General features: G+C 46.3%; 6 protein-coding genes across 7 annotated transcripts; all 6 read right to left on the bottom strand.

The window, feature by feature from the left end:
* Window positions 1–2,849: 2,849 nt before the first annotated feature.
* On the bottom strand, window positions 2,850–8,346 carry LOC103783749 (keratin, type II cytoskeletal 6B). Its single transcript, XM_024931011.4, has 9 exons — window positions 7,739–8,346; window positions 6,605–6,819; window positions 6,211–6,271; window positions 5,957–6,052; window positions 5,668–5,832; window positions 5,041–5,166; window positions 3,977–4,197; window positions 3,738–3,772; window positions 2,850–3,624 (listed from the first exon to the last, which is right to left on the bottom strand). Exons 1-9 carry the CDS (start codon window positions 8,276–8,278, stop codon window positions 3,389–3,391), a joined length of 1,695 nt encoding a protein of 564 aa, XP_024786779.2. The 5' UTR covers window positions 8,279–8,346; the 3' UTR covers window positions 2,850–3,388.
* A 16,400-nt stretch (window positions 8,347–24,746) lies between these two features.
* On the bottom strand, window positions 24,747–30,035 carry KRT6C (keratin 6C). The gene is made up of 9 exons (XM_034935005.3): window positions 29,428–30,035; window positions 28,300–28,514; window positions 27,906–27,966; window positions 27,652–27,747; window positions 27,363–27,527; window positions 26,736–26,861; window positions 25,901–26,121; window positions 25,642–25,676; window positions 24,747–25,528 (listed from the first exon to the last, which is right to left on the bottom strand). The coding sequence occupies exons 1-9, from the start codon at window positions 29,965–29,967 to the stop codon at window positions 25,293–25,295; spliced, it is 1,695 nt and encodes a 564-aa protein (XP_034790896.2). The 5' UTR covers window positions 29,968–30,035; the 3' UTR covers window positions 24,747–25,292.
* Window positions 30,036–43,403: 13,368 nt separating this feature from the next.
* On the bottom strand, window positions 43,404–49,481 carry KRT6A (keratin 6A). Its single transcript, XM_008956449.5, has 9 exons — window positions 48,873–49,481; window positions 47,748–47,962; window positions 47,338–47,398; window positions 47,087–47,182; window positions 46,798–46,962; window positions 46,171–46,296; window positions 44,558–44,778; window positions 44,299–44,333; window positions 43,404–44,185 (listed from the first exon to the last, which is right to left on the bottom strand). Exons 1-9 carry the CDS (start codon window positions 49,410–49,412, stop codon window positions 43,950–43,952), a joined length of 1,695 nt encoding a protein of 564 aa, XP_008954697.1. The 5' UTR covers window positions 49,413–49,481; the 3' UTR covers window positions 43,404–43,949.
* A 21,376-nt stretch (window positions 49,482–70,857) lies between these two features.
* On the bottom strand, window positions 70,858–78,737 carry KRT5 (keratin 5). Of its 2 annotated transcripts, XM_008956445.4 has the most exons (10): window positions 77,677–78,737; window positions 76,028–76,600; window positions 75,232–75,446; window positions 74,385–74,445; window positions 74,179–74,274; window positions 73,872–74,036; window positions 73,389–73,514; window positions 72,919–73,139; window positions 72,080–72,114; window positions 70,858–71,523 (listed from the first exon to the last, which is right to left on the bottom strand). In XM_008956445.4, exons 2-10 carry the CDS (start codon window positions 76,586–76,588, stop codon window positions 71,225–71,227), a joined length of 1,779 nt encoding a protein of 592 aa, XP_008954693.3. In that variant the 5' UTR covers window positions 76,589–76,600; window positions 77,677–78,737; the 3' UTR covers window positions 70,858–71,224. The 2 variants fall into 2 exon arrangements, with proteins under 2 accessions (XP_008954693.3, XP_057155438.1); XM_057299455.2 differs by lacking the exon at window positions 77,677–78,737 and having other exon boundaries at window positions 76,028–77,225.
* A 21,441-nt stretch (window positions 78,738–100,178) lies between these two features.
* Window positions 100,179–109,420, bottom strand: LOC100994932 (keratin, type II cytoskeletal 71). Its single transcript, XM_003831046.3, has 9 exons — window positions 108,912–109,420; window positions 106,306–106,520; window positions 105,570–105,630; window positions 104,978–105,073; window positions 104,429–104,593; window positions 104,134–104,259; window positions 102,562–102,782; window positions 101,835–101,869; window positions 100,179–101,013 (listed from the first exon to the last, which is right to left on the bottom strand). The coding sequence occupies exons 1-9, from the start codon at window positions 109,350–109,352 to the stop codon at window positions 100,802–100,804; spliced, it is 1,572 nt and encodes a 523-aa protein (XP_003831094.1). The 5' UTR covers window positions 109,353–109,420; the 3' UTR covers window positions 100,179–100,801.
* Window positions 109,421–122,051: 12,631 nt separating this feature from the next.
* On the bottom strand, window positions 122,052–130,095 carry KRT74 (keratin 74). The gene is made up of 9 exons (XM_003831051.5): window positions 129,559–130,095; window positions 128,705–128,919; window positions 128,196–128,256; window positions 127,630–127,725; window positions 126,939–127,103; window positions 126,128–126,253; window positions 124,439–124,659; window positions 123,929–123,963; window positions 122,052–123,438 (listed from the first exon to the last, which is right to left on the bottom strand). The coding sequence occupies exons 1-9, from the start codon at window positions 130,027–130,029 to the stop codon at window positions 123,239–123,241; spliced, it is 1,590 nt and encodes a 529-aa protein (XP_003831099.1). The 5' UTR covers window positions 130,030–130,095; the 3' UTR covers window positions 122,052–123,238.
* Window positions 130,096–140,951: the final 10,856 nt, after the last annotated feature.

Raw genomic sequence — 140,951 nt, 5'->3', positions numbered from 1 at the left:
CTTACAGGAGAAATCCAAAGCAGCAGCCCAGTCACCTGTGTCCTTGTCTGTGGTTCAACATAAAGGAGGTTGACTTCACAGGCAGGGTTGCTAGATTTAGCAAATAAAAATACAGGATGTGCAGTTCAGATTGAGTTTCAGATCGGCTACAAATTTCTTTTTAGTTTAAGTATGTTTCATACACTATTTGGGACATACTTAGACTATGAATTTTTGTTGTTTATCTGTAGTTCAACTTTAACTGGGGTTTCAGTGCAGTGGTTCATGCCTATAATTCCAGCACTTTGGGAGGTTGAGGTGGAAGGATCACTTGAGCCCAGGAGTTTGAAACCAGCCTGGACAAATAGTGAGACCCTAACTCTACAAAAATTACAAAAAAGAAGAAATTATCTAGGCATGGTTGTGCATGCCTGCGGTCACAGATACTCAAGAGGCTGAGGCAAGAGGATCACTTGAGCCTGCGAAGTCCAGTCAGCAGGGAGCCATGATTGCACTACTCTACTCAAGCTTGGGTGACAGAATGAGACTATGCCTAAAAAAAAAACCACAACAAATTTAACTGGGCTTCCTCTATTTTGTCTGGACAACCCTATTCACAGGTGACTGGGATGCCTGCTCCAAATCTCAAGCCAGCTGGCATCTAGCTGGCCTCTCAGAGAGGGTAAGCATCTGGACTTCACTTGAGGGTAGTGAGGGACCCTGCCAGTAGCCTGCTGTCCTCGAGCTTTTTACCTGAGGAGGGAGAATGACTTTGCCTGGCACACTGGGAAGTTGTCCTAACAGCTTTTGGGACTTGAACAACATGGCAGTTCCTACGCTCTGCTTCCACCATGCCTTTGACTTCAAACTCTAGACTGCAATGATAGAAAGGGAGGGGGTCACTAATTCCCCAAAGTCTCCTCCAGCTCCAAAGCTTCTGCTAATGACCTACTCAGTGGCAAGACCCTTGCTCACCCACAGACAACCATGGGAAGAAGGCCAGACCTCAACTACAGTAGTGATGCATGGGAAAGAGTCTCTGCTGTGGCATCAAATGGGCAAAATATGACCATAACTGAAAGGGTTATGGTTGTTCTTCAGGAATTTTCTTTCACTTTGTATTCTTCTGCTCACAGATAAGACCTGATTAGCCAGTTTCTAGAATAAACTTGTGTAAACATGGCCTAAAAGATAGAGAGTCTGTTTCTGTCTAAAAGTGAAAATTACAACCCTGATGTTGATATCTGGTCAATTTGAATGAGTCCAACCATCAATTTTTGCTTGTCAAAATTATCATGAAAGTTTACAGTTAAAATGTGCATGGTTTTTTGTTTTGTTTTGTTTTTGCATCCTATCATCAAATGAGGAACTCCCTTAACCTTCATCATCCAGGCTGGAGTGCAGTGTTGCAATCATAACTCACTGCCACTTCAGACACCTTGGCTCAAGTGATCCTCCTACTTCGGCTTCCTAAGTAGCTAAAACTACAGGTGTGCACCACCATGCCCAACTAATTTTTTAGTTTTTTGTACAGACAGGGTCTGGCTATGTTGCCCAGGCTGGTGTCACACTCCTGAGCTCAAGTGATTCCTGCCTTGGCCTCCCAAAGTGTTGGGATTACAGTCATGAGCCGCTGTGCTCAGTCCCCATGTTGATCTGAGTGTCGTCTGTCAGCGTGGACCATGTCATCTCATGGACCATGTCATCTTTGCCAGCAGCACCTCAACACAAACTCTCTAATTTTATAAAGAAATTTTATGAATTTATTTTATCTTTTTTTACAACTTCACTTTTTCTAAGAGTTGTTGAGGTATAATGTACAGACAGTCAAAGTCACTGTTTTTAGGTGTACAGTCATAAACATTCTAACCAGCCTTTCCCAAGATAAGTTCTTTTTTTCTTTTTTTTTTTAGATGGAGTTCTTGCTCTGTTGCCCAGGCTGGAGTGCAGTGGCATTATCTTGGCTCACTGCAACCTCCACCTCCCAGACTCAAGTGATTCTTGTGCCTCAGCCTCCTGAGTAGCTGGAATTACAGGTGCATAACACCATGCCCAGCTAATTTTTGTATTTTTAGTAAAGACGGGGTTTCTTCTTGTTGACCAGGCTGGTCTCAAACACCTGGCCTTAAGTGATCCACCCCCCTCAACCTCCCAAAGTGCTAGGATTAACAGGTGTGAGCCACCAAGTCCGGCCCCAGGATAAGTTCTTAAGTTCAGCCCATGTATCTTTGAGTTGTGTCAAAACCATTCCAACACATATGGCACTGCATGGCTTTAAATCCATACACTGAGATTTGAGGATGCTCCTTTACTGTATCTATTAGTTTGAATGATGGATTTTAGAAGTTTATATCAGAGCAAGCATTGGTGGCAAAAGTCTTAATAATCATAGAGTCAGGGCAAGCACCTGCTTCTTACCAAGTGTTTCTGATCTGCAGGGTCAGTGCAATATTTCCCTGGTTGTGGGGAGCCGGGGAGAGAGGGAGTCTCAGAGATCAGTGTGGGGTCAAGCCACCAAATGATGGGGCTGAAAAATAAAAAATATAAATGAATCTTAGTTATCAGATTATGCTGATCCAGATTCCAGGAATTAGCTTCCCTTTTTGTTCTGATGCTTTATAAAAGACTCCATTTGTGGAAAAATTCCCAAGTGGTGAGGGCCGAGTAGTTGGTGATTGTCCACCGGAGTGTCCGACAGAATCACATAATGTTGACTGATGGAGTAGGCTGTGGAGGAGGAGCTCCCGACTCATCCTCCATGATGACTGGTCAGTGGAGAGAGCAGCAGTTCCCCAAAGATAAGAAACCATTTGTGGGTGCGAATGTTTCTAAACCAGGATGTGGTCAGCAATACAATATAACACAACATGTTCACATTCTCAATATGCTTTATTCAACAGAACAAAAGAAGGCAAAGAGAGCAGAGAAAGCAGTGCAGGAATGCAGACTGCATCAGAAGGTACATCACTTGCCATTCAGGGACACTGCAAGAGAAGATCAGGACAACTGACTTGTCAGATGAGAACTCCTGAGTGTAGCTATAATGGGCAGGATGGTTAGCAATTAAAGAGAGGACTCCTCATCTGCAGCTGGACCTAGACTGAGTTTCAGTTCTTATGGGGATATAGGTCATTTTCTTCTCAGAATTATGGCATACTCAGATACCTGTAATAATACGGGAACTAAAAAGGACATTTGCATGTCTGAGTGCTGATAACTGTTGACTTGATGGTAAGCAACAGGAGCTCAGTGGAACAGGTATTGATGAGAAGAAAAGTGAGGGCATCCCAGCTCTACCCGGGAGGGCAGGGGAGACTGGAGGCCAGGGGAGGACAAGCAACCTGAGGAGAGGGCTCTGCTGCCAGAGAGGGGCCTGAGAGCTGTGGGACTGAGAGCTGGCGGCAGCACTTCAGTGCTTGTAGCTCTTCCTGCTGGAGGAGGAGCTGGTGGTGTACTTGATGGTGGAACTGCCGCCTCCAACAGAGCTGAGGCCACCCCCAATGGCTCTGCCGCTGCTGGAACTAAAGCCGCCTCCAACGCCAAGACCACTGCCATAGGAGTAGCTGCTTCCTCCACCCAGGCCTAAGCCACTGCCGACACCGCTGGCACCGCCATAGCCACTGGAGACGGTGGACTGCACTACAGCTGTGGTGGGGAGGGGACAAGGACACAAGAAGCCACAATGAGCTCATCCTGTCAGCCTGAGCCCAGTCAGAAGAGTGCGAGGGCAGGGGAGGAAGGCAAGCAAAGGTACTTACAGATGTTGACTTGTCCAACGCCTTCGCCATTCAGCCTGTGGAGAGGAACACAGGGAGGGTGAGACCTTCCCTGGACGAGCATGGGAAGCCTCAGTGGGTGGGAAAGTCCATGGGAAAACTTTTAGTTTTCTCCCAAGAAGAGCAATTATGGCCTTGGGCAGTGCACCTTAAAGTTCTGCTCAGTGCCAGAACCTTGAAGATGAACTCAGCTGTTGGAGGAAGTCGCATCAGTTACCTACCTGCACTCCTCGCCCTCCAGCAGCTTGCGGTAGGTGGCGATCTCCACATCCAGGGCCAGCTTGACATTCATCAGCTCCTGGTACTCCTTCAGCAGCCGGGCCAGGTCCTGCTTGGCCTTCTGCAGGGCATCCTCCAGCCCTTCCAGCTTGTTCTTAGCATCCTTGAGGGCCATCTCCCCACGCTGCTCAGCATCAGCAATGGCGGCCTGCAGGTTGGCGCACTAGGAGGGCAAAGGAAGAGAAAGAACTTGTCATCTGGTCTTCCAGAGAAGAATAAACCTGGCTGGTTCTTTTCCAGTGAAGAAGGTACCAGGAACCCAGAATTGATGGTAAATGAGCTCTGACTCTTCCTGTCTAGCCTTTTTACTGTCTTCAAAGTTTTTACGTCTGGAGTCACATGATAAAATCCTGTGCCCTTTCTGTTAACTCCACTGCCTAAAGATGTGGGTGATGACCAATGGAAGATGCCACAGTGGACACAAGACCAAGGACATTAAGTGTTGGCTCCAAAGCAAAAAAACCAAAACCATATTTGATTATCTTACATGGATGCCACAATAATTTGCAAACGTTGTCAACTGAGGTGATGAGTTTTCACATGAGGCTGTTGTGACCTTGCCTTCCTCCTGCCTCACATCCTCTCACCCACTTGGGCCACGTTTTCCTTCCTCATAGCCCTGGTTTCACTTGCTTTTTCACCGTGAACCTTGAGCAGATTTGCAGCAATGTTACTGATGCTTTCTGACCTGACATCTTGCCCAACTTGGTCTTTTGCAATTCCAAAGTCAATCAGTCTTCTTACATAAGCCCTTCCAATGCCTCTAGACTATACTTTTACAGCTTTGACCAGCTGACAGTGCTTCTGCCCAGGTGATTGTTTCATATCCTTGGGTGTGATCCATGTCTCTGAGCCAGAGTGTTCTCACTGAGCCTAGGAACTGCGTGTCTTTCCTTCTCTGCTTATCAATCAATTCCCAAAGAATTTTACTAAATGATGGGTGACTACTGCCTCATGACCTAATAAAAAAAATGATGCTTTTCTCCTCCATTGCCCCTCACCATACCTGCTTCTTGACGTGGTCGATCTCAGATCTCAGCCTCTGGATCATGCGGTTGATCTCAGCAATCTCCTGCTTGGTGTTGCGCAGGTCGTCCCCATGTCTGCCTGCTGTGACCTGCAGCTCCTCGTACTGCAGCCCAGAGGTGGAGAGAGAGACAGTGTCTACGGGTTCTTACCTGGGAGTGATGACTTTCACTTGTGTATCATGCATGTCATGAAGTGGACCTAATGGCTTCTCCCCAAGAAACTTGAGGAAAAGTTGATGTTATGTGGTGGGTGGATACTAAACACTGGAGTCACAGACCATCCTTATTATGGCACCACTGCCTGCCTAGTTTTCTTAGGGAGTAGAAATGTTCTGTACCAATTTCTAAAAGTCAGCAACCAAGGTGAAGCTAAAAGCACAGATGACTATGTCCTTGTCTATCGTAGCTTTCCTCCTGCATTGGGTTGTTTTTCCTCCTTGACTTGGGCATAAGTTCCGCAAATGTCTACTCTAATAGTGCAGAGTGCATGTCCTGTGAGAGGACCCCAGCTTCCTGTCAGGGGATGTCCCCAGTGAAGTCTGCAGTCCTCTGGTATTCAGGGATGGACACAAGGATTCCTCAGCGGCTGTCCACTCCGTGCTCACCTTTGTCTGGTACCAGGACTCAGCCTCAGCCCGGCTCCTCTGAGCAATCTCCTCATATTGGGCCTTGACCTCAGCGATGATGCTGTCCAGGTCCAGGTTGCGGTTGTTGTCCATGGATAGCACCACGGATGTGTCTGAGATGTGGGTCTGCATCTGGGACAGCTCCTGCAGAACAGAAGGTCATAAGATCAACTTCACTTCTGACATTTACAGAGATACCCAGCCCTGTACATCTTCTCCCCTTTGCAGACCCCATCAGAGTAAACAGAAGGATGGTGGAGTTGCTTACTGCATCATACAAGGCTCTCAGGAAGTTGATCTCATCTGTAAGAGTGTCTGCCTTGGCTTGCAGTTCAACCTTGTTCATGTAGGCAGCATCCACATCCTGGGGAAAGAGCCAACAACCTGGAGTTACCTGAGCGCACTTTTCCAATCTACCCATCTTCTAGTCCTCCTGCCAATTCTCCTCTCCTAGGCAAGCGAGGCCACAGAGCCACTTCTGTCCATCTAAATGAATTTGAATTCCTGGCTTCATCTGCTCACCTTCTTCAGAGTCACAAATTCATTCTCTGCTGCTGTACGCTTGTTGATTTCATCCTCATATCTACAGGAAGAAAGGCATGGGACACATATGAGCCAGTGGGTAGGATGAAACAGAAAAGCAGCTTGGGATTCAACATTTTCCCGAATGGAATATATTCTAATTGAGCTTTCCTGCCACAGAGAGCCAAAGAGATGAGTTTTGCTACTACTAAATTTGCCACTTCTTTAATCTCCCCATCCTCCCATAACCATCTGTGGTTCTTGCAGCTTTGCTCCTAGGGACTAATTTGTGCTTTTCATTTCCATGGACATGGGTTGTTAGGAATCCTACACACATCTGGCCCTGGTCACCCAATAGTCTTGAAGTGTGTGCTGCAGGAAATGGAGTCCTCACTTGTTCTTGAGGTCCTCCACCAGGTCCTGCATGTTTCTCAGCTCCGAGTCCAGACGGCCCCGTTCCCCCACGATGTTGTCCAGCTGCCTCCTGAGGTTGTTGATGTACTGCTCGAACAACGGCTCCAGGTTCTGCCTCACAGTCTTGGTGCCCTGCTCCTGCAGCAGGGTCCACTTGGTGTCCAGAACCTTGTTCTGCTGCTCTAGGAACCGCACCTGGAGGGGAAGCAAAATGGTCATTTTCCAGGCAAAGGAAGGAAGAGAAAGTGTCTGGTATCCAGTTTCCTGGCAGGTCTGGGAGGTCCCCATGGTGCTGGGCTACTACAGTGCATGTAGAGAGGCTCAGGCTGAGCTCGGCTCCCCCAACCCCTTGTCCTTTGCACCCCACCAGTCTCACTAGAGAAATTGTCCCACGGACCACTGAGGTGTTCTCGCGCTGTAAGCTATTGATCATCAGTGAGTTTCAACATTTCTTCTTTTCTTTTTCCAAGCACAATCACAAATCTAGTTTAAAAATACTAATTACCTGATATATTGTACACAGTTTTTTTTACCGAGAGGATCTTAGTTAGGAGGGATATTAGATGTTGACTCATGATTACATTTCAGTCTACTTTCCCATTTAGTGTCTCCTCTCAAATATTCTGATGTTATGGTCATTCTCTGTTTTTAAAATTAATTAGCATTTCTCCATGTTTTACAGTTGTTTCTATGTCCCTTTTTTTCTTAATCCAGCCAGATTATCTTTTCCTTTTCTTTCTAAATCTTTTTCCTCTTACCCAGACCCCAGAGTGTAATTTACCAGCCCATATACTCCTGGCATTTGCTTTGTAATCTCTTAAACACTTCAGAGGGAAGAATTAACCTACTCCACTCTCTGATGGCCTCATCTGTGCTTCAGGGTTATGAAAAGTTACGGCTCTCCCTAGGCAGGAGTGAGGGCCACTCCAGAGATCCCATGGGGGAGTGATGCCCATCTGTGCTGCCTCCTGTGCACCGAGAGCCACCTGCACTCTCTGCAGAGCTGGGCTGAGTCCCCTTCTCCCTCCCTCCTAGGGTCTCTCCGGCAGGAAGGTGTTGCTCTTCTGGTCTGGGGACCCTGAAGTGCCCGATGGAGGGCATGGCACTGGCTCACCTTGTCGATGAAGGAGGCAAACTTGTTGTTGAGGGTCTTGATCTGCTCACGCTCCTCGGCCCGCACCCGCTGGATGGCGGGGTCAATTTGCAGGTTGAGGGGAGTCAGGAGACTCTGGTTGACAGTGACCTCTTGGATGCCTCCAGGAGGGCACACAGGGAAGCCAGGGCCCCCAAAGCCACCAGCAAGGCCGGCTCCACCACCCAGACCAAAGCCAATGCCGGATCCACCACCAAAATCAAATCCACTCCCAGCGCCACCAAAGCCATAGCTGCCTCCGGCTCTGCTGCCATAGCCGCCACTGATGGCACAGCTGCCCCCTCCAATGGAGATCCTCTTGGAGCCCCCCAGGCCATACAGACTGCGGCTGCCAAAGCCAGCTCCTCCACATGCACCACCCAGGCCACCACTGCCCCTGGAGCGGGACACGGAGACGCTGCTGAAGCCAGAGCGGCTGACCCCAGGGAGCCTGGCTGAGCTGGCACTGAAACCCCGGCGGCTGCTGCTGTGGCTCCTGATGGTGGTGGATGTGCTGGCCATGGTTCCAGGAGATGAGAGGGCTTAGGAGAGTGTGAGAGGCTGGAGGCGAGAGGGAGGAGAAGCAGGACGAGGAATCGGACTCCAGCAGCAGCTTATATATGGAGAGCATGGGCTGGGCCCAGTCCTGGAAGGTGAGCTTGCATGTTGGGAAGGGCTGGGCTTTACAAATAGTGAGATCACACCTGCATTATTACAAAAGTTATGAAATACCGAGATTGCATTTTTCGCTTCCTTTAGTCAGGCAAAATGTTCCTGCCTCGAGCTTTGACTCGAGATCTCAGCACAATAAGAGTATTCTCAATTCATGAAGTTGGAATTAGTCACTGTCTCTAGCAAAGGTTCTGCATGCTAGGCTGTTTATCAACATGCCCCGAGTGCCCTCCTCTTCCCAGTCTGACTTTCTTCCAGCCTTGCTGTTGGAGATCACAGGCACTGTATTGTAAATTCCTTAACAGAAATATTACAATTTCCCCATAATTGTTTCACCTTTTAGGTGCAATTTTAAACAGGTAGAGGAGCAGAACACTGCAATGGGCCTGTATATGCCTGTCACCTGCTTTCATGATGATCATCTCATGGCCAGCCTGATTTCTTTCATACTTCAACCCTATTTCCTCTTCCATTCTAGATTGTTTGAAAGGAAATTCCAGAAGTCGTATTATGTCTTCAATAAATAATTCAATATTAATATCCAAATAATAGATCCTTTAAAAAATCAAAACACTATTTTTATATCTTAAAATTTTACATACTAATTAAAATGAACAAGTGTCTATTTAGTCTTCAAGCAGTCCTATTTTTGACATATATTTCTTATATTTTGGTGTCCCAATCAGAGTCAAAATAAGCTCTATAAACGTTGTATTTGAGTGATATATCCTTTAAATCATTGAAATTTAAAAATCTCCCTTCATTTCTTACTTTTATTTGTTAAATAAAACAGGTTAACTGTTCATTGTACTTTTTCATTCTTGGGATTTTTCTAATTGCATACCCCTATTGTTTCCTTTAATATGCGACTCTAACCTTCATATTTCGTATTAAAATTAGAAGCTTATTAAGATTCTGTCTATATTTAAACATTCTAGAAGTAAATGTAGTAGATTGCCCATTTAAATTTTGAATAGTACTATTTGCACAATTATTTACATGTTTACAAATTGAATACATGATACATGTTTTAAAAAATTTTTTGTAAAACATGCTAAACAACAAAATAATATAGCTCAAGGCCATTCCCCAGTTACCCAATTCCTATCTATGGAGGAAGTAATGTTAGCAGTTCCTTGTGTATCCTTGTATCTTTACTTGGATATTTTCCTGTGCTTTTCCTGGGCCATGGGTGACATGTCTGTGCATATGTGTTTGTGTCAACATGTGTTTGTATGGGTGAGGAAGAGGTGGAGGGAGTTGGCATATATAGAGAGGGAGCCTGCATTGTAGAAAGGTATATAAATAAATACATGAATGTTTTGTGTGCATGCATTTGAGTGTGTTTTATGTATATAAAATATCTCATGTATTCATATGTACAAAACATAAAAATATTGTCTTTTTGAATTGTGATTGTGTTGTGTCTGCTTTGTCTCCCACATCTATGTTTTCTGATCCTCTTTTTAACAGTCTCTAGTCTCTTTTTCATAGCTGTTTGCTTTTCCCAGTTATTCGAGGACATTTCTCCCAAATGTCCATTACTGTCTGTTTACCAATGTCTTTCCTCCTTATGCCTTTCAATTTGGCCTTAATTTCTTTTTTCTTTTCTTTTTTTTTTACACAGAGTCTTGCTCTGTCACCCAGGCTGGAGTGCAATGGCATGATCTCGGCTCACTGCAACCTCTGCCTCCCAGGTTCAAGTGATTCTCATACCTCAGCCTCCCGAGTAGCTGGGACTACAGGTACCTGCCACCATGCACGGCTAATTTTTGTATTTTTAGGAGAGACGGGGTTTTAGCATGTTGGCCGGGCTGATCTTGAACTCCTGACCTTGTGATCCACCCGTGTTGGCCTCCCAAAGTGCTGGGATTACAGGCGTGAGCCACCGCACCTGACCAATTTGGCCTTCATTTCTAAGCATGACTTTGTTGTTATCTCTACCCGTTTTCTGTGCTCCACAAATGAATATTTTATCTTTTACCTGTCTCACTATATTTTGTCTTCTTTTTCCCACTTTATAGTGTTTATTTTTTAGTATTTTATTGTGCCTTTTTCTGTTGAGAGTTTTTATGAGTCTTTTTTTTTTTTGCCTATTTTTTTCAATTTTGAATGCACAGATCTTTTGTGAGTCCTGGCATGGTTCCTTTCTGACTAGTGCTTATTTTTAATGAGATGAGCCCCCTCTGGACCTGCGATTTGTAGAAAGTATTATGGGTGGAGGAGCCAGGGCCATATCCAGGCTAACAGGAGTTCTGATTGTGACACAGGGCTGTGTGAATAGTTCTTTTATTCTTTCATTCAGCCAAACCAATAAAGATCACTGCAGAGTGGCTCACAATTTACAGCCTCTTTGTTTTCTTTGCCTCACGACAAAATGCTACTAGTTGACCTTGTCTCTCTTCTTATTCAAATTTGCCTTCATAGTTTCTTGAAACTTCATGACAAGCAGGGTCCTGGCTCGTGCTCACACACCCAGTTGTGATAGTTGCAAATAAGGGATTCTTGGATTTTCACATGAGGACATGCCCTTTACATTGATTTAGTTGAGGAAAATGAGTCAACTGTGCCTGGCATGTAGTAAAACCTCACTGTTAGGCTGTGTTTGGTTTTCCTTTGTGGTTACTGTGTTGTTTGATTTTGATCTGTTTATTTGTGAGTGTTCTCCACTGGCTTTGTCTGAGATTGGCAGCCGTGGCATCTGCTCTCTGAGTTTTCCTAACAACCTTGTTTGTATTTCTCTATTTATGTGAGGACATTCTATTATTATTATTATCATCATCATCATCATCATCATCATCATCATTTGGTTTAGGGATTTTAAGATCTTTTACTTCTGGTTTTTGAGGGTAGAGTCTGCCTTTATGTTTTTTGTTCTCTTTGTTGTTTTTAGGCAATTTCTGAGAAGAGGAAAGTGCTTCCCTTTCTTCCACTAGATTAAGTTCAGAAGCCACTCATTTATATTTAAAATATCATATTATGTAAAATGTTAATCCAATAACCTAAGTTTGAAATATTATTTTTTTCCTCTCTCGCACTTTGTTAATATAGATGTCTCATTGTTCTGTAGGGCCTCTATCTTCCCTTGAGCTGTTTTTGAGTAACTTGAATGCTTTCCATAAAACATCATTTTTACTATCACTAGAAATTTAATCTCAAGCTATATTTGTGTTTTTCTCAGTGTAATAAGCCACTTCATTGCTAAAACAAACTTTGTATTATTGAAAATTTCCAACAGGTAAAGAGAACAGTATATAAACCTCCATGAATGAATTACGCAGATTAAACAGTTATCAACATTTTTCTCATTATTGTTCCATTTAACTCCCCTAGTCTTTTTATATCTAACTCCCCTACTTCTTTTCTTAAAGTATCTTAAAGGAAATCTAGACATCAAGACATTTCACTTGTCAATATTTGTATATATAGCTGAGTAGTAGTGAATTTATAATCTAGTTGTGTAACAGTATTAAATCTATCCAATACCTCCTTCATATTCTCATTTCTCTGATTATCTCAAAAATTTCTCTTTGTAGCTGGCTTATTCCAAGCAACAACCTAATTAGGTTCATATATTACATTCGGCTGCCATGTCTTTTAAGGTTATTTATTCTGTAATGAACCTTGTCTTTTTCTTTTATTTGCCATTGATTTGTGGAATTTTTCTTTGTTTGTTTCTATAGAATGTTCATATTCTGGATTTGACTCATTGCTTCCTGTTGGTATCACATAACGCCTTCTCTCCCCTAGTTTTTCCTATGTGTTGGTAGTTTTAGTGAAGACTTGATTAGATTTGTTCCCATTGTGGCAGGCAAGATTATGCAATAGCTGGTGCTATGTACATCCTCTTGCACCATATCATAAGATATGTAATAGTAATTGCCTACTTTTTGTGCTGTTAAGACTGATTAGGGGATTTCAGTGGTTTCAACCCAATCCCTCCATTATAAACCACTGCACACAATACAATTTTCATCTGATATATTAATATTCATTGATTCCATCAATTTCCAGATTCACTGCTTCATTAGAGGTTGCAAAATGGCATCTTGCTGATTTTATCATGCCTTCTGTGTTTATTAGTTGGGATTCCTCTACAAAGAAGGATTCTTCATCATTTACCTTTTAGGTAACCTAACATTTAATTCATACAAGAAACTTAGAATAAGTGTTTGACTCTTTCCCTTTATTTATCAGTTTTCAGATAATAGATTGGTTCTCTAGCAATCTTCAAAGGTAACCAAGAAGGTATTTTTGTTTTGATATAATTAAAAATTCACAGTTTAACAAAAAATATATTTGATATATTTCAGTCCACTGCAGTCATTAATTCTTTTGGCACTTAAATGGTCCTATTTGAAGCAATGGAAGTTCTTTAGATTGGCTTCTGTGTCCTTTGACAGGACCTCATTTGGTTTCGATAGGTTCCTTGTTTTCTAGGACCAGATGTCTCAGGCCTACTTTGTACTTATGCAATGGACATGAAATCACCTATTTCTCCTTGTAGATCTAGTTGCTTTTATTGGGAAATGATATACATCAACTAGAATTCGGATGCTAGGAGCCCTTTTGATTACTGAGTTGCCTTTGCTGTGAAGTCTTTTCAATGGTCGGAGCTAGGAAAATGTACAAATATGTTTTAAAAGATAGCAAATCAGAAGCTTATACTGATATTTCAATTCAAATAGAAGATTATATTAGGTTGGTGCAAAAGTTATGGCAAAAACGGTAATTACTTTTGCCCCAACCTAATAGAATAATGCATACCTGTATTTAAATTTTCTCACACTGATAAGTTTGGCTCTAAATGACATTAACATATTGTTTATTTGCTTTATCCTACAACATACTTATACTAGTATCAAGATAATAATTTATATTCCTTAAGGTATATACCCAGTAATGGGAATGCTGGGTCAAATAGTATTTCTGTTTTTAGGCCTTTGAGGAATCCACATATCTTCCACAATGGTTGAACTAATTTACACTCCCACCAACAGTGCATAACCATTCCTTTTTCTCTGCTACTGTTATTTTTTGACTCTTTAATTCTGACTGGTGTGTGATGGTATCTCATTATGGTTTTGAGTTGCATTTCTCTAATTATCAGTAATGTTAAGCTGGTTTTCATATGACTGTTAGTCACATGTATGTCTTCTTTTGAAAAGTGTCTGTTCATGTGCTTTGCCATTCTTTAATGGGGTTGTTATTTTCTTGTAAATTTGTTTAAGTTCCTTATAGATGCTGGATATTAGCCCTTTGTCGGATGCATAGTTTGCAAAATTTTTTCTCATTCTATGGGTTATTTGTTCACTCTGTTGATAGTTTCCTTTGCTGTGCAGAAGCTCTTTAGTTTAATTAGACCCCACTTGTCAATTTTTGCTTTTGTTGCATTTGCTTTTGGTGTCTTTGTCATGAAATCTTTGCCTGTTCCTGTGTCCATAATAGTATTGCCTAGGTTGTCTTCCAGGGTTTTTATAGTTTTGAGTTTTACATTTGTCTTTAATTCATCTTGAGTTGATTTTTGTATATGGTGTAAAGAAAGGGTCCAGTTTCGGCCTTCTGCATATGGCTAACCAGTTATCCCAGCACCACTTATAGAATAGGGAATCCTTTCCCCATTGCTTGTTTTTGTCAGGTTTGTCAAAGATCAGATGGTTGTAGGTGTGCAGACTTATTTCTGGATTCTCTATTCTGTTCCATGTGTCTGTTTTTGTACCAGTACCATGTTTTGGTTCCTGTAGCCCTGTAGTATAGTTTGAAATTGCGTAGTGTGATGCCTTCAGCTTTGCTCTTTTTGCTTAGGATTGCCTTGGCTATTCAGGCTCTTTTTTAGTTCCATATGATTTTTAAAATAATTTTTTTCTAGTTCTGTGAAGAATGTTGTTGGTAGTTTGATAGGAATCACACTGAATATAATCCAATGTGATTGAATCTGCTCAAATTGCTTTGGGCAGTATGGCCTTTTTAATGATATTGATTCCTCCTATCCATGAGCATGGAATGTTCTTTCCATTTGTTTGTGTCATCTCTTATTTCTTTGAGCAGTGTTTTGTCATTCTCATTGTAGAGATTTTTCACCTCCCTGGTTAGCTGTATTCCCAGGTATTTTATTCTTTTTGTGGCAATTGTGAATGGGGTTGCTTTCCTGATTTGGCTCTCTGCTTGGCTGTTGTTGGTGTACAGGAATGCTAATGATTTTTGTATGTTGTTTGTATCCTGAAACTTTTCTGAAGTTGTGTATCAACTGAGGGAGCTTTTGGGCCAAGACTATGGGGTTTTCTAGATATAGAATCATGTCATCTGCAAACAGGGATGGTTTGACTTCCTCTCTTCCTGTTTGGATGCCCTTTATTTCTTTCTCTTGCCTAATTGCCCTTGACAGGACTTCCAATACTATACTGAATAGGAGTGATAAGAGAGGGAATCCTTGTCTTGTACAGGTTTTCAAAGAGAATGCTTTCAGCTTCTGCCCATTCAGTATGATGTTAGTTGTGGGTTTGCCACAGAAGACTCTTTTTATTTTGAGGTATGTTCCTTTAATACCTAGTTTATTGAGAATTTTTAATATGAAGCGGTGTTGAATTTTATTGAAAGCCTTTTCTGCATCAATTGAGATAATCATGTGGTTTTTGTCTTTAGTTCCGTTATTGTGATGAATCACATTTATTGATTTGTGTATGTTGAACCAACTTTGAATCCCAGGGATAAAGCCTACTTTATCATGGTGGATAAGCTTTTTGATGTGCTGCTAGATTTGCCAGTATTTTGTTGAGGATCTTTGCTTCAATGTTCATCACAGATAATGTCCTGAACTTTTCTTTTTTTGTGGTGTCTCTGCCAAATTTTGGTATCAAGATGATGCTGGCCTCCTAGAAAGAGTTAGGGAGGAGTTCCTCCTCAATTTTTTGGAATAGTTTCAGTAGGAACAGTACCAGCTCTTCTTGTACATCTAGTAGAATTCAGCTGTGAATCTTCTCTCTTTTCTTTTTTATTACTCTAGCTAGTGGCATACCTATTTCATTAATTTTTAAAAAACAGCTCCTGGATTTATTGATTTTTTTTTTTTGAGACAGAGACTCATTCTGTCACCCAGGCTGGAGTGCAGTGGCATGATCTTGGCTCACTGCAACCTCTGCCTCCCAGGTTCAAGTGATTCTCATGCCTCAACTTCTCCAGTAGCTGGGATTACAGGCATGGGCCACCTCACCCGGCTAATTTATTGATTGATTGATTTTTATTTTTTAAGTAGAGATGGGAGTTGCACCATGTTGGCTAGGCTGGTCTAGAACTCCCAACCTCAGGTGATCTGCCCACCTTGGCCTTCCAAAGTGCTGGGATTGTAGGTGTGAGCCACCACACCTGGCCCTAATCTTTTGAATGGTTTTTCGTGTCTCAATCTCCTTCAGTTCAGCTCTGATTTGGGTTATTTCTTGTCTTCTGCTAGCTTTGGGATTTGTATGCTCTCGGTTCTCTAGTACTTTTAGTTGTGACGTTAGGTTGTGAACTTGAGATCTTTCTAACTTTTTGATGTGGGCATTTAGTCCTATAACTTTCCTTCTTAATACTGCCTTTGCTGCATCCCAGAAATTCTGTATCTTTGTTCTGATTAGTTTCAAAGAACTTCTTGATTTTTGCATAATTTTATTATTTACCCAAAAGTCATTCAGGAGCAGGTTATTCAAATCCCATGTAATTGTCCGGTTTTGAGTGAATTTCTTAGTCTTGATTCATAATTTGTGCTGTGGTCCATTTGACTGTTTGTAGCTGGCTTGATTTTCAGATCAACTGTCAGAGTATCACAGTACTTGTGTTCAGGAACCCCTATTTTACTTAAAATACTGATAATAACTTAATTACTGGTTATTGTTGGTTTCTCACTGTGCCTAATTTATAAATTAAGCTTTATCGTAGGTATGTTTGTATAGGAGATAACCCAGTATATGTACGGTTTGATACTATCTGAGGTTTGGGGCATCCTCTGGGGGTCTTAGAACTATCCCCATGGATAAGGGGGGACTACTGAACCTCCTTTTCATGCTCTACTCTTTAGAAAGAAGTCATTAATCACAGCCCACACTTAAGCGGGGAGCAGTTACACTCTACCTCATTCTGGGGGAGTACTTATATAAATTGTTTGGAATTCTTCCATGTGACAGTTGTCTATCCTCTCTCACTGATTTACTCAATCATTTATTTATAGCACTATAGGTTTATGGGTATTTATTTTGTGCTTTGTACTATATTCCAATACATATATTTAGTTATTTACTTCATTGCTCAACTTTTTCCGATCTGGCCATTGGCAGCACTTTTAATTGACACCTTGTGTTTTTTCATTTTTGTTTGCTTCTTTGTTATTTAAAAAACTTCCTTACTTTCTGACATGGCAAGATGCTCCAGGATCATCTTTTATGTCTCCTGCCCTAGTCCTAAAATCAACAATTTCCCCAAGAGCCACTTGCTCCTGGTCAGGGTTCTTCAGATGAACTGAACCAATAGGAGATAAATATATAAAGAGATTTATTTTAAGGAATTCACTCATATAACTACGGAAAATGGCAAATCCAAAATCTGCAAAGCTGATGTGTCTGTTTGACTTCGAAGGCTGGAAGCTGCTGTAGAACCAGAGGGAGCTAATGTCCCAGTTTGAAGGCCATAAGGCAGGAGAGTTCTCTCCTACCAGAGGGAGGGTCAGTCAGGCTTTTGTTCTATTCAGGCCTTCAGCTGATTGAATAAGACCTACCCACAATAGGGAGGACAATCTGCTTTACTCAGTCTATGGATTCAAATCTTAATCTCATCCAAAACATCCTCACAGAAATACTTAGAATAGTGTTGACCAAATATATGGGCACCTGTAGCCCAGTTAAGTTGACACATAAAATTAACCATCATGGTAACAGTGGGTAACAGTGGGTAATAGCATTAGCAACCAAGATCTAGGTACAAGATGTGTTCATTGCTGCTGGTGTGTCATTGCTTCTGGGCCCTGTTAGGTGACAATAAATATATTTATATGTATTATTATATGTTACAATTTGTATCTATCTATTCAAATCTCCAACTTGAATTCATTACCACATGGATCATTCTAGCATCTTCTCTTGCTTATCTACAACCTCACATAACAACAGCAAAAACCCTGGCTGCAACTATCTGCTATCCATTTACTTAATTGTTTTGTTCCTCAGTATATATTGTGATGGGACCATATAACATGAATGGAACACATAACATCCATGGAAGTTGCCACATAAAATTAATCATCAGAACATATGTTGTGGAATAGAATTAAAATTAGAAGGAAGATGGCGGATTGGAGACAGGGCTGACTTGCAGCTCCCACTTTGAAGAACAGAACATCATATGGAGACTCACACTGTGAACTTTTGCTCCAGGAACCACTGCAGAAGCATACCATGAAAACAGAAATAAATCACAGATTTTTTGAAAAGAGAAGAAGTCCATTGCAAATTCCACAAGACAAATGAAGAACTCCAGTCACAAAAGACATAAACTGTTGAGAGCTTTATGATCCCAACCATCATCTGAGAAACCTGAATACTTATCCTGGCCAACTTAGGGCAAGCTTATATTCCCCTTCTACTATCGCAGCTGGTGCTCTCTCAAAAGTGCCACCTCCTGGCTGGAGGCCAACCAACTCAGGACAGTACAGCAACTCAGGACAGAACAACCCTGCTCCAAAGAAGGAGAAAAAAACGGCTCATTCCACTGCCTGCAACATTCTGGTCTGTCGATGTGACAACTTCACTGCTAGCATAACCAGAATTTGAGAAAACCAGCACACTAAACATATCAACAACGAAAGACTCTCACAGAGTCTACTTCACACCCCGGCCACCTCCACCAGTCATAAAAAGAAATCAAATAATGGCATTCATAGCAGCCTGGCTAAAGTTGGAGACCATTATCCTAAGTGAAGTAACTCAGGAATGGAAAACCAGACATTGCGTGTTCTCACTTGTAAGCGGGAGCTAAGCTATGAGGACTCAAAGGCATACAAATGATATAATGAAGTTTGGGGACTTGGGGAGAAGGGTAGAAGTGGGGTGAGGGATAAAAGACTACACACTGGGTACATTGTACACTGCTTGGGTGATGAGTGCACCGGAGTCTCAGAAATCACCACTAAAGAACATTTCCATGCAACCAAACACCACCTGTTCCCCCAAAACTATTGAATTTTTTTAAAACACATCTTGCAGAATAGAAAAAAAAAATTTAAATTATTGTGGAATATTTTTGTGGGAGTTCCCAGATATCTGGTAAAACATTTTTCAGGGTGAGGGTGTGTCTGTGAGTATGTTTCTGGATGAGATTAATATTTGAGTATATATACTGAGTAAAGCAAATTGCCTTACTTATGTGAGTGGGCCTCATTAAATTAGTTAAAGGGAAGAATAGAACAAACAGGTTAGTAAGAGAGAATTCCTTTTGCCTAATAGCATTTGAGCTGGGTTTTTTCTGCCTTTAGACTCAAACTAGAACATTTGCTTTCTTGGGTCTCCTGCTTGTCCACTGCAGATCTTGGGACTTGTCAGCCACCTAAACCACATCAACCAATTCTTTATAATCTCTCTCTCTCTCTCTCTAAATACATAGGTAAGTAGATTGATAGATGCAGATAGATAGATAGGTACAGATATATATATGTGTGTGTGTGTGTATATATATATGAGTGTGTATATATATGTGTGTGTGTATATATATGTGTGTGTATATATATATGTGTGTATATATGTGTGTGTATATATATATGTGTGTGTGTGTGTGTGTGTGTGTGTGTATATATATACCCTATAGTTTCCATTACTCTGGAGAACACTGACTAAAGCACAGGCATAGTGGTTTCAGAATTGTTAGTCATGCCACCATGGGAAGCAACCTTATCAACTCAAGTACAATACTGACATACAGTTCTTACAAGTTTCTTTGCCTTTAGTCTCATAGACTCCACTCACTTGCAGAGTTCCTAATGTCAGCCTTTTTTCTTCCCATCCACTTCAGGGAGGTGATTTCATACATTTGTAATATAGTTAGATCCTTTTGCCACATTGTACATTCCATTCTAAGATCTTTCAATCTCATAAATCATTTTCTTTAATTTCAAACATTAAGGTTTACTCCACAGTATAAAATTCTATGAGCTTTCCCTAATAAAAATTCCACTCTATAAAGTTCTATGAGTTTTCCACCATAAAAACATCCCAGCAAAGTACTTTGTGGATATCAACAAACTGATTCTAAAGTTTTTATGGCGAGGCAAAAGACCCAGAATAGCTAACACAATATTGAAGGAGAACAAAGTCAGAGGACTGCAAGCATCCTACTTTAAGACTTACTATGAAACTACAGTAACAAAGACACGGTGGTATTGGTGAAAGAATAGACAAATAGATCAAGGAACAAAATAGACAGCCCAGAATTTGATCTACATAAATATAATCAACTGATCTTTGTCAAGGAAGCAAAGGCAATACAAAGACAGCCTTTTCAACAATTGGTGCTGGAATAACTAGATATCTACATGTAGAAAAACAAATTTAGATACGGGTCTTATATTCACCACAAAAATTAACTTAGAATGGATCATAACTCTAAATGTAAAATGCAAAACTGTAAAGCTCCTAGAAGATAACATAGGAGAAAGCCTTGATAACCTTAGGTATGACAATGACATTTTAGATACAATATCAAAGTCAGGAACCATGAAAGATATAATTGGTAACATGGACTTCATTAAAATTATTAATAAAACTTCTGCTCTGCAAAACACTACCAAGAGAGTGAGAATTCAAGCCACAGACTGGAAGAAAATATTGGTAAAAGACATATTCAATAAAGGACTATTATCCAAACTGTACAAAGAACTCTTAAAATTAACAGTAAGTAATAACTTGATTATAAAATGGGCCAAAGTCTTTAACAGACACATCACCAGTGCAGATATACAAAATAGATGAGCATAGATCATCAGAGCAATGCAAATTAGCACAATAAGATATCACTACATGCCTATTAGAATGGCTAAATCCAGAACACTGACCATACCAAATGCTGGCAAGGATGAGGAGCAACAGGAACTCTCATTCATTGTAATGCAAAATGGTATGGCTACTTTGGAATAGTGTCTGGCAGTTTCTTACAAAACTAAACATACTCTTACCATACAATTCAGCAACTGCATGCCTTGGTGTTTACCCAAATGAGTTAAAAACTTATGCCCATCCAAAATCCTGCACACAGATATTTATAGCAGCTTTACTCCTGATTTCCCAAACTAGGAAGCAACCAACAAATCTTTCAGTAGTTGAATGGTAAGTCAACTGTGGCCCATCAAGGCAATGAAATATTATTCAACACTAAAATGAAATGAGCTATCAAGCCATGAAAATACATGGAGGAAACTTAAATGCATATTACTAGGTGAAAGAAGCCAACCTGAAAAGGCTACATACTGTAGCCAACTATATGACATGCTGGAAAAGGGAAAAAACTATGAAGACAGTAAAAAGATCATTGGCTGCCAAGGCTTAGTTGGGAAAGATAAATAGGTGGAGCACAGAAGATTTTTAGGGCAGTGAAATGAATCTGTATGATACTATAGTGGTGGATACATGTTATCCATTTTTCATAACCATAGAATGTGCAACTGCAAGAGTTACCCTTACTGTAAGCTTGGACTTTGGGTAATAATGACACATCAACGTAGATTTGATTGTAACAAATGTACCACTCTGGTAGGGGCTATTGATTGTGAGTGAGGGTATGAATTTGTGTGGGCAGTGGGTAAATGGTAAGTTTTTGTACCTCTGGACAATTTTACTGTGAACCTAAAACTGCTCTAAAAAATAAAGACGATATAGATAAACTTGGCAGACATTATGCTAAGTGAAATAAGCCAGACACAGGAAGACAAATACTGCACAGTCTCACTTATTCGTGTTATGTAGAAGAGAGGAACTTATGGAAGTTTAGAGTAGAATGATGGTTATCAGAGACTGGGAGAGGGGGTGGAGATGGGACAGAATGGGAAATGCTGGTCAAAGAGCACAATTTCAGTTAGATGAGAGGAATAAGTTTTGAGATCTACTATGCAGCAGGGTGACAATCATCAATAATAATATATTGCATATTTCAAAATAGCTAAGAAAGTAAATTTCAAATGTCTCACCACAGAAAATGATAAAGCAAGGTGATAGATATATTAAGTAGCTTGATTTAATCATTTCATATTTTGTACATATATAAAAACATCATATTGTACCTCATAAATTTATGTAGTTTTGTTTTTGTCAATTTAAAATATTAATTTTTAAAATCCCCCCAAAATTCTATGGATTTTGACAAATGCATAATGTGACCTCACCACTGCAATTCTTTCACTTATCACCTTGCAAAGATCCTTTGCCTTTTCATATAAACTTTATCCAGTTTATTGATATTTAAACAATATCTTGCTGGGATTTTAATTGCGATTGTGTTGAATCTATGTACCAATTTAGAGAAAATTGACAGCTTAATAATTTTGAGTCTGCCAATCTACAAATCTGGAATATCTCTTCATTTATTTACATCTTTGATTTATTTCATCATTATTTAGTAGTTTTCCGCCTATGGAGTCTCTTTATATTTTGTTAGATTTATGCCTAAGCATTTAATCTTTCGGTGTTATTGTGAATGGTATTGATTTTTAATTTCAAATTTCAGTTCCTCATTGCTGGTATATAAGAAAGTACTTACTTTTGTCTAGTAACCTCGTGCCCGCAACTTTGCTCTCTCTGCTTGTTGCTGCCAGGAAAGTTTTGGTAGAGTCTTTGAAATTTTCTACATTGACTTAATGTCATATGAGGATAAAGAGAGTTGTTTTATTTCTAATATATATTACTTTTATTGCTTATTCTCATCTTACTGCTGCAGTTAAACTTCTAGTACAATGCGAGTAACAGTGGAAAGAGGGGACATATCTGCCTTGCTCTCGAACTATGTGAAAACGGCCTAGTCTCTCACTGTTAAGTATGATGTTAACTACGGGATTTTTTATTTTTCAGATGTTCTTTACCAAGTTGAGGAAGTTGCCGTCCATTTCCTGTTTGCTGACAAGCTTGTTTTCTTTGAAACATGAATTGGTGTTGGGTTATATAATAAACTTTTTCTGCATCAACTGATATAATTATATGATTTTTCTTTTTTAGTCTTCTGATATGGTAGATTTTATTGATGGCTTTTGAATGTTACACTAGCCTTGCATATATAGGATAAATCCTGCTTAGTTATGGTGTATAACTTTGAAGTACTTGGTAGGATTAAATTTGGTAATATTTTGTTGAGCGATTTTGCATCTATGTTTATAAGAAGTATTGGTCTATAGTTTTCTTTTCTCAAAATGTCTTTGTCTAGTTTCGGTGTTAGAGTAATACCGACCTCCATTGAATGAGTTATAAGCGTTCTCTCTGCATCTGTTTCCCAGAAGACATTGTAGACAATTGGTATCATTTCATTTCTAAATGTTAATAGAATTAACCAATAAAAATATCTGGGCTTGGTGCTTTCTTTTAGAGAGGCTATAAATTATTGATTCAATTTATTTAATAGGTATGTGACTATTCCAATTATCTGTTTCTCCCTGTATGAATTTTTTGGTAACCTGTGTCTTTCAAGGATTTGGTGCATTTCATTGAAGTTTCAAGTTTGTTCATCTGTAGTTTTCCTTTATTATACTTTGAATGTCCATATACTATAAGCTTTTTATTTTTTATATAGATACACATACATGCACATTGTTTTTAACCTCCTTTTGGTATGTTTCTACATCCTGGATAATTTACCTTGTCAGTTATTTTCCTTTTCATTATGCCTCATGAGTATATAACTGTATGCATGGTCAGTGGGCTTAGGTCAGTTATCACATGCGTGCTGTTGGGGAGGTCTGGAGTGCAGTGAGGAGATGTCAATGTCAGAAGCTCCCCGTGTTGCTGAGGAAAAGCCTAGGGGTGAACACAGTGGGAATCTGACACAGCAGGATCGTGAAACACCCTCTGTGAATTTGCCAACCAAATAATAAAATGTCTCTAGTGATGTGGGAGCCAGAATATTCGGGGGATAATTGTCACTCCTGAGGAAAACAGGAACTGAGGTGGCCCAAAGGCAACACTAGTTCACTGACCATTCACTTATATCCTGAGACTTTCCTTAGCCATTCAGAGATGCCAGCCCAGTTCACAGACAGGCCAGTTCACTCCTGAGGGAGGAATATAACTGTCTCTTCCGATAAAAAGACTCGGTTTCGTGGGATCTCTGTGAGAGGCTTAGAGTGTGAAAGGGAGGGAATTTCCATGCTTGTTTTGCTTTCACATTTCAAAGAATAAGCATGAGAGTTTTGTGCCTGGCTGTTTGGATTTTTATTTTTTATTTTTTGAGATGGAGTCTTGCTCTGTTGCCCAGGCTGGAGTGCAGTAGTGTGATCTCAGCTCACTGCAACCTCCCTCCTGCTCCTGGGTTCAAGTGATTCTCCTGCCTCAGCCTTCCGAGTAGCTGGGATTGGCGCCCACTGCATGTTCAACTAATTTTTATATTTTTAGTAGAGATGGGGTTTCACCATGTTGGCCAGGCTGGTCTCGAACTCCTGATCTCAGGTGATCTATCCACCTCAGCCTCCCAAAGTGCCGGGATTACAGGTATGAGCCACCACCCCCAGCTGTTTGGATTTTTAATTGTATCAGCTTTAATGTCCCATTTCCCCGTTGTGAAGATTACTGTGGTACATATCCATGTGTGTACAGCTTTCTGCATTTGCACGGTCTCCTCAGGATACATTTCCAGAGGTGTAAGTCCAGTTCTAGGTAGGCACATATTGATTGCTGTTGATACACCTTGTCAAATAATTTTCTTAGTCATGAGGCAATTCTAAGTATAAATAAAGTATCTTATTTTCTTCCCAAATGACTTTTACTCTATTTGGCCAAAAATGTTTCTCCACTGGGCATTTAGGCCAAGCACCGGTGTAAAAGGAGGAGTAGTCTTAGAGACCAAGTCAGAGGGACTGGGCTGCCAGTTCCTACATACAGTAAAACCAGAGTGGACAATCATGGTGGACCAGGTGCCTCCCGCTCCACTTGCCAAACATTTAGGAGGAATCTAATCTGAGAAGAGACCTGAATATCAGGATGCCATAATGCTGTTAATCGAACCTCTCTAAAGGAGAAGGTTTAAGCACATGGGGATATGGATTATCAGTTAAAAATAAAAAGGCGTTTGTCAACTGAAAAAGCTGAAGAAATATTGGTACCATGCATTATTCTAAAACCTGCTTTATTTAGAAATTACAAAGAGCAAACAGCAGAGAAATCATCACAGGGAGAAAGACTCTGTACATCATACGACTAGTCACTTGTGCTTCCATGCATACTGCAGGGGGTGGGTTCACAATACTTTTAACATAGGGAGTTTGGGGGCCAGTGGAAAATAAGTGGAAGTTGTTGTGAAATAAGCCCCAGGCGATTTTCGGTAATGAAAAGGAGCAGAGATCATTTTCTTATAATGCTCAGCCTCAGAGATAACAATTTTGGAGGCAAGAAATTAATAATTTAGTAACAAAGTGAAGCTCCAGTGGTGAATACATTATGATGTAAAATCAAAGGTTGATCTGATGGTGAGCAATGGGTGCTCAGATGGGGCAGGTATAGACAGAGAGAAGTGAGGGCACTAAGCATCCATACCCAGCTCTACCTCGGAGAGCAGGGAAGACTAGAGGCCAGGAGAGGACAGGCAACCTGAGGAGACGGCTCTGCAGCCAGAGAAGGGCCTGAGGACTGTGGGACCGAGAGCTGGAGGCAGCACTTTAGTTCTTGTAGCTCTTCCTGCTGGAAGAGGAGGTGGTGGTGTACTTGATGGTGGAACTGCCGCCTCCAACAGAGCTGAGGCCACCCCCAATGGCTCTGCCACTGCTGGAACTGAAGCCACCTCCAACGCCAAGACCACTGCCATAGGAGTAGCTGCTTCCTCCACCCAGGCCTAAGCCACTGCCGACACCGCTGGCACCGCCATAGCCACTGGAGACGGTGGACTGCACTACAGCTGTGGTGGGGAGGGGACAAGGACACAAGAAGCCACAATGAGCTCATCCTGCCAGCCTGAGCCCAGTCAGAAGAGTGCGAGGGCAGGGGAGGAAGGCAAGCAAAGGTACTTACAGACGTTGACTTGTCCAACGCCTTCACCATTCAGCCTGTGGAGAGGAACACAGGGAGGGTGAGACCTCAGAGAGCTCTTCCTTCCCTGGACCAGTGTGGGCAGCCTCGGTGGGTGGAAGAGTCCATGGGAAACTGCTCTTTTAGTTTTCTCTCAAGAAGAGCAATTACGGCCATGAGCAGTGCACCCTAGAATTGTGCTCAGTGCCAGGAACCTTGAAGATGGACTCAGCTGTTGGAGGAAGTCGCGTCAGTTACCTACCTGCACTCCTCGCCCTCCAGCAGCTTGCGGTAGGTGGCAATCTCCACGTCCAGGGCCAGCTTGACATTCATCAGCTCCTGGTACTCCTTCAGCAGCCGGGCCAGGTCCTGCTTGGCCTTCTGCAGGGCATCCTCCAGCCCTTCCAGCTTGTTCTTAGCATCCTTGAGGGCCATCTCCCCACGCTGCTCAGCATCAGCAATGGCAGCCTGCAGGCTGGCACACTAGGAGGGGAAAGGAAGAGAAGGAACTTCTTGTCTGCTCCTCCGGAGGAGGCTGGCTCTTGTTTAGTGAACCAGGGTCCTGTAACCCAAAATTGACAGAGAATGAGCTTTGACTCTTCCTGTCCAGTATTTCTCCATTTGGCAATATTTGTCTACTCTGGGAGTCAAGTGACAAAGTCCTATGCCCCTTGTATTAAGCACCCGCATGAGAATGTGCATTGCATCTTATGGGAGACACTACAATGGACCCAAAAACAAGCCATATGGAAGATGAATGCTCGGTTTGTATTGAGTGCTGTTTTCAAAACTACAAGAATGATTTTGAGGAATACATCTGGATGCCACATTAAAATATACAAAATTATGACCATTTGTAAGGGAGGTGATAACTTTTTACCTGACTGTTGAGACCTGGCCTTGCTTGTGCCTCAGAGGCTCATCCTCTTGGGTGGGATTCACTTCTCTATTCAGTTCTCACTGAGGGCAAGAACTACACATGTTCCTCACCCTCGTGTTGGTTTACGTTTCAGGAATTATCTCAAATAATGGCTAATGACTGCCTGATGGGTCTAGCAAAAAATGATGCTTCTTTCCTCCATTGCACCTCACTGTACCTGCTTTTTGACATGGTCGATCTCAGATCTCAGCCTCTGGATCATGCGGTTGATCTCAGCAATCTCCTGCTTGGTGTTGCGCAGGTCGTCCCCATGTCTGCCTGCTGTGACCTGCAGCTCCTCGTACTGCAGCCCAGAGGTGGAGAGAGAGACAGTGTCTATGGGTTCTTACCTGGGAGCGATGACTTTCACTTGTGTATCATGCATGTCATGAAGTGGACCTAATGGCTTCTCCTCAAGAAACTTGAGGAAAAGTTGATGTTATGTGGTGGGTGGATACTAAACTCTGGAGTCACAGACCATCCTCATTATGGCACCACTGCCTGCCTAGTTTCTTTAGGGAGTAGAAATATTCTGTACCAATTTCTAAAAGTCAGCAATCAGGGTGAAGATAAATGCAGAGATGACTATGTCCTTGTCTATGGCAGCTTTCCTCCTGCATTGGGTTCTTTTTCTTCCTTGACTTGGACATAAGTTCCCCAAATGTCTACTCTAATAGTGCAGAGTGCATGTCCTGTGAGAGGACCCCAGCTTCCTCTCAGGGGATGTCCCCAATGAAGTCTGCAGTCCTCTGGGATTCCAGGATGGACACAAGGATTCCTCAGCGGCTGCCCACTCCCTGCTCACCTTGGTCTGGTACCAGGACTCAGCCTCAGCCCGGCTCCTCTGAGCAATCTCCTCATATTGGGCCTTGACCTCGGCGATGATGCTGTCCAGGTCCAGGTTGCGGTTGTTGTCCATGGACAGCACCACGGATGTGTCTGAGATGTGGGTCTGCATCTGGGACAGCTCCTGCAGAACAGAAGGTCATAAGGTCAACTTCACTTCCGACATTTACAGAGATACCCAACCGTATACATCTTCTCCCCTTTGCAGACCCCATCAGAGTAAACAGAAGGATGGTGGAGATGCTTACTGCATCATACAAGGCTCTCAGGAAGTTGATCTCATCTGTGAGAGTGTCTGCCTTGGCTTGCAGTTCAACCTTGTTCATGTAGGCAGCATCCACATCCTGGGGAAAGAGCCAACAACCTGGAGTTACCTGAGCTCACCTTTCCAATCTACCCATCTTCTAGTCCTCCTGCCAATTCTCCTCTCCCAGGCGAGCGAGGACACAGAGCCACTTCTCTCCTTCTAAATGAATTTGAACCCCCGGCTTCATCTGCTCACCTTCTTCAGAGTCACAAATTCATTCTCTGCTGCTGTGCGCTTGTTGATTTCATCCTCATATCTACAGGAAGAAAGGCATGGGACACATATGAGCCAGTGGGTAGGATGAAACAGAAAAGCAGCCTGGGATTCAACATTTTCCCGAATGGAATATGTTCTAATTGAGCTTTCCTGCCACAGAGAGCCAAAGAGATGAGTTTTGCTACTACTAAATTTGCCACTTCTTTAATCTCCCCATCCTCCCATAACCATCTGTGGTTCTTGCAGCTTTGCTCCTAGGGACTAATTTGTGCTTTTCATTTCCATGGACATGGGTTGTTAGGAATCCTACACACATCTGGCCCTGGTCACCCAATAGTCTTGAAGTGTGTGCTGCAGGAAATGGAGTCCTCACTTGTTCTTGAGGTCCTCCACCAGGTCCTGCATGTTTCTCAGCTCCGAGTCCAGACGGCCCCGTTCCCCCACGATGTTGTCCAGCTGCCTCCTGAGGTTGTTGATGTACTGCTCGAACAACGGCTCCAGGTTCTGCCTCACAGTCTTGGTGCCCTGCTCCTGCAGCAGGGTCCACTTGGTGTCCAGAACCTTGTTCTGCTGCTCTAGGAACCGCACCTGGAACGGAAGCAAGATGGTCATTTTCCAGGCAAAGGAAGGAAGAGAAAGTGTCTGGTATCCAGTTTCCTGGCAGGTCTGGGAGGTCCCCATGGTGCTGGGCTACTACAGTGCATGTAGAGAGGCTCAGGCTGAGCTCGGCTCCCCCAACCCCTTGTCCTTTGCACCCCACCAGTCTCACTAGAGAAATTGTCCCACGGACCACTGAGGTGTTCTCGCGCTGTAAGCTATTGATCATCAGTGAGTTTCAACATTTCTTCTTTCCTTTTTCCAAGCACAATCACAAATCTAGTTTAAAAATACTAATTACCTGATATATTGTACACAGTTTTTTTACTGATAGGATCTTAGGAGGAATATTAGATGTTGACTCATGATTACATTTCAGTCTACTTTCCCATTTAGTGTCTCCTCTCAAATATTCTGATGTTATGGTCATTCTCTGTTTTTAAAATTAATTAGCATTTCTCCATGTTTTACAGTTGTTTCTATGTCCCATTTTTCTTAATCCAGCCAGATTATCTTTTCCTTTTCTTTCTAAATCTTTTTCCTCTTACCCAGACCCCAGAGTGTAATTTACCAGCCCATATACTCCTGGCATTTGCTTTGTAATCTCTTAAACACTTCAGAGGGAAGAATTAACCTACTCCACTCTCTGATGGCCTCATCTGTGCTTCAGGGTTATGAAAAGTTACGGCTCTCCCTAGGCAGGAGTGAGGGCCACTCCAGAGATCCCATGGGGGAGTGATGCCCATCTGTGCTGCCTCCTGTGCACCGAGAGCCACCTGCACTCTCTGCAGAGCTGGGCTGAGTCCCCTTCTCCCTCCCTCCTAGGGTCTCTCCGGCAGGAAGGTGTTGCTCTTCTGGTCTGGGGACCCTGAAGTGCCCGATGGAGGGCATGGCACTGGCTCACCTTGTCGATGAAGGAGGCAAACTTGTTGTTGAGGGTCTTGATCTGCTCACGCTCCTCGGCCCGCACCCGCTGGATGGCGGGGTCAATTTGCAGGTTGAGGGGAGTCAGGAGACTCTGGTTGACAGTGACCTCTTGGATGCCTCCTGGGGGGCACACAGGGAAGCCAGGGCCCCCAAAGCCACCAGCAAGGCCGGCTCCACCACCCAGACCAAAGCCAATGCCGGCTCCACCACCGAAACCAAATCCACTCCCGGCACCACCAAAGCCATAGCTGCCTCCGGCTCTGCTGCCATAGCCGCCACTGATGGCACAGCTGCCCCCTCCAATGGAGATCCTCTTGGAACCCCCCAGGCCATATAAGCTGCGGCTGCCAAAGCCAGCTCCTCCACATGCGCCACCCAGGCCACCACTGCCCCTGGAGCGGGACACGGAGACGCTGCTGAAGCCAGAGCGGCTGACCCCAGGGAGCCTGGCTGAGCTGGCACTGAAACCCCGGCGGCTGCTGCTGTGGCTCCTGATGGTGGTGGATGTGCTGGCCATGGTTCCAGGAGATGAGAGGGCTTAGGAGAGTGTGAGAGGCTGGAGGAGAGAGGGAAGAGAAGCAGGACTAGGAATCAGGCTCGGGGCAGCAGCTTATATATTATTAGAGAGCATGGGCTGGGCCCAGTCCTGGAAGGTGAGCTTGCAGGTTGGGAAGGGCTGGGCTTTACAAATAGTGAGATCACACCTGGATTAGAAAAGTTATGAAATGCTGAGATGGCATTTTTCACTTCCTTTAGTCAGGGAAAATGTTCCTGCCTCCAGCTTTGACTCGAGATTTCAGCACAGTAAGAGCATTCTCAGTTCATGAAGTTGAAGTTAGTCACTGTCTTCAGCAAAGGTTCTGCATGCTAGGCTGTTTATCAACATGCTGTGAGTGCTTTCCTCTTCCCAGCCTGACTTTCTTCCAGCAGAGATGTTGGAGATCACAAGCACTGTATTGCAAATGCCTTAACAGAAATATTAACATTTTTCCTGTAATTGTTTTTCCTTCTGTGTGCAATTTCAAACATGTAGAGGAGCAGAACAACACAATGGGCCTGTATATACCTATTACCTGTTTCCATGATGATTACCTTATGGCCAGTCTTATTTCTTGTATATTTCCACCCGGTTCCCTTATCAATGTTAAATTTTTTTAAATCCCAAAAATATTTGGGATTTAATTCAATATTAATTCAATATTAATCTTTAAATGATAGGCCTTTTAGAAATATAACTGAAATATTATTTTGTATTTTAAAAATTTATGTATTTATTAAGTCTTCGCCCTCAAGGAGTTGACTCTAATAAAGATGACAACACAAAAGGAGATAGAAGACATCACATCCAGTGGCATCACTGAGCTAGAAAGAAAGTAATGCTTTACTAGGAAGAAAAGAGCATAGAGAGGGGGTGTAGAGGGGACAGTGGGGAAGGGTAATTTTTTTTCTTTTTTTTTGAGACAGAGTCTCTCTCTGTCGCCCAGGCTGGAGTCCAGTGGTGCGATCTAGGTTCACTGCAACCTCCGCCTCCCAGGTTCAAGAGATTCTCTCACCTCAGCCTCCCGAGTAGTTTGAGATTACAGGTGGCCACCATCAAGCACGGCTAATTTTTTGTATTTTTAATAGAGATGGTGTTTCGCCATGTTGGCCAGGCTGGTCTGGAACTCCTGACCTCAGGTGATCCACCTGGCTCAGCCTCCAAAAGTGCTGGGATTACAGGCATGAGCCACCGCTCCCAGCCAATTTGTGTATTTATTAACATCAATGTGTCTATTCAATTCTCCAATGTCCTTGTTTATTTATTTCCTTATTGTTTACAATTCTTTTGTTGATAAGACCAGGTTAATTGTCCTGAGTAGTGTTTCAGTCTTTGGGATTTCCTCATTGCTTACTCACAGTGTTTCATTTAAGATGCTACTGTGTCCTCTATATTTCCTGCAAACTGATCATTAAAACTTGAAGCTTAATAAGACTCTCATATACTTAGACTTTCCAGATGTGGATGTAGTAGAATGCCTATTTAAATATTGAAAATTGGCCGGGTGCAGTGGCTCACGCCTGTAATCCCAGCACTTTCGGAGGCCGAGGCGGGCGAATCACCTGAAGTCAGGAGTTTTAGACCAGCCTGGCCAACATGGTGAAACCCCATCTCCACTAAAAATACAAAAATTAGCTGGTGTTGTAGTGCATGTCTGTAATCCCAGCTCCTACTCTAGAGGCTGAGGTGGGAGGATCCCTTGAACCCGGGAGGCAGAGGTTGCAGTGAGCCGAGTTTGCACCACTGCACTCCAGCCTGGGTGACAGAGCAACACTCTGTCTCAAAAAAATTAATTAATTAAAATAAAAAAATTGAAAATTGTTATTTACACATTCATTTATATGTTTATAAATTGAATATGTAATAAATGTTTAAGGAGAAAATACTTACTAAAGCCATTCCCCAGCCATGCAAACTTTTTTATGTGGAAGTAGGCACTGTTACCAGGTCCTTGTGTATCCTTCTAGTAACTTTACTTGAATATGTTTCTGAGCTTTTTCTGGGGAATATGTGAGATGTGTGTATTTGTGTGTGTGTGTGCATATGTATGTGTATGAGAGAGAAGACAAAGGGTGAGAGAGGAGGGGGAGTTTTATATGTAAAGAGTAAGGCCTCTAGAAAGGTATTGTATAAGTGAATTATAGCTAAAGAGAGACAGAGAGAGGTTTGTCTGTGTGTTTTATATATTAAATTTGCATACATATATAAAATATTTTAAAATTATATATATAAAACACATACACATGTATTATCTTCCAATTAAGTTTGTGTTGTCTCTACTTTGCCTTCCAAATCTATTTTTTTCTCTTTATTCTCTTTTACCACTCTGATTCCTTTTTTTCTGTTTGATTTCTCCATCTTTTCCTATACATCAATTACTGTGCCTTCAGCAATATCTTTCTTTCCTCTTTGTGCTGCTTTCAGTTGGTCTTCGTTTCAATTGTTCTTTATTGTCTCAATATATTGTCCCTTAGTTCTCTTAATTTATGGAGGTCATCATTTCACTGAAATTTTTTTGCTAACACTTTATTGTGCCTTTTTTCTGTTGAGTGTTAAGTGCCTTTTTTTTCCTCACTCCTTTCAGTTTTAAATGCATAGATCTTTTGTGGATCCTGGAATGCTTCCTTTCCAACTGGTGCTCACTTTTAATGAGATGAGCATCCTCTGGGGCTGCCATTTACAGGAGGTATTCTGGGAGGAAGGACCCGGGGCATATTCAGGTGGGTTGGAATTCTCATTATGGTACAAGGCTGTGTGAATAATTCTTTTAAACATCAATTCAAAAAAGCCAACAAAGATCACTGCAGAGTGGCTCACAAATCACAGGTTCTCTACTTTCTTTGCCTTACCAACAAAATGATGCCAATGGGCAACAAAATGCTATCAACGTGACTGGGCCACAGGGTGCCCAGATATTCGCTCAAACACTATTCTGGATGTGTCTCTTTGGATGCTTCTGTATGAGATTAAAATCTGAATCTAAATTGTTAGACTGAGTAAAGCAGGTTACCCTTCCTAATGTGGGTGGGCCTATTTAGTCAGTTGAAGGCATAAATATAATACAAAGACTGAGTAAGTGGATAATCATCCTGCATGACTGTCTTTGAACTGGAACATTGGATTTTTGTTTTTATATTGCCCTCAGACTTTATCTAAAACATCTGCATGTTCTGGGTCTCAAGCCTGTGGTGTTTTGGATTGAAGCTACACCATCAAATCTTTGGATTCCTTGGGATGGAGTCTGGAACTAGAACATCGGCTCTCCAACTTACCATCTTGGGACTTGTTAGCCTCCCAGATTACATCAGCTGATTGTTAATAATAATAATTCTTTCTCTCTTATCTATCTATCTATCTATCTATCCATCATCTATCATCTATCTATCTATATATGTGTGTGTGTGTATAACCGAAAGGATATCTCTTTCTATATGTGTGTGTGTGTGTGTGTATAAGCTGAACTTCATCAAAATTTCAATGCATGAGACTTTGCACAAAACACTGCCAAGAGAATGAGAAGTCAAGCCACAGAGTAAGAATATGTTGGCAAAAGACATATTTGATAAAGGACTGTTACCAAAACTATACAAGAACTCTTAAAATTAACAATAAGAAACAACCCGGTTATAAAATGGGCCAGTGTTTAACAGATACATAACCAAAGCAGATATACAAATGGCAAATCAGCATATGAAAGATGTTCAACATTATATGTCATCAGGTAAGTTAAAATTTAAAAAAAAATGAGATAACACTACACACCTATTCAAATGTTTAAAATCCAGAACACTGAGAATACCACATACTGGTGAAGATGTGGAACAACAGGAACTCTCATTCATTGCTTGTGGAAATACAAAATGACATGGCCACTTTGGGAGACAGTTTGGCAGTTTCTCCCAAAACTAAACCTACTTTTACCATACAATTGAGCTATTGAACTCATTAGTATTTACCCAAATGAATTGAAAGTATATGCCCACTTAGAAACCTGCACACAGATTGGTGTGGTTTGGATTTGTGTCCCCACCCAAATCTCATGTTGAATAGTAATCCCCGATGTTGGAGGAGGAGCCTGGTGGGAGGTGATTAGATGATGCGGGCAAACTTCCCCCCTTGTGTTCTCATGATAGTGAGTGAGTTCTCATGAGGTCTGGTTGTTTAAAAGTGTGTAGCACCTTCCCCTTCTCTCTCTCTTCCTTCTGCTGCAGTCATGTAAGATATGCCAGCTTCTCCTACACCTTCCACCATGATTATAAGTTTCCTGAGGCTTCTCCAGAAGCAGAGGCCTATAGAGCCTGTATAATTGTGAGCCAATTAAACCTTTTTACTTTATAAATTATCCAGTTTCAGGTATTTCTTTATAGCAGTGCGAGAACGGACTAATACACAGATATTTATAGTAGCTTTATTACCAATTGCCCAAACTAGTGTGAAAGGAAAATAAATCTTGGGATCCCCAAATCACTAAGCTAAAGGGAAAAGTCAAGCTGGGAACTGCTTAGGGCAACCTGCCTCCCATTCTATTCAAAGTCAACCGTCTGTATTCACTGAGATAGATGCATATCTGATTGCTTCCTTTGGAAAGACTAATAAGAAACTCAAAAGAATGCAACTATTTGCCTCTTAGCTACCTATAACCTGGAGGCCTCCCTCCCAGCTTCAAGTTGTCCCATATTTCACACTGAACCAATGTACCTTCTTACATATATTGATTGATGTCTCAAGTCTCCCTAAAACGTATAAAACCAAGCTGTTCCCCAACCATCTTGGGCGCAGGTTGTCAGGACCTCCTGAGGCTGTGTCATGGTGTGCATCCTTAACTTTGGCAAAATAAACTTTCTAAATTGACTGAGACCTGTCTCATATATTTGGGGTTCACACTAGGAAGCAACCAATATGTCTTTTAGTAGGTGAGTAGTAAACAAACTGTGGCCTATCAAGACAATGGAATAATATCCAACACTAAAAAGAAATGAGCTGTCAAGCCATGAAAAGACATGTAGGAAATTTAGAGGCATGTTACCAACTGAAAAAAGCCAATCTGTAAAGGCTACATATTGTATGATTCCTGTTAGATGGCATACTTTAGGCACGATTATGAAGACAGCAAAAAGATTATTGGCTGTTAGTGGGGAACGAAGGATGAATAGGCTTAGAATAGAGGATTTTTTAGGGTAGCGAAACTAACCTGTATGGTACAATAATAGATAAATGTCATAATACATTGTTCAAAATCCATAAAATGTACAAAACTAAGATCAAAACTAATCTGTATGATACAATAATGGTAGATAAATGTCATAATACATTGTTCAAAATCCATAAAATGTACAACACTAAGAATGACCCCTAATATAAACAATGAACTTTGGATAATAATGACATGCCAATGTAGATTCGTTGGTTGCAACAAATGTACTGCTCTGTTTGGTGTTGTTCATGGGCAAAGCTATGAATTTGTTTGGGCAGGGGATATATGCTAAGTCTCTGTATCTTCTGGACAATTTTGTTGTGAACCTAAAACTGCTCTAAGAAATAAACATAATATAGTTTGGCTGAGTCCCCAACCAAATCACATCTTGAATTGTAGTTTTCATAATCCCCATGTGTCATGGAAGGGACTCAGTGGGAAGTGGTTGTATCATGGGAGTGGCTTACCCCATGCTGTTCTCGAGATAGTGAGTGAGTCTCATGAGATCTGATGGTTTTATAAGCATCTGGCATTTCCCCTGCTTGCACTCATTCTCTCTCCTTCCGCCCTGTGAAGATGTGCCTTCCACCATGATTGTAAGTTTCCTGAGACCCTCCCCAGCCATGCAGAACTGTGAGTCAATTAAACCTCTTTTTTATATGAATTACCCAGTCTCAGATATTTATTCATAGCAGCAAAAGAAAGGACAAATACAGTAAATTGTTACCACAGAAAGTGGGGTGCTGCTATAATGATACCTGAAAATGTAGAAGTGACTTTGGAACTGGGTAATAGGCAGAGGTTGGAACAGTTTGGTGGGCTCAGAAGATACAAAAATGTGGGAAAGTTTGCAACTTTCTAGGGACTTGTTGAATGGCTTTAATCAAACTACTGACAGTGATATGAACAATGAAGTCCAGGCTGAGGTGGTCTCAGATAAAGATGAGGACCTTGTTGGGAACTGGAGTAAAGGCCACTCTTGCTAAGCTTTCACAAAGAGACTGGAGGCATTTTGACCCTGCCCTAGAGATCTGTGGAGCTTTAAACTTGAGAGAGACAATTTAGGGTATCTGGCAGAAGAAATTTTTAAGCAGCAAAGCATTCGAGAGGTGACAGAGCATATTTGGAAATTTTGCAGCCTGATGATGCAGTAGAAAAGAAAAACCCATTTTATAGGGAGAAATTCAAGCCCTCTACAGGAATTTGCGTAAGTAACAAGGAAGTGAAAGTTAGTCACCAAGACAATGGGGAAAACGTCTCCAGGGCATGTCAGAGACCTTCACAGCAGCAGACCAAGAGGCCTAGGAGGGAACAATGGTTTCCTGGGCTGGGCCCAGGGTCCCCCTGCTCTATGCTGCCTTGGAACACGGTGCCCTGCATCCCAACTGCTTCAGCTCCAGCTGTGGCTAAAAAAGGTCAAGGTACAGCTCAGGCCATTGTCTTAGAGGATGTAAGCACCAAACCTTGGTGGCTTCCATGTGGTGTTGAGTTCACAGAAGTCAAAAATTGAGGTTTGGGAACTTCTGCCTAGATTTCAGAGGGTGTATGGAAACACCTGGATGTCCAGGCAAAAATTTGCTGTAGGGGTGGAGCCCTCATGAAGAATCTCTGCTAGGGCAGTGTGGGAGGGAAATGTGGGGTTGGAGCCCCAACACAGAGTCCCCGCTGAGGCACTGCCTAGTGGGGCTGTCAGAAGCGGGTTACCGTCCTCCAGACCTCATAATGGTAGATCCACTGATAGCTTGTACTTGTTAATTTGCCTGCTTTAATCATTACACAATGTGTGTGTGTGTATACACATGTATAAACATCATATTGAACTTCATAAATTTATATTCTTACTTTTTCAGTTAAAATAACATTAATCTTAAAACAAAAAATTTTGTGGGTTTTGGCAAATGTATATCATTATTTCATCACTACAGTTGTTTCACTTATTCACCTTGCAAAGATCTATTTTCTTTACATACAATCTTTATTCAGTTTGTTGAAACTAGCCTGCTGGGATTTGTACTGAAATTATGTTGAATCCATACAACAAGTTAGAAAGCAATGACAGCTTAATAATATTGAGTCAATTCAATTAATAATATTGAATATGTAATACCCCTTAATTTATTCACCTCTTAGATTTCTTTAATCATTATTTAGTAGTTTCTACCTATAGCTTCTTTTCTATATATTTTGTCAGATTTATGCCTAAGTACTTAATCTAATTGTGCTATTGTGAATAATATTGATTTTTAATTTCAAATTTCAGTTCTTTATTGCTGGTATATAAGAATGTACTTACTTTTTGGCCAGGTGTGGTGGCTTACACCTGTAATCCCAACACTTTGGGAGACTGAGGCAGGTAGATTGCTTGATTCCCAGAGTTCAAAACCAGCCTGGACAATATGGTGAAACCCCATCTATACAATAAATATAAAAAATCAGCCATGCATGGTGGCATGCACCTGTAGTCCCAGCTACTTGTGTGGCTGAGGTGGGAGGCTCACTTGAACCAGGGAGGTTGAGGCTACAGTGAGCCATGATCATGCCACTGCACTCTAGCCTGGATAACAGAACAAAACCCTGTCTCAAAACACAAACAAAAATGAAACAAAACAAAACAAAAAAAGAATGTACTTACTTTTTACAGTAACCTTTTTTAATGCAGTTTTGCCATCTTTGCTTATTATTTACTGGAGGTTTTTGGTAGATTCTTTAGAATTTTCTACATAGATTATAATGTCATATGAGAATAAAAAGCTTTATTTCTTCATTTCTGTCTAACTTTTATTTCTTTTTCACATCTTCTTGATCTAGTTAGATTTCCAGTACATTATGAATAGCAGTGGGAGAGGATATGCTTGCCTTGTTCTTAGTCTAGGGGAAAAGGGTCCAATCTCTCAACATTAAGTGTGATGTTATTAGCTATGGAATTTCTCTAGACATTCTTTACCAAGTTTAGGAAGTTGTCTCTATACTTTCTGAGAGTTAATTTTTTTTAACTTGAATGGGTGTTAGGTTGTGTTTTATACCTTTTTTGCATCAATTGTTGTAATCACTTGATTTTACTTTTTTATTCCTTTGATGTAGTGGATTGCATTGATTGATTTTCAATGTTAAACTAGGCTTGCATATCTGAAATATATCCCACTTGTTCATAGTATATAATTCTTTATATACTTGGTTGGATTCAATTTGGTAATATTTTCTTAAACATTTTTGTGTCTATGTTTATAATAGGTATTGATCTGTAGTTTTTCTTTCTTGAAATGTCTTTATCTAGTTTTAATGTAAGTGTTATACTGGACTCCATATGATGAATTAGAAAGTGCTGTCTTGCTTCTATTTTCTGAAAGAGATTGTAGAGTATTGTTGTCATCTCATTTTTTAAGTGCTCCTAGAGTGAACCAATGAAAATATCTATCTCAATGCTTTCTTTATTGAAAGGTTATATATTATTGATTCAATTTATCTAAGAGGTATATGGATATTCTGACTGTCAGTTTATCTTTGTGAGATATTTGGTATTTTGTGTCTTCAAGATTAAGCCCATTTAATCTAAGTTTACAATTTGTTTTTAATATGAAAGTCCTTTAAAATTTTAATAGATGAATAATAATTGTACATCTTCATGAGGTACATAGTGATGTTTCTAGGCATATAATGTATAGTGATCAGATCAGGGTAATTAGCATATCCATCGTTTCAAACATTTAGCTTTTCTTTGTGTTGAGAAATTTCAATATCCTCCTTCCAGCTGTTTGAAACCATATACATTATTAACTATAGTCATCCTACGGTAGTATAGAACACTAGAACTTATTCCTTCAAAGTAGCTGTAATTTTACACCTTATAACAAGTCTGTCTCTATCCCACCCTTCCCCCTACCCTTCCTGTCCTCTAGTATCCTCTGTCCTACTTTTCACTTCTCTAAGATCAAGTTTTTTAAGCTTCCACATATGAGCAAGCATGTGTGGTGTTAACTTTCTGTCTGTGGCTTACTTCACTTAAGATAATGTCTTCCAGTTCCATCCATGTTGCCATGAATGACAAGATTTGACTTTTTAATATGGCTGGATAGTATTCCATAGTGTATATATACCACATTTTCTTTATCCATTCATCTGTTGCTGGACACCTAGGTTGATTCCACATCTTGGCTATTGTGAATAGTGCTGCAATAAACATGAGGTTCAGATATCTATTCGATATCATGATTTCCTTTCCTTTGGATAAATTCTCAGTGGTGAGATTGCTGGATCATATAGTAGTTCCATTTGTAGTTGTTTTGGGAACCTCCATACTATTCTTCATAGTTGCTGTGGTGGTTTATATTCTCACCAGCAATGTAAAAGAGTTTTCTTTTCTCTGCCTCCTTGTCAGCTTTTGTTATTTTTTGTCTTTTTGATGATAGCCATCCTAACAGGGGTGAGATGATAGCTCATTGTAGTTTTGATTTGCATTTCCCTGTTGATTCGTGATGTTGAGCATTTTTTATATATTTGTTCGCCATTCATATGTCTTCTCTCGATAAATGTCTGTTCAGATCATTTGCCAATTTTTAAATTGAATTGTTTGCTGTTTTGCTGTCGAGATGTTTGAGTTCCTTATATATTCTGGATATTGTTGGATGAAGACTCAACAAATACTTTAGTCTCATTCTGTAGGTTGTCTTTTCACTCTGTTGATTGTTTCCTCTGCAGTACAGAAGCTTTTTAGTTTGATACAATCCCATTTGTTTATTTTTGCTTTCATTGCTTGTTCTGTTGAGGTCTTATTTATAAAATCTTTTCCCAGACCAATGTTATGAAGTGATTCCCTTATGTTTTCTTCTAGTAGTTTTATCATTTGGGGTCTTACATTTAGGTCTTTCATTCATTTTGAGTTGATTTTTATATAAAATGAGAGGTAGGACTCTAGTTTCATTCTTTCGCATATGGATGTTCAGTTTTCCCAGCATCATTTATTGAAAAGGCTGTTTTTCTCCCCAGTGAGTGTTGTTGAAAACTTAGTCAAAAATCAGTTGGCTATAGAGATGTAGATTAATTCCTGGGTTCTCTATTCTGTTCCATTGGTCTCTGTGTCTGTTTTTATGCCAGTATCATGCTATTTTTGTTACTACAGCATTGTGATATATTTTGACATCTTGTAGTATAATAACTTCAGTTTCGTTCTTTTTGATCAGGATTGCTTTGGTTATTGGGCATGGGGTGGTGGTCTTTTGTGGTTCCATACAAATTTTAGAATTTTTTTTCTATTTCTGGAAAGAACATCATTAATATTTTGACAGGGATTGCATTAATCTGTAGATTGCTTTGGGTAGTATTGTCATTTTAACAATATTAATTTTTCCATTCCATGAGCATGGGATATCTTTCCATTTGTTTGTATGTTCTTCAATTTATTTCATCAGAGTTTTGTGGTTTTCCTTGCAGAAGTTTCTCACCTCCTTGGTTAAATTTATTCCTGGAAATTTTATTTCATTTTTATAGTTATTGTAAATGGGATTGCCTTCTTGATTTTTTTAGCTAGTTTTGTTTTTGGGTATAGAAATGCTACTGGTATTTGTTTATTAATTTTGTATCCTGCCACTTTACTGAATTTGTTTATCAATTCTAAGCACTTTTGTAGTCTTTAGGTTTCTCTATATAAAATATTATGTCATCTGCAAACAGGGACAATTTGACTTCCTCCTTTCCAGTTTGGATGCCCTTTATTTCTTTTTGTTGCCTAATTGCTTTGGCTAGGACTTCCAATACTATGTTGCATGAAAGTGGTGAGAGGACATCCTTGTCTTATTCCAGTTCTTAGAGGAAAAACTTTCAGCTTTTCCTTGTTTAGCAAGATGTTAGCTATGGGTTTTCCTATATGGACTTTATTATATTGAGGTACTTTGCTTCTGTACCTAATTTATTAAGAGTTTTTATCATGAAGAGATGTTGAATTTTATCAAAAGTTTCTCTGCATCTGTTGAGATGATCATATGGTTTCGTCCATTCTATTAATGTGATGTATGACATATATGCGTATGTTGAACCATCCTTGTATTTCTGTGATAAATCCCACTTGATTATGGTGTATTCTTTTTTTGATGTGTTGTTGAATTTGGTTTGCTAGTGTTTTGTTGAGAATTTTTGCCTCTGTGTTCATCAGGGATATTGGCCTTTAATTTTCTTTTCCATGTTGTATCCTTGTCTGGTTTTGATATCAGGATTATACTGGCCTTGTAGAATGAGTTAGGAAGAATTTCCTCTGCTTTAATTTTTTTGGAATAGTTTGAGAAGGGTTAATATAGAGACAAGTTTATAGCAATAAGTGCCTACATAAAAAAACTAGAAAGGTTTCAATAAACAACCTAATGTTGTACCTTGAGGAACCAGAAAAACAAGAAAGAACCAAACCCAAAATTAGTAGAAGGAAATAAATAATAAAGATCAGATCAGAAATAAACAAAAATGAGACTAAAAAATACCAAAGATCAAGGAAACAAAAAGCTGATAAACAAAATTGACAAACCATTAGCTAGACTAAGAAAAAAAGAGAGAAGATGCAAATAAATAAAATCAGAAATGAAAAAGGAGCCATCACAATGGACAACACAGAAATACAAAGGATCACTAGAGACTACTTATGAACAATTATATGCCAATAAATTTGAAAAACTAGAGGAAATGGGTAAATTCCTGGACACAAACAGTTACCAAGATTGAACTAAGAATAATTAGAAAACCTGAACAGATCAATAACAAGTAATGAGGTTGAATCAGTAATAAAAAGTATTCCAACAAAGAAAAATCTAGGAGCAGATAACCTTACTACTGAATTCTACTCAACATTTACAGAAGAATTAGTAACAATTCTTCTCAAACTAAGCTATCAAATTTCCAATAGAGTTATTTGTAGTATTTCTTTATTACATTTTTAATGCCCACGAACCATAAGATTTTAATTTTCTTTAAACCTATATGGATAATTTTTAACCTCCTTTTGCTGTATTGTTGTATTCTAGATAATTTTTCTTATCAATTATTTTCTTTTTCATTATTTCTCAAGGGCACATATATATGCGGTAAGATTGCTTAGATTTTGGAAGTCAGTCTTCACCTTTCTGCTGTCAGGAAAGTTCTGGGGAGAATGTGAGGAAGTGCCAATGTGAGAAACTTCCCATATTGCTGGGGGAACTTTTGGAGATGAACACAGTTGGATACCAATACAGCAGGATCCAGAAACACCAGTACAATCCAAGAAAATTTCTTCAGTGATACGAGAATCTTAGAGTTAGGAAGATAATTGTCACTCATGGAGGCAACAAGTACTGAAGTGGCCTGGGGACAGGACAAGTCAATAGACCAACCTTGAGCCTTATTCTGAGTTTTCCCTTCTCCATTCATAGAAGTTAAACCAGGACAGTTCACACCAAAGAGAAGAATAGGACCATCTCTTCTGAGCAACATGGATTTGGTTTCTTTGGATCTCTATCAGAGCCTTAGGCTTGCTATCTGTGGATCTCTATCAGAGCCTTCTCCTATGAGAAGGAGGAAATTTTTTTCTTCTACTGTCTTCACTCTTCAAGGAATAAGCATCTGAGTTTTGGCCTGAGTCTTTGAGCTCTTAATTTGACCAACTCGAATGTCTCCAACTTTTCCCTGTTGTGAAGATTCTTGTGATGCACATCTGTGTGCATACACCTTTCTGAATTTGTTCTATTTCCTCAGGATATATTTCTAGAAGTATAATTACGGTTCAGTGTATGCACATTTTAATTGTGCTTGATACATGTTGTCAGGCAAGTTTCTTGCTTATGAGGGCAGTTATAATGATTAATCACATATCTGATTCTTTTGTCAAATAACTTGCTCTAGTTGGCCGAGAATATGTTTCTTAACTGGACAATTAGGCTGAGCCCTGGCATAAGGGGAAAAGTGGTCCTGGAAACCAAGGCAGAGGGAATGGGATGCTAGTTCCTGGTATGGACAGTTAAAACGGAGTGGACAATGCTAGTGGACCAGATGCCTCCCACTCCATTTGCCAAAAGTTCAGATGGAATTTGATCTAGAAATACACTCTGAATGTCATGATACCAAGCTGAAGTTTGATGAACCTCTCTAAAGGAGGGGAGTTATGTGTATAAAGAATGGATTATCTTTTAAAAATAACTATTCACTTATCAGATAAAAAAGTTTAAGCCCAAAACTTTGGCCCCAAAGCAAGGCAAAGTAAAAGAATATATTGTATTATAAATCTGCTTTATTTAGCAATTGCAAAGAGTGAAGAGCACAGAAATCATCACAGAGATACAGGCTTTGTACATCATAGGACTAGTCACTTGTGCTTTCATGGATACTGCCCGGGTGGGGGTTCACAACACTTATAAGTTAGAGAGTTTGAGAGCCAGTGGAAAGTAAGTGGAAGTTGTTCTGAAATAAGCCCCTGGCAATTTTCTGCAATGAAAAGGAGCAGAGGTCATTTTCTTATAATGCTCAGCCACAGAGATAGAACACTGGAGGCAAGAGATTAATAATTTAGTAACAAAGTGAAGCTCCAGTGGTGATTACATCATGATGTAAAATCAGAGGTTGATCTGATGGTGAGCAATGGGTGCTCAGATGGTATAGAGAGAGAGAGAAGAAGTGAGGGCACTAAGCATTCATCCCCAGCTCTACCTGGGACAGCAGGGGAGACTGGAGGCCAGGAGAGGACAGGCAACCTGAGGAGAGGGCTCTGCAGCCAGAGAGGGGCCTGAGGACTGTGGGACCGAGAGCTAGCAGACGCACTTTAGTGCTTATAGCTCTTCCTGCTGGAGGAGGAGGTGGTGGTGTACTTGATGGTGGAACTGCCACCTCCAACAGAGCTGAGGCCACCCCCAATGGCTCTGCCACTGCTGGAACTGAAGCCACCTCCAACGCCAAGACCACTGCCATAGGAGTAGCTGCTTCCTCCACCCAGGCCTAAGCCACTGCCGACACCACTGGCACCGCCATAGCCACTGGAGACGGTGGACTGCACCACAGCTGTGATGGGGAGGGGACAAGGACACAAAAAGCCATGGTGAGCTCATCCTGTCAGCCTGAGCCCAGTCAGAAGAGTGCGAGGGCAGGGGAGGAAGGCAAGCAAAGGTACTTACAGATGTTGACTTGTCCAACGCCTTCGCCATTCAGCCTGTGGAGAGGAACACAGGGAGGGTGAGACCTCAGAGAGCTCTTCCTTCCCTGGACCAGCGTGGGCAGCCTCGGTGGGTGGAAGAGTCCATGGGAAACTGCTCTTTTAGTTTTCTCTCAGGAAGAGCAATTACGGCCATGGGCAGTGCACCTTAAAGTTGTGCTCAGTGCCAGGAACCTTGAAGATGGACTCAGCTGTTGAAGGAGGTCGTGTCAGTTACCCACCTGCACTCCTCACCCTCCAGCAGTTTGCGGTAGGTGGCGATCTCCACGTCCAGGGCCAGCTTGACATTCATCAGCTCCTGGTACTCCTTCAGCAGCCGGGCCAGGTCCTGCTTGGCCTTCTGCAGGGCATCCTCCAGCCCTTCCAGCTTGTTCTTGGCATCCTTGAGGGCCATCTCCCCACGCTGCTCAGCATCAGCAATGGCGGCCTGCAGGTTGGCGCACTGGAAGAGGAAAGGAATAGAAGAAACTTGTCATCCGGTCTTCCAGAGGAGACTAAACCTGGCTGGTTATTTCCTAGTGAAGAAGGGGCCAGGAGCCCAGAATTGATGGTGAATGAGCTCTGACTCTTCCTATCTATTGTTTTTTTTATTTTGCAGTTTTTGTCCAGTCTGGTTCATTTGACAAAAACTCATAACCCTTTTTGTGAACCACTCTGTGGGAGAATGTGGATATTTACTAATGGGAGACACTGCAGTGGACACAGACACTGGAAGAAATGTACCTGCTGGTTTTTTTGGAGTGTTGTCTCCACAGTCAAATCAAGACCACTTATGATTACCTCATATAGATGACACTAACATACACAAAATTAAGACCATCCTGAAGTGAGGTGATGAGTCTTCACATGAGACTGCTGAGACCTTGCCTTCCTCCCCCTCAGAATCTCTCATCTACTTTTCTTTGTCCTTTGCCCTTCCTCTACTCTCTCTTTCACCTTGAGTCTTGAGCAGAGTTGAAACAATGTTCCTTGTGCTTTCTTATCTGCTCTTTTCTTTTTCAATTTGTTCCTTTGCAGTTTCCAAGTCAGTCTTCCTATGGAAATAAATCCAATTCCTCTAGACCAAGCTTGTCCAACCTACAGCCCACAGGCCACATGCAGCCCAGGATGGCTTTAAATGCAGCCCAACACAAATTCTTAAACTTTCTGAATACATTATGAGGGTTTTTTCTTTTTCTTTTTCTTTTTGAGACAGAGTTTTGCTCTGTCACCCAGGCTGGAGTGCAGTGGCGCGGTATCAGCTCACTGCAACCTCCACCTCCCAGGCTCAAGCGATTCTCCTACCTCAGTCTCCTGAGTAGCTGGGACTACAGGCATGCTCCACCATGCTCGGCTAATTTTTTTGTATTTTTAATAGAGGCGGTGTTTCACCATGTTGGTCAGGCTTGTCTCTCACTCCTGACCTCATGATCCACTAGCCTCAGCCTCCCAAAGTGCTGGGATTACAGGCATGAGCCACTGGACAAGGCTGTATGTTTTGTTTTGTTTTGTTTTAGCTTATCAGCTATTGTTTGTATTAGTGTATTTTATGTGTGGCCCAAGATAGTTCTTCTTGTTCCACTGTGGTTCAGGGAAGCCAAAATATTGGACACTCCTGCTCTAAACCATGTTTTTGCAACTCTGAGCATCATGACTGGTTCTCTCATGTGTTTGTGTCATGCCATAGGTAGGATCTATGTCTCCTAAGCAGTGGGTACCCACTAAGGGTAGGAAATGATAGCCTCCTCTCCCTGGTTTTGATAAGTTCCAGGGGATTTTCCCTAATATAATGATTGATGGCTGCCTGATGACCTGACAAGGAAATGCTTCTCTCCTCCATTGTCCCTCACCATACCTGCTTCTTGACGTGGTCGATCTCAGATCTCAGCCTCTGGATCATGCGGTTAATCTCAGCAATCTCCTGCTTGGTGTTGCGCAGGTCGTCCCCATGTCTGCCTGCTGTGACCTGCAGCTCCTCGTACTGCAGCCCAGAGGTGGAGAGAGAGACAGTGTCTATGGGTTCTTACCTGGGAGCGATGACTTTCACTTGTGTATCATGCATGTCATGAAGTGGACCTAATGGCTTCTCCTCAAGAAACTTGAGGAAAAGTTGATATTATGTGTTTGGTGGATACTAAACACTGGAGTCACAGACCATCCTCATTATGGCACCACTGCCTGCCTAGTTTCTTTAGGGAGTAGAAATGTTCTGTACCAATTTCTAAAAGCCAGCAATCAGGGTGAAGCTAAATGCAGAGATGACTATGTCCTTGTCTATGGCAGCTTTCCTCCTGCATTGGGTTCTTTTTCCTCCTTGACTTGGGCATAAGTTCCCCAAATGTCTACTCTAATAGTGCAGAGTGCATGTCCTGTGAGAGGACTCCAGCTTCCTCTCAGGGGATGTCCCCAATGAAGTCTGCAGTCCTCTGGGATTCAGGGATGGACACAGGGATTCCTCAGCAGCTGCCCACTCCCTGCTCACCTTGGTCTGGTACCAGGACTCAGCTTCAGCCCGGCTCCTCTGAGCAATCTCCTCATATTGGGCCTTGACCTCGGCGATGATGCTGTCCAGGTCCAGGTTGCGGTTGTTGTCCATGGACAGCACCACGGATGTGTCTGAGATGTGGGTCTGCATCTGGGACAGCTCCTGCAGAACAGAAGGTCATAAGGTCAACTTCACTTCCAACATTTACAGAGATACCCAACCGTATACATCTTCTCCCCTTTGCAGACCCCATCAGAGTAAACAGAAGGATGGTGGAGATGCTTACTGCATCATACAAGGCTCTCAGGAAGTTGATCTCATCTGTGAGAGTGTCTGCCTTGGCTTGCAGTTCAACCTTGTTCATGTAGGCAGCATCCACGTCCTGGAGAAAGAGCCAACAACCTGGAGTTACCTGAACACACCTTTCCAATCTACCCATCTTCTAGTCCCCATGCCAATTCTCCTCTCCCAGGGGAGCGAGGACACAGAGCCACTTCTCTCCTAAATGAATTTGAACCCCCAGCTTCATCTGCTCACCTTCTTCAGAGTCACAAATTCATTCTCTGCTGCTGTGCGCTTGTTGATTTCATCCTCATATCTACAGGAAGAAAGGCATGGGACACATATGAGCCAGTGGGTGGGATGAAACAGAAAAGCAGCCTGGGATTCAACATTTTCCTGAATGGAATGTATTCTAATTGGGCTTTCCTGCCACAGAGAGCCTAAGAGACGATTTTTGCTTCTACTAAATTTGCCACTTGTTTAATCTCCCCATCCTCCCATAACCATCTGTGGTTCTTGTAGGTTTGCTCCTAGGGACTAATTTGTGCTTTTTATTTCCATGGACATGGGTTGTTAGGAATATTACCCCCTTCTGGCCCTGGTGACCCAATAGTCTTGAAGTGTGTGCTGCAGGAAACTGAGTCCATTTCTCCTGTTTAACTCACTTGTTCTTGAAGTCCTCCACCAGGTCCTGCATGCCTCTGAGCTCTGAGTCCAGGCGGCCCCGTTCCCCAACAATGCTGTCCAGCTGCCTCCTGAGGTTGTTGATGTACTGCTCGAACAACGGCTCCAGGTTCTGCCTCACAGTCTTGGTGCCCTGCTCCTGCAGCAGGGTCCACTTTGTTTCCAGAACCTTGTTCTGCTGCTCCAGGAACCGCACCTGAAAGAGAGACAAGATGATCATTTTCCAGGCAAGGGAAGGAAGAAAAAGTGTCTGGTATCCGGTTTCCTGGCAGGTCCGGGAGATTCCCATGGTGCTGGGCTACTACAGTGCATGTAGAGAGGCTCAGGCTGAGCTCTGCTCCCCCAACCTCTTCTCCTTTGTACCCCACCAATCTCACTAGAGAAATTGTCCCACGGACCGTTGAGGTGTTCTCACTCTCTAAGTTATTGGACATATTAATGAGTTTCAACATGTCTTTTCCTTCTTTTCCCAGCCAAAATTACAAACATAGTTATAAAATAGTATTCATCTGATAAATTTTACACAGTTTTTATTACTGATAGGACCTCAGTTAGAAGAGATGTTAAATGTTGCCCAATGATTCGATTCCAGTCTCATTTCCCATTTGTGCAAGTCTCTCCTCTAAAACATCCTGATGTTATGATCATTCTTTGTTTTGAGGATTAATTAACATTTCCACATAATGTATAAACGTTTTAAGTCTTTTTTTTCTTAATCTAGCCAAAATATCCTTTCTTTTGTTTCCAATATTTTTTCCTCTTATCCAGACCCCAGAGTGTAATTTACCAGCCCGTGTACTCCTGGCATTTTCTTTGACGCTTCAAAGGGAAGAGTTAACCTACTCCGTTCTCTGATGGCCTCATCTGTGCTTCAGGTTTATGAAAAGTTATGGTTCTCCCTAGGCAGGAGTGAGGGCCACTCCAGAGATGCCATGGGGAGTGATGCCCTCTCTGCTGCTTGCTGGGCACCAGCAGCCATCTGCACTCTCTGCAGAGCTGGGCTGAGTCCCCTTCTCCCACCCTCCTAGGTCTCCCTGGCAGGAAGGTGTTGCTCCTCTGGTCTGGGGACCCTGAAGTGCCCGATGGAGGGCATGGCACTGGCTCACCTTGTCGATGAAGGAGGCAAACTTGTTGTTGAGAGTCTTGATCTGTTCACGCTCCTCGGCCCGCACCCGCTGGATGGTGGGATCGATTTGCAGGTTGAGGGGAGTCAGGAGACTCTGGTTGACGGTGACCTCTTGGATGCCTCCAGGGGGGCACACAGGGAAGCCAGGGCCCCCAAAGCCACCAGCAAGGCCGGCTCCACCACCCAGACCAAAGCCAATGCCGGCTCCACCACCGAAACCAAATCCACTCCCGGCGCCACCAAAGCCATAGCTGCCTCCGGCTCTGCTGCCATAGCCGCCACTGATGGCACAGCTGCCCCCTCCAATGGAGATCCTCTTGGAGCCCCCCAGGCCATACAGACTGCGGCTGCCAAAGCCAGCTCCTCCACATGCACCACCCAGGCCACCACTGCCCCTGGAGCGGGACACGGAGACGCTGCTGAAGCCAGAGCGGCTGACCCCAGGGAGCCTGGCTGAGCTGGCACTGAAACCCCGGCGGCTGCTGCTGTGGCTCCTGATGGTGGTGGATGTGCTGGCCATGGTTCCAGGAGATGAGAGGGCTTAGGAGAGTGTGAGAGGCTGGAGGAGAGAGGGAAGAGAAGCAGGACTAGGAATCAGGCTCGGGGCAGCAGCTTATATATGGAGAGCATGGGCTGGGCCCAGTCCTGGAAGGTGAGCTTGCAGGTTGGGAAGGGCTGGGCTTTACCAACAGTGAGATCACACCCAGTTTCTAGAAAGGTATGAAATATGAAGATTGCTTTTTGGCTTCCTTTAGTCATAGAGAAATTCTCCTGCCTTCCAGCCTTGACTTGATCCTAACACAATAAGCCCGGGTATACATTCACTGAAGTCATGAGTTAGTCATGTCCTCAAACAAAGGAGACAAGGAGCTGATCTGTGATAATTGTTCCCTCCTTCTTCTTCATCAGACACTCCCTGTGTGCCCCCTTCCCACACAGGTTTTCTACTCCACTTGCACCAGCCTCACCCTCTGAGTGGGATCCTTCCTGAAGGCGTATGGGCATTTGCCCGATGTCCTGAGCAAGAAGTAGCCTGTTGTGTTTTTTCCACTGCATTTGGACCAGTTCTTCTGGAGCTCCTGGCTGTCCTCCCTTGTGTCCTGGACATAGGAACGGGGTCTGCTTTGGGGATCTAACCCTCCTTTGTCAGGCAAGAGGGACAGAGGAGTTGAGTCTTTACACTGTAGGAGCAACATTTGTTCTGTGTACTGTGTGATCACCTGCCCACATGCCGTTTACCTAAGATGAAGGGAGCAGACATTGCCCAGGGTGCTCAGAGACCTGACTTCTGCCAGGAGTTTCTTTCCATATCTGCACCTCTCTCTCCAGTGCTTGCTTTCCTATTGAGCTTAGTCTCATGTAAATCTGCCTTTCCAGTTGAAATTCATAGACACCTTCTCCCTGCTGTTTTGGAGCATTTACATAGAGCTTAATTTAAACAACGGAAAATGAGTGATATAAAAATCATTAAGGAATTCACTGGATTTTTATTCCCACAGATTTTGACATTTCTTAAGAATCAAGAGTCAGACAGTTTAATTGGGTGTGTAGGGAAAGTCAAGGGGCATATGGAAGCAGTGAATCATAAAATTGTGCCCTTACAAGTGTGATGATGTAACATGTCAATTCCACATTTTAATTTCTGATCTCAGTGCTTGAAATCTCAAATCCATATACACCTTCTGGGAGGGTGGGCAGGCTGTCAAAGGTGAGTGTGCTTGGTTTACAGAGGAATGAGCTTCACTTCTCCAGTCCATGCATTAAGCACTGTGCATAAGGAGAATGGAGAGCAATCCAGGGCAATCTTGTTCTGTGAGAACCTATGGATAAATGAGCAACTGCAGGAGAAAGAACAAACTCCCACGCTAAGAAGAGCCTCAGGAAAGCTCTTGTTACTATTTTAAAAGCAGTCCCATTTCTCCAACATTTGGAGGGGGGGACACAACATCCAGGAGAACAGGGTGTTCCCTGTCTAAAGGAGGTGCTAACTCAGCGTCTGGCAAGAACGAGATACCTTCTCAAGACAACGGAAGCAGCTCCCCTCCCTCCACCCTGGTTGCACAATGGTTGACCAAGAATGTGCTTCCACCCAGTTCTGGGAAAGAAGTGTTCCTTCTGGTATGTGCTCCGACCCACTCTACTCTCTTGGGATAGAGGCTTTAGGCTTGGCATGAATGATGCTAGGATGGGTAAGAAGGGTTGGCAATTCAGGTGGGAGCTATATGCATTTACCCAGTGTCCTATGTCTGTGTCAATGTCCAATGTCCACGGCTGCTTTCACACTACAAGACAGAGCTGAGTAGTTACAACAGAGATTGTATGCCCTGCAAAGCCTAAAATAGTCACTATTTGTCCCTTTAAAGAAAACATTTGCCAACCCCTGGTTAAGAGCATGGACTTTGGAGACAGAGGGCTCAGGTTCATGACCAAGCACCTGGGTGTCCCTCTGCACTTTCTTAACCCCTTTGTGCCTTGTTTTTGCACCTGTAATCTGGGAGTGAACATAGCACCAGCCTCAAAGTGCTATTGTGAGGCTTCAGTGAGATAATTAATTGAAGGTCTTAGCAAGGCATCTGGCATATAATTTCTCACCGAAGGTGAGCTAATATTATCATAGGAAAGTATGAAGACATTTTGTATGTAGAGGCCCACAAGAAGCATCAAGAACAGGGACACAAGTGCAGGGTACATGTGTGGGGGAGGAGGGTGGTTCAGAGACCGGTAAGAGAAATGAAACCAACATTGCAGGCTTGTGCCACATTAGTAAGGACTTAGGAAGCCATGTATAGAGGTTTGCCCTGCTCCCAGATGCCACACAGAGCTGCAGAAGGCAGAAGAGCAACAGGATCAGAAGAGCAATTTGCAAGCTTGCAGCTACTCTGCTGAGCAGCAGCATGGGGCAGACAGAGCTCCGCCCAGTGGGGGAGGCAGCATGTTGTCTGAGTGATTGGAAGGAAAGGTGGTTGGAGAGAGGATCCAACCTCTGAGTTCTTGGCAGGAGCCCAGAAGACTGCTCTCCCTCTTCTGGAGTCAGGTTCCCCTGCCCATCCTCTGCTGGGTCTCAGGCTGTTCTCTGGGGTACACACACAGGGGCAGCTGCTATTAACCAGCAGTGCCAACTGCATCAGTTCCTTTTTCATTAATGAGTTCCTGTCTTTTTAAGTGTGGGGGTGAACTCATCCCTGAATAAAATATGTAATGTAATTCATTTAGTCTATCAGAGGATGGTTTAACTTCAACATCTTATTCAATCTCAGGCTTGGCGTGTGCATCAGACAGCACCAGCAATATAAAGTGCCATGTTTAATTTCCTGACACCAGTGTATCTCCTTTTGCTAGATTTATATGACATTCTCTTATATATCTACTAAGAGGTTTTTTAAAAAAATTCCCATTCCCAGCTGCCAGGCATGCTCTGGGAACCAAGTCCAGTGACCCCATAGAGTGAGGTCAGCTGGGAGGACTCATGAGAGGTGATGAAGGGCTTCTAAGACAGTGGAGGGGGAGTTAGAGAGGAGGGAATCCTGCTGCTGCCGGAAGATCTATTTCTGATTCCACTTCTTCCCAGCCCCCACCACCCCTAAAAGGGGAAGTTTGCACCTGGCTCATTTGCCATTGATTGTCTATGTCTTTCTTTGTCCTGGTGTGGGAGGTGCCTGTTGTTCCTGGCCTGCTTTCAGACAGCTGCCCTAGGCTGGGCACTGTTCTTTTCTCTCCTGTGAGTCCAGCCCTCTCTGCCTCTGAGTCTACCTCTGCCAGCGACCACCTATCCCAGGAGAGGGTCATGTTCATAGGCAGGCCACCCTATCTACCCTGGATGGTTATTCTCAGGTGAAACCTCTCTGGTGACCATGGCTCATGTCCCATGGTGGTGCCCAGAGGTGTTCTGTTTCCCTAGAAGAGCAGAGTGGGGAAGGCACAACCTTCATAAGAAGATTAGAACAAAGGGTGATGGTTCAGGCAACTATGTGAGAGAAACCAAAGCACGCAGTATGAGTAAGCAGGATGACAGCCAGCCTCCTCCCCAGGGGACAGCTGAACCCAGCCTCTTCCTTCTGCCGGGAGAGCCTCCCTTCAGGTGGGAGCTGTCTGTGATTGCCTTGGAATGCAGAATGCCTTTGTTCCAGGCCCAGGGATTAACCTGCACTCTTGATTCCCAGTGTGGAGGGAGGACAGGAGGGAGCTCCTGAAGCCTGAGCTCATGGAAACTCTGCCTCAAAGAGGATTTGCCTAGGCGTTCTGCCTCCCAGGGTGGAGTTGGCAGTTGAGAATGAGGGAGAGGCTATTGTCATCATCATCAAAAGCTTTAAGATTCAGTGCCTAATCCTGCAAGCCACAATGCAGGATGATGCTGCTCAGAGGGAATCCCAGTGAGCCAGGCCTGTCCCTAGGGAGCACCCACTGAAAGAGAAATACTGGCAGCCACACGTGTAAGCAACATAGACAGAAGCACGAAGGCTAGTGTGAGATGTGCAGCCTTCTATGGTAGACCTAGTGGTTTAGAGAGTCTTGAAACCCTCAAAATTGTTTTACTTAGTAATCATGTTGTTTATGAATACTCAGTATGCACCTAGCTCTGGAGCTTCCCTTCTGTTTCTCAATTTTCACACACACGGTCCGTTTATTTATTTAAAAAAAATTTTTTTTGCAGAGAACATTGACAGCATTGCCTATCTGAACATGATCCATGAGTGGCTTTCTCTACAGCTGCAGGAAGTCTCACAACTCCATTTTCCAGCGGGATGGGGCTCTATCTCAGGTCAGTTGTGGAGTCCAGAGGTCACTGGAATAACATTTTGCACAGGCCAACCTGCCCTTAAAAGTGTGGTTCCTAAATCCCCAGATGTCACTCCATGTGACTTTCCCATTGAGGATACATCAAGAACCTCTTCCTCACAGACTTGAGGGATGGAGGGAAGCATTGTAGCTGCCACTTCAACCATCAAAAGTAGATTATATGCCTGGAACGGTGGCTCACGCCTGTAATCTCAGCACTTTGGGAGGTTGAGGCAGGTGGATTACTTGAGTCTAGGAGTTTGAGAGCAGCCTGGGCAACATAGTGAGACCACATCTCTACTCTCTACAAAAAGTACAAAAATTAATGGGGGATGGTGGTGCACACCTGTAATCCCAGCTGCTTGGGAGGCTGATGTGGGAGAATTGCTTGAGCCCGGGAACCAGTGGTTGCAGTGAGCTATGACCATGCCACTGCACTCCAGCCTGGGCAACAGAGCAAAACCCTGTGTCCAAAAAAAAAAAAAAAAAAGTGGATTTTGACAAGGAGCCTGGAGTGAACTGGAAACAATCATTAGCTTAAAGGATTGATGCATGTTCTGTGCTTCGAGGGGCAAATATTGAGTGTTTGTACGATTACAGAAATTACTCTGATGGCTCTCTACACATTGAGTTTGACGCATGTTCATATAAAATGTAGTTACCGAGTGACATATTTTGCATGTGTCCAATCCGTCTTGACTCACCCTGTGCATGCTGGTACTGGGTAAGTAGGTGCACTTGGATGTTTACATCACTGGAAAGCGCACAACTGGGCTGGGCACTGACGGGCATATTTGGAAGAAGGGGACAACCTTTGGCTTTCCTGATCCGTGTGGGGACACTAGTTAGAGGAGGAAGAGCAGTGTGTATCTTATGAATGAGGCATTTTGATGATGGGAGGCAAGAAGTGAGGTTGGAAGTGCAGAGAAGTGCTTTCGGGAAGATAAGAAGGCGAGAAAGGGACAGGCTGCACAACAGGACAAGGCAGGAACCCTCCTCTGTGAGCAGGAGATAGTGTGCAGGTGAAGGACCAGGCTCTCCTTCTGTCACGTGGCTGAGGTCCTTGATAAGAACAGGGTTGAAGGGAGCCCTGCCAGCCTTCCAGAGAGACCAGTAAAAACTGCAAGAAGAGTTTCCAATGGACTGGTTTCCTTTTCTCTCCACTGCCTTCCCCAGTTCCCATCTCCCTTCTTATCCCATCTCCACTTTGAACTCTGGTTTCTACTTCCTCACTGCTGCAAGGCTCCCCTCACTACACAGTCTAATTTTTTTTAAGTATACTTGGGAAAAAATATTTCAACTATCCCCCAGTGACATACCCAGGGCCTGGCTTAAATAATGTAAAAGATAGGATGAAGTGCATTCTTACAGAGGGATGTCTCACTCCATCGGCCTTCTGGTCAAACACCCTTTATTTCAGGAAAATATCTGGTTAATTCAGGAAAATATTTCAGGGAAAATATCTGATTAATTATGAGGTAATAGGTAATTCCTCCACATTTGGAATGATCTGGAGTAATTCCCACCTATAAAATTTACTTTCAAATCATTTTACTCTTAGAGTACAAATACCCTAGAAAGTAAGCCAGTCTCCTCTGAGATTTCCTGGAATTTCCTGGCTGCTTCCATCTGTTAATCTTGTATAATTTCACTTTAAGCCTAGGGGCAGGATTAGCGACAGATCATTGTTATTCTGGCAGAAGTCTGTGGAACTCATGTTGCAAGTGAGGCCTCAGGGGGATCTGATAAATTTAATTTCCTTCTCTTTTCCCTCTTCCCTTCCCTCAGCTGTTTCAGGGAAATAGCCTGAATTTTTCCAGATAGGCACAGAGGAACACACAACATGGCTAGGAAAGTCTGGACCTTGTGGCAGAAACTGTAGATTGGCTAATCCATCCACAGGAGGTTCCATTCCTAACACACGTCTTTCTTTCCTATCTCCACTATAGAAAGAGGAAAAGTGAAATCTTCTTTCTCTCTGTATTTTTATTTTATTGCATATCATTTTATTTCATTTTTAAGAGATGGAGGTCTTTCCATGTTCCACAGCTTGGCTTGAAGTGCAGTGGCACGGTCATAGCTCACTGCAGCCTCCAACTCCTGGGCTCAAGTGATCCTCTGGCCTTAGCCTCCCAAAGTGCTAGGATTAAAGAGAAGTTCCACCATGCCCAACCACTTTCTCTTTTTAAGAAAACAGTTTTGTTTATTGAGGTAGAATTTACATACAGTGAAATGTGTAGCTCTTAAGTACAGAGTTCAATCTATTTTGAAAAATCCATGCACCTCTATAAGTCACACCCTATCAAGGTATAGAATATTCCCATTACTCCAGAAAATTCTTTTGTGCACCTTCCCTATGAATCCCACTGCACCAAGCAAATACTGTTTTGATTTTTCCACCAAAGAATCATAGGGTGTATGCATACTGCACATGTGCCATTTATATACATGCTGTATGTGTCTGGCTTTTTTCACTCAACAAAATGTTTTTGAGATTCATCCAGGTTGTTATTCGTATCAGTATTTCATGCTTTTTTATAGCTAAGTGGTGTGCTGCTGTATGAATATACCACAGTTTGCTTACTCATTCCTACAGATGAGTTCCTGGGATAGTTCCAGTTTGGGGTTACTGTGAATAAAGCAGTTATGAACATATTTGTGAATATTTCTGTGGGCAAATGTTTTCATTTTGCTTAAATAAATACCTAGAAATTGAATTGTGACATCAAGGGTCAATGTGTATTAGCTTTCCAAATTAATTGTACAATTTTTTAAAATAGACTTTATGAACAACTTCAGGTTCATAGCAAAATTTAACAGAGACTACAAAGAATTCTCATATAAACCCCACACCCACACACACACATGCATAGCTTTCTCATTATCCACATCCCCCACCAGAGTGGCAGATTGGTTACAATTGGTGAATCTACATTGATGTGCCATTGTTATTCAAAGGTCATAGCTTACATTAGAGTCACTTTGGTTTTGTACATTCTATGGGTCTTTTAAAAATGTGTAATAACATATATCCACTGTGGCAGTTTGCCGCGGTTACCATGGGACTGAACCAAGGGGGATGAACGTGGAAATGAAAACTTAAGACAAAGAAACTGTTTTAAAGAAGGAGTCCAGGGGAGAAGAGAGCTCCATGCTTCTAGTGAGCAAAGGCAGCCCGCTGAGCTTCCACAGCCCTTCGTATTTATTGTGTAGAAAGAGCAGGGAGGAGGAGGTAATGATTGGTCAGCTGCTTAATTGATCACAGGTTCACGTTACTGTTAACAGGTGTCAATTATGCCTAATCACAAGAACCACTGCCGGCGTGACTGCCCTCAGCATTCCTTCTGGGTGGCAGATGCAGTTTGCCAGTTTGCCAACAACCTGCATTCATGAGACTAGTTTGCTGTTTACTCATACAGCCTCCAGTGGTATACTGAGTTGATCACGACCCTCACTATTTCAGCCTGCAACAACCCACCATTATAGTATCATACACAATAGTTTCACTGCCCTAAAAATCCTCCTGTTCCACTTACTCATTCCTTCTTCCCCCCTAACCATTGGCAGCCACTGGGCTTTTTATGGTCTCCACAGTTTTGCCTTTTTCAAAATGTTGTGTAGTTGGAATCATACAGCATGTAGCCTTTTCAGACTGGCCTCTTTCACTTAGCAATATGCATTTAAGGCTCCTCTATGCCTGTTCATGGCTTGATAGCTCATTTCTTTTTAGTGCTGAATAATGAAATTCTATTGTATGGATGTACCACAAATTGTCTATTTATTCAGCCAATTGTCTAAGCACCCATCTTGGTTGCTTCTAAGTTTTGAAAATTAGGAATAAAGTTGCTATTAATATATATGTGCAAATTTCTATGTGGGCATTAGTTTTCCATTTCTTTGGGTAAATATGAAGAAGTGAAACTGCTGGATTGTATGGCAAAAGTATGTTTACTTTTTTTTTTTTTTTGAGACAGAGTCTCGCTCTGTCACCCAGGCTGGAGTGCAGTGGCGCGATCTCGGCTCACTGCAATCTCCGCCTCCTGGGTTCAAGCAATTCTCCTGCTTCAGCCTCCTGAGTAGCTGGGATTACAGGCAAGCGCCACCATGCGCGGCTGATTTTTGTATTTTCAGTAGAGACAGGATTTCACCATGTTGGTCAGGCTGCTCTCAAACTCCTGCTCTCGTGTTCCGCCCACCTCTGCCTCCCAAAGTGCTGGGATTACAGGAGTGAGTCACTGTGCCCGGCCAAGTATGTTTACTTTTGTACAAAACTACCAAACCGTCTTCCAAAGTGGCTATACCATTTTGCATTCCCATCAGTAATGAATAGGTGTTCCCATTGCTGCATATTTTCGACAGCACCTGGCATTGACAGTGTTCTGGATTTTGGCTATTCTAACAGGCATGTTGTGATACTTCATTATTGTTTTAATTTGTATTTCTCTGATGACCTATGATGTTGAAAATCTTTCATATGCTTACTTACTATTTGTATTATCTGCATTGGTGATGTGTCTGTTAAAGAATTTGGTCCATTTTATAATCAGGTGGTTTCTTACAGTTAATTTTAAGAGTTATCTAATACATTGTAGTTTGAATAAGAGTCCTTTATCAGATATGTCTTTTGCTAATATTTTCTTCCAGTCTGTGGCTTGGCTTCTCATTCTTTTGGCAGTGTGTTTTGCAGAGCAGATTTTAATTTTAATGAGGTCCAGCTTATCAATTATTCCTTTCATGGATCATGGCTTTGGTGTTGTATCTTAAAAGTCATCACCATACCCAAGGTCATCTAGGTTTTCTCCTATGTTATCTTCTAGGAGTTTCATAGCTTTGCATTTTACATTTAGGGCTATGATCCATTTTGAGTTAATTTTGTGGGAAGTGTAAAGTTTGTGTTGAGATTCATTTGCATGTGGGGTATTCAATTATTCCAATAGCATTTGTCTTTGCTCCCTCATATTGCTGTTGTTTCTTTGTCAAGGACCAGTTAACTATATTTGTGTGGGTCTAGTTCTGGCCTTCCTATCATGTTCCATTGACCTATTTATCAACTCGTTCACCAACACAACATGGTCTTTATTACTGTAGATTCATTGTAAGTCTTGAAGTTAAGTATTGACAGTACTCTGACTTTTTTCTTCAATATTGTGTTGGGCCATTTTAGATCTTTTGCTTCTTCATAAAACTTTAGAATCCATTTTTTGGTCTACAGAAAATAACTTGCTGAGATTTTGATTGGGATTGCATTGAATCTGTAGATCAAGTTGGGAAGAACTGACATCTTGACAATATTGAATCTTCTTATCCATGAACGTGCAATATCTCTCAATTTATTTGGTTCTTTGATGTCTTTCATCAGAGTTTGTAGTTTTCCTTATGTAGATATGTATATATTTTGTTAGATTTATACCAACTCTTTCATTTTTGGAGGTGCTAATATACATAGTATCATGTTTTTTATTTCAAATTCCTATTGTTCTTTGCTAGTACATTGGAAAGTGATTGACTTTTTATATTAGCCTTGTATCATGCAACTTTGCTATAATCACTTGTAAGTTTGGGTAGTTTTTCATTGCATCTTTTTTTCTACATAGACAATTATGTCATGTGATCAAAGTTTTATTTGTTCCCACCCAATTTGTATAACTTTCATTTCCTTTTCTTGTCTTATTTCATTAACTAGGACTTCCAGTTATTTTGAAAAGTAGTGATGAGAGGGGAAATCCTTGCCTTGTTCCTGATCTTAGCAGGAAAGCTTCTAGTTTCTCACCATTAAGTATAATCTTAGCACAGGTTTTCTGTAAATGTTCTTTATCAAGTTGTAAAAGTTCCCCTCTCCTCCAAGCTTGCTAAGAGTTTGCATTATAAATGGTGTTGGATTTTGTGAAATTGTTTTTCATAATACACCTATTGATATAATCATGTGTTTTTTTTCCTACGGCCTATTGTTGTGATTGATTACATTAACTGATGTTCAAATGTTGAACCAGTCTGACATACCTGGAATAAATGTCACTTGGTCATGGTGTATAATTCTTTTATAATTCTTTTTATGCATTGTTGGATTTGATTTGCTAATATTTTATAGGGGATTTTTACAGCTATGCTTATGAGAGATAATGCTCTATAGTTTTCTGTTCTTGCAATATCTTTGTCTTGTTTTGGTATTAAGGTGATGCTGGCTTCATAGAATGAGTCAGAAAATGTTCTCTGTGTTTCTATCTTTGGAAAGAGATTATAGAGAATTGGTATAATTTCTCCTGCCAATGTTTGGTAGAATCCACCTGTGAACCCATCCAGGCCTGGATGGGTAAATAAATAACTTTTGGAAAGTTATTTACTATTGGTTCAATTTCTTTAGTCTATTTTTTCTTGTGTGAATTTTAGCAGATCATGTCTTTCAAAAAATTGGTTCATTTAATTTAGGTTATCATATTTGAGGATGTAGAGTTGTTTATAATATTTCTTCATTACCCTTTCAATCCCCATGGAATATATAGTGATGTCGATTTATTCATTTCTGATATTAGTAACTTTGTGTCCTTTCTATTGTTTTCTTAGCCTGGCTAGAAGCTTATCAATTTTACTGGTCTTTTCAAAGAAATCATTTTCGGTTCCATTAATTTTCTCTATTAATTTCCTGCTTTTAATTTCATTTGTTTCTGCTCTAATCTGTATTACTTTTTTCTTCTACTTATTTTGAATTTAATTTCCTTCTTTTTTTCTAGGTTTCTAAGGTGGAAGCTTAGATTATTGATTTTAGATCTTTCTTCTTTTCTAATACATGCATTCAATATAAATTTCTCTCTAAACACTATTTTTGTTGCATCCCATAAATTTTGGTGTCATATTTTCATTTTTATTTAGTTCAAAATATTTAAAAATGTATGTTCAGATTTCTTCCTTGACCCATGTGTTATTCAGAAGTGTGTTGTTTAATCTCCATGTATTTGGGGATTTTTTTTTTTTTAATCTCCATGTATTTGGGGATTTTTTTTTTTTTTGAGATGGTCTCACTCTGTCGCCCAGGCTGGAGTGCAGTGGCATGATCTCGGTTCACTGCAACCTCTGCCTCCTAGGTTCAAGCAATTCTCCTGCCTCAGCCTCCTGAGTAGCTGGGATTACAGGCATGTGCCACCACGTGCAGCTAATTTTTGTATTTTTAGTAGAGATGGGGTTTCACCATGTTGGTCAGGCTGGTCTCTCACTCCTGATCTCGTGATCTGCCCATCTCAGCCTCCCGAAGTGCTGGAATTACAGGCATAAGCCACCATGCCTGGCCGTATTTGGGGATTTTTAAACTATCTTTGTTATTGATTTCTAGCTTACTTCTATTGTGGTCTGAGAGCATACATTGTATGATTTATATTTTTAAAAAAATTTTAAGGTATGTTTTATGGCCACAATGTGAATGTTCTATGTGACCTTGAGAATAATGTGTATTCTGCTCTTGTTTGGTGAAGTGTTCTAAAGGTGTCAATTATATTGAGGTGATTGATGGTGTTTTTGAGTTCAACTATGTCCTTACTCATTTTCTAATAAAAAATCAATATAAATATTTTCTAATATAAAATAGTGTTGAAGTCTCTGATTAAAATAGTGGATTCTTCTGTTTCTCTACCCCATTCCATTGGTTTTTGCCTCACATATTTTGACGCTCTGTTGTTAAGCACGTACACATTACGGATAGTTATATCTTGGAATTAAGGATTATTATTGACACCTTTATCATTAGGTAATGCCCCTCTTTCTTACTGATAATTTTCCTTGCTATGAAGTCTGTCCTGTCCCAAATTAATACAGCTACTTCAGCTTTCTTTTAATTAGCATTAGCATGGTATGTCTTTTCTCCATACCTTTACTTTTAATCATATATGTCTTTATATTTAAAAATGGGTTTGTTTTAGACAGCATGCTGTTGGGTTTTGTTTTTCGATCCATTCTAACAATCCCTATCTTTAAGCTGGTGCATTTAGACCATCACCATTTAAAGTTATTATTGATATAGTTGGATTAATATCTACCATATTTCTTACTGTTTTCTAGTTATTGCTCTTGTTTTTCGTTCCTTTTTTGTCTCCCACTCTTTTTTCATCTTTTGTGGTTTTAACTGAGCATTTTATGATTCCATTTTCTCTCCTTTTTAGTATATCGGTTATATATATATTTTTTTAACCTCTTTCAGTGGTTGCCCTAGAGTTTGCAATATACATTTACAACTAATCCAAGTCTACTTTCGAATAACACTATACTGCTTCATGGGTATTGCAAGTTCTTTGTAATAACCAAGTACAGTTGACCCTTGAACAACATGGGTTTGAACTTCATGGATCCACATATATGTAGAATTCACAAGATGCAATATCCAAGTATTATGAAGGACCAACTTTTCTTTTCATGTAGAGGATCCTACAGGGCTGACAGTGGGACTTGCGTATGCCAGGATTTTGGTATATGTGCAGGGTCTTGGAATCAATCCCTGGCATATACCAAGGGGTGACTGTATCGCTAATTCCTCCCTTGAATCCTTTGTATCAATGCTGTCATTCATTTCACTTACACATAAAGTATAAACATTGAAGACATTGTTGCTATTATTATTTTGAACGAACAATTTATCTGTTAGATCTTATTTCTTCTCTAATGTTTTTCCTTTCTTTATGTAGATCCGAGTTTCTGACCTATATAATTTTCCTTCTCGGTGAGGAGCTTCTTTTAACATTTCTTGCAAGGCAGGACTACTGGCAACATATTCTCTTAATTTTTGTTTGTCTTGAGAAAGTCTTTATTTTTTCTTCATTTTTGAAGGATAATTTAGCAAGATATAGAATTCTGTGTTGCTGTTTTCTCACCCAACAGTAAATATTTTACTCCAGTCTTTTCTTGCTTGCAAGGTTTCTGTGAGGAAGTGAGATTTAATTCTTATCTTTGTTCCACTATAGATAAGCTGTTTCCCCCCCAACCATGGCTTCTTTCAGGATTTTTGTTATCCTTCATTTTCTACAGTTTGAATATAATATACACAGGTTTTTTTATGTCTGACACTAATTTTTGGAAATTCTGAGTCATTACTCTCTCCAATATTTATTATGTTGCTTTCTCTATTTCTTGTTCTAGTATTCCTTTTACACAAGTTACATCTTTCATAGTTTCCCCCACAGTTCTTGCATATTCTGTTTTTTTTTTCTCAGTCTTCTTTTATTTTTGCTTTTCAGTTTAGAAAGAACTGAAAAAACAGTTCTATTGACATACCCTCAAGCTCAGATTCTAATGTCAGCTGTGTCTAGTCTACTAATGAGCCCACAAAAGGCGTTCGTCATTTCTGTTATAATGTTTTTTATCTCTAGCATTTATTTTTTATTATTAGAATTTCTGTCTATCTGCTTTCATTACCCATCTGTTCTCGCATGTTGTGTACCTTGTTCATTTGTGCTCTTAGCTTGTTAATCATGGTTGTTTTAAATTCCCGATCTAATAATTCCAACATCCCTGCCATATCTGAGTGTGGTTCTGGTACTTGCTCTGTCTTTTCAAACTGTTTTCTACCTTGAAGTATGCTTTGTAATTTTTTTGTTGAAAATGGATGGAAGAAACTGATAAATAAGCTTTAGTAATGTAGTGATGAGGTATGAGGTGAGGGGAGGTATTCTATAGACCTATGATTAGGATTAGGTCTCAGTCTTTTAGTGAGCCTGCGCCCCTTGGCTGTGAACTTCACAAGTGCTTCTGAGGCTTTTTCACCTCTTTAAGTAGGGCCAGCATAGCTGGAGGGAGCTGGGGTTGGGTATTTCCCTTTCTCCAGCTAGACCAGGCTCTGATAAAACCTCAGCAGGGCTGCCTGTGGTTAAATAGTTGTTCCTGACGGCAGACTGCCTTAAGAACAGAATGCTCTGTCTATTTCAAAATGGTTCTTTGTCTGCTCCCCCTACTGGAAGCATGAGATTTTTCTCACATTTTCTCTGTGAGGACCTGGTGGAGCCCGTGGAGTAAAACTAAGTATGCCCCTCTAAGAGTGGGCTCCCCTGGAATTCTCAACACTCAAACTTATCCACACGGAGCCTCCGGCAATTTACCAATTATGGCTCAGGGTTTTCTACCCAAATACTGGTTCCTGTGGAGATTTCTGCTCATGGGTTACTACTCTGGTAAGTTGGGATTCTCTGTAATTGCCTCTTTAACTCTCCAGTTGGAAGGCAGTGGTTTGCCCTGTAATCTCAGTTCTCTGACAGATGAAGAAGAGTTGTTGCTTTTCATTTGTTCCATTTTTTACTTTTTGTTAGAATGTAGTGATGACTTTCAACCTCCTGACGTGCCAGACCCCAAACTAAAAGTCCCTCTAGTCTCTCTTGCTCTTTAAATCAGAGCTGAGGTTTTCTACCCTTTGTTTCCCCTCTGTGCTGATACCTGTTCCACTGAGCTCCCATTGATCACCATCAAAAGATCAACGGTCATTATCACACAGACATGCAAACATCCTTCTCATGCTTCCATCTTATTACAGATACATGAGTCTGCCATAATTCTGAGATGAAAATGACATATGCCCCCCACTAAAAGCTGAAGCTCAATCTGGGTCCAGCTGCAGAGGAGCAGTCCTCTCTTCAATTCCCAACAGTCCTGCCCATCATAACTACACTCAGGAGTTCCCATCTGACAAATAAGTTGTCCTTATCTTCCCTTGCAGTGTCCCTGAATGGTGTGTGATGTACCTTCTGATGCAGTCTGCATTTCTGCACTGCTTTTCTTTGCTCTCTTTGCCTTCTTTTGTTCTGTTGAATAAAGGAGATTGAGAATATGAACTTTTCTGTTAGATTGCCTTGCTGACCATGTGCTGGTTTAGAAATATTCTCATCCCACAAACATTCCTCATCTTCAAGGAACTGCCCCTCTCCACACCGACAACTCACCATGCTCCACACCTACTCTGTCAGTCAGTGATTCTGGAGGACACTCTGGGTGGACGATCACCAATGTTGTATAAGCCTCAAAAGCTGTTAGGACAATTTCCCGGTGTGCCAGGCAAAGTCTGTTCTCTTTCCCCAGCTGAAAAGCTCCAGGACAGCAGGCTACTGGCAGGGTACCTCGCCAGCCTCGAGTAAAGGCCAGACTCTTACCCACAACTGAGAGACCAACTAGATGCCAGTTGGCTTGAGACTTGGAGCAGGCATTGCCATCCCAGTCACTTGTGAATAGGGTTGTTCAGACAAAATAGAGAATGCCCAGTTAAATTTAAATTTCAGATAAACAACAAAAAATATAGAGTAAGTATGTTCCACATGTTGCATGGAACATACTTATACTAAAAAAAATTATTTATTGTTTATCTGAAATTCAATCTGAACGGCACATCCTGTATTTTTGTTTGCTAAATCTGGCAACCCTGCCTATGAAGTCATCCTGCCTTTATACGGAATCACAGACAAGGGCACAGGTTGTTTGCTGGGCTACTGCTTTGGATTTCTCCTGTAAGGGGCAGACAATAGACAAGGACCAAGCTTAAGACCCTTCCTCCAAATCATCCGCATTAACTAACCCATAGGTTGCTTAGAAGTCTTGTTCAGTTTCTAAATATTTTTGAATTGTTGAGATATATTTCATTACTGATTTCTAATTTAATATGCCATGATCATGGAACATAGTCAGTATGTTTTCAATATTTTGAAGTGTACTGAGACTGTTTTATGGCTTAGCATATTACTTATCTTTGTGAATGTCCTTTGTGAGAAGAATGCTGTTGTGGGTACTGTTTTGTAGTTCTTTGTATATTCTGAATACAATTTCACATATATATAAAAATTATGTATATATATAATATTTATATATATTCAAAATTTTGCAGGGCTGTGGCTTACTGTTTTGCTCTCTTCATATTGTTTTACGAACAAAGTTTATCAATTTTTTAAGGTAAGCTTTTTTTCTATCCCATTTAAGAAATTTTTGCCTATCCTCACTCCATAAAGATATCTTCTGTTTTCTTCTGAATGAATTATTGTTTTACCTTTCACATATAGGACTATAATACAACTGAAATTGATTTTTATCTATGGGATGAAGTAGAAATCATAATACATTTTTCCCATATAGACAGCCAACTAACCTTGCACCATTTATTGAAAAGACTATCCTTTCTCTATTGCACTGTAATAGTACCTTTGTTGTAAATCGATTGAGTCAATATGTAGTTTGCTTCTAGATTCTATATACTATCTCATAGGTCCATTTGTCAATCATTTCCCCAGCACCATACTTTCTTAATTACTGCAACTTTATAATAAGTTTCAGTATCTGGAACTATAAGTCTTCCAACTTTATTCATCATTTTTTAAAATTTAATTTGATATTAAGTTCCGGGATACATGTGCAGGATCTGCCAGTTTGTTACATAAGTAAACATGTGCCATGGTAGTTTACTGCATCTATCAACCCATCACCTAGGTTTTAAGCCCTGCATGCATTAGCTGTTTATCCTGATGCTCTCCCTTCCCCCAACCCCTTCGATAGGCCCCAGCATGTGTTGTTCCCCTCCCTGTCTCCATGTGTTCTCACTGTTCAGCTCCCACTTATAAGTGGGAACATGTGGTGTTTGGTTTTCTGTTCTTGCATTAGTTTGCCGAGGATAATGGCTTCCAGCTCCATCCATGTCCTTGCAAAGGACATGATTTCATTTCTTTTTATGGCTCCATAGTATTCTGTGGTGTATATGTATCACATTTTCTTTTTCCAGTCTATCATTGATGGGCATTTGTGTTGGTTTCATGTCTTTGCTATTGTGAATAGTGCTGCAGTAAACATACACATGCATGTATCTTTATAATAGAATAATTTCTATTCCTTTGGGTATATACCCAGTAATGGGATTCCTGGGTCAAATGGTATTTTTGGTTCTAGATCTTTGAAGACTCATCACACTGTCTTCCACAATGGTTGAACTAATTTACATTCCCACCAACAGTGTAAAAGCTGTTCTTCTTTTTTAGGGTTGTTTTGACTATTTTAGCTCCTTTTCATTTCCTGTCTTAGTTCATTTTGTGCTGCTATAATGGAATAGCTGAGTCTGGGTAGTTTAAAAAACCAAAAATTTATTTCTCACAGTTCCGGAGGCTGGGAAGTCCAGGATCAAGATACTGACAGGTTTGGTTGTCTAATGGGGGCTACATTCTCTGGAGGGGAGGAATGCTATCTCCTCAACTGGCAGAAGAGCAGAAGAGCAACCTAACTGAATCCTGTGTGAAGCTTCTGAACTCTGAAAGGCCCCATTTCTAAATATCATTACATTGGCAACATCCAAATTTTGGAGGCAATACATTCAAATCATAGCATTTCAACACAAATTTTAGAATAGATTTATCAATTTCCACAAAAAATCTGTGAAAATTTGATTGAAATTGCATTAAACCCATAGTTCAATTTGGAGAAATTGATGTATTTACAATATTAAGTTTTCCAATCCATGAAGATATCATATACCTTTGTTTATTAGGTCTTCTTTAATATTTTCAAAAGGATCATTTTAGTTTTTTGTCTTACACATCTTTGGTTAAATCTATTTCTAGGTATTAGATTTTTTATGCTACTAAAAATATCTTTCAAATTTTGTTTTCTAACTGTTGTTTTCTAGTGTACAAAAGTATAATTGATATTTGTATATTGATTTTCTGGTGACCTTGATAAATTTACTTATTAATTCTAGTAGTTTGTAGATTATTTTAATTTTCTATATATACAATTATGTCATATGTGATCGCCTGCCGTTTGCTTTTCTTCTGATCCAGAAGATGCTTATTTCTTTGTCTTGCCTTATTGCAATGGCTAAGATCTCCAGTATAAAGTTGAGTAATCATTGTGATAATAGTTATCCTTACCCCCTTTTTGTTCAATGGAAAAGTTTCATTTACTATTAAGTATAATATTTTTTGTTTTTTTGGGCGGCCATTTGATTTATCTCCCTTTATTCTATTCATTTTGTGTATTACATGATTTTTTAAACATTAAACCATCTTGACTGCACTGATGCTTGACTGCTGACAACTTCTAAGCAAGCCACTTGCCTCCCTTTCCTATTATGCTCATATCTGGAAAAACTGATATGAAAACCGAGGTGTTCCTTCCTTTGGCAATGATAGCAACTTCCAACTTCAAACCACATGCAGGCCCCACCCCTAATTACCATAAAAAACCTGATGCTATAAAAAACCCTGCTCACTCAAGCCACTTTTGGACAGCTTGGAAGTCCTGCCTTGCTTTCCTCAGAAAGCCTTATTATTTGAGTTAAATATCCATTCATCCCCTCTTGGAGTGTGTGTGTGTGTGTGTGTGAGTGTGTGTGTGTGTGTGTGTGTGTGATGTCATCAGTCTCAACAGCTAAACGAAATTTTGTGTGGCTGTCCATCTTGCCTCTGGAAGGTGGTCATGACAATCAGCACTGTGAGCCTGCTAGATGTGTAGATGATGACTGCTACCACCGGAGTCTTTTCTTTCTTGCTTTGGCTTCCAGTCTGGCTCTGCTGTCTTGCTCTGGGTTGCTGTGTGCTGACTAGGGGGCTCTTTGAGTTGTGTTGCTGCCTGCTGGCAAACTTGCACTTTGAGCTGTGTTGCTTTGCGCTGCATTTGCTGAGTTCTGCTGAGCCTCTGTTACAGATTTAATTGACCCAAGTCAGAAGTTTCAAAAATTGGGATTTAAGGACAGGAGTATGGGATTGGGGGCCCTCTTAAGGAGGCCCTGAATCATGTTCCTCAGCCCAGACCTATCTGTATGTACCATATTGAATTGTATTTCTTGATTCCAGCATAAACTGGGACTGATGCTAAGCTCAGGGGAATAGCTCTTACCCCATGACTACTGGTTGTGTGTCTCAGCGGGTGCCGGCCCTCATTCTATGGAGTTTTCAGGGAAAAGACTGATATGTGGTCCCTTCCGGTGGTCACTCATGTGGAAGAAGAGCAGTTACTATGAGGCATGATGAAGCCACGCTCCTAAAAACAGATGGCAGCCGGGCGCGGTGGCTCACGCCTGTAATCCCAGCACTTTGGGAGCCCACGGCAGGTGGATCACCTGAGGTCAGTAATTTGAGACCAGCCTGACCAACATGGAGAAACTCCATCTCTACTAAAAACACAAAATTAGCCGGGCATGGTGGCGCATGCCTTTAATCCCAGCTCCTGGGAAGGCTGAGGCAGGAGAATCACTTGAACCTGGGAGGAGGAGGTTGTGGTGAGCCAAGCTTGCGCCATTACTCTCCAGCCTGGGCAACAATAGCAAAACTCTGTAGGAAAACAAAAAACAAAAAACCAGAGTGCTTACTAACTAGAGTCCTGTAAAATGTCTTGGCTGCTGTTGCTGCTGTTGCTCCTGTTGCCGCCGCTGCCGCCGCCTATGCCTCTGTTACCAGAAAACAGCCTCATCCTCCAGGTTATAGGAAGAAACACACATGGCACAGCCAAAGGGTTAATTCAACTATTTCCATGGGGGAGGCCTCGAGCCCTGACAATACAGATTTGAGGCTCCTTGGAGGAATAAATATATAAATATGGGCAGAGTACAGAGAATTCCTCTCCTGCCAAATTATATTCAGAAACCATAAGAAAGATAGAGAGAGAGAGAAACCTGAAAACGGGGAGAAGAAACAAAAAATTAAAACAAAGATCCATAATTTGATACAATTGGAAATCCAAAATTGGCTAAAATAATTTATACATCTAAAAGATAAAAAGGTGTGCAGGCTGTCTTGGTGTCTCCACCACATAAATTCTGAATTTACTTTCACATTTGCTGACATACAATAATTGACAATTCTTCATGGCCTTAATCCATACTGAACCTCAAATAATACTTATACCTGGGGATCCTATTAAATTTAAACAAGGTACCCCTGTAATCTTGGGGAAGTTAATGAACACAAAATAGAGAACAAACAGGCATGCCTCACTTTAATTAGCAGAACTACTGACTTGCTTAAATTTCCCACGGTCATAGCATCCTCTAAAGTTTCCCACAATGGGCATGGACAGTCTAACCCAATAAGTCATAAATTAAAATTAAATCAAGTCCTTGGCATTTATAAATTGCTTTGACAAAATGGGACACCATGGGCCTCCCCAACCCCTAGTTAAAATAGTTAATATGCCCCAGTGTAAATTAAAACAGGACCTTTAAGGAGTGAAGCCCATTAAACAGGATCTATTTAGAGAAGGGTTGTTTATATCCATTATTTTTCCATCAACAACCTAATTTGGCCTATTTTTAAACTTGGGAAAAATGAATGGTGCCTCACAGTGGATTACCACAACCATAATGTCATGGTCATGCCTACTAAGGCTCCATACCCAATATTACTGAAATTATTGACTTATCCAATTGGCAGCTGGTAGATATTTCCTTCTTATGGATTTCGCTGTCGAATATTCTGTTGAATGCCCATTGCAACAGCTTCTCAGTCACGACTCGCTTCACCACCAAGGGGCATGACGCAGCTTTCCCAGATACTCAGGGATTGACTCAACAGTCCTGCCATGACATGCAATTTTTGCAGTCAAGCTCTTAAATGCATCTGACTTTCTCCAGGAGCACAGATATGATTTACATTGCTGAATCCTCCTCCAAAGAGATGCATTTGATACACGCGTTCAGGACATATAGATACCAAGGAGCTCAGAAAAAAAGGGTTTGCCATTGTCCCACAGGTCATGCAAAGTCCTGCCACATTAAATTTCAGAAATTATTTGGTAAACCAAGAGCTACTCCATCCTTGACACTGTCAAAAAATTGCTATTGAGCATCTTAGCGCCCACAATATTACAATAGGCCCAACATCTTTTAGGTCTTTTGAGGTCCTGAAGGCAACATATTCTTCATTTACAAAGTTTACTTAAGCCCAGATATGCTGCTACTTGCAAATCATCTCACCTTGCATAGGGCCCTCTTTAACAAAAGGCTCTAAAGTCTGTCTAAATTGTAGTACAATGCACACGCCCATTAATGCCCTCCAAAGACTCCTTCATTGCAGAGACTTTATAATCTCTGTGCTTCTTGGAGTCTCTGGGCCACCCCCAATAGCCACTTTCCCTTAAATGTTATCCCATTCTCCCTGTGAATCATCAAAAGAACCAATCACATCTGGGTAGACTGACCCTCATGGTATCTCTAGGCTGATTGTAAACCTAGAAAAAAAAAACCAATTCTGCACACCAGCTTATATTATAAAAGCATTTTATTGAACACATTCTGGAGGTAGTTAGAACCAGAACAAAATTTGGGATTGGGGTGGGGATTCTGTTTTGATGATTTAGATTTGGGAAAACTTTGGGTTCTCGTGTCAGCAGGGACCATGCTGTGGGAAACCTGAAGGCTGATTTGAAGCAGAATATAGAACTGCGGCACGGGAGACCAGGGCCTGGGAATTGGGCTCTCCTGGGAACCAAAGAATGTGGTTCTGCAATTGGCTTGGTCTAGACTACTCTCCAGAAAAGGATAAAACATGGCTTGAGCAACTGCCTAGAAGAGGCAATCTCCATGGGCTGGGTTGCTGCACTTGGAAGGCAGTGACTTGCAGCAGGCTCTTAGCTCTTGAAGCTCTTCCGGGAGGAGGAGGTGGTGGAGACAAATTTGACGCTGGAGCTGCTACCCCCGCCACTGCCAAAGCCCACCCCCAGGCCTCGGCCACTGCTTGCACTGAAGCCAGAGCCCCCCACACTAAGCCCACCACCTAGGCCGACACCCCCACTGCTGCTGGAGTAGTAGCTTCCACTGCCACCTCCGGCAAGACCTCCACTGAGGCCGCTGCCAAGACCTCCACCGAGGCCACCGCCGTAGCCACTGCCACTGCCATATCCAGAGGAAACACTGCTTGTGACAACAGCTGCAGGGAAAGGAGGGGGGACTCAGTGAGACCATCTGCCAGGCTGATCCTGCATGGCCCACTTATTTGATCTGCTGGTGTTGGAGCACTCTACTGGGCCCCCTTTACAGAGTAGCAAACAAGGCCCGGAAGAACTGTCATTTAGTTAAGGTCCCTAAAAAAGTGGGTGAGCGTAAGAGGCAAGGTGCTAGGTACTGAGAGGAGCTAGGTACTGAGGGGAGCTAGGTACTACAGGGAGCTAGGTACTGAGGGGAGCTAGGTACTGAGGGGAGGAGCTAGGTACTGGGGGGAGCTAGGTACTAGGGGCAAGGCAGGGGACAGGGTCCAAGAAGCGTAGGATGCATGGCTTACCCTTTAAGAGAGAGACATAAGCCACATTGTTTCCTGTCCCAATCTGTCCTTCCCCTCCACCACCCACAACTTACTAAGTGTATTATTATAAATAACAATATGCTGGGATGGGAAAAGTTTGGATCTAGAAACGGCAGAATTCTGAGTTGGCACTAAATATATCCCATATTATTGTCGTTGTTAATGTCTGTTCAAAGCTACTTACAGATGTTGACTGGTCCAACTCCTTCTCCACTGAGTCTGAAAGGGGAAAAATTGAATTAAGGGTTAACAGCTCCCAAAAAGACAGCATTAGTCTATGTGGCTAACTCCCATCCTCATGATTCAAGTTCATTCCGTAAGCCAGGAGTCTGTACACCCAAAAGCTGCTTAAGTTAAAGGAAGGGAGAACTCTCCAGAGGGATTTTCCAATGAAGAGGGATTGACCTAGAAACAAGTTGTTAGGAAAGAATTATAATTCACATTCTTCTCCACCCATTATGGGGAAAGTATAAGAGATTTGGGGAATGTGATTATGTCGAAAGCAGTTTTTGCCTTGTAGGAGTTACATTCTGTGAGAGAACTTGGCACGGACAGAAATTCCTCCAACAGAAAGTAGGCAATGGGCAATGTCAGAGGTTGAAGCAAACAGTAGTTTGACAATCCAAAGGTAGGTGAGTTTAACTCAGCTGGAGTAAACATGAAAGCCTTCCTGAAGGAAGGGGTACTGGAGGACAAGGGTGGATGGAGGTGGGCATGACATGGATATTGAGGTTGAGCAAAGGACATGAGCAAAAGCAGAAAAGGCACAAGTGTCAAGACGATTGCTGAGTTGCTCAGGTGCTTGGAGGACAGCCAGTGCCCAGGAACACTGGTGGGGGAAAAGAGACCAGAAAAGTGAGTTGAGGTCAGCTATATGGCCATGAGTCAGACTGAAATAGTGTTGATGATGTGTCATTATCACGCACAAGTCACTGATCTCATGTATGTGTGTTGTACACCCCACAGTAGAGCAGCTTCACTTTATCAGCTGAGGGCCATCTTGAGTTCATGCTGTCTACTCACCTGCATTCCTCGCCCTCCAGCAGCTTGCGGTAAGTGGCGATCTCCACGTCCAGGGCCAGCTTGGTGTTCATGAGCTCCTGGTACTCACGCAGCAGCCGGGCCATGTCCTGCTTGGCCTTCTGCAGGGCCTCCTCCAGCTCGGCCAACTTGTTCCTGGCATCCTTGAGGGCCAGCTCCCCACGCTGCTCGGCATCCGCAATGGCGTTCTGCAGATTGACGCACTACAGATAGAAAGGAGGAGAGTGGGGTTGCTTGGGACCTGAGGTGTCTCCTTCTGAGATTCTGGGTCAGGCAAACCAAACTATCATGAATCCCAGAGAGAAACCAGTACATCGTGGGTGGCGGGACACTGAAACACTGGTACTGGATCTAGCTGCGTGTGTTTAGCAAAAGTAAAACAAAATAAAACAAAGTAGGTGTCTCTTTTAGAGCTCAGGCCCCTTCCTTGCCCTCTTTCAATTTCACCCTACCTGTTTCTTGACATTGTCAATCTCGGCTCTCAGCCTCTGGATCATCCGGTTCATCTCAGAGATCTCATGCTTGGTGTTGCGGAGGTCATCACCATGCCGGCCAGCTGTCTGCTGCAGCTCCTCATACTGATGCGGCCAGGAAAGAGGAAAGATTCTGTTTATATGAGAATGGGAAGAACTTTCCCAAAGTTCACAGGCAGTGAGTACTAAGTGGTGGCAAATAGTGTGGGGCTGGTTCAGGCTTTTCCAAGGTCGAGCTAGTCTAGTGCCTTTGCTCTCCTGGAGATACTGGTGTGAGATTCAGAGTGAGATTCTTTCTCAGGTCCTTGGGTTTAGATGGAAATTGTCTACAAGGCCATTCCTATAAAGCATCCCAATGGGCTTCAGCAGGTTCCAGGAGCCCCATTCTCAGTGTCGTCATGGCCTAGAATCCTAGACATGGGTGTGTCCCCTCACTCAGGAGACAGTCATCAGAGCACCCACCTTGGTCTGATACCAGGACTCGGCTTCGGTCCGGCTGCGGTTGGCAATCTCCTCATACTGGGCCTTGACCTCAGCGATGATGCTATCCAGGTCCAGGTTGCGGTTGTTGTCCATGGAGAGGACCACTGAGGTGTCAGAGACATGCGTCTGCATCTGGGACAGCTCCTGCAGGGAGATTTGGAGTTGGTCATCTGGTTCTGTGTTATGTTATTTAATGTCAGTTCCATTCAAATCTTTCACTCATTGTGATATGACAACTTGAGGAAAAAAAACCCACCCATGTGAAAAATTTAGATAAGTTTCTTACCGCATCAAAGAACATTTTCATGAAGTTAATCTCATCCATCAGTGCATCAACCTTGGCCTCCAGCTCCACCTTGTTCATGTAGGCAGCATCTACATCCTGGGGAAACAGGGATGGTTGGCACTGCACACACCGTCACCCTACTTAAGTGAGCTCCACGCTTAGAGAGCATAGCTGCAGGCTGCTGGTTCTCTCCCACCCACACGCACCTTCTTCAGCATCACAAACTCATTCTCAGCAGTGGTACGCTTGTTGATTTCATCCTCATACCTGGTGGTGAAAGGGATGGGAAGTGTTTGTCAGAGGATGAGCAACAGGTAAGGGGTCTTTATTATGCAGTCAACTGTAAGCCTACTTTTGCAGTGGGAAGGGGCTTCTCCTCATAGGCAGAGAGGGAGGGGACACTGGTAGCATGAACCTCTGGCCAAGGTCGCTCTGCATTTAAATACTGCTTTCTCTGTAACTGCCTACCATATAATAATTCTATTATTGCTCTAATTCAGTTGTTTCAAGCAGATTCCTGCAGAAAAGCTGTGCTGTTTCTCCCCAACTGCATTACCTAGTCAATTTCTCTAGTGTTCTTTTTTGAGCTTTCAGAGGCTTTAAAAAAAAAAAAAAAGAAAAGAAACAAAATTAAATCTAGCATCCTAGTTGCTGGTTCATAAGACTAAAGAAATTATTTGAGCCACCAAGCTGGGTTATGTCACCAGCTCCTGCTTTGAGACAAATCTATCCAAAGGCCCATGTACCGGGGAGGAAAGTCCCAGAGAGCAAGCCTTACATCAGGGCAGATTTCACCAGGTAGTGCCAAGGGCACAGAGCATGTTGCTCTGGCTGTTGACTAGGTTCTTTGCAGAGGGCCTGAGCCTGGGGCTGGAACTTTCGAAACATGAGCCTGGCTTGTGTATTTGTTTGTTTGTTTTAGTACTGGAGGTGTCCATGGAAGGTATAGCCTCCCAGCCCCCAAGGAAGGCATGGTAGTGGACTAGTAACAAAGCCCATCTGGTACCAAGAAGACACCACCCTCCCCTGTGTCCACCCTCCACCCCAACTCACTTGTTCTTGAAGTCTTCCACCAGGTCCTGCATGTTTCTCAGCTCCGAGTCCAGGCGGCCCCGTTCCCCCACGATGCTGTCCAGCTGCCTCCTGAGGTTGTTGATGTATTGCTCGAACAACGGCTCCAGGTTCTGCCTCACGGTCTTGGTGCCCTGCTCCTGCAGCAGGGTCCACTTGGTGTCCAGAACCTTGTTCTGCTGCTCCAGGAACCGCACCTGGAGGGGTGCAGAGTTTGAAGATAGAGAAACTTGGATTTCATGTTCTATGATCAACTCACTAAGGTGCCTCCCACCTCTTTCTGTCCCTCTAAAGCTTTCCTGTGCACTGTGCCTGGCCCTGGGCCCCAGGAGGGGAGGTGCAGACTGAGGCACCCAAACTCACTTTTCCAGGGGGAGATAGGACACTTATCCAGGGCACAGAAAGCACTAGGAGTGCTGCTTGGAGAGTGTCCCGGCTCAGTGGTGGCTGCAAAGGCACTCAGGCTGCTGCCCATGCACTTGTCTACCTTCCTGTACAGTCAGCCCCTTTATATACGGCATGGAATTCATCTCTCTGTCCAACAGTTGTCAAGAGGCCCTTGTGAGCTAACCTCTGAATGGGAAGAAATAATTCTCCCTTCCCAGCTTCCAGTCTAATTCAGAACGTGTCCACAAATCCAGGGCACAGAAACAAATGGAAACACAGAACTGTACAACTATAAAAGTATTTGCACAAAGCCAAAACATCTTCCTTCTTTCTCTCTCTTTGGCATTTATTTCAGACCCACAGTGATTGTTTACAAAAGATCGTAGCTCACCTTGTCGATGAAGGAGGCGAACTTATTGTTGAGGGTCTTGATCTGCTCGCGCTCCTCGGTCCTCACCCTCTGGATGCTGGGGTCGATTTGCAGGTTGAGGGGAGTCAGGAGACTCTGGTTGACGGTGACCTCTTGGATACCTCCAGGAGGGCAGACAGGAAAGCCAGGGCCACCGAAGCCACCTCCAAAGCCAGCTCCGCCACCGAGCCCAAAGCCACCACCAGCTCCACCGCCGAAACCAAATCCACTACCGGCACCACCTCCAAAGCCATAGCCGCCTCCAGCACCAGCACCAGCACCAAACCGGTTCCTGAAGCTGCCACCACTAGTGCTGATGGATATCCTCTTGGAGCCCCCCAGATTGTAGAGGCTCCGGCTGCCATAGCCACCCACTCCACAAGCACCCCCAAGGCTGACCCTGCCGAAGCCACCACCACCGCCACCCCCAGACCGGGACACAGAGGTGAAGCTGGTGCGGGAGACAGACGGGGTGATGGCAGAGGCGGTGCTGAAGCTACGACTGCCCCCGCTCCGGAAGGACACACTTGACTGGCGAGACATGGTGGCTTGTTCCTGGTGGAGCAAGAGAACCAGGCACTAGTGGGTTGGGAGGTGCTGGAGAGAACAGAGCTCAGCAGGACGCAGAAGGTGGCTCTGTTACCCAGAAACGGTGATGCCCCCTTTTTATCCCCTCCAGAACTGGGCTGGGCGAGAGAGCTGTCGAGCTGTGAATGATTAAGTGGGCTGGGCATGCCTGGGGGGCAGCTGTGAGCTCACCGGTCACACCTGCACAGTGGTGTGGGGTGCAAACGCTTTCTTCCTGGCAGGCTCTGCTCAGTTAGAAATAACCTTGCCTTGCAGCACTGATCTCTTGGCAGCAAGTTGGTGACGCTGCTAGCAAGTATATCTTCACCATAGAGGCTGGGGGCTGTGAGCAGCCCAAAAAGGATGCCAGGAAGTGAGGGGGCATTGGCATGGCCAGTGTCCTGGGGACTCTTACAGGACCAGGAGTATTGACAACCATCCCAGTACGGTACATGCAGAGCACCTGCCCTTCCAGCTTGGGGAAGCTGTCCATCAGCGGGGGTCAAACGATTCCCCAGTGATCTGCTCTTACACTTTTCCAGGCAGCAGGTTGCTGCAGGGTTTTCCCCTCTGGGAAAGGCAATCTGTAGCCTTATATCTTGGTTATATGCTAGAGGGAAAACAGAGTTTCATCCTTTTCTGCACAATTTCTTTCTTAGGAAAGGCACAGCTATCCCAGAGCCCACTGGGCAGATCTGCCTGCAAGGTTTAGGCCAGAGAATGTGGGAAGCCCTCAGCGCCCCCTATAAACCACTTTGACCTCTTTAAGGCCAGGTTTATCCTTCCATAGCTCCTCCTAACTCAGCATTTTTTCTGCCCTTTGACCTTTTCCTTGCTCTTTGGCCTGGGCAGGACTCTGTGGGGGGCTTAGGAAACCCGGGGATCCCATGCAATCCCTTTAAAAAAAACCCTGAGACTCATGGGCTATAGCGTCTCTCTTTGGGGGTAGCTACTCTGCCGGCTCCCCAGCCCCCCAGGTGTGTTCCAGCAAGCTCTATTCCACTAGGGAAGAAATGAGTCATCGTATGTGTTGATACAGGCTGAAGGCCGCCACAAACACATACCTGCAGGAGCTTCTAATCTCATCAGGAACATGTTGAGAGTCTGACGGCCTGTTATAACGGCGAACCACCCTGTTCCAAGCAGCGGGACTTGCTCTGCTTTCTCTATGCTGTAGCCCAAAGCCTCCTTCAGGGCCAAGGCAATGGAAAACGGGATTCTAAGTCTATGGATTGTCCTGCCAGAAAGGCTAGCCAGAGCAGGCCTGTGGGCCCAGGCAGCTGGCATGACAATCTGCCAGCTGCTTTAGGGAGGGCCCTTTGAGATCCCCTCTGCAAAACTTGTCTGGGGGGTTGTGGCACCAGGTGGAGGAAAGGGGGTTTCTGATGAGGTTTTAACACACGTCTGTTCTAAACCACACCCACTCTTTTTGGCAGCAGATCTGAGTGGGGCCACCTCTCTGCCGTCCCCCAAATAGAAGCAGGGCTCTCAGGCAGGACAGTGCTTGGGCTATTCAGAGTTTCGGGGGCGCCCTGTGGCCCGAGGCTGCAGGTAGGAATGCAATGGGGATGGGTTCAAAGCCTCAGGGAGGGGGGGCTATATTCTCAAGAGTAGAAGAACAGGACCAGACCCAGGCTCAGGAATCTCTCACCAGGGCCTGCGGTTGGCCACAAGGAAGCCAAGGCTGTGGGAAAATGACTCCCTGGTGCTGAGGATCAGCTGAAACAGTGACTTCTCACCAGAGGGCTGCGATGAGCAAGCAGCTGACAGGTCAATCTCGGCAGACAGACCAATGGCCGGAGCCGGTCTTACAGGTCTTGAGCAAAATGGTTTGGGTGGCCTCCCTGGCTGGAGCATTTCTGAGACCCTCAGAGATGAATTGTGCTGAGCTCACCATTTTCACATTTGGTTGCTTTTTGGAGAACAGATGTGAGTGTCCTGGAGGCCTGAGACATAGCAGGGGACCCTCGGCTCCTGATAGAACAGAACAGATCCAAGCCTGAAGCAAGTGTCTGAGGACTCGTAGTGGGATGCTCCCTCTCCACTCAAAGATCGATATCGGGGTATATCCCCACCACCACATACACTCACAGGTCCTGGGTACAGACCTCACTGCCCTCAGGGAAGCCCCACCCCTCCTGAGACACTGGGACATTCTCTTCTCCCCATTCATTCTCCTCCCAGCTGTGTTGTGAAGAAAGAGGACTTGGCAGAGCAGGAATGCGTTCTGGCTAGTCTGAGGATTGCTAGAGTGTGCCAAGCTCAGATCCATGTGCCAGGGACCAACACAGGTGAGTGTGTGGTGCTCCACGGGAGCAGGGAGCATGTGGGTGCTCCATGGGAGAAGCAGCAGCACTCTTCTATCCGAGCTTCGTGGGAATCCTCCCATGAGCAGGCAGGGCTGCCCCTCCCTCAATGCCAGACCTGGACAGGTATAAATAATGGAGCCGCTCCTGGTGGGGAGCCAGGCACCAGCACCACTGCAGCTCGGGAGAGTCCCACCCCAGCCTGGAATTTCACTGTGGCAGGAAGGGAGGGATTGTGTTAGGCTCACCAGGGAGCTTTCCTGCTGGGCACCCCACAGAGGCAGTTCCCAGGCTTGGTGGGACATGTTGCTCAGCTTCTCCTCTGGGTGCTGCTTTCCTTGTCAGCAGAAGACAGTGCAGGGCCCGCCCTGCTGCTCTCCCCATCAGAGAAAGGACAGTAAGCCGGCTGCCCTGACCTCTCTCGCAGAGCTGTGCAGGGAATGTAGGACCTGGTCAGCATTTCATACATGGAGAAGCCCTTCACAGACACCAGGGAGAGGGTGGTATCCATTCGTGGAACAAGGGTTAGGCAAATCCTGCCATCCCAGCCCAGGATTCCTTCTCCTCAGAGCCTCCACTCCAATCTGTAGGGCTTTAGTAGAAGATACATTTAATAGAGCATGATAAATAGAACATGTTCAATAGAACAGCATTTGTACATATCCTCTAAGTCCCCCCCAGCAGGGCAGTCTCCAAGGTTAGGGAACATCTCTGCATGACCCACACCCTCAGCCCAGCCTTGGGCACTGGAAGTGTTCTGCAGATATTTTTTGGAGTGAATTGACAGACAGAAAATCCTCTTCCTCCGCTCCTTCCCCAGATTGTTATGTGAAGCCCACAATGGCAAGAACCTCAATTGCTTTTGCACCAACCTATATCTACACCAACCTATGTATAACAGAATGTATATACATTATATATATTCACATATATTTCTGTGAATCCTCCAGCCCTATGCTGAGTCCCAGAGTCTTGTCCATCTGCTTTTGTCTCTCAGTCCGTGTCTACAGGATGAGTCTGTTGTCCCCTTCACACTGGGTATGCTCTGTGTTTAGGATTTAGGATTTAATCTAGCATTTAGGATTTAATCTAGCATTTAGGATTCTTTATTCCTTAGGCTTGCCTCCATCCTTCTTCTTCCCTCACCCTTATTCTGAGGGTGTTCTGCATCTGAGCCTACTAACAAGTAGCCTGCACGTGCCACCCCAGCCCCCAGGCCCCTCCAGGAGAGAAAGAAAGCTTTAGTGGCCTCAACTTTGCAGCCCTTCCACCTCACGCTTGTTCAGCACAAAAAGTGGGGAGCAATAGTTGAGGTGTGAGTCACCCTATTCATTGGACTATGGTTGGCAGCCCCATCAGGGAGCCTGCAGCCAGATTCGCAGGATGGGGAAGGGCAGATGGAACAGCGGGCCAGCCCCAGATAGCTCTTCACAAAGCCCTAGCCTCGGGGGGAATGGAGGGAAGAATTTTCCTGCCTCCACCCAAAGCCAGCGGAATCTTGCCCCCATCCCAACCTGGGTCCCAGCTCTGGTCCTAGCTAGATTCTCAGAATCACAGGGCCCTGAGGGGAGTGGCCACTCTGGATCTGCAGAGCTGGACACACCACCCCCTCCCTCCTACAGCCCAATGTCTCTAGGGCTTTCAGACCCCAGTCTGAAAACCGGACTAGGTAGAAAGGCAAATGTCCAGATGTAAAGCAACTGCTCAGCCTTGGCTCAGAGGGCCTTTGGAGGTGAGTCCCTGCTGCCATTATTGAGGTCATAGTGACAAGTTACCCACTGGAGTTGAGTTTTTCTTGTGCACGGGCTTCACACACATTGTGGGTCACAGCATCGGTGCAAAAGCATGTGGCACCACTCCAGACCATGTCTTGGTCCTGACCCAGTCCTTGGATGGGTCTGGGACCCTGAACAAGTTGCCCAACCTCTCACTGCATAGTTTTGTCCAGTGGAGCTGGGAGAGAAGGGAGGGGCCTGGGCTCATTGGAAGGGCCATGCAAGCTGGAATTTTAATTTTGAGCTGGCTGGGGCTGAGCAGGAAGGGAGGGGCAGGCCTGCAGGGGGCTATGGGGAGCAGCCTTGGCCCCCATCCCTTAGATTCAGCAGCTGATTGGCCCTGGCAGGAGAGGGTGCAGAGCAGAGCCCTCTGCTTCCCTCCAGCAGGCCTCTGCAAGTCTGAGGAATGTTCTTCCCTTGTATGAAAGGAGTTTTGCTCATGGCACACCAAACTCTTTGAAAATCCCCCTTGGTTGATTGAAACTATGGGCTGGAAATCAACAGATACTTTAATTAGTCAGAGGGACTAAAAAAGGATATACAGCAAAGTCCTCTGTGCTTTGCTTTCTCGTAGAGGGTGGTTTTATTTTTTAAATAAACATGTACGTAGGAGTGACCATGTGCCAGGCACTGCCCTTCACACTTTACATATATGAATCTGAAACTGGAGCATGCAAAGAAGGGCTCTTAGCACTTCCTCAGCTTGGCTGTCCAATGTAGGTGTGAGTGTGTCCCATACTCTGGGGATTTGCAGCCTCCCTCTTCAGTGGAGAGGCAGAGACACGACTCATTTACACCAGGTTGTATCCCTGCAGCATCAGAGGTGCAGAAGGAAGCTTGCTGACGTCCCCAACTCACCCACTGTTCCATTTCTCCCTGCTACTTTCTGTTCTCTCACCAGTAGCCACAACTGGGAACGGGGAGGCAGAGGAGACGCTGCAGCTGCCCCCACTCCAAGTTTGTGTTTGGCTCAGGGCTTCCTGGTCCTGGGAGGGAGGGCAAGTGCCGGAGACAGAGGCTTATTCCATCTGGCTTTCCTGCTTTGGGTGAGCACTGATCATGGGTGGGGGGCAGGTGGGGTGAGTCAGGTGAGCTCTGATCATGGGTGGAGGGCAGGTGGGGTGAATCAATACAGAGGGTGGTAATATGGTGAGGGAGAAAAGAAAGTAAATGACAGCATTGAGGCTGGAGCTGTTGCCTCTCCCAGGGCCACCCTCAGGAAATGCACTCGGCATCTGCACAGTCCTCAAGGCCAGGGGACACCTTGCTGGCCCCAGTCCCACCGTCTATGTGAGACTGTGACCCTGTGTCCTTCCCCATTTCCTCCCTCAGACTCCAGGACACACTCGCAGCTCCCATTTTCAGGTTCCGTGGGCACATGTGAACACTGACCTGCTCACTGTCCACTTGGACCAACGATAACTGTTGAGGGTTTGTGAAAACAGGTTAAGGCTTCTTCCAAGGGAGACGCAGTGCAAAAAGCAACTGAGACAAGAGAGCATGCAGGAGCGTTTCAATTCATGCCAGTCATTGAATCAGGTCCTGTTCCACATGTGTGACTTGGCCAAGGCAGATGCCATGCACTGGACTTCTGGACTCTGGTTGTGTGACCCTGTGCCCTTCCCCATTTCCTCCCTCAGACTCCAGGACTGCGAACAGAGCTGGGTCTCCTCTAGGATCTCCTTACCAGACCCAGGATGGTGGCCCACACCACTTGACAGTGACGGGTCACTGTGCAAGGGCCGGGTTAGGGAAGCTGGCCTGACTTGGTTTCAGAGAAAAAAAACAGCCCAGTGATCCATCCATAGAGGAACAGGCTGAGTTCAGGGAGGTGGAGCCTAACGCCAAGCCCTTGGCAAGGTGAGGTGAGAGCCAAGCCTGGGTCCTGGTCCTGTCCCACACGCTGTTGTTGCCCTGCACTGCCCATCTGGGCCTCAGCAAGAGCCTACTTGTCTCCCAGTCCAAGGCTGCACGTCTCAGTCCCCTTCAGAGAGCCATTTCCCGAGGGCTGTGTGCATGACAGGGCTGACAGGTGACCGTGATGGGTGAGGGTGTTTTTACTGCTCCCCACCCCTCCCCTGTCCAGAGCCCTCGTGTCCAGGTGCTGGTCTGGGTCTTTCCAGGGAGCAGACTGGCCTTCAAGCCTAAGTTAGCACCGAAGCCTGTTCCTCCAAGGCATTTGTCTGCTCTAGGCCACGAGGTCCCACCAGTCTGCAGACGCTGATCGCCTCTACTCCAGTGGCTGATAATAAGGAGTGAGAATTCACACATGACTCCCTCTGCCCGTGCCCAGAGCCTCACAGTGCTTAGCTGGGCCTCCAGTCAAACCCACATCCTCTGTAACAGTTGTCAAGGACTCCCACTATTTCTTGCTCATTCACAAGTCCCTGGTCCCCAGGGCCTTTCAGCCTCACCTCCACTCTCCAGCCAGGTGGATCCCTTCACAGCCTCAACCCCATGTCTGCCGGTTCCCGATTTAATGTTAGAGGGTCAGTGCTCAGTGCTGGTTCTGCCTGCTCCCTCTCTCCCTACACTGTGCCTCCCCACTCCCATCTTCTCTGGCACAAAACATGAAACAAAGACCCAGATGCCTTCTCTGGCAGTCTCTTGCAAATGGGGGAGATGTGGAGATGTATCTGACGATTTCTAGGCAGCTTGTCTCTCTGAAGTTCTGGACTTTCATGATCCCCAAAAAGCTCACAGCGTGGGATGAGCCTGAGCCCTCGATGTGCTCTGTGGCTTGGTGAAAGATGACAGCAATCGCCACACTTGAGTGGCACTGACTGTGAGCCAGGCATGGTTCTGGATGTATCAACTCATTTACTCCTCACAGCCTCGTGGGGTGGGCCTAATATGATCTCTGTTTTGCAGATGAGGAAACTGTTGCCCTGAGAGGGTAAGCAACTGGCAAGTGACAGAGCCTAGGTAAGAGCCCAGGCAAGGGTGTCTCCAAAAGCCCTTGTCGTCACCATTGTGGGCACTTGGATTTTCAGTGCAGGACTTGTGATTTGACTCTGAAGAGGATGACTTCAGCAGAGGCCTCAACCTCCGGATAGTCTGTGAAGGCAGCAAACAGAGAGGGCCCCAGATACCACTCAGCAGTCAGTATACCACAACATCTTCCAGCAACCCTAAGAGAGAGGGACCCCTGCCCTGGAGTATAGACAGGGGAGGTGCCCTTGGAGACCCCCTCCCTTCTCTGAACTGCCAGAACCCAAGGCAGGGCCACTAAGACTCTGGGGCAAGACTCAGGGGATTGGGGTTCCCTATAAAATCCTATGCAATGTCCTCAAGGGTGAAGCTTGGGGATCGCCTGACACCCATCTCCCTCCTACCCTGGCACTAGGCCCAGGGCAAAGCCCAGATGCTTCCTGGGGCAGTCCTTCCAGATGCATGAGACGTGGCTAACAACTGCTGATACTTCCTAATACCTCGGGAGTAGCCCAGTGTCTTGGCCCAAGCTTCAGCGATTCGCTCTATTCCTCCCCTCTCCAAACCCCACAACAGCTTATGGCCAAGACACTCAAACAGGGCCCTGCGACACTTTGTTCAGGATGAGCAGAGGCCATGATCAGGAGAGTATGAAATGGAATAACACAGCCTGAGCATTATTTGGCATTTTGGATCCTTTTGGATGGGCCAAACCACCCTGTGGCCTCTTGGAGACTGACCAGCTCCTTGCATGAGGCTGCCCCACTTAGAAAAGAAATTAGCACCATTCACTGAGATATGTAGCCTCGTTGCTTTTGGTGATACTGGACCTGATTTCCTCCAGCCCTTCTTTGAAGTGAATGGATACTGAGTGCTTACTGTGTGCCTGACATTGTGCCAAAATGTAGCATGCGTTATCTTACTTACTATTCATCCATATTCATCCACAGGTGATCAGCACTACTATTTGTCCCGTTTTCTGAGCCTCAGAAAGGAACATGTCTTACCTAAGCTCATAATATTTGTCAAAACTGGAATTTGACCCCAGGTCTGGCTGCTCCTAGAGCTTATGCTCTCAATCAGCACATAAGGGGAATTGCTGAGGGGACCCTGAAAAGCCAGTATCCCCGTCAGCAACATCAGCAGCCCATATACTGAAGTCACGCAAATAGACATGCCACTTAAACAAAATGGTATGCTCCTCTGCAAACCAGCTTTGACACAGACCTGCCATGCCACCACCCCTCCTAACCAGATCGCCACCTCTAAGCCCCAAGCCCTACCCAGGAAGAAATTCTGGGGGTGCCACTAGGGTCATCAATGCCACAATGCCCCCTGCAAGATGTAGCTGCGAGCTCTCTGGGTCTATGAGGCCCAAATGCTCTCCATCTCTACCCATCAGCCTTCCCAGGCAGGGCTGTGCCAAGGAGTGAACAAAAGCTCCATTCACCATGACCCTCTCCCCGCCCCCACCATGCCCTGCTTCCCTCCTCGCCCTGCTTCCTTCCTCAGCCACCTGCCCCAGGAGTCCCAGCCAGTTTCTCAATCTGCTCTGAGGCCTTGACCCAGCCATCAGCCTCCTCATCCCCAGGCCATCCTGGAAGGGAGGGCCTCAGTGTCCAGGGCTAGGGAGACACTCAGCAGCCACTGACGCCACGCAGCAGATGCCATGACCTGTCTAGGCCTCTTGGGCAGCTGACCTGGGCATCCCTGAGGGCTGGGCCCCCTCACTCTGGCGTCAGTCATGGCCTCCTGCAGGTTGGCACGCCGCCCTCAGCAAAGAACAATAACACTTTATGGTCTGCAAGTCCTCAGGTACAACATGGCTCCATTGTTCTGAGTCTGGAAAATGATTTCACTCTCACCCTGAGAACCAAGGTTAGCCCCAGTCCTTCGGTGAAGCAGGGCCTTCCTTTGCCCAGGAATGCACAGTAGCTTCTTATTGGCCTTATGCTCAACAATTCGTTCTTCTGGGTCCCCCTTCCTCATCATCCCTCCTACCATCTATGATAGGTGGAATAATGATCCCCAAAGAAGACCCCATCTTAATCCCCAGAAACTGTACATCTGTTATGTTACATGGCAAAGAGACATTAAGGCTGAAGATAGCATGAAGGTTGCTAACCACCTGACCTTAAAATAGGGAGCTTATTCTGGATCATCTGGGTGGGCCTAAAATAATCCCAAATGTCCTTAAATGTGGAAGAGGGAAGCAGGAGATTGGAGTGACACCGTCTGGGGCGAACTTGATCCCCTGTTGCTGGCTTTGATGAAGGGAGGAGGGCCATGAGCCAGGGAATGTGGGCAACTTCTAGAAGCTGGACATGCAGGGAAGTAGACTCTACCCCAGAGTCTCCAGGGGAAGTCAGCACTGCCAGCATCTTGATTTTTGCCCAGAGAGACTCTGACCTCTAGATCCATCACATCTCAAATCTGTGCCATCTTACCAGAGTTTAGGGTAACTTTACTACAGCAAGAACAAGAAACAATGTCTAGACACACCATCTCTATCTAGATTCTGCTGCAGCCAAGGGAGGCTTCTTTTTCTCTGCCACACTCAGGAGACCCTCTTCCACCTTCATGGTCTCCTCCCCTGGCCCTGCCTCCCAGCCCTGCCTGCCCTTCCTTCATCGTGAATTCTGCTCCTGGAAGCTCCCTCCAAAAGGTAGCCTCCTCCTGAGGACCGCTTTTCACCTCACTTACTTGCCCACCCCACAGACCTCGCTGAGCACCACTGTGTAGCCGCAGGCATTGGACTAGGTCTATGGAATAAGTGAGCAGGCAGCCTTCACCATCCGCTGGGGAATCTGCCAGGACCCTCTGCGGGACGTGTGCTTTACTGACCCAGCGTCTCTATGTGTTTGAGGGTTTTGTCCACTGGTCTCAGATAGAAAGCTCACTGTGGATTTGGTCCCTGAGTCTACCTTCCTCAGTACCGACTTCCTCTCCCCATCCCTCCACATTGCTTTGCCCCAAGGCTTAGCAGGAGCTGTGCCCTGTGCTGACTGCCAGGCTTAGGTGCTCACTCTCTGGCTGAGGGGAGGAAGAACTGGTGCTGGAATTAGACCCACCCTTTGGCTACTCTTTGATAGCAGTGAGCCCTCAAATCCATGCCTGCTGCACCCAGAGGTCTGATGAAGCACATCCCACCTTCCCAGCCTTCTCCTGGTTTGTGGAGGGGATTGGTCTCCCAGCAGCTTAGTGGCCTCATTTCCCAGGCAACTGGCTCCGCCCATTGCTGCTTTTGTCCACTTTTGGTTCTTCCCCCATCGCTGGCTGCTAGGTACAGGTTCTCACTCTGGAAAGACCAAGGAAGGCAAGATGGCAGCTTGCAGGGAATAGTCTGGTTGGTGAGGCATGTGTCTGTCCTAGAATATGACACCATAACTGGGATTTCTCTGAGGTCGTTGCCCTGGCAGACAAATGTAGACATTTCCTGAGAGGCCCAGCTCCTGTGGGGAGGCAGTGAAAACCAGCCTGATGCACACCTTCCCCCCAGATAGTCCCAGAGGACTCAGCCTGAAAGAAATGGACCCTGTCCATCTTCCCAAGGCCCCATAGCCTTCTTAGTTGGCAGAGAACTGTGGCACCCTTTGTGTAGAATCTTGACAGAGTCTACTCATTGAGGAGAAGAGGGGCATGCCACATAGGTTTATCTCATCATGACCTCAGCAGGGAGCACAATCTAAAGACAAAGTATTTGATCTGAAAATAGCTTTGGGCTGCTCAGCAACTCTGTCCTGCACTTCACCCTACACCCTCATGAGGGCTCCCACAGCCTGCACCCTCTCCACTCCCCTCCAAGAAATGAGCATGGCGGGTCCTAATGCTGGGGGACAGCTCTAGATGAAAGTGGAAAGGAAAGAGTAGACAAGACCTTGAGTTTCCTCCCTGAGGAAGCCAATCCAACATGGGAGTTCTAACCCCCAATCCTGGGGTTCACATTACCAAATTGAGCCCCACCTTGTGAGTCAGTGGGGCAGGTGCCTCCCAAGGCCTCCAGCGCCATCGATTACCTGCCTCAGTCAGGTTCTAGAGCCCAGCTTGGCCTTGGGCTGGGCAGCAAGTTGGCCCCAGGCTTCCTTCCTATCTGCTCAGGTCCAGCCTGCAGTTGTTTTCCATGGACATAAGATGGCTGAGGCGGGCTGTTTCCAAAACCCTCCTGAGGGCTGAGGGCAGGAGCATGTCAATCAGGCTTCAGAGTCTATACTCCCTGTTCCTATTCATCTTGCTCTGAAGCAGAATTGGCCTTTAACCAGCCTGGGAAGCATCTCTCTTCAGCACGTGGCTGGGCCCTAAGTGACACCGGCCGCCTGGTCGCAGACATGCTCCTCCACCTGCCTCTGAAAGCAGAGTGTCTGTGTCTCCCTTCTACCTCCCCCTCCTGGAGCACCACAGTTGCACTGTGCTTGCTGGGAGGCACCAGCGAAATGGAGCTCACCACACACGCACCAGACCCACAGTACAGCTGCTGGCGGTTCTCACGGCCAGCGTGTTCTTCCTCATTGTGAGTTGAAATCTGCCTCCCTCTAACATCCACTTCCACATCGTTGTTCCGCTCTGTGGAGTTTCACTGAAGAGGATCAGACCCTCTTCCTCTTTAACAAGTATTTCTATGTTTGTGGACATTGCTTGGTCTCCCTTCTCCAACTCCAAGGGTGCTGACTCCTAGGGAGAAGACATGGTTAAATCCTAGGCTGCCTACACTGGCAGCTTCCTGACCCAGCTCCTCACAGCCCTCAGGAGTGTCTGCAGCCCTTGCCACTAATGCAAGCCCAGTATGGCATTGCTGGCCTCTCCAGCGGTGCCCCTTCAGCCCTCTTTCACATTTATTTGAGTCAAATATTTCCCAAGCTACGGTCATTCAGGGACCACCAACAGAAGTTTGCCTGTATCCACAAACCACTTGTCCTGTTATTTTCTTTAATATGTATCTTGTTTAATTGGCTTACATATTGACCTAGTATATTTGTTTGATAAGGAAACTCTGTTAACTACTGACTTACATATTTTCTAATTACACCAAAATCATGCCATGACCATAACACAGGCTGTGCCATGCAACCTGAAGTGATTTTGTGTGCCTGCAGCAGCATACCCTTTCTGCCCAGGGAGCTCGGCTTTACCACATCTGCCCTCCCCTCTGCCCCTCCTCAAGCCTTGGCCCCAGACTCCTTCTAACATAGCTCTGGGCTCCTCCTTTGAGTAAGTAGTTTTAGAGATAGACCTTACTTGTTTCCTGGGTCCCTGTTCATTCTCCAGCCTGGAAGGCCAAGCCTTTCCCTTGCTCTCTGATCTCAGGCCTCTTCTCCCACCACACAAGGAACCTCCTCTGCAACACTTAGGAGAGGGCTGGGTTGTGAGGCCAGGGTTCATGCCTGGGCCGCCTTAAACCTCTGAGTGTCCAGCTGTGTGCCTGGATGAACACACACCCCTGACGCAGAGTCAGGGTGGCGTGGGGGAATCTCTGTAATGACACCATCGAGGGACGGGAAACCACAAATGAGCACTTGGAAAGTTGTACTGCAGTCCTTAGAGGGTGAGAGGGTGAGTGTGGCAAACTGCAGCTTCTGACCAGGCCGTCAAAACAACAGGGGCTGTGGGAGGTTCAGCCTGGGTGTGTTGGGGAAGGGGGAGAAGGCTGTGGTGCCCCACCCTACCCCACCCCACCTGTGATAGGTGCTGCCTACAGAGAGATGCTGGGAACCACTCTTGCCACCCTCTGGCAAGACCTGGGACAAATACCTGAAAAGCTTCTCACCCTAACGCACTTGGCTTCTCCCTGGGTCACTGGGTCACTGGGCCCCTTGCTTGGTTTTGACCGTCTCTGCAGTTCCTGCCCAGTCCCAAAGGCTGACTCCAGCTTCATCCTTTTCCCTCCCAGACCCGTACTGTTGGCCCCACACAGAGTACCCCTCCTCTCTGGAAGCCCTAAGGACCCTTGCTACTCCAGGACTTGGACCTGTGTCTTCTGGGACAAAAGAGGGAGACAGTAAAATTTCTCTCTCCCTAGGTAGGAGAGAATATGGCCGGCCACTTCACCCTGGTGGCCCTAAGCATGTTTCATAGTCCCTCTGGCCCTAAATTTCCTTATTAATATAAATTGGTTGGGGGGGTTTGCTAATAGGATTGTTGAGGATTTAAGAAGAAATATCCTTAAAGAACGTAGCTCATGGCCTGACACACAGGAAACCCTCAATTAACTATAGCGATGATCACTATTCCCACCTTCAAGGTTTATCTCTGTGTTTATTTCCCATTCCCATTTCCTTGACGGGCTCTGCACCTCTCCTTTCCTATCCCGTCCTCCTGTCTTTTGACACCGGAAGCTTGGCCTGGGTACCTGGTTCTCCCCCAGTTGGTGTCCCAAGTGTGGGTGCTGTCTCCAAAGTCCCCTTAGACTTGGTCAAGAGGGGCCCCTGCCTTGGGCCTTCTAGTTGCCCTTGTTCCACAGAGTGAGGAGTCTGCAGGGCCAAGGGCCATGCTCATGGGGGCCACACTCCCCTTCTAGACCCGCTCAGCTACCTAAAACCCCAGCATTCCCTCCCCAGTGACTCCCAGCCCACGCTCAGGCCTGTCCTCTGGAGAGCAGACTGCCGGGTGCTGGGCACACCTCTAGGCTGTCTGCAGATTGTGGTTGCGTAGGCAAGGGAGCAAAGCCAGGGGTAGGAAGAGAAAGGGGCAGGCTGCAGGCCAGGAGCCGGGAATTCTCTCCATGCTGCCACATTCCAGAGTTCTGGAACTCTGATGAGTCCAAAATTAAAATCTCCAACTGAGCCTGGCCTACTGGGTCCATCTGTGGGAGACTCAAACCTCTTGGGCCACTGGCCTGGAGACATTTTAGAAGTGGAGGCTTTGTCTCGGTGCAGGGAGGGGATAGGCCTGCCTGGGCTCCCGGCCTGCTGACTGTGTTCTGCTTGACACCAGGCCAGCTGGGCTAAGCGTTCAGATGCAAAGAGGAAGCTGCTGGGGCCTCTTGACAGCAGATGCAAAGCTGAGGTACCCAAACACCTCGACCTTTCTCAGGGGCTCATGTAAGCAAATTGCTTTATCAGCTTTATCAGTTTTTATGTTTTCCTTACGCATTTTCATAGAATTTGCCCCATATTCCATGCCATTTTCTCAGGACATCCTTTTGAGTATCCTGGACCCAACCGTCTTCATATAAGAAGAAAAATTTTAGTTTTGGTTTCATCCATGATTATCCTAGGCCCAAACATTTAGAAATAAGTTGTTATATGGAATAGCCACCCGAAGGTGTGAGTTTGGGCATAAAAAGCACACATTGCGTATATCCTTATCTGTATAGAGTCACGTGGACCTGATTCTGCCACCTTCTGGCTGTGTCACCTGGGGCAAGTTATTTAACGTCTCTAAGCCTCGGGTTCCCCATCTGTAAACTGAAGCCCTGGCCTAGTAGATCTCTAGATAAACTCTAACATCACTCCTACCCCTAAAACTCTGGTACTTACCCCCTTTACTCTTCCTTCTTTATTTTGCATTCAGCCCAGGGATCTCATCTTCCCAAAGCTTCTTTCACGTTCCTGCCCCTTTTACCTTCACAGTTCCTGACATTGGAGAAGGCAGTGTTTTAAAGCCCAGCTCCAATGCCCTTTAATCCAGAAAGCCACACTCTTCAGTCGCTACATTGGAAGACCCACCTTGGAGGCTGGACGGAAACCTGGGGGTTCACCCAGCTCAAACCCCTCATTTAACAGGCAGGGAAACTGAGGGCAAAATGAGGCAGTGACTTAGAGACAGAGCCAGATCTGGAACCCAAATGCCCTTTAACCTTGCCACCTCTGGGATCCACAACCCTCAGGGCCACCATTTTAACTTGCACATATTATTATTACTGTGATCATCTGTGCTTCCTTAGAACCTTAATACCTCTGAGGGCCAGAATCACATTGTGTTCATTCTGTATCCACCCTGTCCTGCGCCAACCCTCCAGCATCATCCCTGTACCAGATGGTACCTCAATAAGTGTCTGTTAAGTTTCACTAAACATAAATCCCATTTTGATCGTTGCAAAAAAACCACATCTCATTTGAAGACCTCCCTGTGTTCTTATACCTGACTACTGTTGTGGTAGAGCAAACTGAAAGGGTTTGCAAAAGCCAATTGTTAAATTTTCAAGAACGTTGTGAGCTGTTATTAAACATAACCATAATTCAAATTAAATTATGTAAAATTATAGTTAAATACATTGCATTAAAAACAAAGGGAAGAAATGTTTAAAACTCATCATTTTCTAATTTTATTATACTTTACTATTATCAAAGTTCTTGTGGTTGTTGACATTTATTGAATCTACATGCAGAAATCCCCTACCATGGTGTTCACATCTCTTTCCAGCCTGTAATCAGTGACATCATGTTGGTAGCTTGAAATCACCTTTGTGGGAGAATTTACCCCAAGCGAACTGGCAAGCACTACACATCAGAGCTTGGTTTATTGTTTGGTTGATTGTCTGGAGCTGCACAGCCTCACACAGCTGCCATGTGGCTAACTGAGCACTTGAAATGTGGCTAGTCCAAGCTTAGATATGTCATACGTACTGGATATCGAAGATTCAGAATGGAAGAAAAGAATGTAAAATATATCATCAAAAATGTTTATATTGATTATCTATTGAAAGAATAGTGTTTTCTATATATTATGTCAAATATATTAGAATTAATTTAGTCTATTTCTTAAATGTGGCTACTAGCAGATTTTAAATAATATCTGTGGCTTTCATTGCATTTCTACTGGACAGCTCTGGTCTAAATTTAATAAAGTGATGGGGAAAATGTTTATAATGTAGACTAAAATTCAAAGTATGTTGTGCCCATTGATAATAACATTATGAATAGCCAAAAAATACAAAATAATATCCCGGTATTTAAAACCCATTATCTGATTCAGCCAAGAAGTCACTCACATCATTGAGGAGCAAGTAAGTTCCAACATTCATCTTCATCGTTTCACGTTCAGCTTAACTGTGAAGATGAACATGGGAGCTAACATTCATGTGGGGGCTATGCTAGTTTGTTGGTTGCAGCCACTGGCCAGCCATGGGCATAAGAGTTTGGCAAAAGCCAACGGAAAGCATTCCGTGAAGGTCACTTGGCTGTATCAAGTTTATAATAAAGAGTATTGTAGGGCTGGGCACGGTGGCTCACGCCTGTAATCCCAGCACTTTGGGAGGCCGAGGCGGGTGGATCATGAGGTCAGGAGATCGAGACCATCCTGGCTAACACGGTGAAACCCCATCTCTAATAAAAATACAAAAAATTAGCCGGGCATGGTGGCGGGCGCCTATAGTCCCAGCTAGTTGGGAGGCTGAGGCAGGAGAATGGCTTGAACCTGGGAGGCGGAGCTTGCAGTGAGCCGAGATGGCGCCACTGCACTCCATCCTGGGCAACAGAGCGAGCCTCTGTCTCAAAAAAAAAAAAAAAGACTATAGTAGATTTTATTATTATTTGTAAACTGTATGCTACATATCTAATGTAGCAGTAAAACTTCTAGTAATCTTATAACATAAACATAAATACACATTTACATATATATATTTGTATATATACACATCTATGCATTTTTTCAGAGAGCTGGTTGTTAGGCTCAGCAGCACACTTTAGTTACCAGCACACCACTGTCTCCACCCCTCTCACTACCCTGTGAGCCCATTGCCCAGGCCCTGTCCTTTGTGGCACTGACAGCCTGTCCCTTCCCTTCCTTCATTTTCCAAATCCGCAGAGTCTCAGAGGTGTGGACTAGAGGTCCCTGCGCCTCCTCTTCCCCTCCTCCCTTTTTTCCACTTTGGACATCTTTTTCAGTCTATTCTCCACTCCACTGTCCTGCCTCCCATCCCAGTTTGTAGACACGTGCCCTGGATAGTCAACCACAGTGCCACAGAGATGTCATTCCCCAGGCTGGCACTCAACCCCAGCCCTGCCTGCCTGCTCTTGCCCTTCGGTACTGGCTGCTGACAGGCCTGGCACTCAGGATGTCAGGTGGTGACTAGGTCTCCCACCTATCTGCTAGTCTTTTCTAACCCCATCAAAGATAGCTCTGAAGCAAGACCAAGGGGTGCCCACATCACAGAGAGGGGAGTCTGTGCCAGTGAATGGTGTCCAGAGCATTGGGGACACAGCTCTGTGGCTCTGCAGGTTTCCTGTAATCGCCATCATTGCAAACACCTTGTGCAGCCTGCAGCAATTCTGTCATGAACACCACACACAAAAAACACTGCACCACCCAAGCTGTGCCCACCAGGAACCTCCAGGATGCAGGGGACACATTGACCAAAACTTCCAAAGGTCGAGGAGGGGGTACTTGGGGGTAGAAGTAGCAATCCTGTTTAAAGTAAATCATGAACTTGGGAGCAAGGCAAGGCCTTAGAAGGAGACTCCAAGAGTTCGGTTCAGGGAGAAGTACAGGGGAAAGTTCCGCTGCAGTGGGGTGAGATGGAGAAGGAAGTTAGAGACTGAAGCTCTGATTAGTCCCCTGGAGGAGGCAACATTTCAGAAACGTGGTCTAAAATACACTGGTCTAGGGCACAAGAAGAAGGAGGAGGAGACAAGTACTCCCGCTGCTGGGAAATCGATTTAGGACTAGAGTCCCCAGTGAACCCCTAAAAATTACCCACAGTTTCTAGGGTAGGTATTATTGTATCTAATAATAGTAATCATTTATTGCTATAGCTAACATTTATTGAGCTCTTACTATGGGCCTGGGATTTTATGTCTCAAACAAAAAGATGAAAAGAAGTAGTTATTATTATTATTATTACTGTTATTGTTATTATTATCCTCACTTCTACAGAAGCGAAAAGAGACGCAAGAAGATGAAAGAACTTGCTAAGTGTGGCAGCCCTGCTGGAGGCTGGGCCCAGAGCCAGGCCCCTCACCCCTGCAAGGCATCACTCCTGCAGGATCGTCGTCACCCTCATCATCGCCATCCTTGTTCCTGACAGGCAGGAGATCCTGGTATTTTTCTGTGTGCTTCCCCTTCTCCATCCCTTTTGGTGATTTTCTGAACATTGTGCAGTTGACAGTGTGGTCATATTCCCATCGTGTAGATGAGGACCCTGAGGTACAAAGAGGTGGCATGGGAAATGCTGAGACAGGGCGCAGGTTTGATGTGTTTCTCAGTAGTCTGAAGCAATTGAGAAAAGTAAGTGCAATGCAGTAAATCTTTCATGGGGCTAGCTTGACTTTATCTAAAGGGCTGAGCTTAGTCTGAGAGAATGTCCTTCCTACTGTTAAATTGTCCTTTTCTTTTATGAAATGATGACGGTAGTGGGTGGTGATTGTTGCACTCTTAATGTCCAATTTGGCAAAATAAAAGGCTGGCTCTCTGGAGCTCCAAATCAGCCCCAGCAGCTCATGTGAAATGCTGTTTGATGATGGTGGACTCCTAATGTCTGACTCTAGTGGTCTGGAGGCTCTGGGCCTGGCTCAGGGCTCCCTCACTGCACATCTCTTCCAGCCAAAGCATTTACCCAGGGACACCTACACTGCTCACAAACATGAAGGATGCTCAAAGGTGGTGGCCCTGCCACCTCCATCTGAGTTGGGAAAATGCCTTCCATTACCCCTGACCATGGATTAAGGGGTCTCAGATCCAGAGAGCCCTGAGGCTGAGCTGGACTTGCCTGCAAGGATGTGCAGAGGGAATGCCCCAGCCTTTCTGGCTTCAGAGGGTGCAGTGTCCCCACCAACTCTCTTTTCCAAAGCTGCCTCAGCCTGCATGGGGCCCCTTTCCCTGGTACTCACTTTGTTTGCTTTGGGGAGAAAATCGAGAAAGAATCTTCCCTCTACCCTCCCTTGTCCCAGCCATCCCTAAAGCAGTCCAGTGTTATGATTCATCCACCTTTTATTTGCTTCAAGGATTTTCCATGGCATCTCAGAGGCCCCTCTCTTCCCATTTGGCTGGATTCCAAGACCATTAAAGAGCTATTCAAACCAAAAAAAAAAAAAAAAAAAGTCTAGATCGAGTGAGGGCAGCTGGTTCCCATTTGGCTCAGCTGTGATCCTGAAGTTTCTGTGTTAGGGTGTAGCCTTCATTTCTGGATCATCAGTGGATTTCTCTACCGCTTTCACTAGCACCAGCTGTGGACTGCAACTGTACTCTAGTCAAGGATGGAGGGAACAAGAAATAGTTATGGCAGAAACCTGGGCTTGAAAATGCATCTCTCCTTGAGCTGGCACTGTGAGAAGGCCACAACTGAATGAAGGGACGTTAGAGAGTGAGCCTCAGGTCAGGCTGCAGGCCTGGGAAGGCCAAGGGTAGAGCCAGCTGGGAAAAGACAGTCCTTATTGCTGGCCATGGAGGGAGTGAGCTGTTGGGAGCAAGGGCCCGTGTGGCTGGAGGGTGGAGGTCAGATGTAAGGTAGAACTTTTCTAAAGCCAGGATGGGAGACAAGATGGCCATCTCCAGCCTGCTGGACCACCACACCAATGTCTGAAGAAAGGCCAGTGCCCGGAAGAGGCCACTTGCATGGCCGGCCCCATCTCCTCTCTGCCTCTCCAGAGCCTTCTTGCTGGTCTCAGGTTTCATTCTGATGCTTCTGCTCCCAGTTAACTCAGCTCAGGATAAGCTGTCCACTCCAGTCTGCTCCAACCTCTCTCCCTCCAAAGTCACGCCCACCCTCCACACCCCAGTTCCACCTCAGTCCACCACCTCCTCCCTCTCCCACCTCCTCCCTGTCCCCATTGCTTCCTGTGGGGCCCACACCTCCTCCATTGCTCTAGCCACCTCTGGACCAGGGCTTCAAAGAAGGCAAAAGTGGAGCTGAGTCCTAGGCACTGTCCAGACACCCCCAACACTGAGAGGATCCACCTCCACGGCCTGGAAGTGACAATGGGCCACAGCCTCTGCAGGCAGCATGCAGTAGGAAAGCCCAGGGGAAAGGGACCCAGCCAGTGCCTGGGACCCAGAGACATCAGGTTTTGGCTGATGGAATATGATAGAAGTGCCAACAGAAAATGGGCAGGGAGCCTGCAGGACATCAGGGGAGGGTGGAAAGGTGCAGCCGAAGGGGCACAGAGTTCCCATCCCGGGAGGCAGGGCAGTGGTGTGGAAAGAGTGTGGGTTATGGAGAGACAGACCTCACTGGATTCTGGCTCTGCAGCCCTGGGATTGTTATGTCTCTGCCTTGGGAATAATAACACCCATCTCAGAGGGATGATGAAGGAGCTGTGCCCAGCCTCCAGAGCCTGGCCCATAGAAGGTGCTCCACAAACATCAGCTTCCATTTCCCCTGCCCGGTACTCTGGGTTTGAAGTGCAGGACAAGCCATGGGGGCGAGGCTCTGCAGATGGAGAGAAGTAGCTGAGCAGTGGCCAAGGCTGGGAGGCCTCCGCCACCTCGGCAAGACGCCCAGGTGCCATGGGAACCTGCTGCTCTCCTCAGCCCCAGAGGTGTCCTGAGGGTGCCAACCTCCGTGTCTACAGCAGGCTTGACCCCCAGCAGCCCCTGGTGGTTCCCCCTCTGGGCTGCTGTATCTGGCTTGGACTGCTGCAGGCACCCTCCAGTTGGGTGTCCTGAGGACCGGCTCCTGTCAGTGTCCACAGGGAAAGCCTGGAGTCAAAGCCCCATGGGGAGGAGAGATAGGCCATCAGCTCATGCTGAGTGCAAATGGGTGCCAGGCATGTGCTGGAAATATGAAGGTGAAGGCAATCCAGTCTCTGGTCACTGGCACTAGGAGAGATGCCAGAAAGGACCAGTAAGTCCTTTCTGTGGGAGTAACTGGAAGAGAGAAGGGCTCTCTCCCAAGTGGCAATTGTCAAGCATCGGGCCTTCACTGTCTGCACTTGAGGAAACAGACTCCATAGCAAATAAACTATGACTCCTCTCCTCGTCTCCCATAGTCCTGCAATCACAGCCCCCTCTGCCTTTGGATGCCTTCTTCACCCCGCCCCAGCCCCGCCGCCCCGCCCCCAGGCTCCCTCTTGCACAAAGCGCTCCTGCTCAATGAAGCTGTCCAGTTGCTTGTAGTGCTGTCTTGGGCCAGTCTCTGTCTCCAGCCCAAGAGATCCTCCAGCATCTCCATCTCACCTTGGGATTGACCCACTGACATTTTGTTCCCACTGGTAAACTAAACGGAGCAATTCCTGCTATATAGTACAGAAGCCACCCCCCATCAGGACACCAGGGCCTTGTGAAGAGTCCCTGCAGCACTAGTCCTCTTCCACATTTACCCTGCGATGGCCTCTTCCTGGAACCTTCCAGCTGGGGGAAGCAGGCAGGTGGCAGCACTGCCAAGGACGAACTCCTGTCCAGAGTTGCGAGCCGGAGGCCTGCACTCACTCTCCTCCCCGTGGCCCCCAAAAAGGCAGACAATACACAGGGTATCCTTGAGGTCTAGCCCAGGGTGACTATAAATAGGCTGGGGCTCTGATCCTCAGTTTTTTCATCTGTATAATGGCCGTAACAACAGTCCTTCACTCCCAGAGCTGTTCTTAGGCAATGGGCATGAAAATGCTTTGTAAACTGTAAAGCAACAGGTAGGCACCCATCAGAAGAAAAATAAGCACTATCACTTCCTCCACTGGTGACCGTGGCAGACATTACTAATCGATTAAACCACTCTTTCCATCTGTATCTGGATGCCACCATAGCATCCCCCAAATCACAGTTTAGGCTGATGGCTCCCAGCTCTGGCTGCTCATTAGAACTCCTTTGCCGACTTTTAAAATATACCAGTCAGTGCTTAGGCCCTACTTCTGGTAGCCTTACTTAATTGGTTTGGAGTCAAGACTTAGACAGCAGTATTTTTCTAAGTTCCCAGGTTATTTTTCAGCCTGTTTAAAGAACTACTACTCTTGGCAGCCATAACCAAATTACCATGTAGATTCACATGGTGGCCACCTTGCCTGCTAGTCATTGTCATTATTTCCTTTCCTCAGAGCCCTCACTTGCTCCCAAAATTGTCCATCAAGCCCTGCCCTCTCATGCTGGAACCTGTCAAGCTGATAGCTCAGGCCCCTGCCATGGGCCCCAGTGCTGGGTTTCTGAGTCTCCTGCAGGAGGCTCCAGTCTCCAGAACTTGGTTTTGTGGCTCTAGAAAACAGACTCAGAAGCCAGGATAATCCTGCCCACTCAGGAGACCTCTGTGAGCCCTGGGGCATAAAGGGAGTTCTTCCCTCCCTCCTCAAATCTGTGAGATAAACCAGCATCATCTAGAGAAGCCTCCACCTTCACATTTGAGAATCTAGCCATTTCTTTTAGCCTCTCAACTGGAAAGTTCTTTCTGCTCTCCAACCTCGGTCCCTACTGTTGCAAAGGCAGGAGGCTAGCAAAGGCAGCAGGTGTGCATGGTGCCTTCACTGAGGAAATGGCAATGTCTGTGCCCAGTACTGAACACACACACACACACACACACACATGCATTCACACACACATGCCTCATCTTATCAATCAAGGACGCAAACATGTTGTTGAGTCTTATTCCACTTACCCACCTGCTGGATGATGGTGCTGACAGGTTGATGACAGCCAGGAGTCTCCGGCTCTGACCATCTCCTGGGCAGGGGCTTTAGAGCCTTGCCCTAAGCCCCAGTCACTACTCTAAATGTCCAAGATGTCAACTCAGACCATCCGTCCCTTCCTCCAGACCCTCTGTCTTCCTCTTCCATTATACTTGGTTTTCTTGCCCCAAACCCTCATCCTCTGATCCCCCTCCAGCCCAGCCCCAATACCAGGCCTCCCTGCTCCTCTATGAAACTGAAACCCTCTTCCTTCCCCCAGATGACGTCATTAGTGTGGCTACTGTGAGACTAGGTCGCTGCCAACTCACTGCAAAGACGTTGGCTTCCCACCCACCTGCAAATGCCCTGCGCCTCCTACACCTCCCCTCCCCACCCAAGACACAGAGCTGGCCTGGGGAATCTGTCTGTTCACTCTCCTTACACCCCTTACCAAGGCAGGACGGGCCATCACCATAGTGGTTCTGGAAGGTGGGATAGGAGTATGTCTGGGGAAGTGCCAACCCCACAGTCACTGACATTCACAGCCCACCCCCACCCCATGGTGGGACCCCAGCTCACTCCTCCCTACACCAGCCCCAACTTTCAAGACTTGTTACTTATCTTTCCATCTGAGAAGCCAAGAGTGTGGGACTCCCACCTGCTGACCCCCGCAGGAGGCCAGGCCTCTGAGCAGTGAGAAAAGGGCTGGACAAATGCAAATACCTGTGCACTAAGCCCACCTTCCGATGAGGAAAGGTGCAGTCTCAGAAAGAGGCAAGGTCAGGTCAGGAACACGACCATTTCTGTCACTGGACACAGTTTGTGCGTGTCCATCTGCTGAAGCCTCCAGCCAGTACATGCACACGCTTTCTGGGCTTCTCCTTTCCTCCCTCCCTGCCCCTCCTCTCAGACCCTGCTCCACACCCCATTTGCCTCCTGAAAATTAACACAGACATATAGGCTGCATGGGCAATACACAGTGATGTACTCGTGTGTGTGTGTTTGTGCTTCATGCATTCATGAATGTACATGGTGCGCGCTCATGTGAGTGAATTGAGGTGCATGTGCATACTTTGAATACCCAGAGACCAAGCCATGAGATTGTGCTGTTTATTGAGGATGCAACAGAGGAAGGCCGTTAAGAATAAAGGAAAAGTGAACAGTGCCTGCTCTTCTCTGCTTCTGGGTGCAGGTGAGTGGAGAAAAAGGCCCTGAATTGCACTTGGTCCCACTCAGATTTGAGACTGAGCTAGATGTGGGGGTGGGGACTGGGCCACTCTTGGTTGTTTGTCCTTCAGTCCTCCTTTTCTTGAACACAGAGACAGCTCCTAGCATAGGCAGGAACTATGCTAGGCCCCAGTGTGTGCAGGGCCTTGGGCAGAGACCCAGGGAGCCCAGCAGAGTAGTTAGCAACTGAGCTAGAGGCCGGGCAGAGGAGGAAAGCTGGCAGCCGGGACCTGGGCTGGTGGTGTAGCTGGGGGACCACAGCCAAGGAGTGAACAGGGTGTGTACAGGGAGGAATTTCACCAAGCTTGGTCATCCAGGCCTTCCCAGGATCAGGAAGACACAGGCTGGGAGAAGTGGGTGGCCAAGGCCAGTGCCAGGTGTACGGGAGCAGGACCAGCAGGGTGGAGATGGAGCTGAGAGTAGGCTGTGGGAAGTACAGTGTGGGATCCAGAGCCGGGTCATGGAATGAGGCGGGGCCCGGGGCAGTCTTCTCTACCGACTGGTTTTCTTGGAGGGTGCACTCAGGCTGGAACCCTTCCCCAGGGTGTCTTTGTAATCGTTGGCACTGCTCCGGCTCCTGCCCTCCCCGCCTCTCACACTGCACACTCCAGAGATGCAGTTGCTGCTGTTGGCCACGTAGCCACCGCTGACCGTGCTGGGCCGGAAGCCATAGCCACTGCCGCCACTGGTGCTGCTGATGATGGCTGCAGGGAGAGCCGAAGCCAACACTCACTCAGGCAGAGAGCTGGGGAGGCCTCCTTTTCCCCAGGGCAGACAGGGCTCTTCTTGGAGAAGCTGAGTGGGGAGGTGCACACCCGCTCCCTCCCCCTGGGGAGAATGTACCAAAGACAGCTTCCCTAATGCTTTGTCCTTGGCTTGTTCGGCTTATATCCAATCTGGCTGAGTCTTGCCCCATTAATGCTCAGAGGCCCTACTCCTTGGTCCAGGTACCAATACCCCTACCTGTCCTCCTGGACACCCACCCATTGACCTTTCTATTAGCCTTTTTGCTAAACTTGCCAGCCTCTAACCTCTTCCTCCTGCTAGCTGTCCCACAGCAGGCATCTTTCCCAAGCTCTGGTTTAACTCTTTTAGCCCTGCTAAGCAATGCAGTGATCTGATACTGCCAGCTTGACCTCTAAGATCCCTCATTCTCTCATTCCCTCAGCCCTCCCTACTTCCCAAGCCCAAGTCTGGTTGCAGTTTGCAAACTTGACTCCCTAAGCCTCACACAGATCCATGCATCATTTTTCTGCAACATGACCCTTGCTTTCCCATGACATTAGCTTTCCATTGCTGCCATCCCCTAGGAACAGAAAGTCAGAGGGATAAGAATAAAGGAGGCCTGGCCTGGGAGTCAGGAAAGCCGATTCTGGCCATGGCTCTGCCATCTGGCTTTGTGATCTCAGGCAAAGCTTTTCCCTCTCTGGTTCTTAGATCCCTCATCTACACACAGAGGGTGTCACTAAGGTCCTTTCCAGGCTGCAGATTTTACAATTTTAGGTCAAAGTATACAAATACTTACAGATGCTGACAGGGGAGGGAAATTCTCCTGACATCCTATTAAGGAGAGAAATAAAATAAGAGGAGAAGAGAAGTCATCCAGCTCAGTCTCTTCAAAGCTACTGCCACCATCAGCCTTATGTGGGTTTTTGGACCCAACAGGCACCTGTGGAAATTCCAAAGCTTCTTTGATGCAAGCAGAGCCTGAGAAGTTTTGGAGACTACCCCTGAATCTTTGGGGTAACCAGACAACAACCCTAGTCAAACAATAGTTTACAAGAGGTGCACACGTAGGGGCAGTGTATCTACCTCCTACGTGTCAGGTCCACACACCAGCCTGCCATCCCTGTAGAGCCCTGGGGAAGCTGGGGTGGCTGCCCCGGCATACCCCCAACAAGCCCATGTTGCACATGGACAGATCAGGAAGAGGGAACAAGAATGCCTAATAGAGTAATGGGGTTTTGCAGGGAGCAGGGCGGTGGTTGTTTCTAGTATGCCCAGGAAGAATGAGCAAATCTGCATAGCTTACTACATAGCATAGTGCCTGCCATGAAGCAAGCTCTCACAGTCTACTGAGTGGATACTCATGTCCACTCATGGTAGTATTGTTAATTACTATCATTATTTCTATCCTCATCACCCTATCACTTCGTAAGAACTCAGCTCTTCTGGATTGAGATGTGTTAGGCTTTCTCCTTTGGGTCTTCCCAAACCCCTGGGGCCCTCCTGTCTGGGCACACCCCGCCCACCTGCACTCCTCGCTCTCCAGTAGCTTGCGGTAGGTGGCGATCTCCATGTCCAGGGCCAGCTTCAGGCTCATGAGCTCCTGGTACTCGCGCAGCATCCGTGCCAGCTCCTCCTTGGCCTGGTGCAGGGCGCCCTCCAGCTCATCCAGCTTGGCCCGGGCATCCTTCAGGGCATTGTCTCCCCGCTGCTCAGCATCAGCGATGGCCGTCTCCAGGTTGGAAGCCTAAGGAAGGAATTGGTGAAGTCGAAAAATTTGGAGGAGCCACTGCAACCATCCACATTCAAATCCCTCTGGGTCCTTAGAGTGGGGCAGAGTGGCCCGCCTCCACCCTCCACACACCATCACATTTCCTTGCAGCAGAGCCCCTTCTGGGGCTGGCACCTCCCTCCTTAGCTCTAGCCCCATTCCCTGTGTTGGATGTGTGGGTGATGGAAATCATGCAGCCATGCCCTCCTGAGCGCCACTTTAGTTCAGCATAAAGACATTTATTCAGCCATATTGTGCCAAGGGCACGAAATGAATGACAGCAATGCTCTTGAGTTGTTTAGGTCTGGGAGGAGAGATGGTTGAATATGCTGTGGCAGACGCAAGGGCAGCAGCTGCCCAGGAGCATGGCACCACAGTTGAGGGGGACAGGGAAGGACACACCCCGGGAGCAACTATTATTTGCCAAGCACTTAGTGTATGCCAGCACCAGGCTCAATACTGTACATACCATTGACATAACTTAACGCATTTAGTCCTTGCAACACCCTGTGAAGTGAGCAGAAGTAACCTGTCCAAGGTCACAAAGCAACTAAGTGTTAAAGCCCACAAAAGAATAGAAGGAGCACTGGACTAGGAGTCAGGAGACCTTGGTTCAGATCACAGCTCTGCCACTTACCAGCTGTGTAACCCCCTTATCCTCTCTGAGCCTCAGTTTCCTCATCTGTAACAACAGTGAGGGCAACTGTTGCCTCTCGGGGTCTTGGTGAGGATGAAGTGCGATAGAAGAATAGGTGCCGCTGCCATTGCTATCATATATGTACATCTTGTGTCTCACCTACAAGCCGAGGCTGCATCCTATATTCCTGGGAGTAGTCCCTAGTCAGTCCTTAACAATGCACCTTAATGGGTGCTCCCTGAGCCCATTTCTCCATCTCAGTCATTAACTCCACAGATGTTTATCAAGCTGCAACTATGTACCAGGCACTGTGCTAGATGCTGGGGAAACAGGGTACAAAGCAGCCAGCTCCCTGCCCCCTTTCAGTCTAGTGGCAGTGTCAGTAATAACAGGAAGTGTGACAAATACAGTGAAGCACAGGTGCCAGGAGGGAACATCGCTGGGGGAAGGTCTTAGCCCAGTGCCGAGGAGGCTTTCTAAGGAGGGGCTTCGAGGCCGAGGTCCTTGGAGTGAGTCAGAGATGAGTATGCCCCAGGAACGTCCTGCTCCAGGTGTTTGAGGCAGCGACCTCACTGGCCTTCTCTCTTCTCCCAGGCAGCGATCTGGGAGGCCCATGTTCTCAGCAGCTCATCTCCCCTCTACTCATGCTCCCCTGCACTTGACCACAGGCCAAGGCCAAGGTGCTCTCACCTGCTTCTTCACGTTCTCGATCTCTGAGCGGATTCTCTGGATGAGCCGAGTGAGCTCCGAGATTTCATTCTTGGTATTTTTGAGGTCGTCCCCATGCCTGCCAGCTGCCAGCTGAAGCTCCTGGAACTGGGGACCCCAAAGCACAGAGTCATGAGTGTGTCATGGGAGTGCATGTATCTTGGGATCAGAACACAACAGACACTTACTGGGACACTGCTTCTATTCTGGGCACTATCTGTCTCCATCTGCTGCCCGCTGGCATCACCCTCCCTGGCCCCACCTCAGCCCAGCTCACCTTGGTCTGGTACAGGGCCTCAGCCTCGGCCTTGCTCTTCAAGGCAATCTCCTCGTACTGGGTGCGGACTTCGTCAATGATGCTGTCCAGGTCCAGGTTCCGGTTGTTGTCCATGGACAGGATGACAGACATGTCACTGATGTGGGACTGGATCTGAGTGATCTCCTGCAGGGGACACAGAGATGGTCTCTCGGCTCAACTGCTGTCAGAGGCCAACCACCACCCCCACACAAGATGAGCAAATTCTGGTGATGCCATCTTGGAGGCTGGAACCCAAGGCTGCTGCCATCCAGGGCTGTTTGCTTTGCAGAAAAGCAAGTTCCCTGCTGGGCCCAGACAGATTCCCACTGCTGTGGAGCAAGAGCCTGGCCCATTCCCTTCCCACTCAGAGTGTGCAGACCTAGGAGCCTCGCAAGGCTGATGCGGGAGATGGTTGGCTAACTGAGGGGTCTCACTGAGGGCTGGGGCCTCCATGTCTCCTGCAGCCCCTAGAATAGAGTTTAACCCACCAGCCTTCCCTAGATGAACCAAGTGGGCAGACAGACTTACGGCTTCAAAGAGACACCTGAAGAACTTGATCTCCTGGTCCATGGATTCCACCTTGGCCTGCAGTTCCACCTTATTGGCGTAAGCAGCATCCACATCCTGAAAGATGCCCCCACCATCCCCTGTCACTGCTGGTACAGCCAAGAAGGCAGCAGCCATCCCTGCCTGGGTTCCCTGAGTGAGGAAGGAGTCACTCTCTTCTCTTCACTTTGCCTTGGGAAAGGAGACAAAGGAGCAAAGGCCCAGCCCTACCCCACCCCACCCTGGGAATCTGTTCCCTTGGCAGGAATGAATCGTCTGTGGTGTCTGAGCCGGGTCCCGGGGCTGCAGGGGAGCCCCTCAGTGTTGTCCTCTGTATTCTTCTCCGTGTTCAAACCACAGCTGCATTGGACATGCAGTCAGGTGTCCTCTCACTGGCACCCTCCCTGCCTTTTCATTCTTTTTTCTGGATAGTCTTTCATCAAGTTTTCTCTGCCTTCACCTTGCTCTTCCTGAATCAGTTCACCTTGAGGGGGGTTAACAGAGCACCTTGGTGGGCTCCGTTCCTCCAGGTCCCAGGCCAGCCCCCGGGACTCAGGGCCTGCCTTCCCCTCACCTTCTTGAGCAGCACAAACTCATTCTCTGCCGCTGTCCGCTTGTTGATTTCCTCCTCATACCTGTGGGAATGTGAGGGCTCATTGGTTAATATCTAATTGAAAGCCCTTGCTTGCACAGGGCAGCGTTTGAGCAAGGAGCAGCGTGTCCATCAGAAGATACAGGTGCTGGGGACCACAGAATACTGGGCGGGGGTAAGTGGGGGAAGGCTTCCTGGAGGAGGGAACATGCTAACCAGTTTGGAAGAATGAGACTGTTAAAGATCCAGCTTGGCAAATGAGGAAGGAGCACATGGAGCGAATGCCCTGTGGGACTCTCAGAGGAACCAGGATGTGAACTGCCCTCCCCAAATTTGAGTAGAGCTTTACAAATGACAAAGTGCTCCAATCTGCGTTTCCTCAGTTACCCCTGAGAGCAATCTTGGAGCCAGTTGCATTTAACCCTCCTCTTACATGGGAGGAGAACATGAGTGGTTTTCCCAAACATTCCCTAAACCCAGAGCCAGAGATAACCCTCTGCCCACTGCCCAGCTCACTGGGCATTTGTCCTAAGAGTCAGGCCAGAGGCTGGAGGAGCAGAGAGCAAGTTCCAGAGTTTTGTTGGGGTGATTCTGCTTGGTATGACCAAGAACAATGCCCTCCACCGACCTCCAAAGCATTTAAGCTGGGGTGAGTGCCAGAGGTCCCTCAGAGGGACAAGGGCAGTTGTCCAGTTACAGGGGGACTCCTCCTGCTCACCTCTTCTTGTAGTCCTCCACTACGTCCCGCACATTCCTCAGCTCCGAGTCCAGCCTCACCCTGTCCCCAGACAGCGTCTCCAGCTGCTTCCGCAGGTTGCTGATGTAGCCCTCGAGGATGGGCTCCAGGTTATTCTTGCAGTTGTTCAGGTCCAGCTGCTGCAGCAGCTCCCACTTGGTCTCCAGCACCTGGTTCTGCTGCTCCAGGAACCGCACCTGGAACCCAAATCCCAGAAACTGCTGAACCCCTGCCGTAATAGTCACACGTGTCTCTCACAGGGCATTGTGTAAAGCTTCTATCTGCATTTTCTCCTCAATAGAGCTGAAAGAGGTGGGCAAATCATTACCCTCTGCTGTGGAGAGAAAACTGAGACACAGAGCAACTTCGGCTGTTTCCAAGGCCCAACGGTTTAAGAAGCGGTGGAGCCCGGAACTGAATCTAGACACATGTCCCTGTAACCCGTGCATGCAATCACCCAGCACCCTCCATGGTTGCACCAACTCAGGGCTTGGCTGTGATTGAAAATACCAGCAGAGAAGCCAGGATGGGTCCACCATTTTGGACAGGTTGACCATCCTGAAGAAAAGTCTTCTCTTCATTTCAGGGCATGTCAGAGCTCAGTAAGGCTTGGGCCAAGGGCTTCTAGGTATTTTAAATGCCTGGAGCAGGCACCAGCTTCATCTTTGCTTATAGCCCCTCCTCTCCCTCCTTGGTCCTGCTCCCCAGAACCATCTTCTCTGCCACAAGCATGGCACATGGAACATGATGGACAGATGGAGCTCCTGATCCCATTGTAGCCCCTCACTGAGCCAGGAAACTGGCCAGAAGGAGATGTCCATACACACCTCTTGTTTGGTTTTTGGGGATGGGGAACACAGTTTTTAAAATGTGACTTCCCTTAATCTACATGAGCACAGCTACTGCTTGAATAAGGTTGTCTTCCCCCACATCAGAAACACAAGACATGGGAAAACTATCTAAGATTCAGTGTCAAGATAGAATTATTCCCCGAAAATTTGTCTCTAGCCCATCTTCCAGCATTTGGTCTGGTTTAACCAATCCTGAATTTTTCATGTGATCTACGAGGCTGAGCATTAACCACAGAGTAAATCCTGCATCTGAGACACCACAATACACACCTGCACTACTGAACACATCTGGACGCCGAAAAGATTTACCCATCTTCTCTGGCTGCCTGAGGTTAAGGGACTGATCTCTGGAGACTGAAATTATTTGGGAACTGTCCAAGCCTTTCAGCCTCCTTCCCCTCCCTCTGGGCGACCATCTTTATAAACAGGATGTGACCGTCCTCATGTTCATCTTTCTTCCCATGTCTCCAGACTTTATCCTTCTGTAGGTTTTGACCAGCCGAGCCAAGAATCAATCAGTCCACTCCCATCACCCAGACCCCATCTCAGAACACTTTGATCTTGCAGATATGAAAAGGCTTAGAAGAATAAGAAGCCGAGGAGCCAGTCCTAGCCCCTGAGGCTGAGCCGAGAGCAGCAGGGACTCCTCCAGGCAGGAAGTCTGAGCTGCAGGAGCTGGCTAAGCTCTGATGGCCACATGACCGTCTCACCCATAGACTTTGTCCTGGGTTGACCCGTCCTTGGTGCCTGACTGCCACAGAGCCAACAGAGCCCTCCAGTCTCCTCCTCTGGGTCTGGAGGCAAAAGGCTGAGGGTCCAGCCTCACCCTTCCCTTTCCCCAGATGACCCTGGGAATGCCATTTACCTCCATGCCTTCAGTGACTCATACGATAGGGATAATCGTTTCTTCTCTGCCAGAAGTCGGGGGCCTATCTGGACTGTGTCATCTCTTCAGGTCTCTAGACACCTTTGATTCCTCCCCTGAGCTTCCCTCCCCCACCTTCCAGAGATAAGAAATGAGAGTCACAATCACAATCATTTTTGGAGTATTTAGTGTGCGTCAGGCTTGTGACAAGATCTTCACCTGCATTTTTTTTATAAGCCTGACAACAACCCCAAGACAGAAGTTATTATCTCCATTTTAGAGATGAGGAGATGGCGGCACAGACAGGCAGATCACCTTCCCAGAGCCACTCAGCTGTGGCCAGCAGTGAGCACAAGAGCACTGTGGAGTCCCCTTCCCCAGTGCCCTCTTCTGCCTCTCAAGAAAGTCTTCAACTGACTGGAGCAAATGCCCAATCAGAGGGCCTGAAGCGGCCCCTTCCTGCTGCTCCTGATCCGCTGGGCAAGTGACCAGTGGGCAGGGCAGCATGCCAGGGGAGGAGGACAGCTTCCCCGCTTACTCTGGGCGAGACTGGCTCTCACAGGCCTTTTCTGCACACGGCCTGCAGGCCTAGAAATGGCACCAAGCTAGCCCTCAAGAGGAAGGACCACATCTCTTGCTGGGAGCCCTGAGGAGCCTCTGCCAGTAGAAATTGACCTGCCTCTGTTTTCTCTCTGGAAAGACAACACAGAGAACCTTACACAGGTCACCCTGTTGATGGGATGTACCTACCTTGTCCACAGTAAAGTCTTCCTCACATCTAACCTCAATCTCTCCTGCTGTAACAAAATCTTATGTTCCAAGAAGAGAAGAGGAGGGCTGTTCACAAGTTCCCCAGGCCCTAGAAGACCCACCTTGTCGATGAAGGAGGCGAACTTGTTGTTCAGAGCCTTGATCTGCTCTCGCTCCTGGGCACGCACTTTCTGGATCTCAGGGTCCAGCTCCACGTTGAGGGGGGCCAGGAGGCTCTCATTGACGGTAACCTGGTGGATGCCTCCAGGTGGGCATACAGTTGGGCACACAGGCCCCAGGGCCACACTGCCAAACATGCTTCCAGCAAAGCCACTGGCCCGGCCCCGGCCAAATCCATAGCCTCCACTCTTCCCGCTGCCACTGGCCACATTGAGGCTCCGGACACCCCCCAGGCTGTAGAGGCTCCGGCTGCCAAAGCCCCCACTGAGCCCTTTGCTCCCTGCCCGGAAGGAGGATGAGCTGCCCCCTGAGAGCACAGCTGAGCAGCCACTGAAGCCCCCCTTGGCGGCAGCTCCCGACTTGCAGGTGAATTGGCGGCTCATGTTGCTGGTGGAGACAAAGCTCAGATGCAGGAGGGAGGAAGGCAAAATCCCAAAAGGTTCTGCTGGTTGTAGTGAGGACTGGCAGGTGCCTTTATATGTGCTTGGCACTGGGGCTTGTGGATGGGCAGTCAAGAGCTTAATTCGTGGGTTTGGCTTGCCTGGGAGCAAGAAGTCATTTTCTCTATGCTGAGCTAGAGATCAAGCCCTCTCCACCTCTGAAACAACATGAAACCTTCAAATTGCTGGGCTTGCAAGCTTTGCTCATGTAATTTGGGTCTTATCTAATTAACCTGCTGTTATAGGGTAATTTGCCCCAGGCCCCGGCCTCTCCAGGGGGATGTCACTGGCACTGCACCATCCCTATCCTGATTAATCTTCTCTGGGTTGTTGGCTTCCTCCTGGGGATGCAGCAGGTGAAGACAGGATGGACTTTCCTGGATAGTTCAGGACACTGGGTAGAGTACTGGGGCCTCCAACTCCTGTTCTCCTCCTTCCTGGAAAGGGACTGATCAGGCATTACCTCTCCCCAGGCCTCCTGGAAGCATAACCCATAGAGGGCAGCTGCTCTCACTCATGGGGTATTAGGAGGTGGAGTGACCCTCTCGCTAGCATGGGACAGAAGCAGCCCAGGCCAGAGCCAACCACGGGCACTATCCTCACTTCACCCCCCTCAAACACCCATAATAAAGCAGGCTGGAGGCTTCAAACACTGGAGAAAATGAGGACGAGAAAAGGAGGATGGAGTTGGGGCAGGTGGCTGAGAAATTCGGGGACTTGACTGGAAGGAGGTACACAGAAGACAAAGACAGAGGCTGGCCCATGGCCTGGAGGGTTATGGAGATTCCTGGGTGGTCCACTTCATCATTTCTGTCTCTCCTCCAATGTGTATCTGCTAATAAGACTAGGAACAACTTGAGGACAGTAATCATCTGTTTAGAGTTCAAATAAAGAAGCTGTTATCAAAATGAAACTTAACTCCTATTGCCTCTGTCCAGGCCCAAGTGGGCCAAGAACAAGGCTGGCTGAGCCCTCCCCAGGAGTGCAAGCCTCCAGGCAGGCTCAGACCAGAAAGACCCAATGGGGGTGACCCAGTAAGCACGATGTCATTCTACTCCAAACAGTCCTTTGATGCCAGCCCCAGAGACTCTGGCTGCAGCCCCTGCTTCCTAGCCACTGGCTCCTGTGTTGGGCCCCAGCTACTCCCATGATCGCCATTGCCACTGTGGCCCTATTCAACCCAAGGCAGCTCTGTCCCTGAAGATCACCCTTGCCCAGAGATCCCTGCTGGAGCCCCATGGGTGAACAGCAGCTCTTTGCTGGGTGGGGCACAGGAGGGAAGAAAATCTGGAGACAGGCTGGTTTGGGGCTCTCTCTCATATTGTTTAGGGGAAGAGCCTGGACTCCAGTCCCTCCCACTCCTCTGCATTCCTTCCTCTACTCTTGCCCCTGCCATTTTGCCTTCTTTGCTCTTACTGAAACTACCCGAATTTTCCTATCCCTGCCTTCTCTCTTTCTCACCTTCTCTCTCCATCCCTCCTCATCCCTCCCATCCATCTTCCCTCCATCCTTCCCTCTCAGCCTTTCGCCATCTCTTGTTCTGTCACTTCCCCATCCTGCTCTCCTCCAGGAGGTCTTCCTGCACCCACACAGGCCAGGTCTGAGCTCTCCTCACCTCCCTCCACTCTGAACACATCCTTATCATGTGCTGGAGGGGCTGCAACTCTGTGACAGCTCCCATGGGGATCCTCTGAAGCCATGACACATGTCATCTTAGTTTTTCTTTGTAAGGCTAGCAGAGTCTTCTCCAGATTAGAGACCACCTAGTGCACTCTGAGATGGAGCAGGGACACCCTCGTAGGGGCCTTCAGGTCCCCTCAAGCATGGAAATAAAGGACAATCTTGAGTTCCTTCAAGGGAAATTCTGGGCACCTTGCTAGCCTGGAGAAATAAATAAGCAACTTGACAAGCAAGAAGATAACAGTAGCCCAAAACAACAGCCACGAAAGCTAGAATCGTGGGAAACTAAAGATAGCACCTTAACATATGTCCCGGAGTTGTTTGTCAGAAACCCAAACCCCACCAAAAGGGATGCCTGGGCACATAGACCTCAGATAAAGGGACACTGGGCACTGAGCTCTGACCACCACTCTTTGTTCTAAATTTCTTCCTGAGGGGCCTGAAGAATGTCACACCTACAAGCCAGAGCTAACATTCTTTTCTGCTGACCCCAAATTTTTAAACAAAGTTTCTCTTCCTTAACCAATTGCAAATCATAAAATCTTTGAATCTGTTTATGACCTGTAAGCTCCCACTTAAAAACATCCTGACCAAACACCGCATGTTCTCACTTATAAGTGGGAGATGAACATTGAGAACACATGGACACAGAGAGGGAAACAACACACACCAGGGCCTGTTGGGGGGTGAGGGGTGAGGGGAGGGAATTTAGAGGATGGGTCAATAGGTGCAGCAAACCACCATGGCACATGTGTACCTATGAAGCAAACCTGCACGTTCTGTACAGGTATCCTACTTTTTTTAAGAAGAAATAAAGAAAATAAAGAAAGACATCCTGCCATTTTAGGCCAAAGCCAATGTGTAGCCTTCATGTATTGAATTTCGCCTGTAACTTCTGCTCTGCTGAAATTTACCCCGCCTTTAAAGCCTCTAATCTTCACACCATCAGGGAGGTTGGGACTTCAGCATTAGCTGCCTGGTCCCTCTTGCTTGGTGCCCTGCAAATAAACGCCTTCCTTTCCACTGCTGCAAACCTCGGTGTAGATATCTGGTCTTCCTGGGCCGGGCAAGTGGACTCCAGTTTGGTTCTAGAACTCTTGCCTCCCTCCCACCCTTCCTTTCTTCCTTTGGTGGACTTCTACTGAGTGCCTGCTGTATGCTGGCACCATGCTCAGTGCTGGGGACACAGGAGTTGGTGGTGTACACTGAAGATTTGAAGGTTTTCTAGAGCTCTTGCTTGTGGTCCTCCATCTCTGGCTCTGAAGGCTGCATTTCTTGACATGCATGGCAGAGCCCTAGCCCAGCCTTTAGTGTCCCTGCTGCTGCTGCAGCCACCCCAACCCATCCCACAACCTCCTTCCTCAATGCCCCAGCCAAGGACATCTCACCCACTGGCCCCATCTTCGACTACCTCCAAAATTTTGCCAAGCTATTCTTATTCAGCCTGGAACCCCTTATCTCCCGATCTCCTCTGACCCCAATCCCACTGCTCTTCTGAACTCCTGCTTAAAACCCTGGATTTTGCAGTCTGCCCTCCCCAGCGTCCCGACTCCTCTGTCCCTTGACACCCATGTGCAGGTTGCTGTTTCCTAGGGCCTGGGTCCTGGGTCCTGGGTCCTGGGGAGGGTCCCATGTCCCAGTCAATTCCTCCTTCTGTGCCTTCCCTGAGAGCCCAGGACCAGCCTCTGAACATCCCCTCCCAGGTACGGGAGAATCAGTGAATAGCCCCTTGTTGGAGAAGCAACAAAACAGAGCAGAGTCAGGGCATCTTTAGGGGGCTTCTAGGCCTGTTGTCCACCTGGAGTGGCACCAGGTTGGAGCCCAGGCTGCTGCAGGGATCTGAATTCCATGCCACCACTCAGCCGCACAGTTTGCTCGGTCTCTCTAAGCCTCAACTTCCCCAGCTGTAAATGGGAAATAAACTCCTGGTGAGATAGTTGTGATGATAACATGTTAATCCATAGAAAGTGCCTGCTTTATAAAATACATAATAAATGTTATCAACAACTAAAAGCAGAGAGCTCAGTAGAATTGGGGAATTGGCCTGTCCTCCCCTCTCTCCTTTCTCTCCTCTGGACCAGCACATTCCCACGCAGTGTCATCTGATGTTGTAGGAAAGGGAGGGAGTGGGGTTCCCTCAGGCCCCAGTCTCAAAGAATCTGCCAACTCAGACCCTCCTTGATATTGGAAAATTTGCCATTAAAAATAAAAATTGTACGCCGGGTGTGGTGGCTCATGCCTGTAATCTCAGCACTTTGGGAGGCCAAGGCAGGAGGATCACTTGAGATCAGGAGTTCAAGACCAGCCTGGCCAACATGGAGAAACCCCATCTCTACTAAAAATACAAAAAAAGAAATAGCCGGGTATGGTGGCTGGTGTCTGTAGTCCCAACTACTCAGGAGACTGAGGCAGGAGAGTGGCGTTAACCCAGGAGGTGGAGCTTGCAGTGAGCCGAGATCGTACCGCTGCACTCCAGCCTGGACGACAGAGCGAGACCCCATCTCAAAAATAAATAAATAAATAAAAATAACAGCCACCATCTAATAAGTGCTAGCCAAGTACAAAACTCAGTAGAAGGCACTTTACAAACATTATCTCAGATCTTTTGGTATTGATCTTTTATCAAATATTTATTGGGTACCTACCAAGTGCTGAGGGGGGCCATAAAAAGTTTCCTGCCCTCAAAGGATTTAGTCTCTGGGTCCCTCCAAATGCAAGCACCCCTGGGAGAAGAAGCTCATCAAGCTTTTAACAAGTGGTTAACACCTTAGCATGAATTAGTTAGTCAGACACTGGCCATTAGGCATGAGACACCCAGTGTTGTTGATGAGGCCAGTGATAGAGGAGGAAGGAGAGTTGGGGACCTCCCACAGGAAGGGAGGGCCTAGGTGGGGCTCCTGAGGTGCCTGTGTTTTTCGGGAGGGAAAAAAGGAGAGACTGAAGGAAACCAGGACAGGGCCACAGCTCACTAGGGGGACTAAACCCCCAATCCCCCTGGTCCCGCTTTAACTGAGATCTGGGAAGATTTAGGGGTGGGAGGAGCCAGCACCCCTGCTTGGGGAGCCCTCTGGCCTGGTGGGGAGGCAGGATCTGAGCTGCCCGTCTGGCTCTGTTTTTCTTTCATGCCCTCCATGGGAGGGGTCCAGCTTTCCACATGAGAATTGAATTCTGAGCAATGTTTGGGCAGGCGTGGACATCTCTAGGCCAGTTATACCCATCTGTGAAACAGTCGGGGGAATGCGTCATATCAGAGGATCAAACCCCTAAGATACCAGGAACATCTGGCTTGGACATTCAAGAAAAAAATTAAATGGCATGTTACATTACATTTGTGTGGCTCTTGGTTTTATAGCCACATGTTTTATTTGGCTTACATGTATAATTTGTAAGTGTCTTTGTATTGTTGTTTCTGTGTCTGTGATCATGACCAGTTTGACACATTTGTGTGTGAACCCATGGCTCTAATTTGTATCTTGCTCTTTCCTCTCAGCACTCTTGGGTCTGATAAGTCTGGAGAGAGAAGACCTCCAAGAGCAGGGCAAGACAACCGAGTACAATATAAGAGGGTAGTTGCTGGGTGAGAGGAAAGGGGAATGCATAGATGTGGGGACACTAAACCTACAAGGGCTGCCTGGAGGATGGAGTTTGGATCCCAGTCTCTTAAGGGAAGAAGGCTTGGATGGACAGGCATGGAGGAATGAGGAAAACTGCCCTGGGTGGCAGGAGGCAGGTCATTTGTGAGGAAAAGACCCACCAGGGTGGAGCAATCATGAATAAAGGACGACTTTGGGTGGGGGGACTCTAGATGCCAGGCTGTGCACATGATGGGGCAGGCAAGTGATGGGGAGCCATTGAGGGCTACTGAGCCAGGGAGGGCCTGAGCAATCCATGTTTGAGGCAGCAGAATCCAGGTGCTATGTGGGCAGGATTGGTGGGGGTGGAGAGAGGCTGGAGGCACCGAGAGAGGGTCAGGTGGTTCTCTGAGCAAATAATTGTCTCCAGAATTAGAGAGAATGAGCTGAGCTATTTGGATGATATCAGCCCAGGTCCTGCCAGCCCTCCTCAGCAGATGAACCCAGGAAATGAGCATGTCATCTATGGATCCCCCAGAAGCCCCCCTCCTGGCACCCCCTCATCTTTCAGTGGTTTCAGATAGGCAGGGTTTTCAGCCCCAGCCAGCCGGATGGAGCACAGTGCCGGGGGCCTGGCCACAACCCACCATTCATTGGGGGGCAGGACAGCTGGTCAGCATTTTTGCAGCTGCCAAGGCTGAGGGTGTGCCCACCCCAGAGGAGCTGGGTTATAAAGGATAGGAGGGCTGTCCTTCCAGGCACGGCTCCCCTCCCATTTTGCCATATTTCTGACAGAGAGGGTCATCTGGGGCTGCCCCCTCCTCATTTCCTCCGCACTCAGCTCCGTGGCTGGGAGAACCTCCTTTGAGCCATGCTGCAGCCCCACGCCAAGCCTCTAGCGAAGTGCATGGACTTGAGACTCTGAGGACCCAGGTCCCAGTCTTGCCTTGGCCACTCATGAGCCGTGTGACTGTGGGCAGGTCTCCTACCTTCCTAAGCCTCTGTTTTCACATCTCTAAAAGAGGGGGTGCCAACACCTGCTCCACCTACTCCCCAAGGTGGTTGGGAGGCACCTTGTAAATAAGAATAATGGTGACGATGATAATAATAGCAGTGGTTAACACATATACAATGTGAGTGCTGTGAGGCATCCTTCTAAGCGCTTCACATATATTAATTCATTTAATTCTCACAACAGCCCTATGAGGTAGGTGCCATTATTGTCCCCACTTTACAGATGAAGATGCTGAGACACAGGAAGTTAGGCAGCTTACTCAAGAGAGTACTCAACCAGGATTTTTTTTTTTTTTTGAGATGGAGTCTCACTCTGTCACCCAGGCTGGAGTGCAGTGGCACGATCTCAGTTCACTGCAACCTCTGCCTCCAAGGTTCAAGCAATTCTCCTGCCTCAGCCTCCCGAGTAGCTGGGATTACAGGTGTGGGCCACCACACCGGGCTAATTTTTGTACTTTTAGAAGAGACAGGGTTTCACCATGTTGGCCAGGCTGGTCTCAAACTCCTGACCTCAAGTGATCCACCCACCTTGGCCTCCCAAAGTGCTGGGATTACAAGTGTGAACCACCAAGCTCAGCACTCAACCAGGATTTGAGCCAGGGCTCAAATACAGGCATGCTGGCTATAGTCTGTGCCCTTAGCCTCCACACCATCCTGGCTTTCTTGAGTACAAATGTCTAGTGCCCCTGCGTGTCCTATTCCCAGGTGAGCATGCCCAGCTCTAACCCTCACCAGCTCTGGTCTCTGCTCTCTCCTGTCCCTCCAACACTTGAACCATAGTGTGAAAAGCTGAGCTCATCACTTTCTGTCCCTAATATACCCTCCCACCCCATCAGTGCCCACGCCCTCACTCACCCGGGTGCTCCGCACTCTCAAGAAGTCACCTGCCATCTCTTAAGGCAGTTGCTCTGCATCTATCGCCATGGCATGGCCCAGGCTGCCCCTCATCCTCTCCCCTCTGGAATTCTGGCAGCAGCCTCTTGGGTGGTCCTCCTGCCAGCCCACCCTATAAGCCTCTGGTTTCCAGGATTAACATTTCATACACTCCTGTCTTCCTGTCACAACCCTCCAGCCAGCCACATCTGACCCCTCAGTCCCCTTTTCAGCCTTCTTTGCTCTTTTGGAGAAAATAGATGTGATTTCAGGACCTGGGTGAGGATGGGGTTGGGGATGCTTGTGAGGCCCTGACATGTTTCTTACGGGCAGCTTCCTTTTTCCTGATGTCATGCTCTGGGCTATTCTCCCAGCCTCCTGCCTACCAGGCAGGACATAGCTACTCCAAGAAGCCTCCCCTAAGCCCTTCCGAATTCCCCTGGTTTCCACCCCTTCCCTGTCAGGGTCAGGCTGCAGCTTTCTCCTGCTGCTCAGGTTCTGGGCGCATCCCTCCACCCCAAAATGACCAAAGGCTCCAGGGCTTAATGCATGAACTGTGAGCACTGCATGTCTTACCAGCTGACAGACATGTTCCAAGGCATATCAGAAGATGTGTGTGCACATCTGTATGTGAATGGCTGGGAGCAGAACAGGTGTCCAGCCATTATGAACATGGCTGTCCTGGTTGTCCATGGCTGACATCTCTGATTGGTTAGTGCCTGCTTGTACCAGCTGTTAAATGTTTTGCATCTTCCATAGACATCAGCTTTGTGAGCCTGCAGCCTCATGTCTATGCATGCGTTACATGGGTTTCTGATGACATTGCACCTGATAATTGCTCCCATCTTCTATTAGCTGTTGCTTTCAAACCCCTGAGTCTCCATTATTCTCCATTAGTGGTTTCTAACAGGGAGCTGATTGTCCCTTTTTCATATATTTTCAATATATTCTTTTTCAATAATAGCCATGATGGGAGGGAGCAAAGCAGTGACTCCCAGCTGGTGACCAAGTGAGGGAATCAAATTCATTCATTCATTCATTCAACAGCTCTGAGACCATGAAAGCAGGAGAAGTCATGACAGTTTAGACCTGAAAGAACATCCCTTCCCCAGGGCAGGAGGATGGCCAAGGTGAATTTTCAAGGTCACAGAGGATGCATTTCAATGAGACTTTCTCTACCAATGAACACAGATTACTCAGTTAAAGCCTCCTGCTACACTGAGTTTGGAACCTAGAGAGAATGGTTAGAAAAATCAGAAAATGGGAAGGTCAGAGGCAGAGGGAGAGGCATAGGAAGAAGCTGCAGGAAAGGGTGGATGAGGTCCCAGGACACAGTGCACAGACACTGATTGTCGTGTTCTTTTGCATTCAGTGATCCCATTTGACACTTACTAAGCAGCCTCTCTGTGCCAAGCATTTACCACATACAGGGATAGAGGAAGACACCAGCCTGCCTTTGAGGACTTCTCAGTCCAGCAGATAGGTCTGCCATTGCAGAGCCTTGTAGGTTTCATTAAATCCCAGGTGGAGAGAAGATTCCAGTAGCAATTGGGTTTTGTGCTCACTTCAACTAATGAACCAAGGTACAGTGAGTTTGGGAACTTAAGCAAGATTTTGGGTGTCCACTTAAAATCTTAATCCAAGTTACTGTGCAGAGGCCATGACCCTGACAGAGAAAAAGAAATATTGCAGTTTTTTGGCTTCAGATGCTTCAACTCAACAGGCATCAGCAAGAGCTATGAGAGCCACTCGAGAGCACTGAGTTGCTCTTCATAACCAAAGTCTGAGACTCAGGTGGTTAGTTAAGCAAGCACTTAATTAGCCGAGAGAGAGCCAGTGGTTGTCCTCAGCTGGGTGTAGCGGCCAAGTGTCAGAGACATGGTCAGCTCTTGGCCATCAGAAGTCCAGCTCCCCCAGGCTTGCCTTGGCCAGTCAAAATGAGGGTAAGTAGTGTCTGTCCCCCTGCTGGTCATGGACAACTCTGTCTTTATGCCAGGTTGCTATTTGCCACACGGTAGGGAAGGCGGAGAGCAAAGTCCACGGATACAGTTTCTCTGACCTTTTCCCTGCTGCACTCCCAAATTTTATTTTATTTTTTATTGGGGTGAGATTCACATAACATAAAATTAACTATTTAAAGTGAACAATTCAGTGGCATTTAGTATGTTCACAATGTTGTGCAACCATAACCTCAATCTAGTTCTAAAACATTGTCATTACCCCGAAAGAAAGCCCTGTGCCTACTAGCAGTCACCCCCATTTCCCCTTCCCCAACTCCTGCAACCACCAATTTGCTTTCCATCTGTATGAATTTACCTCTTCTAGACATTTCATATAAATGAAATTATATAATGTGTGGCTTTTTTTGTTTGGCTTCTTTCTCTTAGCATAATGTTTTTGAGATTCATCCACATTGTAGCACATATCACTGAGTCATTCCTTTTTATGGCTGAATGATATTCCACTGAAAGTATATACCACAGTTTTTTTTGTTTTTTTTTTCCATTCATTGATGGACATTTGAGCTGTTTCCACCTTTGGCTATGGTGAATAGTGCTGCTGTGAATATGCATGTACATGTGTTTGTTTGAGCAACCTGGTTTTAATTTTTTTTTTTTTTTTAATGAGACAGGGTCTTGTTCTGCCACCCAGGCTGAAGTGCAGTGGCACAATCACTGTTCACTGCAGCCTTGAGCTCCCGGGCCCAAGTGATCCTCCCAGCTCAGCCTCCCAAGTAGCTGGCACCACAGGCATGCATCACCATACCTAGCTTTTTTTTTCTTTAAGAGACAGGGTCTCCCTATCTCCCTTGCCCTGGGTTGCCCAAGGACAACCTCCCTTGCCCAGGTTGGTCTCAAACTCCTGGGTTCAAGCCGCCCCCCAGCCTTTGCCTCCAAAAGTGCTGGGATTACAGGGATGAGCCACTGGGCTCAGCCGTGTTTTCAATTATTTTTGCTTTCTATCTAGGAATGGAATTGCTGGGTCATATGGCAAATCTGTTTAACTCCTTGAGGAATTGCCAAAGTTTTCCACAGTGACTGAACCAGTTTACATTTCCAACAGTAATGTATGAATGTTCAAATTTCTCCATAATCTCACCGCGTTCATTATTTTCTGTTATTTTTATTATAAATCATCCTAGTGAGTATAAACTGGTGCCTAGTTATGGTTTTGGTTTGCATTTCCCTGATGACTAATTATGTTGAGCATCTTTTCCTGTGCTTCTTGGCCATTGTGTATCTTCTAAAGAAAGTTTATTAAAATTACTTGCTCATTTTTTAACTGAGTTGTTTGTTTTTTTTATTGTTGAGTTGCAAGAGTACTTTATATATTCTGGATACTAGACCCTTATCAGCTCTGTGATTTTCCAATATTTTCTTTCATTTGGCAGGTTGTCTTTTCACTTTCTTGATAATGTCCCTTACTGTAAAGAAGTTTTTTAACTTTGAGGAAGTCCAATTTATCTAGTTTCTCTTGTGTTGCTTATGCTTTTGATGTCATATCTAAGAATTCATTGCCAAATCAAGGTCACAAAGATTTCCCTCTACATTTTTTCTAAGAGTTTTATGGTTTGAGCTCTTATATTTAGGTTGTTGATTCATTTTGATTAATTTTTGTATATGATGTAAAATAGAGATTCAGCCTCATTCTCTGGCATGTGGATACCTCACTGTCTCAGCACCATTTGTTGAAGAAGCTATTCTTTCCCCTATCGAATGGTCTTGGTACCCGTGTCAAAATGGCCATAACTGTAAATAATTGAAATTAACAATCGCCTCTGGTCCTGCCTTCATGATTTCTCCTCTTGGGCTTCAGGGGACTCTGAGTCCAAAAGCAAGAGCACAGTCACTCCTGTGCACCTCTCAGCATCTTCATAATCCCAGATGGCAGAGAATCTCTCCATTTCTCAGGTGGATAAGCTGCAGCCAGAGAGGCTGCTCCTTCTGCCCACCTCAGCACTCTAGTAGAGGACACACTGTATCACATCTGCTTAGCCCTTCATCCCTGCATCCAGAGCCACGTTTGCGTGCAGCCATCACAGCCCAACAGCACCAGCTCAGGTGTGCCCAGTTGTCAGGGGCATGCTGCACAGCAGCCTTGAAAGAAGTGATTTCAAGGAGGCTCATGTATTAATACTTCTCCAAATGCTATTTCAGGTTGTGGGTCTCATTCCCTCTCTCACCTCAGGCCCTCTTACTGGGTCCCTCACTGGGAATGTGGTCTTTTGGGAAAGACAGAGCATCAATGCTAGGAAGGGCCTTAAGGGTATCTGGTGCAAAGGCTCTTAACCGGTGGTTCATGACCCAGGGAATCCATGGATGGGCTGTGGGGATCTGTGAACCTCTGGACATGCAGTAGACCCTGTCCACATTTCAGGGGAAAGATCCATGGCTTTCATCAGCTCTCAAAATGTTCATGACTTACAAGGTTAAGAACCACTGTGTGTAACAGGTGACTGGTTAGTGGTAGAGCTAGAATGGAGCCTCCCACTCCCAGGGCACTAGTTCAGTATCCACAGTGGCAGCAGTGGTGACATCAGAGGGAGACATTTGGGCAGAAAGCCCAACACACTCTTGGGCTCTTGTGTTTCCCACGGTTTACTGCACCCTGGCACACACAGAAGAGGACCTCCTTAATACATGAAAGCCACAGGGAGGTGAATGGAGGCCACTACTTAGGCCAGAGTTCCCATCCTCCCAAGGCCTGTCCCCATTGTCTTGAGGCCTGTAGAGGTGAACATCTTTGGGCACACCCATGACACAAGACAAATTTGAAGGCTGCTTAGACAGCTAGACTCTGCCGGCCACAGCTGAGGGACTTGGAAATCCACCCAGCCCCACTGCAGATTAAGCATCTCTAATCCAAAAGTCTGAAATCCAAAGTGCTCCAAAACTTTTGGAGCATTTTATTTAAAATTTGTATAAAATTATCTTTAGTCTACGCAGAAGGTATATATGAGACATAAATGAAGTTCATGTTTTGATTTGGGTTCCATCCCCAAAGTATCTCATTATGCACATGCAAATATTTCAAAATCCAAAGTCAGGAATGTTTCTGGTCCCAAGAATTTTGGATAAGGTATACCCAATCTGTATTGACTTTGGAAAATCTGAGATCTCCCACCCCCTACTAAATAAGCACATGAAAGCCTGTGTCCAAACTACTATGTTGCTGTGATTTAAATTCCCTCTCCAGGAGCCCATGTGTCCATCTTTCTGGTTATTTAATTAAACTCTCCTCCTCCTCCAGGAAGCCTTCCTTGCTTAGCCTCTCTATTCCAGTCCCTTACTAGCATTGCTGCCTTAGGCTGCCCTTCCCTGATTTACATGAGTGTATATCTGTCTCTTCCAGCAGCCTGAGATTGCCTCCAGAGCAGCCTCATCTAAGTTGGCCTGCAGCTTCCCAGCAAGAGTCCTGCACGCTTGCTGGGGAGAAATGGAGGGTGGCACATCATCACTAGAGGGTGGAACATTTGGAAAGATTGACAGACGGACAGAAGCATACCTCTGACACCACTCAAGGACAACTTAATGAATATACAGCAGAAATTCAGAGTCTTTAATTCAAACAAAAGAGGAAATAGATGCTGCCATTCTTAGGAATATTTACACCCTGAGCCATGACATCTGGACTAGGCAGTACCACTCAGCGACAGAAAAGCCAGCTCCACTCACTGAGCTCAGCTCATGGCACCAAAAATTGAGAGTCAGAAGCTATGTAGGACACAGCCCCAGAGAGACTGTGGAAGACAAATCACATACCCACAGTCCTGACAAAAGGCAATGTAATTACGCTGCCCTCATCAAAAAGAATGGTGACTTTGACAGCCCTTTTGTTAAAAAGGCAGTGACACACCACAGAAAAAGCATAGATCCTTGTGTCGGCCAGGCCTGACTCTGGCACATAGGTGGGTGACTGGGGCCAGTTCTGCAGCCTCTTGGGATCAGGCTCCCAGTCTGTTCCAAGGATGCTCATTGCATCTTCTTTGCAGGACTGGATGAGAATAGGAGGCAATGTGTGTAGGGTGTCTGGCATCTAGTAGGTGCTTGACAAATGATGGTAGCTATTGCTGATAATGAAGGAGGTGGGTGGGTGACACAGGCTGGCAGAGAATCCCCAATACACCTTCACTTGGCTTTGTGGAGATGGGTGCAGCTGGTGGTCTACAGATGTACACGTGGTGTCCTAAATATTGGCGTCATCCTGCAAAGTTGTTTCTGATGGAGCAAGTAAAGGCTGTCTAACTTCTCACCACCTGCTTACAGGTCTCGTGTCACCCCACCATGCTGGCAGGGGATGTAAAACCTCTCAGACAGTAGCTAACTTGGCCTAAGCACAGAACAAACCAGCCCCTCCCCTGTCGTCTCCTGCTCCTTCCCTCTTTCTAGGGATGATCACAGCTTCCTTAGGGCCAAGAAGGTTATAATGGCTTGTGCCTCCAAAGCCTCCTGCCAGCCAAAGGCAGCGAGCAAAATGAGAAGTCATTAGTCCACATGGGACCTAAGGAAACAGGGGAGGTGACTGTGTCAATCAGAGCTTGAAAGTAAAAGCTAAACCACGAGGCAGACAGTTGAGTGTACTACAGACAGTTTTAAAACTCAGGGCCTGGGAACTTGGGTGTGGCAGACACCTTTGGGGGTGGCAAAGTCACCTCTTCTTCCAAGTGCTGAGGTGGGTGAGGCCATGGGTCTAGCGGGTGGCTTTCCTTGCTGGGATGCTGGCTGGGGTGCTCTTGCCCTGGGAGTCCTTGAGGTCTCCCCCTCGCACCTCTGTGGTCTTGGTCTGCCCGCTCTGGGTGCTGCCAGAGCTGCCTGCCACAGCGCTGGCCCCGAGGTCAACACCCGCAGAGCTGGGGTGGTGGTAGCTGTAGCTGCTACTGCTGATGACAGCTGAGGAGGAGGGGCCAAGAGCAGGGGAGAGGAGCAGTGTCAATCAGCAGATAACAGCTATGGTAACGGCTGTCCCCAAGGGCTTCTCCACAACAACACCTCATTTAATCCACAGAACCACCCTCAGTAGTCAAGAAGCACTACAGAGATGAACTGAGAGCCTATTATGGGCCGGACTTCGTGTGAGGTGAAGACCCCATAGGATAGATACAGTTCCTGCCCTCCTGGAAATTCTAGGAAAATCCATGTCCACCAACCCTTTCTCCAAACGACAACGTCCCAGGGGAGAAACAGGAAGGGAAAAGGGTGGGCATGACCTCAGTCACCATTTCACAGGATGAAAAGGGAGAACATTTCCTTTGAAGCCCAGAAACCTTCCCAAGACAGTAACAGAAGCTTCTTGGGAGGTGAGACAGTAAACGGAGGTGACATCACTTTGTCCCAGGGTCCCTGGCTTTCCCAACCCAAGGCATCTCTCAAGAATACTCACAGATGCTCACAGAGGATGGATTCTCACCAGACATCCTGTGAGACAGAAAGTTAGAGAAAGATAAAAACTCAGTGTCGAGATTCCACTAAACATCAATGGGGTCCTGCTTTTATACGTGCATCATTTAAACTCATCCTTATAACAACTTACGAAACTGACACTATCGCCTTCATCTTACAGATGAGAAAACAAGAGTCCTGGAGATACTAGATGATTTACCGAGACCACACCACTAGCATGGGGTAAAGCCAATAATTAGCCCCTGCTGAACAGCCAGTCATTAGCCCCAGGTCTGTCTGAGCCCCCGGTTCTCTTCACAGCAGCACACGGCCATCTACGCTTCATGGCTCATGTCCAACAACCCCTTGCAGGAAGCTGCCTCTGAGTTCACGAAATCACCACATCTCTTGCTTGTATTGGCACTAACCATGTTGTTCTCCAGGTGGCCCCTCAGCCAGACAGGAGCCACACCCCAGTCCCTTCTCACACTTTCCCCTCCACCCCACCTACCTGCACTCCTCGCCCTCCAGCAGCTTGCGGTAGGTGGCAATCTCCATGTCCAGGGCCAGTTTCAGGCTCATGAGCTCCTGGTACTCTCGCAGCATCCGCGCCAGCTCCTCCTTGGCCTGGTGCAGGGCGCCCTCCAGCTCATCCAGCTTGGCCCGGGCATCCTTCAGGGCATTGTCTCCCCGCTGCTCAGCGTCAGCGATGGCCGTCTCCAGGCTGGCACGCTGAAGGGCAAAGAACAGAGAGACCATCAGAACAGAAAATTACATTTAGCTCATACCCGTTAAGTAGAACAATGCCCTCATTTTGCAGATGGGGCCCTAGGTGACAAGGAGTAAAAGCTGCAAAGCCAACACCAGAACTTTGTCTCTTCTATTTTCTATTGCAGAGGAGTATTCAAAGCTGTTGTCACATGAAGCTGTGGAAGCAGTTTCATTTCAGGAGGTCAGGAAGAAATGTCGATGTTTGCAAAGTTAGATAGTGCCTGAGACCGGAGGCCACCAGTATCTACAGATTCAAAATACTCCAGGTTCAGGAAAATCATGCCCGATCCCCTAGCAAGGCCAGCCCTGAGGATGAGACAGTATGCCACGGTCCCACTGCGATCAGATTCCTGCTGCAGGACCTCTCCCCATTGGGGATCCTTCTGATCTGTTAGCATCCAGATGAGTGTTTCTGGACTCCAGCACTCTGGGGAGAGTCTGTGTGAAGGCTCCCAAATCTGGCCTTCCCTTAGAGCAGGAGGATAAGGCCCTAAATTATAGGCACAACCTCAGAAGCTGGACTCTGATGAACATCTGGGGGGCATTGCGATGCCTGTTGCTAACAGAGAGGGAGGAACTATGCTCATGGAATTTGTGAATTGGCCAAATGTAGAGTCGTAGAGTTGTCCCTGTGTTTGCCTGCAGAGCATGGAGGGTTGTCGGGGCACCAGAAGGAGAACAGGCTCAGATCTTTCCGCTGGGCAATTCTATCACTAGCAGAGCAGACCTGGTTCTCAGAGAGGTCACAGGAAGGATCCTCCAGCCTCCAATATCATCTCCCCACTGACGCAGTGTTTAAAATTTGCTGCTGCCAGGTAAGACAGGCCCCCCACCCCCACCCCCCCGCCCACTAACATGGAAGTAGTACCATGGCACAGGGCAAGGGAACCCAGGAGGGCTTCATTGACTGCTGTGTCCCTCAGTCAACAGACCATGCCCCACTCCGAGAGCAGGAACCTGGTGTGGCCACAGAGGCGCCTGATGCATACCCTCTGCACCCCACACACGTTCCGTGTCCAGTGGGAGGAGGAGACAGAGGGTCTGCCCTCAGAGGGGGCACCCAAAGGGGACATGGGGCAGGTTCATTGGACACAGAAAAAGTCTGCAGAAGAGGAACCTGGGTTCTAATCCTAGCTCCATTCATTACCAGCTGGGGGCTCTGGGAAAGTCCCTTCCCCTTCCCAGCCCAGTTGCTTTATCTGCAAAATGAGGAGTCAGAGAAATAGGTTTGAGGCTCCTCCCAGTTCTGGGCGGGGTACCAGCTCTGATGGTAGGGTACCGAGGTAGGGTGGGAAAGGGAGACTGTGGGTGGCCGAGGGACCCCTAAGCCCAGCAGGGGATATTTGCTTGTTCCCAAAGGGCAGGCCCCATTTCCTTATCCCAGAGCCTGCTGTGGAGACCGAGAGTTCTTTGTGGGGCTGCTGCCCACCTGCTTCTTCACATTCCCGATCTCACACCGGATCCTCTGGATGAGCCGGTTCAGCTCCACCATTTCGCTCCTGGTGTGTTTCAGGTCGTCACCATGCCGACTGGCTGCCAGCTGCAGCTCCTGGATCTGGTTTCCCAGAGATAGGAAGTTGGTGATGAGACAAGAGCACTGGGGAAGGGTCCTGTAAATAAGCCACCCCTGCCACCCTCGCTGTCGGTGGGATTTAACGGAGCTGAAGAGGAGTGCTGGGACAGGGTCCTGGGGGCCCAGGTAAGGGGTTTTCTCCCTGACAGCCCCAAAGCATAGTTCCATTACTCAGTTTACCCAAAGCATAGTTCCATTACTCAGAGCACTCCTCGCCTTCCATTTCCTTTTGAAAGTCTTCCCGTGGGGATCAGGAAAGAGCTACAGGCTTCTCCTTCTCTCACTCGCCCCCCACCAAATTCACCCATGGCTACACTCCCGCAAGTCTGTGATTCTCCCTCTGCTCTGTGGCAGCATGCCCCCATTCCTATAAGTGTGTTTGTTTTACCACCTCACTTCTTTCACATGCAACAGAGAGGAACAGGCAGTTCGTGGATGGAGGAAAGAAGTGAGGGATCCTCTCTGTTGCATATATTCAATCCATACCAGTTTCATGATTTATCTTTGATAACAAGCTCTGCTAAGAATTCCTTTTTTCCTTGAAGCCTTGGTTGGAACCTTTCTTTCATTCAGCATGCCCACAAAAGTATTCCTCACATTCACTGTGCAGGTGACCCCTCCCAGGAAGCGAGGGGCTGCTGTGGGAGGAGACCCATTCGGTGACCACCTTGGTCTGGTACAGGGCCTCGGCCTCGGCCTTGCTCTTCAGGGCGATCTCCTCGTAATGCATGCGGACCTCAGCGATGATGCTGTCAAGGTCCAGGTCCCGGTTGTTGTCCATGGACAGGATGACAGAGGTCTCACTGGCGTGAGTCTGGATCTGAGCGATCTCCTGCATTGAGAGAGGAAGACAGATTCAGCAACCCCCTGGCTTCCCTCTTCTGCCCCATCAGTCTTCTGGGCCCATGGTCCCTGGCCCAATAGGCTGCTAGGATCCACGGGGACAAAGTAGGGGGAAGAAGTGCCCTGTGGGATGTGTCTGCAGAGCTGAGGGAGAGCAGCTCACAGCAGCAGGAACCCCTGCATATGGCAGATGCCCGCTGGCACATGCAGACGGGTGAAGAATGCATTTTCCACAATTTCACAGAATCCAAGGGTCTGTGCTTTGTAAGACCTCACTGGGTTATCTTTTCCTGCCTGTGGGCAAGGCCACTATTGTGGTCAAGATCAATTTCCTTCTGTATGTATGGCCTCCAAGGACCAGCATCCTGCACTTCCATGGTCTCCTGGTGCAGGGTTTTGCACCTTTCTACCAAAACATCTTTCATTTTGTTGATCCTAAATCTCTCCTTTTGGTATCTCCCTGGAAGAGTCGGGAAGGAGGCAGGGTGAGGGTGGGGGGACAGGAGTGTCCTTACTGCATCATACAGACACTTGAGGAACTTGATGTCTTTGTCCAGTGAGTCCACTTTGGCCTGAAGCTCCACCTTGACTGCGTAGGCTGCATCTGCATCCTGCCAAGAGGCCCCAGAGTCATTGGGGGATGCAACCCTCATCCCACAGCTGCCCTGCCCAACTCCTGCCTCAAAGCCACCTGATTTTCTATTTTCTACCCACAAAGGAAAGCTCACTCAATATCAATTTCTTCTCAGACTCCCTGAAGCTTTGGGAATAGGGAAAGGAGGATGGGGCAGCTCTGTTATGCCTGGAGAAAACAAAGCCCAGAGAGGTAGTAGGTTTCCTCAGGTCACACAGCAAAGTTGAGCTGGACCCGAGTTTCACAGTTCCCAGACCAGAATTCTGTCGGTCTCTGTCCCTTTCCCGAGTGTGTGTCTTTCCTCTCCAACTCACTGGAGGCCAGGACTATGACTCCAGCCTCACCAGGCACCAGCCCCCTCCCCAGCCTCCTGGGCTGAAGTCCTGAGCAGAGTTGTTAAGATGGGGGTGCGAGAGACCCTAATAAGGAGGCTCCTCCCTCCCTTACCTTCTTAAGCACCACAAACTCATTCTCTGCTGCTGTGCGCCGGTTAATCTCCACCTCATATCTGCCAGCAGGGAGAGTAGATGGCCTTAGCCCCCTTAGCCAAGGAACTTTCTCTTCCTGCTGGCCAGGCAAATGTTTGGGATACAGGGTCCCTGCAGGGTCTCTGGGGTGAGCAGTAAGAGGCTAGTGACAGGAGTAAGATATCCCTGAGTTGCTTCACTTGCCTCCTAGTTTTTGCATGTTAGGAAAACACCCAGGTGCCTATTGGGCCCCCGACACCAGCAACTGAACATTTCAGTGGGTCAAGGAGCACAGGAACTGCTTCCTATCAACTAGGCAGGAAGTTATCATCAAAGAGGATAGGCCCTTCCCCCTAGCCAGAGAAAGGGATGTGAGCTCCTGACCCTGGAGCATACTCCCCCATCTCCTAAAAAATAATGGCACAGATATCAGGTGAGCCCAGAGGCACGGGAAACATGGTCTGTGACCCTCGGGTGGGGCCTGCTCACCTCTTCTTATAGTCCTCCACCAGATCCCTCATGCTTCTCAGCTCCGAGTCCAGCCTCACCCTGTCCCCAGACAGTGTCTCCAGCTGCTTCCGCAGGTTGCTGATGTAGCCCTCAAGGATGGGCTCCAGGTTCTTCTTGCAGTTGTTCAGGTCCAGCTGCTGCAGCAGCTCCCACTTGGTTTCTAGAACCTGGTTCTGCTGCTCTAGGAACCGTACCTGGAACCCAAATCAACAGACACCTGGAACCACAATGGGTGCAGTCATGCCCCCTGGACACACACCATTGACTCCCCAGGTTTGCCATAGATTGTTGTAGTCATTTTTGCTCATGTCTTGACTCTCCACCCTTGCCATTCCACACAAACTAGATCCTTTACAAGTGCTCATTTCCTAGCCTTCTGGACAAGCCATCACTGAGAACTCACTCAAGGAGTTTCCAGAGCTTTCTTCTATTGCTCGGCCCTGGTCCCAGGAGATGTCCTTCCTTATGTCTCGACTAAGTGTCTCTTCCTGTACCATGAGCCCTTCCCTCTGAACACTGCTGGATTCTATTAGCCTTTCATGTTCTTGGAAGATCCAGCTGTCCTCAAGAAACTCATCACTTTTTTGTCAAGGAAGGGCTGCTCTTTACCCAGCTTCCCATCCTTCCCTGCAAAATCGCCAAAGAAGCCGATATATTCATGTATTCCTTTGTCCTCCATGGCTCACAGACCTACTCTCCTTCCCTAATGATGAGGAAGCCCTTCCTGAGGCCCAGCTGCACCTTTCCAGCCACAGTGTGCAGTCCATTCCCAGGCAGCAGGAAAACTGCTCAGACCTCAAGGTGCGGCCTCATCCTCCTCCTATGAGACCCACCTTGTCAATGAAGGAGGCGAACTTGTCGTTCAGCACCTTGATCTGTTCCCGCTCCTGGGCGCGCACCTTCTGGATCTCAGGGTCCAGCTCCACGTTGAGGGGGGCCAAGAGGCTCTTGTTGACAGTGACCTGGTGGATGCCCCCAGGTGGGCACACAGACAAACATGCAGGCCCCAGGTCCACACTGCCAAACATACTGCCAGCAAAGCCACTGGCCCGGCCCCCTCCATACCCAGAGCCAGGCCTGAAGCCGTAACCTCCAGCCCGAACGCCGCCACCAGCCACATTGAAAGAAATACGCCGATTCCCTCCAAGGCTATAGAGGCTCCGACTGCCAAAGCCAGCACCAGCCCCTCTGCCAGCTGCACAGTAAGAAGCCAGGCTACCCACAGCCTTCCTTGGCACCACTGCCGAATGCACACTGAAGTTGCCCTTGTCACCACTGGACTTGATGTTCAGTTGCCGACTCATGGTGGGAAAGGTTGAGTTGACAGAGCTGGAGAAAAGCAGTCTCCAAGGGGTAGAGAACACACTGATGGGGCACCCAGAGTGCTGCCTCCTTTTATCCCTGTTGAGCCCAGGACACCGGAAAAGGGCGTCTCTCCACTATCTCCTTTCCCCTGCTGATGGGCCAGGGGCCATGGGCAATTTGTAGAACAGAGATCTCCAAGCCCTTTGCAGCAACAAAGCTCTTCTGATAGCAAGTGGAATATGCTGCCCTTGCAGAGTGGAGTGGTCTAATTTGGAGTTTATCTGTGCTCCCTAATTAGGGACCTGAAGACTTATCCCCTGAAGAGATCTCCTAGCTTTATTTTTCCAGTGCTACCTCCTTCTTGCTTAACCATCAGCAAGGAGCAGGGGAAATGCCTGACTTTCCCCAGAGGAGACTCACCTGAAAAACCCCAGGTTTCTTCCCAAAAGAAACCATCTCTCTATTATAGGGTCTTGTGTGGAAGCTGGAATTTTTACATCAGGGAAAAGAAGACATGGAAAGATGATTCTTCTTGGAAAGATGTCCTCAAAGATCTGGATCTGGGTAAGAAGCTCCAGGGTCCGTCCTTGGGCCATGCTAAGGACCACAGCTGTCTAGCAGTGAAGTGGACCCCAGGAAGGAAGAGGAATGACTCTGCAGCATCTGCATGCCCCCCTAGCAGGCATATTGTCTAGGGCCTTCTGTGTTGGGCAGGGCCTGGGTGTTGGTGACCTTGACATTGCCTTACAACCATGAGAACCTTTCCAGTCAGCTGCATTTCCTCCAGTTGGATTTTCTCTCCTGGATAAGATTATTTGTCCTACTCTAGGAGGTCAGGCAGGAGCTGGGATATTAGCCCCTGCACTCCCTGGGGAAACACCCTATGGCTGAAGTCACCAAGGAAAAGGACCCCCTAAGTTTCACTCCCAGGTTCAGGGTGGGCTGTTCTGCCAGTTTCCTGGCAACTTCAGGGAGCACTCAATTTTCAAACAGGAAGTATCACTGCTTTATAGCTCAGGTAGTGTGGGTACAGTGCAATGTTAAAAAATTATTTCAGGGCTGGGCATGGTGGCTCACACCTGTAATCCCAGCAGTTTGGGAGGCCAAGGAGGGCAGATTGCCTGAGGTCAGGAGTTTGAGTCCAGCCTGGCTAACATGGTGAAACCCCGCCTCTACTAAAAATATAAAAATCAGCCGAGCGCAGTGGTGCATGCCTGTAGTCGCAGCTACTCAAAAGACTGAAGTAGAAGAATCACTTGAACCTGGGAGGCAGAGGTTGCAGTGAGCCTAGATTGTGCCACTGCACTCCAGCCTGGGCAACAGAGCAAGACTCTGTCTCCAAAAAACAAAAAAAATTATTTCAAAGCTAGGTATCTGGCAGCTGCCCTCATGCAAGACTCTGACCACTTCCTATAACTAAACTGAGAACACTTGGCTTGTTTGGATCCAGCTGAGGGCAGAAGACAACTGCTCCCACTGCTGGGGAGGGAAAAGGAGAAGCTGACCTGGGCAGGGAGCGTGGAGCTTAGGCCTGGAAGCTGCCCCAGAAGAATTTCCCCTTCACAGGGTGTTTTCCTCTCAGCCCCTGAGGTAACGGTGGAAGGTCCTTCCCCAGGGACCCTGTCTCGGGGGGCCTTCCTGGCAGGGCCTAGCCCTACAGCACAGGAGCATGTAATCAAAGGGGTTGCTTGTGGTTTTCTAAGTCAGGTTGCAAGGGCAGCAGCAGGGGTGCTGCCAGATGCTGGGTTTGCCGCCCTCCTGTGCTGGAGTGTGCAAGACAAAAAATGGCGTGAGTTCCTTAACCTGGGGGTGACTGTCCTAGGGCCCCAGCCACCAAGAAGCCTGCAGACCAATGAGAGGAATCTACACAAAGAACTTAAAATAGAGCCAAAGCTCTGGAATGACAGAAAAGCATTATGAACCATGAATCAGAGGTGCACTGAGGAATGGCTCATCTTGATTAGGGTTTTTGGGGATCTCCAGAAGCCAGGCTTATATTCCCAACAACGCCCACTACAGGTGCTGGCTCAGAGTAGTGGCTCAGAGGTAGTGGGGCTGGTAGTAGTAGCAATAGTGGTAGTAACATCATTGTATAATAGTGATGGTAGTAACAGAAAGTGTTAACACTTATTCTTCACTTCACATGTGCCAGGCATGGGATGTCTACATGGATGTCTCACTTAACCCTCTTTAACTAACTTCATTTACAGTTGAAGAAACAGAGGAACTTACCCATCTCACTCAACTAGTAAGTCAGAGCTGGGCCTGGAATTCAAGTGCGTCTGGTTTCAAAGTGCATGTTCCTGACCATCGTGTTATGTGATAGAGATGGAAGTTAGTGGCAAAGATGCAAAGACATTGTGGTACGTGTGGCAGGCATGGCAGCTGTGGGCTGGGGACCTTGTGCTTGTGTTTCTGTTGTTTTTGATTCAAGTGTGACATGAGGAGAAGGGGAGGTTGTTGCTGAACTAGGGGCTTGCAAAGGGTAGCTGCTCAAGATAAGACATCACTCTAGGTTCAGAGAGAAAATCAGCCACAGCAAGGATGGGCAGGGGGAAGGAAGAGACTTGCTTTCATGAGCGGCTGTTTTATTCTAGAATCACCAGCAGCTGGCCCTTCATTGCCCGGCTCCAAGGGGAAATAATCATAGTTCTGGCTAGCTGAGTCTTTGCGCCACCACTGCCTGGCTCACTATGAGCCCCAATCTGATAGGAACTTCAACAAAAAGGCATTTACAAAGCAGAAAAGGCATGAGGCTAGATCTTTGAGGCTGGAGAAGACTTAGGGTAAACAAAAGGCAGATATCCAGGCGCCCAGGGAAATGCAGCAGAATGAATGGGGTCCATCCACACTCAGAAGTGATGGGCTGGGGAGGGCCAGGACTAAGGCTAGGGGTCCTGGCACCCTTTGTATTCATTACAAAGGGTGCCCCTGTGGGCTGGGCCCTGTGCTGGAGGCTGGCCAGTAAGGGTTGCTGACAGCGGTGGTAATGATGGTGGCAGAGTGGCTGTGACAGAGAAGGAAAAGGTAGAGGCAGAGTAGAATTTCCTGACAACAGTGTTGTGATTGTGGCCACACAGAAGCAATCCTCCTAATTGGTTCCTAGGGAGCTTAATTGCAGGGGAATTGCCTTTGGCCTATGCAGTCAGATCCCTAGAGTTCCAGCCTTCACTGTTTCAGATACCCTTTAATTAGTAATCACACACCACGCCCTGGTCTTTGAGTTCATTGGACTAATGAATGTCCCAAGTCCTGAAGGGATTAGTTCATTAAATGCATATAAAACTGGGCATCTACTGTGTGTTCAGCTCTATGCTAGACAGGGGGAGATGTCTGAGACACTCTCTTTCTCTTTTAGGAAGTTAATTGAACTGGAGGACAAACAATATAAACTTACAAAAGTTGTTTTGCTGTTGTTATTGCTGTAGTTTTAATTCTACATGCCTATATTGGATTATATGCTTGAACAAGTAACTCAGACAAGCTGTTCATTGAAATTCTGATCTAAAAAAAAAGAATTTAAAAAGTACATGAAAATCTACTTTTTGCTTACCCTAAATCTTCTCCATCCTTGAATTAAAAAGAAATGGAAAAATAGAATAAAAGAGAGGTTGGGCTCTCTGAGGTAGGGGTTGGGAACTGGAAGGTCGGCCAGATTGGGCAGGTGCATGGGGCATCCCTGAGACAGCGAGAGGCCCAGGCGGATTGTAAAGGAAGGCTCGACTTGGGAAGCAGAGATGGAGGCAGAGATGGCGGCGCAGGCCTAGACAGTTCCCTTCTCCCTGTAGACAGTGTGGCATCATGCGAGGGTCCTGAGGGGAAGCAGTTTCACAGGGCCAGTGCTTTCCGTTAAGGAATAGGCTCTGTGTTGCAAGAGGAGGGCTGTGGAAGACACAGGTACCCCAGGGAACCCAAGGGAGCTGAGTCAATTGGGCCATAATCTCTCACCATCTTCCTGGAGGATAAGAATCCCCTTCTGCAGAGCACCTCACCAGAGGGAAATAAAAAGCAGCCCCGTGAAAAATCCCAATGGCCGTAACCATCATGTCTGTAGTTTGAAGATGAATAGCGAATGTCATTTTTCTCTAGCCCTTTGGCCTTTGACTGCTCCTGGGCACAGAACAACAGTTGAAGGACCCAAATTCTGTAGATCAAGGTCATTAAAGAAAAGAGAAAGAAGGCCAGGCATGGTGGCTCACACCTGTAATCCCAGCACTTTGGGTGGCCGAGGTAGGCAGATCACTTGAGGCCAGGAATTCCAGACCAGCCTGGCCAACATGGTGAAACCCCGTCTCTAATAAAAATACAAAAATTAGCTGGGAGTGGTGGCACTGCCTGTAATCCCAGCTACTTGAGAGGCTGAGGCAGGAGAATTGTGTGAACCCAGGAGGCAGCGGTTGCAGTGAGCTGAGATTGTGCCATTGCACTCCAGCCTGGGGCACAAGAGCGAAGCTCCATCTCAAAAAAAAAAAAAAAAAAAAAAAAAAAAAAAAGAGAGAGAGAGAGAAAGAAAAAAAGAAGCTTGAAGGATTCTTGAGCTAACTTTGCGGGGACAAGACCTGGGGACAAACCACAGCACCTTAGCACTGGAAAGGACCTGAAACTGAGTTCTCTGATTTCCCTTTGAAAATAAGCTAAGTGCAGAAACCTAATACCCTCTGCCTGTCTGAACCGGTTTGAAAGGAGCCTGTTTTTCCATGCTAGTCCAAAGTTAGCTAGCCCAGACAATAGAGTTCATCTGCTTTTTCCCCATGTGTCTCCCAAAACCCTTCACTTTCCTGACATTAAATTTTCTGTGCCAGGAGTCCGATGACAGATGGGATATGCACCAGAGACATGGGCAGAACCCACTGCTGCAATCCCAGGCTGTAGACATGGCTTGGGGCCTAGTTGGAGTGGGTGTGGAGAGTGAAGCAGAAAGCTCTGTGTTGGTGAGTGGGGGAAGAGGAAACTCTAGGCACAGAGGAATAGGAAAAGCGCCCCAGGCAAGATGATAGGGATTATCTAGATACTATTTTGTAGAGTACTCAACTATCCCAGTTTTCCTAGGGCTGAGGGGTTTTCCAGAATGTCCGACTTTCAGTGCTACAGAAGTTCTGGAAAGTTCTGCACTGTTCTGGAAAAAACTGGACCCTTGAAAACCAGAACGTCATTCACCATATTGGAGAGCTCTGAGTACCCGACTCTCCAGTGGACCCTAAGGATCACTGAAGTCACATCTACCAAGCTTGTAAAACTTAAACACTCAAGCAATCCCTGGTCTGTCTCCATCCCTACTAGACCCCCTTTTCCCCTCACACACACTCTTGTTAAATGAATTCCTCAGATTATGAGAAGAAAGCAGGTGGCTGGATGGCATCAATTTTTTTTTTAATTCCAATCCCTCTCACTCAATGCCTATTCTGCTACAGGCACTGTGCTGAGTGAAATCCCAGACAGGCAGTCAGCATGGTCAAAATTCCCATTTCTTGGTGTCATATTAGTGTAGAGCATATTGTGCAGTAAGCCTCTATTTATTAAACACTTAGCAGAGGATGTTTAGTGACCTGAAACCTGGCAGTTTCCTTATCACTGCTAGTCTCATGGAACTTTCTACCTGCACCTCTCGGGGTAAATGTAGGGGAGCTGCGTCTCTGCAGACACCCTTCTCTGAGTCTAGGACCTTCCCCACGTCTTCCCAGCACGGGTATCTCCCTCCTCTCTGCTGCAGCCCAGCTCAGGAGGGGCATGCTCCACCCTTCCCACCTGGAGAGAGAAACATCAGAGCAGTTTAACCAAGTGGTTGCAGGGCCATATGGTGCCTTTATGCCAATCAGAAAAAGGCACCCCTTCCTCTGGGCAGACGGAGCCCTTTCCCAGGGTGCATGGCTGGATTTCAGCCTCTACTTCCCCCGCACTGAGACTTAGTGCTCAGCACAACCTGCACGCCCCTCCAGGGCTGCCCTGGTAGCTTGCCTAAGTCTTGGGGATGGGCTCGCGTTCCACAGATGAGTTGGAGCCTCTGGTCAGAGCTGTCCTCCTGCACAAAGGGTCATGGGAGCCTCCTGGCTTCCCCGAGTACTTGCCTCCTTCTCCAGGGCTGCCTGAGATCTGTCTGCCAGTTCCCAGGGTCTTTCCTCTCTGATCCCTGGGGAAAAGTGGTGGTCTCCCAGCTCCCTCATCACTGGAACACCCAAGGGCTTGTCCACCAGGAACTCTGCCCCGCCTAGCTTTTCTCTGGCTTGGGGATCCGCGGACTACTGTTCATTGTTCCAGCCTGAGTATCCTTTTGTCTTCAGCACCTCCTGGATTGTGTCTCTCCAAGCTCCTCCATTCTTGGTTCTCTCCCTGCTCGGGCTCCTAAGGTTTTGATGATGGAACAGGCCCCTAGCCACTTACTGTAGATCAAACACTCTTTAGTTCTCTTTCTCTCCTCTTTTTTTTTTTTTTTAAAGAAAAGCTCTTTGAACTCTTTACGACTCTACCCACCACCTACCTAGTCATCACAGGGAACTTTTCTCAGCTCCAGTGCACATAGGTATGTGAAGACAAGCACTGTCTTGCCCTGGGAAGGACACATTTCTTCCATTTGTTCATTTTAAAATTCCACTAGGCCCCCATCTGGGCACTATTTAATCCATCTCCTTACCTCAGACCCCCTCCACCTCCCCTCCAGCCACTTCAGGAAGAAATTTATATTGTCTGACACCCCAACCCCCTTTATTACAGGATTCATTTTTGAAAGACAACAGGGAGGCTGGGGGAAATGCCTTAATCTTTTGATCTTCACTGTGAAGTTTGATGCTTGATCCACCTCTTCTTCTGCCCATTTGCAAAGCAAACAAGCAGGCTGTGCATTGGGCTGTAATTAAGCCACATCATCGCTAATGACATGCTCTCTATCTCCCATCATCAGAGCATCATACAATCCATCCAAACAGGAAGGAGAAGCCCAGCCCTGCACCGTCCCTGGGGAGTGCTGGAGTGGTGGGTCAGGCCTGGGGTGGCAACTGCCTCCAGTGTGGAAGGAATGACCAGCTTCCCTCCCTGGGCCCACATCATATCTGAGCCTGCTGGGCCCTGGGGAAAGGTGTTAAGAAGGGACAGGAGAAGGGGAGAGATACCAGGCAGGGCAGAAGCACTAGGGGCCTGGACCACCATAGGCAATGTGGAAATTGGGAGGAAGAAACATAAAAGTAGCACATCAAGAAGAAATAGAAGAAGTGGAGACTTTAGAGAAAGGAGCTAGGGAAGGCTGGGTCAATGAGGAGGGGAAGTTGCTGCTGAGGGAAGGGCTAAAAACAGAGAGAATGGAGGATGAACCCCGAGGCTGGGGCAGGGGGCTGAAATGAGCCTTTCAGAGCTCCATGGGAGACACATCCATGCAGCCCCACCCTGCGGGTGGAAGGGATGGTTGGCCTGCTGGATACAGGGAACCTCTCACTGCTGTGGGGTGAGGGACCCTCAGCACCACCCTCACCGATGCAGACCTGCCATGGAATTAGAGGCTTGGGCCCGTGGGGCCTAGGGCAGGCTTGACGCTGGCACCTGAGCCTCGGGGTCAGAGAGTGAGCTCCTCCATCTGGAGCCAAGACCACAGCCAGCCCTTTTGGAAAGTTCTATCCCCCTCTCCTACAGAAAAGGAGGCAGGAGATGTTGACACCAGGAGACCAAGTCCCCATCTTCCCATTGTCATGGGCCCCCACTGAGGCAAGTGGTGTCTTATGCAGGGCTATCAGGTTGGACACACAGCTGTGGGTTCAGGAGGCAGGTTATGAAATAAGCCAGGAGCCTGCAGATCCAAGAGTTGGGGAGAATGACTCACATCATGGGGAAAGCCGTCTGGAAGTGAGAACCGGTGAAAGCAGGTCCTGGGTCCTGGTGGCTCCTATTTCAGGGAAGAGGAACAGGGGCAGCGTGGAGCAAGGGTGGGGGCTGCATGTTTTAACAGGGGGCCAAGGAGAAGGCTCAGAGGAACCAGCAGCCCTTCCAGGAGGAGAGAACCTTCTGGAAATGGATGTGGGCTGGGAGGCTGGAGGAGAATGTAATGGGACTGGAACGGAGCCAGCAGCTAGCCTGGCAGGTGTGCCTCAGGTGCGACGAGGCTTGCTTTGCACTAGTCGCTGTGCTAAGCTTTTTGCATATTTTAACTCATTTCATCCTCACACCAACCTGTCAGGTAAATACTCTTGTTTTTCCCACATTACAAGTGAGGAAAGAGAAATTGAGCAGAGAAACTGAGTTGCCCACATTGCAGTTATAACTGGGAAAAGAAACAAATCAACAAAAGGATTCAGATCCACACCTGGCCGACTGCAAAATGTGTGTACCTCCACACTGGACTTCTAAGGTCCCTTTCAGTCCTATATCCACCACACTATGGTTCAGTTCCTGAGCTGGGAGCAGCTTTAATCTAGAACTTGAGCTGCATCTGGAGTTCCAGGAAGAAGAATCTGGAATCTCTCCTGGAGATGGACGAATTGGAAGCAAGAAGGAAGGATTTCAAGGATAAGCCCTCTAAGAAGGGTCTGCATCTAAACAGGGATGCAGCGTGGACAACTTACCAGGGAGGAGGGATGGACAAGCCAATGGCAGCTGGTTTGCAGGAGAGGAGGGACCCTCAACATCTCTGGTGCTCCTGGAAGCTTTGCTAAATGTGAATGTAAGAACTGAGGGGCAGTGCAGAACAATTGTCCTTTGTGTAGTTGCCACTCTATAGGTGGCAGAAGTGGCAGAGCCCCTGAGACGGAGATTGGAAACAGCTGGCAAAGGGCGGCTCAAACCCCAGAGCAGCTGCCAAATGGGACCTAAGCAGTCTTTAACAAGCTCCCTGTCTCCAACAATTCACATCCCTGTTACCGCCTCCTCCAGGAAGCCTTTCCAGATTGTGTTCCTCTCTCAGGCCTTTCTTCCTATGGAGCCCCCTGGCTGTGCCTTGCCAGTGCCTCCATGCCTGGCTCATCTACTGCCTGAGAAAGAAAGAGTTCTCAGAGGAGGGAGGGGTTTGCACACTGTGCAGGCAGGGCTTAGGAGAGGGGGTCTCAGCTGAGTCATGGGGGCCCTCACTCCAAGGACCTCTGGATCAGCACCAATATTTTCAGGAAAAGCTGTCTGAAGGCCTCAGGTTCTCTAACAAGAGGTGTGGAGGTTCAGGCAGCAGGCAGCATCAGCCCCTGCCCCCTCCTCCTTCCTGTAAGAGGACAGGCCAGAGAGGAGAGGAAGAGGAGACAGGAGTCAGACCCAGGCAACACAGAGGCTGGGGCCAGCCTGGGCATGCCAGGGAGTGAAACAGCATCCCCTCCCACTGGCAGCTCCGCGAGGGGCGCAGAGCCTGTCTAGGGTCATCCCACGCCCTCTCTGCTGTAGGGAAGTCTTTCCTCCAGAGTCACAGGGGTAGAAAGTGCAGTATCCAGGACCAATGGCAGAGGGCAGTGTGTGCACAAAATAGAGGCACCGAGGGTTTTTTCCCCTGCTTGGAAATGAACAGCCAGTGAACAGATAGGAATGTATTTTAGTGAATGGACCCAGTGCCCTCCACCTCTCACTTAGCCCATCTCGGCCAGGTCTCTGGGCAAAGTCCTGCTGTTGGTCCACACCTCTCAGACATGAACCAGCCCACAGCCGGCAAACACAGACGTGTGCTTTAAAAATACTAGTAATAACAGTGAACATCTACAGGTGTCAGACTGTGTTCCAGGCACTGTTTTACTCCCCTTATCTCTTTTCCTATTCTCTGATCTCCTCTAAGGTGAGTTCTTTGAAAGGTAAGGAGGTGTCGAAGCCGGGAGCATAGACTCCAGAATCAGACTGGAATTCAGTTCCTCCCATTTACTAACCAGGTGACATTTGGTTAGTTACTTAACTCCTCTGAGCTTCAATATCCTCACAAGTTAGATGGACATTATAATAATCGCATCTTATAAAAATAATACATGTCAGATTGTTGGGAGAATTAATTGAGTTACCAGCCATAAAGTGCTTACCAGAATGAGTGCTGAGAACAGTTTCTGGCACACAGAAAGCACTTCATAACGGCCAGCTTGTATTTATCTTCTTTTACAAGGGCAGGATCTTGCACTAGGCCACTACTGGCAATTAGAAGAGCTAGGATTCAAAGCTAGGTATATGACTCTTCTGCCACTATGCTAGGCCCAAGGGGACCATTTATCTGACAGTCCTGGCTTTGCCAGTTGTCCAAGGATCCACCTTAGTATTTATTTAGATCAAAAGTGTCCCAGTTTGAGTGACTGCCTGCACACAAATGCATATAAGACACAAATTTATTAACACAAATATGTCATATCACTTGCATACCAGACAATTGAGACATGGGTATGTTGTGTGTATATCCAGCTCTTTTTCCCAGGGAAGGTGGGCTAAACTAAGGCATGCATTCCCATGGTAAAAGTGCTGACTGCGAGCCGGACCCTGGAACAAGGGGATGTAGGGCATGGAGTGAGGGACAGACATGTGAGCAGCTGACATGACACCAGAAAAATAGAGTGCCGGCTTTAACACAGGCTCAGGACAAGGCTGTGAGTGTACAGGCCACTGGTCCAGCCCCGGCTGCTCACCAGTGGTGTGAACATGGACAGGTCACTCAGCCATCTGGGACTCGGTTTGCCTGCCTGTAGAATGGGGGTGTGGGGTAGGGAGGTGTTGGGCCACAGCTGTATTGATCCTTCTCATGTAATGCTTGAAGATGGATGGGTCCACCTGGAGGGACCAGGCACCACAGAAATGTGGGTGGTGGAGTCTCGGCCAGGCCACACAGGTGCGCAGGCTGTCCATCACGGGTAATGGACATCTGAGGTTGAGAAAATGATATGTGCAAAGGCCCTCAGGTGTGAAAAGTCGGCCTGCATGGGGAAAGGCTGGAGAATAAGGTGGGAAACGACGTGGGGGAGACAGGATCTCGGGCACTCTGAATGCCATCCTCAAA

This window comes from Pan paniscus, chromosome 10, assembly GCF_029289425.2.
Source record: "Pan paniscus chromosome 10, NHGRI_mPanPan1-v2.0_pri, whole genome shotgun sequence".
NCBI lineage: Eukaryota > Metazoa > Chordata > Mammalia > Primates > Hominidae > Pan > Pan paniscus.
This window is presented reverse-complemented; position numbering and strand designations above follow the sequence as displayed.

Coding starts and splice junctions, on each gene's coding strand:
- LOC103783749 (XM_024931011.4), bottom strand. CDS start 8,278: ATGGCCAGCACATCCACCACCATCAGGAGCCACAGCAGCAGCCGCCGG. Junction 5,833..5,956: donor TGAGAGCCTTGTATGATGCA/GTAAGCAACTCC, acceptor TCTGTTCTGCAG/GAGCTGTCCCAGATGCAGAC. Junction 3,773..3,976: donor CTGGAGGGCGAGGAGTGCAG/GTAGGTAACTGA, acceptor TCCTCTCCACAG/GCTGAATGGCGAAGGCGTTG.
- KRT6C (XM_034935005.3), bottom strand. CDS start 29,967: ATGGCCAGCACATCCACCACCATCAGGAGCCACAGCAGCAGCCGCCGG. Junction 28,515..29,427: donor TTGCCTCCTTCATCGACAAG/GTGAGCCAGTGC, acceptor CTTCCGTTCCAG/GTGCGGTTCCTAGAGCAGCA. Junction 25,529..25,641: donor CGTTGGACAAGTCAACGTCT/GTAAGTACCTTT, acceptor TCCCCACCACAG/CTGTAGTGCAGTCCACCGTC.
- KRT6A (XM_008956449.5), bottom strand. CDS start 49,412: ATGGCCAGCACATCCACCACCATCAGGAGCCACAGCAGCAGCCGCCGG. Junction 46,963..47,086: donor TGAGAGCCTTGTATGATGCA/GTAAGCATCTCC, acceptor TCTGTTCTGCAG/GAGCTGTCCCAGATGCAGAC. Junction 44,186..44,298: donor CGTTGGACAAGTCAACATCT/GTAAGTACCTTT, acceptor TCCCCATCACAG/CTGTGGTGCAGTCCACCGTC.
- KRT5 (XM_008956445.4), bottom strand. CDS start 76,588: ATGTCTCGCCAGTCAAGTGTGTCCTTCCGGAGCGGGGGCAGTCGTAGC. Junction 74,446..75,231: donor GTGGAAGACTTCAAGAACAA/GTGAGTTGGGGT, acceptor TTTCACCACCAG/GTATGAGGATGAAATCAACA. Junction 74,275..74,384: donor AGTTTGTGATGCTGAAGAAG/GTGCGTGTGGGT, acceptor CTGTTTCCCCAG/GATGTAGATGCTGCCTACAT.
- LOC100994932 (XM_003831046.3), bottom strand. CDS start 109,352: ATGAGCCGCCAATTCACCTGCAAGTCGGGAGCTGCCGCCAAGGGGGGC. Junction 102,783..104,133: donor TCGAGAACGTGAAGAAGCAG/GTGAGAGCACCT, acceptor TTCCTTCCTTAG/GCTTCCAACCTGGAGACGGC. Junction 101,870..102,561: donor CTGGAGAGCGAGGAGTGCAG/GTGGGCGGGGTG, acceptor TCTCCTTAATAG/GATGTCAGGAGAATTTCCCT.
- KRT74 (XM_003831051.5), bottom strand. CDS start 130,029: ATGAGTCGGCAACTGAACATCAAGTCCAGTGGTGACAAGGGCAACTTC. Junction 124,660..126,127: donor TCGGGAATGTGAAGAAGCAG/GTGGGCAGCAGC, acceptor TTTGCCCTTCAG/CGTGCCAGCCTGGAGACGGC. Junction 123,964..124,438: donor CTGGAGGGCGAGGAGTGCAG/GTAGGTGGGGTG, acceptor TCTGTCTCACAG/GATGTCTGGTGAGAATCCAT.